At 39.1% G+C, this 108,811-nt stretch overlaps 5 protein-coding genes and 1 non-coding gene across 10 annotated transcripts; 2 read left to right on the forward strand and 4 right to left on the reverse strand.

The window, feature by feature from the left end:
• Nucleotides 1-209: 209 nt before the first annotated feature.
• On the forward strand, nucleotides 210-5,425 carry zgc:158432 (uncharacterized protein LOC555281 homolog). Its single transcript, XM_057349492.1, has 9 exons — nucleotides 210-219; nucleotides 2,009-2,111; nucleotides 2,413-2,577; nucleotides 2,748-2,820; nucleotides 3,035-3,111; nucleotides 3,244-3,297; nucleotides 4,521-4,574; nucleotides 4,983-5,127; nucleotides 5,333-5,425. Exons 1-9 carry the CDS (start codon nucleotides 210-212, stop codon nucleotides 5,423-5,425), a joined length of 774 nt encoding a protein of 257 aa, XP_057205475.1.
• A 934-nt stretch (nucleotides 5,426-6,359) lies between these two features.
• Nucleotides 6,360-10,311, reverse strand: igbp1 (immunoglobulin (CD79A) binding protein 1). The gene is made up of 6 exons (XM_057361411.1): nucleotides 10,055-10,311; nucleotides 8,557-8,868; nucleotides 8,218-8,413; nucleotides 8,062-8,138; nucleotides 7,811-7,920; nucleotides 6,360-7,672 (listed from the first exon to the last, which is right to left on the reverse strand). Exons 1-6 carry the CDS (start codon nucleotides 10,267-10,269, stop codon nucleotides 7,524-7,526), a joined length of 1,059 nt encoding a protein of 352 aa, XP_057217394.1. The 5' UTR covers nucleotides 10,270-10,311; the 3' UTR covers nucleotides 6,360-7,523.
• A 4,416-nt stretch (nucleotides 10,312-14,727) lies between these two features.
• wnt11f2 (wnt 11, family member 2) lies at nucleotides 14,728-18,056 on the reverse strand. The gene is made up of 5 exons (XM_057323930.1): nucleotides 17,949-18,056; nucleotides 16,971-17,206; nucleotides 16,524-16,801; nucleotides 16,126-16,418; nucleotides 14,728-15,558 (listed from the first exon to the last, which is right to left on the reverse strand). The coding sequence occupies exons 1-5, from the start codon at nucleotides 18,026-18,028 to the stop codon at nucleotides 15,384-15,386; spliced, it is 1,062 nt and encodes a 353-aa protein (XP_057179913.1). The 5' UTR covers nucleotides 18,029-18,056; the 3' UTR covers nucleotides 14,728-15,383.
• Nucleotides 18,057-18,902: 846 nt separating this feature from the next.
• On the forward strand, nucleotides 18,903-18,974 carry trnap-agg (transfer RNA proline (anticodon AGG)). The gene has a single exon. It is a non-coding gene; the product is annotated as a tRNA-Pro (tRNA).
• A 2,099-nt stretch (nucleotides 18,975-21,073) lies between these two features.
• On the reverse strand, nucleotides 21,074-67,880 carry eda (ectodysplasin A). Of its 4 annotated transcripts, none has more exons than XM_057328418.1 (8): nucleotides 67,361-67,880; nucleotides 32,042-32,102; nucleotides 24,959-24,991; nucleotides 24,544-24,729; nucleotides 24,319-24,353; nucleotides 23,621-23,672; nucleotides 23,186-23,316; nucleotides 21,074-23,044 (listed from the first exon to the last, which is right to left on the reverse strand). In XM_057328418.1, exons 1-8 carry the CDS (start codon nucleotides 67,676-67,678, stop codon nucleotides 22,784-22,786), a joined length of 1,077 nt encoding a protein of 358 aa, XP_057184401.1. In that variant the 5' UTR covers nucleotides 67,679-67,880; the 3' UTR covers nucleotides 21,074-22,783. The 4 variants fall into 4 exon arrangements, with proteins under 4 accessions (XP_057184401.1, XP_057184410.1, XP_057184418.1 ...); XM_057328427.1 differs by having other exon boundaries at nucleotides 23,192-23,316; nucleotides 24,959-24,994; XM_057328435.1 differs by having other exon boundaries at nucleotides 21,075-23,044; nucleotides 23,186-23,307; nucleotides 24,959-24,994.
• A 2,687-nt stretch (nucleotides 67,881-70,567) lies between these two features.
• Nucleotides 70,568-74,800, reverse strand: nalf2 (NALCN channel auxiliary factor 2). Of its 2 annotated transcripts, none has more exons than XM_057362099.1 (3): nucleotides 73,503-74,799; nucleotides 73,099-73,270; nucleotides 70,568-72,684 (listed from the first exon to the last, which is right to left on the reverse strand). In XM_057362099.1, the coding sequence occupies exons 1-3, from the start codon at nucleotides 74,226-74,228 to the stop codon at nucleotides 72,377-72,379; spliced, it is 1,206 nt and encodes a 401-aa protein (XP_057218082.1). In that variant the 5' UTR covers nucleotides 74,229-74,799; the 3' UTR covers nucleotides 70,568-72,376. The 2 variants fall into 2 exon arrangements, with proteins under 2 accessions (XP_057218082.1, XP_057218091.1); XM_057362108.1 differs by having other exon boundaries at nucleotides 72,482-72,684; nucleotides 73,079-73,270; nucleotides 73,503-74,800.
• Nucleotides 74,801-108,811: the final 34,011 nt, after the last annotated feature.

A 108,811-nucleotide genomic window follows, 5' to 3' on the forward strand; every position in this document is an offset into this window, starting at 1 on the left:
TTGCAGTAGTCCAACCTTGAGATTACCAGGGCCTGGACAAGGAGTTGTGCCGCAAGCTCAGTGAGATAGGGTCTAACCTTTCTAATGTTGAATAAGGCATATCGGCATGACAACGTTGTCTTTGCAATGTGATCATTGAAGGACAGCTGTTCATCAAATATGACTCCGAGGTTCCTGGCTGTTTTGGAAGGAGTGATTGTGTTATTGCCATGTTGGATGGTGAGATAGTTCTGCCTTGGCAGGGTTCAGCTGGAGGTGATGCTCTTTCATCCAAGCTGAGATGTCTTCTAGGTAGGCCATAATGCGAGCTGCTACAGTGGTATTGTCTGGGTGAAACGAGATGTAGATCTGGGTGTCGTCAGCATAACAGTGATACGAGAAGCCGTGTGCCCGTATGATGGGTCCCAACGATGTCGTGTAGATGGAAAAAAGCAGCGGTCCAAGCACCGGTCCCTGAGGGACCCCAGTGATCATGTGGTGAGCAGTGGACAGCGAGCCCCTCCATGACACACTGAAGGATCTGCCGGAGAGGTAGGATTTGAACCAGCGGAGAGGAGTGCCTGAGATTCCTAGTGATGACAGGGTTGCTAGCAGTATCTGGTGATTGACAGTGTCAAACGCTACAGATAGGTCTAGCAGAATCAGGACCGAGGATTTAATTTCCACCTTGGCTAGCCGCAGTGCTTCTGTGACCGATAGCAGTGCAGTCTCAGTTCCTTCAAAAGAAAAGTTCACCCAAAAATTAAAATTAATTACTCTCTAGTTGTTCCAAACCTGTATAAATATCTTTGTTTGGTTGAACACAGAGAAAGATATTTGCAAGAATGCTTGTAACCAAACAGTTCTTGGATCCCATTGACTACCAAAGTAGGAAAAATTACAATTGTAGTCAAAAGTGCCCCAGTTTGCTGTCCTTCTTCAAAAATCTTCTTTTGTGTTCAACAGAACCAAAAATTAATTAAAAGTATTTTTCCTACTATGGTAGTAAATGGTGGCCAGGAACTGTTTGGTTATAAGCATTCTTCCAAATATCTTTGTGTTCATAAGAACAAATACATTTTTACAGATTTGGAACAACTCAAAGGTGAGTAAATGATGACAGGATTTTTATTTTTGGTGAACTGTCCCTTTAAGTTTGGGCCACATGACATAATGTTGTTGCTGCTGGAATCATCTATAGATAAATTCATGTATTTTAGAGATCACTCAAGTAAAAATACAGATACAAAGCAGCAACAGTATCAAACATACACGCATAACATTTAACACTATCACAAACGCACTACCCATAAACAACGTACTGTATATATTCCATAGAGCTCCACTTCCTGAGTAGTTTAAGGGTAAAACAGCCTATTACTGTACTGTAAAGATTAACTGCAAATCGGTAGGTCAAAAGTCCCGAAGACAAACTAAACAATAAAGCATTTTCCTAACTGCATTATCATTACAACACATCCAGCTTTCTTAACATTAATTGACATTACATGGCATGACTACTTTTACTAATAATGTAAAAAAAAATGTAGTGACCAGTCACACCATGTAGAAATATACACCTTCCTTTACACAAATTGACATTTTTAATATCACTTGCTAACAACTGCTTTTGAACTTATCCTAGATGAAGGTGGAAATGCGCATGCTCTTTCTCAGCTTTCCACTTGGTTGGGTGTGTACACCATATCATAAAGACACTAGTCTAGTGCAAAGTGCTTCCAGTGAAATTCAGGTGTGTGTGTGTGCGTAAAGGTCAGTGTGTAGGAGCTACAATATGAAGTTCTTAATATATGTGTGTTTCTTCGTGTTTGTTACTCATAATGTGATGGGACAGACAATATACCGTAAGTTTATGTGTATTTTGTTTGTATGAATCTCTACAATTGCTTTGTGAGAAATCAAAATGTCAAAACATTATGTAATATCTGTTTTATGAAAAATCTTCGAATATCAAGTAATTGTATGTGTTGATCAATACGTTGAGCTCTTATTGTATGTGTGTTTTCAGCTCTCTGTTCTAATGTAAATGACTTTGGCCAATGTTTGAACTCTTGGTCCTGTGACACAGAAGTCAGTAGCTGTACCTGTTTTGAGGGACAACCATATTGTCGGTAAATAGAAACATTTAAATTAAATGTGATACAGTTTCTTTAGTCTTATCTACATAGTTCCACAGCTCTTTCAAAATGTAGTTGATCACCGAGATAAAATATCAAATACAAACCCACCATGTAGCATACGTATTCTGAGTTGAATGTCCGACATCCGCATAAACTTGTTAATATTGCACAATGTTGTTATGTCAACGGGAAAATCATGGTCAAAATCTGCTTAAGCACTGTGGGTTTGAGAATTGTTGCTCCACACTGACTCTTGTTTTTTTTTATAATTCTTCTTCTATTTTCTGTGTAGGTGCAATAACCTAAAAGGTGAGTTTTACATCGACGAAGACTGTTCTCAGAGATGGACAATAGTGACCTTTGCCCTGGTGGCGTCTCTGCCCGGTCTCACACTTGCTATACTTGTGGGGACGATTGTTTATGTGATAATGCTGCCATCAAGCAAGAGCCACAAAAGGTAAGAATAAGGAAAGAAAATTCGCAATAGTGTATTGTTGTTCAATGCTGTTTTTAATGTGGAGAGCACAGTTTGACTTTATGAGGGACATTAAAACAGCTTAAAATGATAATTACAAATATGCAGCCCATAAAAAAATCTTGTGTAATTATTTTTGTCTTTGCGCTCAGTAACGCAGTCAACACGGCTTCTCCCAAAGAACAGGATCTATTCCCCGGAATTACATTTGCCTCTGATCTGAATGTAAGTCAATGTATGAATGTCTGGATTTGTGGGTAAAAATAGTTGATTATTGAAATCAATATAACAATGCTTATAAGCACAAACACTGATCTGGACATAACTTATAATGTAATCAAACACAGCACAGCAGTATACTGTATAAATTCACGGTAAGAAATAATTAGCAGAAAACATAACTTACTTTAATGAGAACTTTTTTACCTGGCTTTCAAAGGGTCGAACTGCCCGTAACACAAGACCTTTGCCACAAAACCACATTCCCATGATAACCATTCCCAACAGTGCCAATAGGTGAGTTTATACTATGAAAATGCAAACATATACAGTGTTTTCTAGAAAAGCGTAAAGTGTCTATTTTTAGATTTTTTCAAGTTGATAAATCTATAAGATACTTGATTAATGTTGTTCTGATTGTCTCCACAGTATGTCCGGTGGGACACGTGATCAACCAATGCGAGGTCCTTCTCGGCCCTACAGGTAGTTGATAATAATCCCCAATAAACCGTGGTTTACAGTGATTTTATAACTAAACTAAGCTAAGGGGCGTTGTTAGGCACGATGTTAAGCAGAACCCCCTTAGCTGTAATAAAATCACTTTAAATCAAGGTTTATTGCTTTTATAAAATTGTTATTTCATATAGATAACAAGCAAATAAAATGAATGAAGGAATAAAATAAAATAAACACAGCAGATAAAATGTACTGATATTAATAATAAAATATTGCTCCAACAACGTAGTTGTATGATTTTGGAAAATATTTAACGGCTTACAACACGGCACAACCAATTAGAATCAAGGACCAGAATTAACCATTTTATGTTACATTATGACTCACTCAGATTAAATCAGATTATCAGTACACAATTATTGTAGCCAAATAAATTTGACAAAAACTATATTATCGCAATATCTATTAAAATAAAAACTCCTTAAAACTCAAATAAAATAAAAATTAAATAAATTCCTTAATTTTGTTTATTTTCTGTTTTCTCATTTTGGCCAATGAATCCCACTCAAAATACAAGTGTAGGGAGGTGGAAAGAGAGTTTGTAATGTTGGCTTTAATGTTGGCCAATGATGTCAATCGGATACTGGCACTGGATTGTATTGCATATTATCATGTGTTTAGTATCTACACAATATCAAGCGTGGTTATTAATATCATGGTTTATGTTATTGTAAATATGACTATATTGTGACATCCCTAAATTGCTACAATAAAGAAATATTTAATAGATCATAAAATTGGTTGCCAATTTGAATCAGCTTTGAGCTATTATAAAAACTTCATATAACAATTTGCTGTTTGAACATTAATCCCAGTTATTACCCAGTTGTACACAATACCAGGAGCTATTGTGAAAATTTGCCTGCATGATGTTTTTATGTGATTTTGGTTGATTTATATTGGCGATATTATCATGTATTTTATTACTCAAGTAGCCTATCTATATCACGCTAACTCATCTAATAGTATGCACCCATATCCAGATGGTGGAAATCCCCATGAGTCATACAGGTATGTCAGCTGTACACTGTGAAGAGGTGTGTGTACTGTGCCACATTGACAATTTTGGCAATTTATTTTATATGAAGAATGTTACAGTGACATTTAACTGCTCAAGAAAACTTCTTTGTGCAAAACTAAAAAAAATTAAGAATCCATTTAGCTCTTAAATGTTGTTTTGATATCCACAGTATGTCCAGTGGCACACGTGATCCTCCTGTGGAAGGTCCTGCTCGACTCTACAGGTAGTTAATAAAGCAATAAGCCCCGCGAAGCAGTGGGTTACAGTGCATTTTATAACAGCTAAGGGCGTTGTGGCACGACGCGAAGCGGAGTGCCTAAAACCCCGTAGCTGTTATAAAATGCACTGTAACCCACTGCTTCGCGGGGCTTATTGCTTTTATAAAACGGTTATTCCATATGCTTAGCAAGGTTTCATAAAATAAAGTAAATAAAATGATATTTAGGCTATGTGGTGCGGTCAGCCGTTATATATTGAGGTATTTATAACGGCTTAGAACTCCACTCAGCCAATCAGAATCAAGGACCAGAACTGACCGTTTTATAAGAATCAATAATTCATTGTTACACAAATTGTTAACAACTATGCAGTTTTTTCCTAGTTTCACGTGTTTTTTTATGTGTTTTTGTAGCAGTTCAGCAGGTTACGGTCAGACTATGAATAACCCGTATGCTAGAGATTCACCCAGCAGAAACCCCTATGACAACCGCAGTGCTTCTCTTGAACACCGTAATGATTACAGACAACATGCACCTTCACATCCTTATGAAGACGGGGTATGTACCAAACATCAATCTCAGAATGTATCCGTGAGTTTTTATCTTCTTGACTTGTTTATCTTTGGAGCACTCAGGATATTAAAGTACAGTAGTGTTCTGATAAGGTACTGTTGATGCTCAAAGGTCTTTGGAGAAGGTAATTTCTGCAAACAGTAACAACCATGTGCTCCAGTAACAGATTATCCTTCTGTCTCTTTGTCAGAACTCGTCCTATTCTCCTGCTCAATTCTACGCTTCTGATCGTGGAAACACTCGAGGTGGATTTCCACGACCTCATGTCAACCTACAATACTAGAACTGACTATAGCTGTATCATATTTTGTGCTTTTTTGATGAAATGAATTTAGGATTTTTTAAAATATTAAACTGAAAAGTTAAAATGAAAGAATTATTACATACATGTCTTTCAACGTGTCTGGAAACATGTTTATGTGCAATTTTCTCTTTAATTTTACTTGCAGCAGTTAGTTTTTATTTCATTTTGATTACCTTATTACACATCTTTGCACAGCTCTGGATCAGCTGTGCTGTCATCAAAGCAAAGTGAGACAAACCAAATTTTGATATGTTTTTCAATGCAACTTCTTATCCTGCCCTGGTTGGTATGCTGATTATTTCCATTAAATGTCTTAAATAAACAAAAATGATAACACTACCCTTACAAAAAGAGGTTTATTAAAGTGTGCTAGATTATTTTCAACTCTAAAACTAAGTATAATTTTTATCTACTTTTAACCTCTCAGAAATACAGCCGCACAAAAAATTTAGAGACCATTTCAGAGACCGTTTTTCTAATTTTAGAATTTACTATAAGTATGTGTTTAGGTAAAATTATAATTTTTGTGTCATCATTTTTGTTTCAACTACAAACAATATTTTTACCAAATTTCAAAAATTTCAAATTTTAAAATATTTTTTCTATTTGTAGAAAATGAAAACTTAAGAAACAGGTCAAAATAACAAAAACGATGCTCTGTATTAATTCAGACCTCAAATACGGCAAAGAATATGATAACCTGGATTTTTATCATGTCTTGTCATGCTGTCAGACTTCCACATTGCTGTTGGATGACTTTGTCACTCCTGAGGTTTGATTTTGTTGAAATCGGACTGGACTGGCCACAATACATCTATAAATGTTGATTTGAAAATATATTATATAAATAGTACAAGTATAAAAACAATCGTGTACTTTCATAAAAGTATTGACCTAGTCAGTATAAGGGCATTCATATAAACTTATTAGGTACAATGTTTATTTTCTGGAGGATCTTGTGACAGAAATGCAATAATATACATAACGATGTGTTCAGAGGTGTATAAAGACTTCACATAATGAAGCCTTGTTTTTATTACATACACTGCGGGACCCTTGCATGGAATTCACCCTTTTCTTCCACAGCAAGCCCCAAACGGACAAACTGCTCTACAGAGCGTGTTTTGTAAATACGTTATCTCCTTCAGCCAAGAAACGAAACCGTGATGACATCTTAGTTACTTTGAAAGGGAGGGGTGTAGAGAGTCACCAGATGCTGCAAAATTTCATACACTGGACCTTTAAGTATACTTTTAATAAAATGAACTATACTTATAAATGAAGTATACTTGTTTTTCATAAGGGTATTGGTCTCAGAATTTCGTATCATCCAGACACAGAGACAACAAAGCTGTTAAATGGTGACCTCTGGTTTACTGGAGATCTTAATACAGAGATTTTTCACCCAAAAAAAAGATTTAGAATTACCAGGTAATGCAATAAATAACTTTAAGAATAAAAAGCAGTCTAGACTATTTTTCCACACAGTTTCTTCAAGCATTTTGAAGCTTGTTAAGCAGTTTTAGGATCCAGCGTTGTTTCTAGGTGCTCTTCCTCATCTTTCCTGGAAGTGTCTCGGCTGAAACAGACACTGAGGCTTTGCAGTATCTGCCAATAGTTCAACAAAGTAACTTCAAATCAAACAGCACATAAGGTTCTGCTGAGTGGGCTGATTTTGACACTAACAGTACTGAGAGTATAAAGAAAACTTCTGTAGATAATCCAAAAGTACTGGGATCTATTTACAGAAGAAACGGTTGCGATTAAAACAACATCCACGTGAAGGCAAACTTTCAGAGAGATACAACAAGTGTCGAAAACATCTCTGAAGATTCTGCAGGAGATTCTGGTTTCATTACAGCTCACCAAGGTTTAAGAATTATAGCGAGGGACATTTAAAAGAACATCAAATACACAAAAACGGTTTAGAATCAAAACCTATCCGAATGACCACTCTCTGTTGTGTCCATATCATATATTGGCTTCATTTGGGGGAGATTTATTTGGGGGAGATTTATTTGGGGGAACTGAAGGGATGTGTGCGTGTGCGTGTGCATGTGTCTGTGTATTTGTCAGATCAGCCCATGTTCTTGCGGTTGCCATATCCTCTCCTGTGCGTGTCCTTCCAATCATCCCAGTCTCGTGCCTTCTGCAGGGCCTCTTCGTCATCATTCTCCTCCTTTCTCTCTCTCTCCGCTCTCTCATCCTCCTCTGCATCACCATCCACTGTGAATGATATCATTCTCGCACTGTCATACTGCTTTTTAATCAAAACATAATAAATAAGTGCTAACGTGTAGAACAACCATCAGCGATTTATTTTTAAAAAAGTTAAAATCTGATCAAATAAGTGTAGGTAGGTACCTGTGCTGCGTGGTTTGCCCTGATCAGGTAAACATCCCTTCCGCCGATGCTGGTCATACCAGTCATCCACTGTCATGGTGGCAAGGCTGGGATACCCAGCACCAAACACTCTGCGATACAGAAAACAACATCACACATACAAAATAACAGTGGTGCCATAACGTTTCGGATGTAAAGGTCACATTCCAGGTCTCCGCTAAGAAGTTGACTTTTTCAAGGTAACATATAAATCATATACAACATATACGTACTTAGCCTGCACAGCATCCTTAGTCAGGATAAAAGGCTTCATGGGTGGTCTTTTGGGTGGGAATGGCTGGGGTGCACTCTATAGAAATAAAAGATTATTACAAGCCTTGTCTCTTTAAAATATTCACACATGGTAAGGCCAAATGTCAATCGAGTACCTGCTTGAAATGCTCCATCTTTTTCAGTATCTCTATTTCCTGGTCAATGGATTCGATCTCCTCAAGCGCTAGAGTTACCCACCTGCGCACATGCAGCAGGTAAAAATCTCTCACCACCTCTTCATCGGCCGATCCGGATTCAACCAGTCCTTTGATCTCGCCAAGCTTGGCTTCTGTCTCCTTACGTTGGTTAAACCTGGAAACGAATCACTAAGAATAAATACAGTCACATATGATATGCGAGACATATTAACTAGTCAATAATACGATTTTATTGGCACTTGCATGTTAAGCAATACATTTACCCAATACTCAATAATGCACAGCAATCCAACCCACCTTTCGATTTTGGCCTGTCTTTGTGTTGCCATGGTGATAAGGTCTGGGTGTGACATTGGCATGGGTACATGATTCGTCTGCTCCTCAGTGGGAGTATCTGCTTTGCTCTCACTGGTTTTGGGCAGCTGAAAACTGCACACGTCGTAGTCCTTGCACCGCTGGAGGAAGTCCATGAAGTAGACGCGGGCTGTCTGCACATGCTCGAGTCGCTTGCTGATGTTCACCTGTTTCATTGTAAGAGCTCCCAGCACTGCCGGCAACAGCAGATACTTCAGATCAGTGGTGCTGATTTCCTCCAGAGCCTCATTACGACTACAGGGAAGCAATGACATAAATTAAGTTTTAACATTGACTGTTGTTTCATAATGATCGTGAAGGACAAGTAAAGAACAAGTAAAAAGAAAAAGTGTCTTGCTACTGTGTCTTAAGTTGTAATGGTCGCTGCATGACACAAATCTGATTAACCAGTTATTTTAACACGAGATATAGAAACATACACGTTTACAATCCAGAGGTGTTCAAGTATGTTGTACCAGGGGTGTGATATGCAACATTATGCTGGATAAGTTTTCACTTCCCGATTTTTTTTTTTTATCTTACATATAGAAGTTCTTCTTCTGGACCAGCGTTGTTTACATTTTACGAAGTGGTCTACAGACTTAAAGGGAAAGTTCACCCAAAAATTAAAATTCTGTCATCATTTATTCACCCTCAGATTGTTCCAAACCTGTATAAATTCTGTTGTTCTGCAAACACAAAGTAGGATATATATAAATATTCCCCATTTAGTAGGGAAAATAAATACTATGGGATTCAATGGGGGATGAGATCTGTTAGGAGATCTGTCATTTTTGGGTGAACTATCCCTTTAATACTTAACATTATTCCCCAAATAATCATCATTACATAATATGGCACTTATAAAGTCCAAAATCAAATGGCAGCTTTAATATTTTCACTTAAGGTGAAACATGCAATTTATAAATTCCACATTTTTTAAATATTTAGGGGTATATATCCTCAAACAATAACAAAGTCAGGCACATGCCAAATAAAAATACATTTATCAAAACGTTAGTTTAATAGTGTACTATTTTATTTTGTAACAGCCAAAGAGAAAGAGGCACCCACTGTCATTATAAAACCACCATGATGACTTAAGACATACAGATACGTCACGTTTTAAGTAAACTTTTATTCCCAATGTAACGTTATAACGTTAGACAAGTAAACACACACGGTGGGCGTGGAGCTACAGCAAAGTTCTTGAAAAGATCTCAAAAACTACTGTGTGACACATTTGTAAAAGTGCATTATTTCAGTAAACGTGGATGCTGAAGGGCGTTTGCAGGATGAACTGCAGATCCGAATGTAGTGACAGAGGAACTGACTCGAACACACTTTAACGTTATACACAAACACGATTCGTGTTTTATAATCAAATGTTTACACTTGTGGTGTAAACACGTGATGTCTTGGGTTTATTTGTTCTTCTAACCTGAAAATGTCCAGCTGATTGACCATCCTGGTCGCCTCCTCCAGCTGCATGATGCCCCGCTTCACTTTTACCTGCACCGCGTTTGAGCTGCTCGGCTCATTCGTAGTGTCCACTTCTTCATACAACTTCCAGCCCCGGTCCAGCAAATCTGACAGCTTCGGAGCATCTGAGCCACTGGGGTTTTGTATAGGGATAGTGTCTTCAGCAGCCGCCATTTCTCAAAGCGTTTGTTATGATCCGGGACGGCTTCCGTCTCTTGCTCTTCCTGTGATTTGTATCCGGTCGGATCTCGGTGTGCAGTTCCGATGGTGTGCGTCAGATGGCAGCAGAGATCAGTGCTCTGGCTCTTTTCATTTACAATTTCTTCACAATCAAATATTCTAGAGCTTGGCATCTCTCTGTTAACTTGTTTTTACCACAATAACCACAGTTTAACTATGACATTTAGTAAAACTGTGGTTATACAAAGGGTAATCCATCCGACAAAAAACATTGTTACTACTTTTTTGCTGTATTAAAAGCATGTTTCATTTTGGTACGGATTGTTGAGGCCCCCTGGTTGAGAAACACTGGCATCTTATGTCCTACTCACGGCGATGGGCAGAGCACCTGAAATGAGTACATCAGTGAAGCATTATACCATTACATGCACGTTTGGAAGACACGGGTCACTGCCACTTTACACTGAATCTGAATGAAAAAACAAGCATAATTTAAGAAAATGTTCAGGGATGTCTTTCCATAAGGTTTAAATCACACTCTTTTATACCTGCGATCATGTGAACAAACTTCAAATTTGCTTTGATGTGCCATCTGAAAATGTAACAGTGTGTTTCTTTTTTATTTATTTTTTTAAGATTTTCCAAGTTTCTCTAAAAATAGGCCTTTTAATTTTCCTACAGTCACACACTTATAGGTTGGTGTACACCGATTTTAATTGAGCACACATATTGACCTAGAGTATTGACCTAAGATTATGAAACTTGGAATCTGTCAAAAACATGTGTGAGGTCATGTTTCACCTAAAAACCAAAAGAATCAAAAGTATGAAAGGATATTTTGCACAAGAAAAATGAGGCCTGTTCTCAGAACCTTTTAGAATTTTTGCATTTATTTGTATGACAATTAAACACTTGACTTATCTCTTTCCCACTCTGCATTGTCTGTCATTCAATTTTTCGATCGATTATCTTTTTTTGTCTTTTGATTCATCCAGCAAATGTTTAACAGTACAACGGTCACTGAAAGCTATGCTTGAGAGTTTGCACAGACTGTTTGATGCCTGGTCTTTTTCTGTCAACGTCATTGTGTTGTATCTTCAAAATATCAATGCAAGAAAAGAATGGGGAATTTTTCTCTCACAGACACAGTTTTCATGTTAAATGGGTTTGCATTTAGTTTATAAACACAAGTCTGTGACACCATTAGCATTAAGCCATTTGTCTCAGTGTGGTCTTAGTTAGCCTACCGTATATGCATTGGTTTGTGCTGGATTGTTTGTGTATGAGAGAAACGTACCCCAATCGCATTATTGAGGATTTTATCTGCAGTAAAATAACTTTGAAAATAAACTTCATAAAGTAACACAGTGCAGGGCTGCTTTGTCTTAAAACACTGAGCTTTTGTTAGGACACAGATATCTTCCCACAGGTCCGCAGAAACTCCACTCAGATTCCCATGGTGTCGTATCAGTGAACCTCTGGCATGATGAGTCGTTGAGAAACAAAGTCACATTAGAGTTGTTACAGTGATAGACAAGATCTCTCTGTAGGCTCGGGCTGTTTGTTTATTCAGTCTGTTGATCCTGATCCAACCTTTTCTTAATCTAATGCTTAACCACTCAGATTGTCTTTCTGGGTTTCTGTTTTCAGATAAAGGCCATTGAGCAGGTGTGAGATCTTGCGTACTCTCTCTTTCATGTTAGCTCACGTATTTTTTGTTGAATACAATGAGGTTATTTTGTCTTTCTTGCCAGGAAAAGAAAATTCTCCTCATAGTGGAGGACTAAACCTGACCCAGTCTTAACCTTTAACCCTTCTTCACCCTCAAAACATGCAACATATATCAACTGTCAACCAAGTGAACATATATTGAAAGACCTTTCAAATAAACTCAAAAGAGGAATTAAACAAAAACACACATATTAACATTTCTACTCTGCTTTCCTACAATGTTGCACCACTTTTAAGGGTTTTGCAAGTTCTATAATTGCCACAGGCTGTTGATTCTTCACATATTTGGAGTCACTTTGAGATCTATTCTCAGTATGTGTGCGTGTGTGTGTCCGAGTATGTGCCTTTTGTGCCCTTTGCTTTGTCATTGCAGCACCAACAATATGGGGGGCAGAACTGACAGGTGCCACCCACCCTCAAATGCATAGTCCAAAAACTGCTGTTTAGCAGAACTGAATTGGAAACGTCTACAGGTCAGTAAGAGAAATCAATCAAGAGATGTGGACTAGGGTTTGCTATCTTTGTGGGAACAGAATGTCCCCTACAATGGTCCCAACAAGCTCAACAGAATCCAGAAAAGAGCTCAATAATGTTTTGATGCCAAATGATTTTTAAAAAAAGGGTAATTTAAAAATATAATAAGAATATTCTAAAATAATAAATGAACTGTGACATATAAACAAGATGTGTGTGAAAGATTTAAAAGAGTCTTTCAGCAGAGATTGATGGCATTGTCCTGCATCTGTTTCCACAAACAGTCACTCGGCAAACAGCTAAGCACTAATAAACTCTTCCTCAGACTGTGTGTGTAAATACTCATTGTGTGAGTGTGTGGTGTTATACTTTTAGTAAACAATACTCTGGAGTTGGTTAAATGGAAGGCTGCATTCCACAGAGATTCACACCAGTAGCACAGTCAACAGATAGAAAGAGAATATAATCTCATCCTTATTACACGGCTCGTTGGAATGCTTGATTCTGATTGGCCAGTTTGCAGGTTCGTTATTCCCAGATAACAACCTCTCAAAACTAATAACACATGCAACCCAGATGCAGCAAATCCTTTTGACAGGTTTTTTTTGACGAATTAAATAAAAATATGTATTTTAATAACATATATGACATTATATTTACAAATGATTAAACCAAATTGCCTGTTTGTGACATTTGAACGTCGTTTCTTACCTTAAAAACGAAGGCAAACGGCTTTTCCTCGCAGAAGGTCTGCATTCGGTAAAAATGAACTAACAAAATATTTCAAATTCACATTCATGTCCAGTTTTTTTTCTCATGTGGCAAGTAGCCGTGTAATAAGCGGGATAATGTACAAGCAGCCAGCTGTTATAAATAAGTCCCTTCAGTGTGATTAAAGACCTGGGGCCTCATGTATCAACGCCGCGTATGCACAAAAATTTTGCATACGGCAGTTTTCACGCTCACGGTCGGATGTACTAACAGTGAAATTAACGTGAGAATGTGCGTTCCTCCACGCCAACTTCATTCAGTGGCGCCCCCAGGATTTTTTTTATGGGGTGGCACAAAGGGGCCAGTACAAATGTTAGGGTGGCACATTTAAAAAAATGTATTATGCCTGAATCTGATGGTTAAGAGTTTTGACATTGCCATTAATACTACTGGGAACATGTAAAGTTTTTACTAGTATTATGATTAATAAATATTACTACTATTATTCTAATATAAAAATAAATATATTTAAAAATCTCATTCTGGTTGGGGGGACCAATGGGTGGCCAGCGACTTTTTGGAGGGAGGCCGGGACCCCCTTGGGTGCGCGACTGACTTCATGTCTGGCGTGAGTTTTTTTGTGCGTATGCACATTTACAGCTTTGTCCGTACACAATGTTTTAGTATGGAATCAACGCAAGTCTTCGTACATGAGGCCCCTGATCACTCTGCCAGGGCTTATTTCTGCGATAACAACCGGCTGCCTGTACATTATCCCTTACTTAAAGAAATAAAAACTTTTATATTGTTATATTATATTGATCCAAATAAAACAATACTGACTGGTCTATTGCTGTCATCCCAGATAACCCTAGTAGGCTAGTGTTTCCAGGAAAAAAACGCTTGATTTCAGGATGGTTAATAAGCTGATCTTATCCCACGCCTATTGAATATCGAAAACCGTCTCACACACCTTCTACAGAGTTGGATCCTTGTGATTAAAATCTCCAATGGATGAATATTATAATAGAAAATTGCCTACTGATATTTCAGAAACATCCCTCAATATTCCTATCAATATATTAGCCACCTGCAAGTATATTTGATAAAAAATAAAGACTTTAAGACCTTAAGCAAAGCTAACCCCCCAGAGACTCTGTGCTGTAAGTGCCCAGAAGTCTGTGTGTCTTTGTCTTTATGTAACAATGCTGAGATAAAAATCAGGCGAATCAAAGGACAAAAGGAACTGCAGAACAGGTTACCCCTCTGTCTCTTTCTCCTGTAGCTACCGTTGAATGGTTACTATCTGCGTTTTTAATCTCTCTATAGCACTAATATCCTGAAAATGTCTTTGATGTAAAAGAATGTTGATGAAAGATCAGAGAAAACATGCTCACATTTACACACACAGAACCGCTATAAAACGGTGATTTGGACGTTTAACAGATTGAGTGATCAACCGCTTTTGACTGCAGGCAAAGTCTGACAGATATTGATATTAAACACTTGATGAGTTGGAAGAACAATAGCAGTCTCTCTCATTAAATATATATTTTTAATAAAATAAATACAAATGTCTTTTTACAGCAAATGTACAGGTATTTTTGTAACATAATTGTGAATATAGAACAGAAAAGCAACGGATCAAAAATAGAGGATATATTTATTTTTTCTAAAAAACAAAGTGTCATGAACCCTTCGAGTGCAGTAGTAAACCAAACTTCTTGATTTAGATTTCGTATCCAGACAGAAATTATACGGCATTCTGACCAAAGCATTTAACAGTTCAGAAATGTATCGAGTATTATTGCGGTAAAGTCGCTGACTTTACCAGCAAGTCACTAACAGTTCAACCCTTCCCCCGGTTTCTTTCTCTGTGCCAGAGCCGATGAGTTTTTGTAGTGAGCGGCCACTACTTCTCGTTCTCATTCTGGTTTTCTGCAGGGTGCCTTCGGGGCCTCACCGCAGGGTTCTTTGTTTTATAGCCATTCATTAACTCTTTCAGATGTATCATACAATGGAAAACTCTTCACCATTCCTTATTCCTTCACTTCAGCTCCTCTTTCTTCACTAATGCAGCATCCATACAGCACTTAGAGAGGATTATCCACTCACTCATGGCTCTTAAAAGATCATACAAAATTCGAGAGACCAGTCCACAGTGTCTCTCTCGTGATCGTGGACACGGTGCGTCACTTGCAAACGTGTCTCTCGACTGTGCGATGGCAGGTCTTGCAGGAGACGTAGCAGCACCAGTGATATTTACACTGACAACGTTCCACCACCACCTCTGTGTAGGCATTGTATCCCCGCCCACAACACATGAGCCCACAGCTATCACTGCCGATCCCGGTCTTATTACACTGCCTGCAGAAAGAAACAATAGAAGGGATCTGATTAATTAATCATAAGATATTCACAACTAACAATGCAGTATTATCTCTGAGAAAAGAAACTGATCAGCAGAATTTGTGAGGCATCTGTGAATGCCTGTCTGAAAATCAGTATTTGTGTCTGTCTGTGTGATAATGTTTAACCGATTCTATTCATTTGCCTCTTATTTATTTTCTTTGTGTGTTTTAGTGTGTTTGTCCCATCTGTCAGATTAGAGATAATCCCTCATAGGGGCGGTTTCCCGGACAGGGTTTGAGACTAGTCTCAGACTAATTTAAATGTAAGCGGTGTCTTGATCGATAAAAACTTGCACTGGCATATCTTAAAATATTTCAGTGCAATTGTTTTGTCTCAAGATGCACCAGTAATGTTTCTTTGTAGAGTATGTCTTTGAAAACAATTTAAAAATCCTAATTTAACTAAAGCCTAGTCCTTGTTTAAAATAATCCCTGTCCGGGAAACTGCCCCATAGAGTGTGAGTTTTGCTTTCTCATACAATCAAAGCGTGGGAATAGTCCTGCTTGGTGATGTATATCTCACCTGTCTATGGTTCCAAATGATCCCTGCTTGGCGTTTAGGGAGCAGTAATCAGATGAGCTGACCAGGTAGACAAGTTCATTCTCTCCGACCGGCCTCACTTCCATCTCCCGTGGAACCAGCTGGCGGCGGGTGCCTATCTGACGTGGAATGACCTTGATGGCCGACAGATATTTTGATTTGAGGTCAGCGGAGATGGAGTTGATGTCCTGAAGGCCCTTCCAGCAGGTCTTCACAGAGCAAGACCCAGAAACACCGTGGCATTTGCACTTCATCTCTAAAGAATCCATAAGTGCCTACAGAAAAATATGCACAAACTGACTGTTAAAATCACAAAATTTGACATAGACAGAACTGAAAGACAGAAATAGTGGGGTGTATAAAGATTGGTTACAAGTTACCTGTCTTCCCACTGCATTGTTGTGAAGTTGCATGAGTCTAAAGGCCTGTGGTCCAGAGCGGCGGTTTCTCATGGGCGCGTCTGAGAAAGCAGAGCCCATCTGCAGACCGTAGCGAACGTTATCGCCACAGCCACCCCAACGGAAGTCCGGGGCCGCCTGCTCTGAAGGTGCCTGTGCGCAGGAACAACTGGGAAGTTCTCCGGATGCACATGAGCGTGCAATGGAATGACTGACCACTGCTGCGGCCAGAGAGAATACATACGCGGCCTCACGGGTCCCTGTGTAGACACAACACTATTAAAACGACAGCTCAGCATAACTTGCAGTTTCTGTTATGACTATTTTTTATATTTAATTGTCTGCATCTGCTCCACTTTAAGAACTCCCCGCATTCAATTAACAACTGCCAGGTATAAGGAAAATGCACGTCCAAAATATGTGAATTACCTTTTGCAAGATCCGGAGTGAAATGAGGCGCGTTCAAGATGGAAGAGCAGTTCCAACGCATGTCACTGAAGGTGCTCTTACACGCGCTCTTGGTGAGTTTCGCCGCGTGCACGATGCTGTGCATGAGCTCGAGGTTCCGTTTGCAGAGCTGCATCTGATCTGGCACGAGCCCGTCCAGGAGTTTACAGTGATGCGTCTGATTCCACCCGACAGAGCTCCCGTTCACCGTTAAACCGCTGCAACAACCAGCCATTCACATGTACATTTTATATAATCTATGTAGGTCAAATATACGCTTTACTTTTTTGTTTTATGCCAAAGTGACGCTAACAGGTAACTGAAAAAAAACCTGAGGCGAAAATAGGTAGGCCTAATGACATGTTCGTGTTTAAATCAATGTGGTTGTCTAACTGAAATGTAACGTTAAGTCTTTCTCTTCAGTTTCCGATATCAAACTTAATCCCTTCACCCATTCCCTTATGAAAAGGAACCATGATGTTTTGGTTTAACGTAGTAGTTAAACCATAGTAACCACAAATGAACCAGTCTCGCCATAACAGCCAGTTTAACAACCCTTACGAAAATTGACCATGGTTTTACAACAGTTTAAACCAAAAAACCATGGTTACTGTAGTAAAACAATGGTTATCACAAAATAACCTTGGTTTTGAAAACCGTGTTTTTTGTAAAAACCATAGTAAACGATGGTTACTGTTGTAAAACCATGGTTTTGCCCTAAGTAATCAATGCACCAAAAAACTATGGTTACTACACTTGTACCACAAAAAAAACCCATGGTTAATTTTCGTAAGGGCATGGTATATAGTAAAACTATGTTAATACAATTGGCAAAAACAAATTTACTATCATAACTAAAGAATACTACATTTTACAAAAACAAAACCATGTTTATGGGTTAACTGGTCCCTTGCTCCTATAATATGACACGCAACTGTTAAAAAATAAAGATATACTTACAGCCATGAAATTCCTGTGCACGAATATATCACATTCAAAGACGTTACGGTAAACAGAAGAAAATTCCTGTATTCTGTCATCGCTCTTGTGTTGTTTGAAATCCTGATGAAGTCCTAATTTACAAAGTGTCTGAGACACGCTGAACACTGAAGTGTGATTGATTCTGAAGTGAAGCTCTCTCTCTTTCATAGCGCAACCATAGGGCTCGACCCGCCCCTCACGTGTGGGCGGTGACATGAAGCGCGCTGAGAGGTCACCCACAGGGAAACACTTTTCGGCCACTTTGCAAGTTTTACATAGGTAACACAGTCATTTCAGCATACAAATAAACATACTATATGATCAGGTCAGTTAGCCTAATCCAAATTGCATAAACTAAATGATGAAAGGCGAATTTTAGTTCATCAAAGTTTACTAAGAAAATCAAGCAGCCACGAGCCTTTATCAGTCAAGAGTGCAACATTGTTTTTATAATAACTTTCGCGACAGAGTTTGTTGTTCCTCGTGAATGGTCTGTAAAGGCAAGTGGTAAAAATCTTTAGCCACTAGTGTAAGTTATCTAAATTATACGTTTTTCTTTTAAGCTTTTCTGTGTGTGCGCCTTCCCAAAGGAAACAACTGGGCTTTAGCCTTTTGAAGATTTCTGTCCAAACGGGATCAACAACCCGTTATTTACATTAAAATCGGATTGATTTTCCCCACAGATACACCGGATTTCTCGTTTCTCAAGCCTTACAAGAGCAAACATCTTAAAACAGCAGTAGGTCATCGGCAAACGCAGCCGAGAACATATGTCAATTAGTCACTATTCTAGTCTAATAAAAGGGTTTTTACGTTTCCCAGTTCTACAACATACATGTTAAATCTGATTTATAAGCCATAACGTAAAGTTAGCCTGTGATTCCGACGAATACACGACATACAATTTCAAACAAAGCCGTAGTATACCATTGTGGCTCGTTGGTCTAGGGGTATGATTCTCGCTTAGGGTGCGAGAGGTCCCGGGTTCAAATCCCGGACGAGCCCTACTTTTCAGTTCCATTTTTAAATCAAAATTCGATTTTTAACGTCAAGTAGTAATTCCAACAATAATTGATACAATTCTCAGACGTCAACTGTGCTGTTCTGCAACAATAAATCTATTTTTAATCGTAATCATCGGTTGCTTATTCAATTTCGATGAATTGCCCAGTGACGTAATGTTACCTGACGCACATTAAATGCCAACAATGCCACTGAGACAGTCATGCAGGTGCTAATCGCTCTAGTCTGATCATCATATAGGTGTGAAAGTTCACAGGTTCCAGAGCAGTCGTACTCACTCTTAAGACAATCAGAAATAACATAACCCTCACCTTTTGGCCTATACGTGCGGGCAAATCTGTCAATCCACGGAAAGGCGAGAAAAGCCTCTCTTTGATTCAACTCGTCTTTGAATACAGTCTGCTGAAAGTGTCGGGACAAACCAGCTTCATGAATTGTTTGGTTATTGATCTACCAATGGGCCATCCGTGGTCGAAACTGCAAACTGGAATTTTAATTGATGTGCATGAATTAGTCAGGATTAAGATCAAACAAACCAGTTTCTTTTCTTTAACGGATCTAGAATAATAAAATGCCCACGGGGCTCCTAATCCGATCAACAAATCCTGCCGTAATCGGAGGTGTAATCAACAGGCATGCGAGCATTGTGTCCTGTAAATAAGCGACGTCACTATATCAATAAATAATCAAGCCAAAAAGGAAAATAAAAAGTGGTGCGATGGTGGTTTGACATAATTCTTCGCATTTTTCATTTTTGTAAAAGGACTACAAACAAGTAAAGATCGCTTTTTGTCATTGTTACGTGCATTTACAAGATTGCGCTATAAAAAATGACGTGTATTTCAGTTTGACATATTGCAACGTCTACTCTATGATGTAAGAGAGTCTGCAAGCGGTAGACTATAAGCTTTCGATTTAATTTGACCTTTATTTGACCTTCAGACATGCATTGAAATCACAATACAAGAAAAACACAACACTATCACAGCTGTACTGCACAAAAGTCTTTAATAATAAAATAGATTTTTCTATTCTATATTAAAATAATATCTAATTCTATATTAAAATAATAATTGATTACAACCAGAATTAAGTTAATTTCATAGCCATTACATTAAGTTAAAATGTTACATGATTTAAGGAAGGTATTCTCCCCCAAGTTCTTGTAGCTCAACAGTATCATTTACATTTACTTTTACATTTATTCATTTGGCAGACGCTTTTATCCAAAGCGACTTACAAGTAGGAGAGCATATAAACATTTTGTCAACATGCTAAACAGTACCGTTAGTTTACAAGGCCATGCTACTAGGAGGATTAAAGCTGGAGTAAGCAAAGGAGAGAATGAACAACTAATATATTATTAGTATACACAGCATATATTTTAGACACAAGACAGACAGTTAGTGGTTAGTCAAATAAATGCGGTTAGTCAAATAAATTGCAATAACAATGCAGAGGCCATAGGTTTGATTGGGAACACATACTGATAAAATGCTTACCTTGTAATGCAAAATGCATGCATGTTATATTTAAAACAACAACAGAATGGACTGACACTGACATTAGTTCAATGTCCCGAGGTGTGAATTTCACAATGACGCAAGTCTCACCTTGAAACCATTCGAGTTCACCTGTTTGAAGCTGTCAGGGGCTGGACTGGGTCTTTATTTCTTGCTCTTTGAGTTAATTGTCCTGAGATTTTAGACAAAAGCCAAGCAACAAGAGTGTATCCTGTCTTTTGCATGTGTGTATGTAGATAGACTGTAAGACAAAAGAATGTGGAAACAGAGGTGATGAAACTTCATGTTTTTGAAAGAATGGCATTCGGAAGCGTTATTAGCCAGTACGTCACCCTGTAGACTGCTTACACACTGAATACACACACAGTCTGAAAGGACTTTCTGTTGTATAGACAATATGGGACAGAAACTATACTGACGTATATTGCAGTGTTTAGTGTAACTCATTTGTTTACATTATTAACATTTTAAATAAAACTGAAGGACAACATAACTTCTGCTTGGGCTAAACTGGACTAGATCACAAACATCTCTCTTGACTGCTATGAATAAATTAAACAAGATTTTTACTGACACTAGGTGGCACCACACACCAATTATGAAAAAACAGATTTTTTTCAAAAACAGTTTAATGTGACAACAATTGTACAAAAAGATCTTATGTACATATATACAGCCCCTGTATAGTTACAAATATACATTATCTTCAGTTAAACATGAATACACACAGTATACAAATCAATGACCTACAAAGGCTCATATCTAAAACAAACACACCAAAAACTAAAACAAGTTGTCGATCTGATCTGATGTTTAAGACTAGAAAAGAGATCCAAACAACAAATCGATCAGAACACAATCATATTCAGACTCTCTCCTGTTCTGATCCTGCCTGTTGTTACATTTCCATGTTGGGACGAGGGGACATGCAGTGAGAACCTGGGGGCAGATTACCAGCACTCTTCACAAACTTCCAGATAATTCCCATCTTTTTATTCAAAGACCACACAAAGCAGTTTGTTCTCACTGTGAAGATCTGGGATCTGTTTCCCATTAACTACACTTATATAATTCTGTCTGTCTCTAGAACCCATTCAGTCCCACAATCCTGAGCTGTCAGGCAGGTGCTGAAAAGTCTTGAGGAAGCCTGCAGGATTGATTGACTTGTTTGCTAGTATGTGTATGTGTATGCAAGAGGGAAAGAAAAATACTATGTTCAGAATGAAATACGAGCTTACTGTGTATACCATATACCTTCCACTATTTAAATGGCGCACATTACAACACGTAAATAAAGAGATGTTATTAATTCTAGGTTGACATTATTTCCAGGTTATTTGTCCAATTGACAATTTTGCATTGTGGAACACAGTATTTCACTTAGTATGCTCTACTGTATCTTGCTTATTTAAGCAAATATGTTAGGTTTGAACGATACTCTATGCATAAAAATAACTGCATACGCATAAAAATAACTGCATACGGTGCCCAATATACATACTGCAACAATAGTAAGAGTAGTATGATAGTATGCTATTCTGAACAATACCAACTTCTCAGTGCTACATTTAATATACAGGAGCAATAGTGACCCCTGCAGGGCATATATGGTATTTTGCATTCGGGGTGATGGCGCTTGGTTAATGGGACATGAAAGCATGATGAAGTATGCCAGTGCCTGAACTACTGCCATCACATACACTAAACACACTCAGTTATGACAAAAGAATCAGTTACTGAGCAAAAAACAAAACAAAATGAATCACTTTATATTGACAAAGGATATCCTGACTGTGTGTGTGTATGTAAACAATCTGAAATAAATGAAAATATATATATTTTATAGCAGGTTGGTAAAACAGAAAAACTCAGCTCCAGACACCAACATATTTATTGAAGGTGCAGTTTGTGTCCTCGGCATTGATGTTACGCACACATCCAAACGTCTGATTTGTAGATCCATGTCTGTTTGATTATTACCAGTTCGATTCCTTGCCTGGGTTGAATGATGAGTCTATAATGTTTGAGGATTGGTGATGGGCTTCAGTGCTATGAGAGAGTTTGATCTTTTCGTCAGTGGTCAATGCTGTTCAGTGTTGATGAAGCCATTGAGAAGGTAGAAATTAAGATGAGCCCATTAGTTCATAAACTGTATGGCTCTAGACTGGCCATGTCCATGGGCCTGGGCTAATGGCTCAGATGAGTTCATTGCTCATTCAGATCTCATGAGATCTGTGTTTGACATGGTCGATCTGCGAGGTGATTGGCTCAGGTATGTCCTGTAGCTGGGGCGTCCCCTAGGCGGATGCTGCCGAGGAAGGTGGTGTGGTTGCTCATGGAGATGGAGGTGTCTTCGTACACCATGCGGATGGAGATCCTCTGCCGGGCTCGCAATAAACAAACACCAGCAGTGTAACAGGTGTTGAACTTGCGCTGGCCGGTCTCAATGCTTCTTGTGCAGCGCAGGAATGGAGTCTTATCTACCATCACCTCATAACTTGCTATGTCTGTAAAATTCAGGTAATATACCTGGGGCACAGAGCGAGAGAGACACAAAAATGCAAGTGAAATAATAGTAGTTATTGTCTGATCTTGTTAATATTGTAAAATGGTATTGATATTTTTATGTTTGTGTATGTGGAGTAGAGTTAGTCCAGGGACTGTACTCACTTCTACCTGACTATATATAAAGTATGTTCCGTCAAGTAGGACCTCCAACTCTCCAGAGCGGGAGTGCATTTTAAACACTCTCTGATGAATTGAAATCATTCTCCAATTCTTCAACACACCTTCTGACAAATCTCACAAACAGACATCAGTAAATACTCAATCATCTGTTATGGCACCAGTGACACACAAATGGACACATGCACATCTGACTATTTTGCTATTAAACAAAATAAGCTAATGATTCCAGAGTAATGATATTTTCTATCAATTAACCCGCAAACAATCCAGCTGTTTGAGTTTCATTATAATAACTGTAATAATTTTAGCAAATGTTTTTATTATGGAATAAGAATGTAATATATGCACACACACAATATCAATATGCATTCTTAAACATGTGGCGGTCTATGCGAGAGAACATTATTTAACTCTTACCTTCTTTCACTTGAATAGTGGTCTCTTGACCCTGAAGATGCACCACAGCTGGCTAAAAAAATAAAACTATGTTCAAGCCACATATTCAAAATTGATTTACATACTGTAAATATACACGCAAACAGATTTACACAAACATCTGTACTTGACACTAGTGATAGATCGATATATCGCAGTGGCTGATATATTAGGTTGATATTTGGATTTTTTTATTATTGGCATCGGCTGATACATTTTTACAAATGGCCAATTTGTCTTAATGTCAAACCAGTATTTGGCACATAGTAAAATGACCGCAGTAAAATGGGTCATGTGATGTGGATGAGATGCAAATATAGTATGGTAAGTAGTACAAATAATAATACATTTAAATTTCGATATATTTTATTTATTCATATTTAGCCATATTAAGCTGATTAAATGTTAAGCTACATGTTACGTACTAATCTCGTAATACATAATAAGTGTTCATTTAGTTTCACCAGTTTTCTGTATGTCTCTCATTTATGCATAACACAAATGCAATGCATTTACATTTGTGTTATATCGGCCTCTTATTGAGCAACCAGCCACATTGATTTATTAATATCGGTATCAGTATCGGCCATTAAAAAACTCCATATTGGTCAACACCACATGACACAAGCTGCTTGATTCTTTTGAACAGAAATATTCAGTGGGATGAAGAAGAGCGATACCTGTGTTTCTTTGTGTTTGCCTCTATCTGCACCACCTGTTGATACACAGCAAAACAGAATATCAGAATGCAATTTCTGATAAGTTTACTTACATGCGTGTCACCCAAACTATACTTGAATGAACTTTAATTGTAGGAAAAGCCACCAAGATGATAAAGCATGACTGTGAAATCAGTAACTCTTCAGTGTTGTTTTTTGTGTCAGGTGGCATGTGTCTTTGTTAACCTGAATGTCCCTGTGGTCCAGGTGGACCTTGTGGTCCGGGTGGCCCGGCGGGTCCAGGAGGGCCCGGGGGACCAGAGGGGCCCATTGCATTAGTGCCTGGGATCCCCGGTATCCCTGGTATTCCAGGGGGGCCTTGTGGACCAGGTGGACCTGGAGGTCCTGGAGCGCCAGGGGGCCCTTTCTTGCCTAAACAGATAGAAGGAGAAATATCATTTTTATATTACAATACAAAATTATATTTACTCTTACATGCATATTATTTGCCATGTTTGAGAGTATATATGCCTTGTAAACGTATGCAAACCAATCAGCTTCAGAATATTTGGAAACTGAAAAACTTCATTGCAAACTGTCACTTAATATTTATTAGCATGCATAAAGAAACAGAATAGTGTGACTGAAAATATGAAATTACCCTTTTTCCGATCTCCTTTCTTTTTTCCGTTAGCTTCTGAAAGAAAGTGCAACAGGAAACAAGAAAAGGTAATTAGAAATGTATCATTGAACATTCTCAACAGCTAGTCTGTCACAATGCAGGAAAATGTTTTTGAATTGGAGTTCCAGAAAAGAAGATAATTGTTGTAAAGAGACAGTCTGTCAACTTCTTTTGTTCAGAATAATAAACCCAATTCTATGTGGAACGAATATTGCACCTGGCTGGCGTCAATACACGTGTGTTTATGCAGTATGTATACACATGTCCTATCATATTTTATAAGTTTTCTGTTTATCAACAAGCTGACTGTAACACAACTGGTTGATTCAAGTCAAAACATGTCCACTAAAAGCTTATTTGTTTATGTGCATGTGTAACAAATTGAGCAAATCTGTAATAAACATGCTGGACAAAATCAACTGTTTTGTGGATTAAAAACCAGCCTAAACACACACTGAGAAACAAATTCACAATCATTTTCAGGAGACAGATCTATGTTCCTAAGGCCTGAGGTCATTCTGTGCTTGCGTTGGCCAATATTCTGAGGCTTTTTTCACAATAAAATAACTTCAAGTCATTTGTAAATGACTTGCTGCTTTTGTGTTGTCTGGTGGGCTTCGCACGCGATATTTCTCTCTCAAAGCGCAGAATATCGAAAGTAAAAAAAAACAACTTGCTGTTTTTAATCATTTCCTATAATCCTCCATTTTTCTCATCACATGAAAAACAACAAAGCAAAAAGAGGGAGCGAGAGAACGAGAGGTTTATGTTGGGTGGAAATCACACAAGCTGATTTACATAACAACATGTGTAAACATAAAATCAAACAAGCATAACAAAAAACATACACAACTGCAAGCAGAAAACATGACCTCCACCTGTCTTCAGTCCGAGTATGCAGTCCATGTCATCTATATACAAAAATCAAAGACAAATTCCCTAAAAAAACACGTTGTGTTGTTTACATACCACCTGCAATCCAGTTTAACAGGGTTAAGCAGTGCGTTTTGCTGGTATAGGGCCATGTCACACATTTCATTGAGATAACAGCATGTTATCTCTGAGATAACTGTGTAATGTTTGTTTATTAAAGATGATTTTGATGATTGTTAAAGAAAGCGCCAGATTCACAAACATCTTTGCATTTTGCCTGCTGCAGTTTACACAGCACTATTGTTGCCCACTGAGGGCAGGTTGTAAATTAAAGTTTATTTGATGTTTGTACGTCATGCTCTTGTGATTTCTTGGCAGCAGAAACGGATCGATTGTGTGTGTGTGTTTACAGTATGTCTGTGGTGTGGGTCATGTATTTTGTTTTGTCAGGTGCCTGACAGGTATTCATGCTTAAAAAGCGACTGTTTACCAATTACAACAAGATAACAAAAAATCTCTTTAAAAATCTGTAACTACCCAGATGTCTTATGAATGAAATGATGAAAATTAATGTTAATTAAATTAATGTTATCTTTACATTAAATTACAGATTTAAAGGGATAGTTCACCTAAAAATGAAATTTCAGCCACCCTTTACTTATCCTCTTGTTAACCTTCTTTCTTCTGGAGAACTCAAAAGAAGATATTTTGAAGAATGTTGGTGACCAAACATTTGCGGAACCCATTTACCATGTACTAAAACTCATTTATTGTACAGACACACAATTGATACTGCCATTGTTCAGTTACCACCATTCTCCAAAATATCTTCTTTTGTGTTCTCAGAAGAATGAAAGTCAAACAGGTTTTAAATGACAAGAGGGTGAGTAAATGATGACAGAATTTACATTTTTTAGCAAACTATCCCTTTAAAGTATCACATCATGTGCTTTTAATAATCACAGGTTTTGTTAAGTTTCTGATAAATCTGCACCACTGGTTCAATAAACTCCCTCTGCTGGTAAACCTTGAGCGCTTGGATCACCAGCCAAATTTTCCATTCATATTTACGTCGAGTTTCTAGATTGCAGATTTATTTATATATATATATATATATATATATATATATATTCAAGCTGATAAACAACACGTCAAAAAAATCAAACCCTGAAAATGTGATAAGCGCAGTAATGAGTGCTTTTAACTGCTGAAATAGCAGCTTTTAACTCTCTGCATGTGTGCGTGTTTGCCTACATGAAAACCATGTAGGTTAAAAGAATCTTGAAGGAGTTACTTGACAGTGGTATGCCTGTGTTTGTTTTAAACGGGAAAAAAGAACGAGTGTTAAAAGTCTTTAATGAATGGAACAAATTAGCATCAAAGACAGCCATTATTGGAACCATATTTCACACCAAACATCCAGCTGCACTCACATATGCACCAACCACCATCTGTACATTCACAAGTGCATGTTTATGAAGCCAAAAGCAACAAAGTGTTGGAGTTTGTGTAAGTCCATGTGTAAATGTTTTGACCCGTGAATCTGAGTAGTAGGAAAAGAAAGCATGGCCTGTGAGTGTGGGAATTTATATAAATATGGCTTATTGAATTAATATCATTTTAAATTATTATTTGCATTTAGCATTATTCTATGTTCAGCCAAACAGATGGTCACACACATGGTGGGTTTTCATGTTTTATGGGGACTTTCCATAGACAATGATATGAATGTTGAATCCCCTAAACCTAACTGAAATTTAACTCCTCACACAAACTTCATTTTTACGTTTTTAAATAGACGTCATTTAGTTTGATGATTTATAATCTGTTTTCCTCATAGGGACCAAAGAAAAATGTCCCAACAAGGTCAAAAATCCCAACACGACCACACACACAGGGTCTAAAATGATCACACAACGCAATGTGTTAAACTCAAAAATGGCTTTGGCCAGTAACTTTATAAGACATAATACAACATAACATGATTTAATCTATCGCTATTCACGTCTAACGTCGTTTATGTAGTTTAAGACATGTTTTTCTCCAAAACAAAATCACCATGTATTTCCATAACAGGTGCAGCTTCATGTAGAGACATTAACTTACTCATCCCCTAATAAAAAACCCATTTTGGACATACTTTGGACTGCACACACAATTTAACACTAGGTGGAGTAACTCACACATAATACTCCTTTAACACAATTTGATGCATTCATTTTTTCCCCAATCAAATCTGATCAACTGGTGTTATGACATTCTACAAAAATGTTATATTAAACCAATTAAACTACTACAATGTGAGTTATAATGTGTGTAGGTTCAAAATGAGCTCACAATAATAAATGAGATCCATAGTTTTTAAAAACTCATTCACCCTGTCAGGGTATATTCTGCGCTAACATTCGGCTGGCTGTACATTATCCCCCCATTAAACGGCTACTTGCCACGAGTCATTATTAAACATGAAATATTGATTTGAAACATTTCATAAGCTTATTTGTAAAAAAATACAAACCTTCCGTGAGGAAAATGTTCTATTGCAAGGCAAAAAAATTGCTTGTTTGCTTTGTTGTCTTGGTTTAGTCATTTGTAAATCTCAAGAAATCTCATTATTAATTAGACATATTCATATTTAATCTATGTATAATATTACACTGCACCAGTCAAGGTGACTCGCAGTACACGAGGGACCCTGTGTTTTTCTTGATTGGAACATCAGGGAATAACACACCTTGCAATGTCACGACTAGCCAATCAGAATCAAGTATTCCAGAGTGCTGTGTATTAATTCTACGTGCCAGTATGTTAGGGATTTATTTAAGACTTGAAACATTACCACACTGTTGTCTGGATCTGAATCAAACAGAGATTTACAGCTCAGCATATTACAGGCATTGTTTCCGGCATCCATCTGTAGCACACCTGATTGTGTCACTCTTCTAGTGTGTGCATGTGTTTAAGAGAAGTGAATGCTCAATAGAACACATAAGCTCTGCATCCCACATGCATACAGAGAACCAAATTGAAAAAGAAATCTTCAAACAGAATCTTCAAAAGGATCTGATGTCTGTGGAAAGATGTGATTAGATGTTACATTTGAGGAATTGATGCTTGTTGTAGATCATGAGCAGATCCTTCAAGGTACACCTCCGGGATCAATGCCTGGTCACAACTTCAATGGGACCAATCAATCAAATATGTTTTCCTACCCGATGTTACTGGAAAACATTTGTACAAGTTGGTGATTTTGTATGAATACGTACAATATTAATTGTTCAAAATTGTTACTATTAGAAAAGACAAGCATGATGTTTCAACCCTAACCTTCTAATTAAATACATCTCTACCTGTTATTCCGGCCACAAAACAACAGCGTAAATCCAAGCAACTGTCCAGTGCTGAAATAGGGGGTGGGGTGAGGGTTTCCAAGACACTTTATGGGGATAGGGCTAAGCTCACGTACCAATTTGATTTGGCCAGATTTCATATCCAATTAATATTTAACTTGTTTTCTCTAACTGGAGGGATTTGGACATCCATTAAACAGGTCTGTTCTTTATGCATTGTCAGATCTCTGTAACAGATCTTCCTTCTGGTGCTCGCAGTATGCGTGTCCGGATGTGATTCAACAAACTTATCTGTGCGTGTAGACATTTACAGCACTCGCGGCATTAATGCTGTTGGTTCCTGCCAGACGTTCTCTTAGGCCACGTCCCATTAGCCAATCTTTCAGTCCTAAGCATCATTTGCATAGTTGCCGGAGAATCGGAGAGAGTCGTTGCACGCGACCACGTCTCCCGGGGGGAGAACGTTAACAGCCTTAGTGACTCAACTCCCTGCTGACCCTCCGATAACATCCAACCTGTTTGATCTCATCGATTAGTTGGTGGGCCGAACTCTCTTGGTCTTGGCAGTGGAACGGATCAAATGCAAACCGTATAACGCAAACTGTGATTTGTACCTCATGGTGATTGTGTTACGGAGATCTTTAATGGGGAACAGTCTGTGTTTGTTTGATAAATGTGGATATTTTTAATCATTAAAGCTGTGCTTGACAGGAAATCAGAGACAAATATCAAAGTCTGTCAACTCCCTTCTATTCTTAAAAGGTTAGTGACAGAGATCCAACAGAAGCGGGAGAGGTTTCAGCAAATACAGTTGTTAGTAATTACACTGAGCTCTTTTTTGAAGAAAAGGGAAACAGCTTGTGTGTGTTTGACTTTGACAAGGCACTGAAATAAAATCAGGCTTTATCCCATTTAAATGTTCATATCATAACCACTCAACACGCCGATCACAATAATTTGATCCAAATTATTTATATGAAATAAACTCAATCATTGTGTGCTTGACAAATAGCCATCCAAATAGGGAATTTAAGGGACTGTAGAAATGCCATTAAATGGACGTGTTATGCAGTGTTCCAAATGAATTTAGAATACAACATTTTTGACAAACTTTAAGTAAAGAATTCTGAAATGTAATGTTATTTATTTAATATACATTATTTATATAATATTTATTTTAACATATCTCTGCTGTCCTTCTGAAACCTCATACCGCAGTTATTATAGTTTTGATTTTAGTTTTATTAAGTGTTATTTTTAGATTTTTAGTTTTTGCAATTTTGGTATATGCTTTTGTCATTCTACTATTCATATTTTTTTATGTTGCTGTATAATATTAATTATTTTTTATTGTAGTTTTTGTTTATTATTATAATTTTAGTGCTTTAAACTTATTTCAGTTTATTTTCGAGGCAACATTAAAATTTTTCCTTTAGCCAAGTTTTTCTAATAATTTTTAGATCCATATTTTATTTGATTTCAATGACCAGAAACGTTTCCAAAGTTTTAATTTTGGTAAACTAAAAATAACCTTTCCTCATACCTCCATATTTCGTGATTTTTTTGCCATAAATAATTATTTTAAGTCACCCTTTATGTTTATCATTTGGTTTTGCAAATATCTAACCAATACTATTTTTTTTAAAAGCGCTTGTCAACTTTGACAACACAGTATTTAATCATTTTAAAAGTCCAGTGTTTTTTACATTTCCTAAAAAACTGTGAATTTGGACATGCAAGGTTTTGGAATAAAGACTACGATAAATTACTGTAAAAAAAGCTGACTTAAAATTAGCTTAGCTTCATAAGTTGTTTCAACTTGCTATTTTACATTATGGCAAGTGGTTAAGTTGATTTCACTTATTAAAAAAAATAGAAATTGCTCAATCTTTGATGAGTTGAAGTAATTAACATTAAACGCTTTAAAAAGTTAGTAAAGCCAATTTGATTGTACTTAAACAATTTTAAGCAGCAAAAATCACTATTTCTTCTCACATAATATAACATCTACTTAAATCGGGATTTTATGTCTGTTTATTTGGAAATGCAGAATATTGAATAGTCAGATGTTCCACACTGCAAAAACAAACCCTTTAAGGATGATACTAGACTGCCATAACATGTGATAATGTTGATCTGACATATAGAACACGTGTATATCTGCAGAATATCAGTCATCCGATACTCTGCTACATATAGGCTTCAGCATCGCTAATCGAAACCATGTGAACGTGTGAGATTGAATATGTGCAACAATGTTTGTGTACCGTGATTGTGCGTTATCCATGTTGTATCAGTATTTAGTTTGGCACATCACACACACAGGTGCAAAAGCTGAAACAGTAGAACCTCCAATCGGAGCCAGTGACTGCACAGCCATAATCAAAGCCAAAACCACCTGCCAATCAAACCTCTGCCAACTGGAGCCAATCACGGCCACGGAAAGAGGAGTAGGTAACCAAAGCCGCACGAGAACGAGCGAGAGGCGCAATATCGGTTTGTTATAAGCTACTACAATGGAAAAAAGAGAGGGATTTCACATATAAACTACTGGTGAGCGCAGCATCACCCAGTAATGAGTAAGATGGAAGGAATGAACGATAGAGAGAGAGAGAGAGAGAGAGAGAGAGAGAGAGAGAGCGAGAGAGAGACGTAGCATGATCAAATGAAGGAAATGCATCTTGTTCTGAACTCTAAACCACATCAAAGAACAATGCTGGCAATCTCACAGACCTTATACTCACACATGTATACACACACGTAACAACACACACACTGCCTTAATATAAGCTCCAAATTGCATGAATACCAACCACGCACACAAAGGTTTTTTTTTTACCTGAACGCTTGGTGCGATGAATGACCGTTTCCAGCTCTTGCGTACGATCCCTCCATCTGCTCTGTGAGAATGAAGAGATGAAGGGATGAGAATTATTGAAAATACAATGCAGAAGAACAAAATGACTTCATGGAGCCATTTCAAAGGATTTCACATTTGCACTCCAGGTTGCATTTAAGCCAAGAGATGATCAATGAAACAAATTTTTCATAAAGTAAATGTCACCATGTAAACTGAAACTACACACGAACTACACCCCTGTTGAAAGACAATGCTCTGAACGTAATGAAAGACTGTGAGATTGTGTGTGTTTGTGTAGACTGAAACCCCGTGGATTTACAACAGTATGACATTCCAGTGGAGTGAACAAGCACACAAATCTTGCTTGAACTTAATGAATTATATAGAAAGGGACTCAGGAATCTGAAGTCATGTCAAACACACACAAACACACAGAAAATCATTGAGAACAGAGCAATGCTGCTGTAAGCCTAAAGGAAAACCCAAACACGCATGTTGGGTTTCCATGTTTTATGGGAACTTTCCATAGACATAAGATTTTAATACTGTGAAAACTGTATATTCCACTCTAGCCCTCACCGTACCCCTAAAACCTTCTGTCATTTTGACCTTTTCAAATAAACCTCATTTACTTTATAAGCTGTTATTCTCATTAGGACTAAAAATGGTCCCCATACTATAGGGTTTACCAGGACAGGACACACAAATATTAAGAAACAAACTTATTTAATGGTAATTCTATAGTAACATGGTACTAAATGACAACCATTTTAATATGGTATTTACAAGGATACTTTAAAGAGTATTACCAGCGTACATATCCAATGATGGTATTGCTATGGTCGCATGTTCACAAACCTTTTGGAAGACGATTGAAGTCAGAAAATGCAGAAAATGTTGAGAAACAGAAGATCAGTTTTATTAGAGATAAGATGTCACAAGTAACTGCGTTACTGCTCACTCATATCTGATATACTAAGGATCTTTTGCCAAGTCTTGTGAATGACATGCACATGTTCACGCTCTTCCAAATATTTTCTTTGGATTGTAATTTTAGTTTAAAAATGCACATAGCTGGCGGTTCAAACACAGTATTTGACTGCCAGTCAAGTAGGAGGTGCATTGCGATGGATTAGCACTTACATTACAAATGCATTGTGGTTGCACGCTTTTGACTGCCTCTGAATGTGGTTGAGTGATATGACCGCAAAACATTTCACAAACCCTACAATTTTAGTATCTTAATACCTACCAGCCAGGTGTAAACGGGGTCAGCCAGAGAGAAAGAGAGCAGCAGTAGCAAACCTATCTCTGCTTTGTTTCACACAAGAGTCGTGTTACTAGGCCTAGACTGGCATTGTCATCCTCATTGGTCCTCTTTATTCTTTTGTGATTGTAAATGAGCAGTGGATTATTGGAGAAAGAAGGACACACTCACACGGTAGGGTTAGCAGGGTCATGCTGTGGTGGGTGGGGGCGTTGTGGTAAAATTTGTGTGATCAGACGAGCCAATAAATCATGAAGTTCAACTCTGGAGTGTGTTACGTGAACTGTGAATTCATTTGTCCTATTCACTCTTGAAAAAAGGGTGTGTTACAATGCCATAGTAGAACCATTTTTGGCTAAAGCACTTCATAAAGAAACGTTAACACCCTAAGAACATTTATGCTTCACAAAAATTGTGTCTCTGTGGCACTGCCATCTTTTGTTAAGAGTGTTGAGTGTGAACAGAAGTTTGTGTGATTACCAGTAAGATGACACTGAGATCTGTAAACACCTTGCTGTGTCAAACTCCAACTAATTCAGTGTGTTTGAAATGTGATACTGTAGTAGGCCTGTCTTCTTGCCAGAGGATGTACCAGCCTTTGGACATGATGTTCTGGCTCAGGGCGTTTGTGTGTAAGAAAATAGTTCTTCACAATTCCAATCACCTGCTTATTCACAATTACGACAAAGAAGACGATCAATTACGGGAAGAAGGGACAGTTTACATATCGGTAAAATCCTTGATGGAAATGAAATATATTTGGCCCGCTGTCTGTGAAAGCACAAGACTCTATTACAGGTTTAAACACATGACACGAACACACATATGGTGTATATGGGTGGGTATACACTGGGATACAACACGATAAATGAAAAAAAGTATATTTAAGGACATCCTAAAAACACACCATATGAAAAGTAAATAAATATAGTTGTTTTTCTAAAATGTATAGCATGTTCTCTTATACTATAAATTGATATTTGGTATTGTGAATTGTTTATAGTTGGTATCGTTCTTGGTCTTTTATATTTTGTCTTGTTAACGGTACACAAAAATAAAAATTATTTTATTATTGATTGCATGGTAATCATAGGGGAACCACTTTAAGTGCTATATAGAACCATATCTTGGTTCTTCAGAGGTTCTTCAGCGGTTCTTTGGGATGACTGAGGTGCTGTATAGAACCGCTGAGGAACCCCTTCCGTATAAAGAACCTGTTAAGCACCTCTGAAGAACCAAGATATGGTTCTTTATAGCACTTAAAGTGGTTCCCCTACGATTACGAGCCAAGAACCACTTTTAGTACTATATAGCACCCTTTTTTACAGTATGACTCCTTCTCTGAAACACAAAATAAGATATTTAAAAATGTCTCAGTGGTTTTAAATCCATACAATGGAAGTCAATGGGGGCCATTGTTGTTTGGTTACCAACGTCCCTCAAAATATATTTTTTCTGTGTTCTACAGAAGAAAGTCATAAAGGTTTAAAATGGCATAAGGGTGAGTAAATGATGAAAAAAAAATTTTTTGGGGGGGTGAACTATTCCTGAACTATCATTTGGTTGTTGACATTCTACGCCATGTTCTTGCGAGGAAAACCCAAAATAAGAATTGTATTGTACTAAAGTACACACAACAATAAAGATCCTAAATATTGCATTTTTATGCCTTGTTATGTATTCAGAAAAACAAACACAATTGTGAACAGAAGGTTGCTGTAAAACATACGCACACTTTCTTGTGAAGTGTTATGTTTGACTTTGTTTGCGTTGCGAATATGTGTGTGTGGTCAGTCTGATTAAAACAGCCGTTTTTCTCAGGCTGACGGCAGAAAGAATGGAAAATGTCAAAATAAATAGGAGTGGAATAGATGCTACTGTTAGTTCAGACCACACACACACACAACTTCTTCAACACGCAATGTCATACATTTCAAACAGAAATGAATTAAACCTAATACAGAGCATAGCCCTACTATAAATCCTGTTCCAGAGCAACATATGTGTACGTGTGTTTGAGGGTGTGAGTCTATCTGTCCTCGGTGACAACTGACAAACTAATCGCACATAAAACATGAGAATGTGAATGTTGCTACAAACATGAAGAAATGTACACACGCATACTTGCTGATTGAAAAAAAGAAGAAGCAATTTTAGCTTGATGAAACCTTTGACCAATCAGGTTGTGGGTGGTCTGAAGAAAGACTAATTTCGCTCCGTCTCGTAACCTTTCACTTCTGGTGATTTTGGAGCTCTGCATGTGTTTAAATAAATCTTACAGTGCTTACATATCTTTTATAACCCTGAAATACAAGAATTATTAAAGACACACACAAAGAAAGAAAGATTAAAGTCATGCCTAATTTCAACAAACTATCAACTTTTTCTCAGATGCTTCTCCAAATGTTCCCTAGATGTTTCTCATGAAATTCCTTTATGTCTGTCTTTTAAATAATAATTAGGAAAATACACAGTATATGGAAAATTGTTTTTGACTATGTATAATACAACTGTGTAAAGAATAGCCCAGATAATTACGTCTTTTGGATGAAAGATGACTTTTGATTGCAGAATGTGGTATCTTGGAAATCTAACCAGAATTGAGACAACGTTTGCATCTTCTGAAACTCTAGAGCATTCGACATGACTGGATTCTTTTTCAGGATAATTTTTTTTATTTGATCTCTATTGAATTGCAGTCTAGAAGAAACAATTGAGGCGATCTCATCTGTGACTCATTTCTACGGGGATCTCTCTGTGTACAGTTTGAAAGAAATGCTGTGTTTCGTTGTAGTGTGCATGTCTGAGTGTCAGCGTCTTTTAAGAAAGAGACAGGTGAGAGTCAAGTTACAAGGTCTAGACTGTGAAGAACGCCCTGTTTTAAAATAAAAATGTAAACTATACGCTTACTCTTAAATGCGTCTCGCAATGTGACTGTGCTTTTCATTGTGGGATTCTGAAAGATTATGCATTGTGTCTGTACTGACTGTTTGTTCTGAAGCAGAGTTCAATTCCACGCTCCTGTAGGTCTATTTTCACATTGTTTTAGTTGGGTCAGTATTGCATTATGGGTCATAGATGCAGGAAACACCATGAGTAGGTACGGCTGTAGGTAATAACTCCTTGGAAGGATTGCAAGAGATGCAATTAATGTAATCTGCTCTCTGAAAGCAATTTACTGAGAAATGTGCAGCAATGAGAAACACATTATACTACATTAGGTGACTGGACGATAAAGCGCTTTTAAGACTTTTCGTTTTTAGTGGTCGTCCTCGGAGAGATGTCAAAGCAGGTCGCTGTTTATTTTAAATAAAGCTTTGCTGTTCCTGCGTTAATTGAGACTCTGTGATTGGACAGAATCTCCAAATATCTCATGTGATCTAAAACTGTGCAGACACACGGTGCTTTGTGATGTCATAAATTGTGCAAAAATGCACCCTATTTGAGTCTCACTTAAAATTTTGTGAACTCCGAACTGCTGTGAGTTTACTTTATTTTCACTTACTGATATTTCCAAATACATTTACCCTTTACAGATTAAACAACACAGCAAAATACGCACATCTGCACTGCAGTGAGACGTAATGAGTAAACAAGTTACAGAACCTCTACCAGGAAAATGCAAAGATCAGATAGGCTAATTGTGTGTTATAATCACATCATTTGGAAACCCAACCTGATCTCAATTTAAAACTATTTTACGAGGTGGCTAATTCATATGAATTCAGTGTGATGAGAATCTTACAAAAATGCACGAATATTAGAAAAAAGCAATAGTGTGAAGCCCCTACACTACACCTAACCGCCACTGACGTGAAAGCAAATCGTACAAAAGCGTATGAATAAGACCGTACGAATTCATATGAATTATCCACCTCGTAAAAAGGTTACGAATTCCCGTAAGATTGTGATGGTATCATAGTTCACATGAGCCATAACCCAGACTATCTTTTTAGACAGATTCCAATGCAGTTTGCTAATGCGTACCCAAGATCAGTATTTTTTTTACACACCAATCAACTCTGAATTCTTTTGACATCAAACAGGTCAGCATCAAAAGCCCTAGAGTGGTGGCGCCCTTACTGGAACAGTGTGTTCCTATCAGTGCCACAAGTTTGCCACATATTGTTCACTGTCCAATAACTTAAATTAAACCATGATGGGCAAGATCTACTAAGAGAATGTACTAGAGGTGGGTAAATAACATCAGGATGTGTGACCATACTTTGGCGTATGACCCAATCACATTTTTGAACAGATTGGCCCAGCTGGTGTCATTGTAGTGGATGACTGCAGCCCTCCTAGACCAATGAAGCTGACATCATACAATTAACCTCCAACTGAGAAATACTCTAGAGATATACACACACTCAGACACACAGAACACACTGAATAAGTATAAAGTGTGAAATTGCATCAGAATGTAATCTAATAGATGAAGACATTTTGTTGACATGTCCACAAGAGAACTTGTCTAGAAAAGCACAAGTAAAAATACTGAGATGTGCATTAGGATAAATCAGTCAGGTGACTCTTTTGCATTCATGCAGGTTATAGAATCTGACTCGGGGCAGTTTGAACAGGGCAGTGGTAGTTTAGTGGTTAAAGACCTGACTGCAATCTGAAAGATTGGGTGATATATTCCAGGAAATCAAGATTTTCTGAGAACACAACCAGCTTCATCACCACTGTACTCTTGTGCAAGGCACTTAATCCTCACGTCTCAGGGGGATCGCCTCTCCGACCAGTCCATCATAAATTACACTTGAGTAAAAGCGGAACCAAACATCATCACCATTATTGGATAATAATTTGCAGCTATTTAAGCCAAGAGTTTAATAATAAAAATAAAAAAAAATTATTTTACCCTCATAAATTCTGAGTTCTTCCTCCGTTCCCTCTAAGGACGGCCAAAATTTCAGCAGATCAAGGATATTTCAGTTTTCAAAACAAAGCACAGATGGTCCCAAATATTACTTTTAATCAACTGGTCACATGTTTAAGTGGATGTATAAAATCAGTCACCCTCAAATTCACACAGGTGTCTTAGCAGAGTAAACGCAGGTGTATTTCATCATGACTGTATGTTGAGTTAGGGCTGGGCGGAATGACGGAATATTCCGTTACCGCGGAATAAAATGTCAACCGTAAGAGATTTTTCTATTCCGTGTATTCCGCGGAATGTAAATAAGTAGGCGTGGTTAACTCGGCGCTCTGCAAATTAGGCGCTATTCTGAAAAAAACTATTGAATTAATCCACCCGTAACAAATGAACGTATCAAACATTCTTTTGACCTTCTTTCAGTCTGTAGTTTAGTGATCCGCTCCAGTCCGGCGCTTCTCTCACCCGCAGTGCTCGTCCAGCGATCTGCGCCAGCATTTAAAAAAGCTCATTCTCAACACGTATTTCAGAAGTCAGGTTGTTTTGAGAAGCTGTTAATAGTTTTATGAAGTTTAACTTCAGGCGAAACTTGCGTTGAAATGCGCGATGACGCTCGCGAGCGCGTGAGCGCTTTGATGTGACGCGCTTCTACCTCCAGTTTTGGGAGACGCGTGAGGAGTCACCAGAGACTCACAGTGCAAAAACAAGCCCGAGAATAAACAAACCTAAAGACAGAGAGTCGCAACACACTAAAATTGCTCATCTAATAGAGAGTGAAGAGCGATAAAGACCTACAGTACAGACCCCATGAACACCAGTTTATGACACTTGTCATATACTGTACTCTCATTGTTTGTGCATATTCATACTTTATTGTTATATATGTTGTCTATCTTCCTACTGTATACATATGATATAGCCAGAAGATAAATATGAATAAATAATACATCTGATTATCAGAACTTAATTTGATATATTTAGTACATTTTCATAACTTGCCTACATTTTAACTATGGTGAGCATTTAAATGAACTGTAATAAATAAATTAGTTAAATCAATCTAAGAAAAATGAGGTATAAAATATAGAATTATATTTTCATGAAATATACCGTTACCGTGAAATTAGGGTTGGGTACCGGACTCGGTAGTTTTAAGGGCACCGACCGAATTACGTCGGTACTACCGAGTATCGATTCACATTAAATCAATCGGTGCCAAATTTCGGTACTTGAGAACGCATCGGGTACTGCGCGTGAGCAGGTACGAGAGAGAGAGAGCGAGAGAGAGAGAACATGTTACTTCACGCAAAGCGAAACTAAAACCGCTAATAAAGCAGGCTGTCCTTATCAACGTACAAAATGAAAATAAACACTCGACTCTACATATGGTTATGATATTTATATTATTTATTTCACTTGTTCTTGTTTAGAAAATTAAGCATACAATCGCGTTAAGGAAATGCGCGCTCAGACGCAGCTGGCACGCACACACATAACACTGCGCTGAACATTTAAGTTTGTTAAGGCGCTTTGTGTTTTCTGTCCACCAATGAATAAAATCATCTCATGAAGTCCTGAAACAAAGTTATTAGTGACAGATTAGAGCAGTCGATGGAAAGAGGTGAGTGAGGCCAACCATCAAAGGTGCAGTTTAAAGCTGTGAACAGCGCCGCAGGAGACTGATGCACATTTACATTATGTATTATTGTATGATCAACATCAGGGGCGTAGCTACATGGTGCCCATGGGTGGCCACGGCTACCCCTGAATGATGGATGGCCACCTATCTGGCCACCTCTGTTGTAAGATGTGTGTCGGAATTTACGGAGTTCTGCGCAGATCATTTAGCGTATGCACTGAAAGTAACGCGAGAACATTACTCTCGCATTAATACGCACTGACGGAAACAGTCTATAAAAAATGCTAACTTACTGCAATAGATAGCTAACAAATTATTTTAAAATAATGCTAGCACATGAAAGCATTGCAAATAAATTGTTTACTTTACGTTCGTTGTGTATGTTTTTGACCAGCAAACTATGTGTAATGAAGAATTTCTGTTTCTGATTTTTTGGTCACCTTAATAAAATCACTGGGTCTTACCTGGCCACCTCTAAATAAAAGTTCTGGCTACGCCCCTGATCAACATTATATATTTATATGTAATTCTTTCAGTATCTCTGTTAAAAATGTATATTACAAATCAATCTGTTATTTTCAGTAATGATGCTGTTAAAAATATTTTGAAATATTATTTTTTTCAAGTTTTGTTTTTCTGTATTATCTAATGGTCTGTTAATGGTGGAGGCCTCAGGTTTAGGTAAATTATCACACTGCATGAATAAATGATTATGTGTGTGAGGAGGAAATAGAATAAGCTGGTTGTAATAATAATGCTGTAGTTATTTCTATAGTCTTTGTGTAAAATTTCAACAAAATATTTGAATTGAGAGGTTTGGACTTTTTTTCACTGAAATAAATAAAGTACCGGAAAAAGGTACCGTTTGGTACCGGCACCGAATTCCAGGTACCGTTTTGGTACCGGTACCAGCTAAAAAGTGAACGGTACCCAACCCTATGTGAAATAAAATTACTCATTCCGTGAAATAGATTTTTGGCCATTCCGCCCACCTCTATATTGAGTAAAATTTAAAATTAATTAATTAATAAGTTAAATTACCAGAAAGTGTGAAAATGCTTTTGGTCTTCATTTTGAATACTGCCGATTTCAAAATGTGTTAAACATTTTGCTTGTTTAAAACTTCAATTCCTACAAAATTATAAATCAGCATTACAGCTTCCTGTTGCAAATCTGGGCATGGTAACGAGACAGTTTTAAACACTTTTTATGTATTTGCTCAAAAACAAAATGTGTTTATTTTGAACAACACAAGTTAAAACGAGCTTTAAAAGCATTTGTGCATTTCTTTTAATGTTTTATAAGGGAAACACTTTCATATATTATGCAGAAGACATTCATACATTTTTCAGTGTGGCTTAAGTGCCCTAAAGAACTCTGCATATTTAACAAAGAGCCATAACCATCTAAACCCCTACAAAAACTTTCATCCATTCTGTTCCTCTCTGGTAGAATGAACTGCCAGCCTCCACCCGAGCTGCTGAATCAATCGCAACTTTCAAAAAACCCCAGAAACCTCCGAACCCATGTCTTGTCTTTCATTCATGTTGTTCACTTTTACTTGCATCAGTTCAAATCCTACCGGTAAATATGGCTTTGGTAAACTAAAACTACTATTATACTTTAATTTGTTGACAAATGTTAATTTCTCTCTCACTTGTAAGTTGCTTTGTATAGTGTCTGCTAAATGAATAAATGTAAACGCAAATGTAAATAGAAAAAAAGTGGTAACACTTTAGTATAGCGATTCTCACTATTAACTAGTTGCTTATTAGCATGCATATTATTAGCATATTGGCTGTTTATTAGTAATTATAAAGCACATATTCTGCATGATCATACTCTACATCCCTAATCCTACCAATACCTAAACCTAACAACTACCTTACTAACTATTAATAAACACCAGATTAGGAGTTTATTGAGGCAAAAGTCATAGTTAATGGTTTGTTAATAGCGAGAATTTAAAGTGTGCCCAAAAAAGTATACATTGCAAGAAGGAACATGTCAATTTGAAAAAAAAGACCTAATGTACCTGACTGTACCCTAAACCAAGGGTTCCCAAAGTAGGGGTCGCAAGGTCACGAGGGCAGGGTCGCAAGATGATTCCCAGAAATATTTTTTTATTGTTAGAAATAGCGTATTTTATCAATAAGTGTAACAAAACATAAAAACGTTAGTTAAGTCAAAAATAAAACCATGCAAATAAAGAGCCATCAGTCTTTCGAATTTACTTTCCCTCAATCGTGACCCCTGAGGTGATTACGTCACATTAACGACATCAGCAACTGCATTAGGTTAGGTGCAGCAAGTCAATTTACAGCACCACGTTAAACATCCCCATATGTGAACGCAGAATATTTTTCAGGCTTTAAGTTTAGGATATTTTTATTTGTCAAAATTTCTTGGTTAATATAGACCAAAGACAACGCAGAGAGGCCAGCGGAGGAGCATACAAAAAGAGACTGGCGTTTGCATAAAAAGGACATCCATCAGCACTCGAATCAGTTTAATGAAATTTGACCATCTGTAGTAATAGTTCATGGTTTATATTTAACAACGAGTAAAGTAATGAGTAAATTACTATAAAATAATATGTTCGACTGTGTTCTTTTGTGTTGTCATTATGAGTGTGTCTGGATAGACCTAATGTGCGCAGTTGCGCGCAAGGTTTGTATACTTTAACCACCTCCAAGGATAGTGGGGGTCTCGGGTCACTGGCACTGTTATTTTGGGGGTCGTGGGCTGAACAGTTTGGGTTCCCCTGCCCTAAACAATCTGCACGTTATTGTGAAGAAGGCTGAGAAAGATTTTTTTAACTGCAAAAGCATCTAAAGAAAGTACTGCATCAGTTTGACTGCATTGCTATATCTAAAGAATTAAGATATGTTGAAGATCCACAAGCATTTAGACAAAGCAATAAACACTTGCTAAAGAAGCACTCTAGTAGAGTTTGAGTATGGTATGTAAGAATCGCAGGACAGTTTGTGTAAAGATTGCGAATGAAAGTGAGAGACCTTCACATCAGTTAATGATGTCACTCCCTCAGTGGAGGATCCTGTTACCGTGGCAATCTGATTAGAGCTCTGCTTGCTTTGGCTAAAGAGTACATCAGAAATCAAATGTTCTCTGGCAATGGTTATATTTTCTAAAACACACACATCTCTATTGTGTGTCTATGATACAATAGTGACTGGCAGGTCAGGGCTACATTTGGCCTGATTAAAACGTGGCCTGACTTAGGTTTGGTACAAGACAACCTACTGTATAAAGTAACGCCTGACTGTGAACAAACATTTACTAGTCCATCGTAGAACATCATATGGCTGAAGTATGTCTGAGGAATATGTTTAATGCTGTAAATGTGATGGCATTTAAAATGGCGTGATTGTTTTAAAGCACACACACACACACGCGCACACACACACGCACGCACACACGCACGCGCGCGCACGCACGCACGCACACACACACACGGTGAACAGACCTCATGTGACAGTGGTCTCAACATGTTCTCACCTCATAATCGGTGAGGTTCTCCAGTAGAGACCAGTGTGACACACACACACCCCACACACGGACAGCTGGATGTGGGATTTTGTGCTCGTACAGCTGCACCCCATCTGGGACCAACTTTGGATGAGATGTGCGTACACGCATACACAGACACACGAGATGCACAGCGTGATAAACTCTTACTGGCCTCTTCATCAACAGAACCTTCTCTTTTCTTCACTTGTCCATGTTACATTTCCTCATGTCACCTCACCTTTTATTCTCATCATCCCCTCTCAGCACCTCTATATCCTCCTGTCCTCCCATCAACACCTTGACTCCCCTCTCAACTCAACTCCTCTAACACCTGTTCCACCTTTCTTGTGTTCTTCTTATTCCCTCTTATTTTGATTTTGTCTCTCTCCACAGCCCATCTAAAATGTTCCCCTTTACTACATTTATAAATGCTCTTCAAAACTCTGAAATGTCTAAAACGTGTTATTATTAAAATATAAACGGTAATATTATTAGGATGAAATACTCTGCTATTAATATGATTTTATTCAAACGCTTCAAATCCCAACTATGATCTAACCGCTATTTAATTCTGGATAAAAGAACACGAATGAAAACAAAAGACAACCTATAATGACCCAGTTGCAATTGAATCTGCAGTTTCAAGTGTTAAAGCCCATCATCAAAGCACGTGTTTCTACTTTAATACTGCTGTTTGTGTTGGATACATTTCCCTCTGTCTTTTCATCTATTATAGCTCAATTTAATTTCATTTCCAACATGTAAATAATTAAATTAAAATAAAAAAACATCTATTCTCTAAAATCTATTTAAGTCAGTCACTATAAATGTGTCATGGACACGTGATGATAGCAAGAGTGTGAATTTACAGGAGATCATAACTCAGGGGGGAAATGTGCTGAACTGTCCATAAAAAGGATCATAACATATAAAATCTTTATAGTCCTTAGAATAGGCTAAATATGATGTAAGAGAGGTAAATGGCAATTCCAGTGTTATGGATGTGACATTTTTTAGTCAATACTTGAAATATAAATTCTCAAAGGATGTATTTATTACCAATATTTTGAGTCATCTGTTTATATTTTACTAAACCCCTGATGAAAGAGTCCAGACATCTGAAAAATTTCAGTCTATGCACAAGTTCTCTATTTTAAAATGAATGCGTTATGGATAGGACAAGAAAGGACGCACGTTTCTGACAGACAACATACTTTGTAGGATTTCTGTGAATTAAATGTGCAAACCAGAAACGATAATAACTAACAAATGGAGAAGGGATGGCTCTTTACCACAAAACAGTTATTTTATTTTTTTATTTTCATGTGCCCATTTATGGGGAATATGGACTGTTATGGATGTGACAATTCACTTACATGACTAACTATGTGTTTTATATGCTTCAAAACACAAAAAATGCTTTAAATATGGAATATTATTTATTAAATATTGACATCTGATCTATCAGTTTGTTGAAAACCTTTGGTAAAAACTAGATTTTTTTCATCTTAAGGTTGATATTTGCATGCAATTGCCCTAAAAAGATAAAGAGAGAGAAAGAACGAAAGAAGAAATAGCTGTTTTAAAGATGTAGTCACAGATGTTAACTACATCAACAAACTAATAGAACCGCTGTTTCTGTTACTCAAATTTACACAAACACTGCAAGACAGAAGCTGACTTCCACTGATATTGTTGGAAATAAATATACAATCCCTCACATTACACACACAGCAGAAAACGCAACACAGATGGTTTGTCGCTGTATCAAAGTTCATCAAAGTTCATTGTAACAAAGACATTGCATACACAGTTATTATCCCCTCCATAAATAAGTCAACATTTCTACAAAAAAGAAAAAGACAAAAAACAGCCAGCCTTGAGCCTGTACTGATCCCATAAGCAAAATATATGTTTGGCCAAAGACTTGAATCTAAAAACAGACTTAAGAATTTGATTCTTGTCAGTAGACTCAAGATTTCCACTAGTTCCAATGCACAATTTTGTCTTCTGAAACAAAATTCAGGATAATTTGCCATAAATAAGTGATCAGGGATTGAAAATGGATTTTGCCCTGACATGTTCACCAATGGCCAGGGGCGGTTCTAGGGTGAATGGATATCCGGGGCTTAGCCCAGAGACATCCATATATAGCCGTTTCTCAATATGCATTCTTTAGTAGGGGTGCACGATAAATTATCGGCCATATAAATAAAATTTAGGCCGATGTATTATAGCCGATAAATCACAAATCATTTCCTCTGGTTAAACTTCTTCAGCTGCATGCTGCTCACAGTTAAAATACAGTACAGTAATGTCTTTCTGTCATGATCATTCACTTACTGCTATTAGCAAAACATTGTTGATGTAGATACAGTATTTATGAATGGTTCAATTATAGGAACAAAAGCTTATTGTTTGAATCAGACTGCTGATTGAATCAGACAGACTGCTCTGGAAGAACATCTATAATGTGTTTATTAAATATACCAGAAAAGTTTGAAGGTTAAAGAATCGTTAACTAGTGTAAAGTAGGCTTGGTACATGATTTTCAGGGGAAAAAAGAGAACTAACGGTTACCTTGTTTTCTGCAGTGAATGTTTTCAAATAAAAGCAGTTTCCACTTTTTACCTCTTGTTTCAGTCTTAGGGAATTTTATATTCATATTTAGATTCTGTATATCGGCCATATATCAGTTATCGGCTTGTATCGTTAACGGTCAAAATTTACATATCGGTGCATCCCTATTCTTTAGCGATCTTGTGTCCTCGTATTCTCGTCCTACATCATCATGAACAGGCAAAGTCCAGTTTCAATACTCAAGAACAAAAGAACAGAGAATGCATGGAAGTACCTGGATGTGTTCGTGATATTAAGGATTCATCGTATGCATACTTGTGCATACCGAACCCACCTGAAGTCCCAGAAGTCACAGCGGCGCATCCGTCCGAGTACGTATGCAAAAGACGCGAAATATGAGCGGCCCCTAAGTGATTCGTACAGGGCGTGGTAATGCTGGGTTATCCTGTGATTTTTTTATTAAATGTTAACAAATGCTGATTTTTATTGATTTAAAATTGATTGGTTTATCATTTGTTCACAATGGGATTGTCATACAGGCCCTTATGTATCCATCTTAAGATTTGACGTGGAATACTTTGCACAAATTATAACAAACTTGACACAAGGCTGAAATGTCAATGTCCACCTAATATTTTGGAGAAAACGGCTTTAAGAAGCCACCACTGTACATCTGATATATATGGAGCTAGTACTGGAAACCTCTGGGACTGCCACTAATCTTGAGCAACATCTAAAAAGTGTTACACTCTCCCTTAAATACTGCCAAATGAGTTTAGAATGTGTGCCAGAAGCTTCAATCAGATCAAGTCATGACATTACAGTGAGTACAGCGAGTTTCATGGTGAGGCCTCATTTAAAGTGATAGATCAACCAAAACTGAAAATAAAATTGAAAACATTTTTTTATTCAAAACTTTAGGACTCAAAAGAACACAAAAGAAGATATTTTGAAGAATGTTGGTAACTGAACAATGGCAGTACCTATTCACTTGCATTGGGTTTTGTGTCTATACAAGTGAATGGGTACTGTCGTTGTTCAGTTAACAACATTCTTCAAAATATCTTATGTGTTCTGCAGAAAAAAGTCATACATAGTTGAACTGACAAAAGAGTGAGTAAATGATGCTGGAATTTTCATTTTTGGGTGAACTATCCCTTTATATGTGAACATAGTAATGCAGTGAACATTTATCATGCCCTGGAAGTTGCTTCAGATAAAAGCGTCTGGCAAAGATGTGAATTTAAATGTGAAACACAAGCAATGTGAGCAATGTGCAACTGGCATGTTCTAAATATTGAGTAAGTATGTCCTAATGGCCATCACAGGTTAGCAAAATATTACCAAATTGTTTTTATTTACATTAGTTTCATATCTAGATGACAGTAAGTGTTTTACAGCAAAATCGTGTAGTCAAAGCCCCATTTCACCCAATAAAACTTTGTCTAGTTTTTGAACATCCAGTCTATTTCGGCCTGTCATCACCGCATCAAAATGACAACTGTAAAAACCTCTAGCACCAAATTGAGTGTAAGTGTGCGCATGAGTTTGTATGCTCGCATACAACTATTTGCCCTGCTAACTCAAACCAGACCCTGGGCTCGATTCCCTCTCTCTCTCACACACAAACACACACTGCAAAGGTCGTGTGTCTGGTGCCATGAGCGGTTTGTAAAGTGAGGCGTTCCCGTTTGTCTGAAGGTTCTTGAGCGTTTGGGGGGATTAATAGCAGCTGATGAAGAGAATACGGCAGAAAAATGAACAGCTGTGGAAAGAGAGAATCTGCGACGACTCAAAGCAGTCAATTCTGTCATCTGCTAGTCTTCACCCTGAGCCCCATGTGAAACCTCTCTGGGCACACGGTCTGTTTCTGTGCACCTAGAAATGAAATGCACCACAATACACAATCGTACGCACGACAAACTGTCACATACGCACTAGGGCTTAACTATAAGGATTTGTTCTGCAGGTCCAGATTTGTACTGATCCTGCTGATAATTGTAATGGCTTTACCACAACATTTTATATATGGCAATATTACCAAAAACCTTTCACAGTGTTTTTTAGGATAAAAATCTATACCAAGATACAGTTATATAAATAGAAACCCAAATATGTTCACATCACAGATGTTAGGGATGCAGCAATACAGCTCACCCACGGTTCAATACGAACCTCGGTTTATGGCCCACGGTTTTCGGTTCAGTTCTGATGGCTTCGGCACATTAAAGTGCTTTTTGATTGTTTTATGCTTATGTGACAGGAACAGTAAAAACTTATTATTTTTATTATCTTTAAGCAAAAAACAACTTGTACAAATTCCTGGTGTATTTAATAAATGTAAAGATTTACACTGGCAGCTCACAGCAGTTTTTGGTTTACTGTTCATCAACATGCCAGTAAAATAAGCTTCTTGAAGAGGTTTTGCGCATCAGAGTAATTAAAATGACGTAATGCAAAACTTGCGATTACTGTAATCGAAGTAAACATGCGCTCAATGGGAAAGGCCAAAGATAATATATTAACAAGGTGTGCCACTGCCATTGCAATAAATTAGAAGAAATGCAATGCTAAATAGCTGCTTGGAGGCGCTCTTGCTATGACGTAAATAGCTGTCCGAAATGCCGCCGAGTGGCATGACTTTCATTAAACGGACTTTGGCATGGTGCTGAAAGAGACACTCTTTCTGCATGTGCTGAGAGCAACGCGAGCGTGCTGCTTTCGTATGCAGTGTAAAAATACATTCTTGCTATGACGTAAATAGCTGTCCGAAATGCCGCCGAGTGGCATGACTTTCATTAAACGGACTTTGGCATGGTGCTGAAAGAGACACTCTTTCTGCATGTGCTGAGAGCAACGCGAGCGTGCTGCTTTCGTATGCAGTGTAAAAATACATTCTTGCTATGACGTAAATAGCTGTCCGAAATGCCGCCGAGTGGCATGACTTTCATTAAACGGACTTTGGCATGGTGCTGAAAGAGACACTCTTTCTGCATGTGCTGAGAGCAACGCGAGCGTGCTGCTTTCGTATGCAGTGTAAAAATACATTCTTGATGTGCCAAATTTGGACATTATCACTTTAGTACAACGGGCATACAATAAAGCCAGCTCGCGTCTGTTCGTCAGCATTACTGTGCGTTCAGACCGCCACCGTCGAGAGCGTCAAAAAGCGCTCTGGGCGCCCTGCCAACAACGCTGTAGAAAGATTCGTGGACGCTCTGGCGCTCTGACGTAGACCAAAGTTTACAGGGCTGCATTCTCTGGAATCCTCTCAAGCGGTGGACTTCAACGTTCCGATTGGTTGCCGCCGAACCGCGTCATAGCTCATTACCATAAAGTTGACCTGATTTCAACTCTCCTTGACGCCCTCAACGCCAAGACACGCCGCGCCGCTGCTCGCTGCCGGCTCACATTGAAAATGAATGACTTCCGGCCACTTTGACGCTCTCGACGGCGGCAGTCTGAACGCACAGTTATACTCGACAACAGCACATTGCTTCTCATGTTGCAGGCAGTCTCGCCTCACCGCCCGACCACCACTCGCTATTAGATATTACTCGCGGGAATACATTTATCTATCTCAGCATACAGACTTATACAGAAAAAATACAGTTTTTTTAAACATATTTTTTATATATATTTTTTAAACACTATCAAAAATGTAAAATTACAGAAAAATACAGCAAATTTTCAAACAAAAACGGGGAAAATTTTAATTTTACAGGAAAAATTTTAATTTTACGGTTTATTTCTGGATCCACTGCTGCCAGAAAATTTCAGTTTTTAAATACGTTTTCGTCGTCTTCATCACATTAAGTCTCACATGTTGCATCTCATTAAAGGGGTGGTGCAACGGTGTGTCATGCATTCTGACTTCTTTACAATGTTAAGCGTGCTGTCTTCTCATGCTTAACATGGTCAACTTGTTAAAAAACGAGTTGGGCGTATTACGTAGTAGTTCTGTGCTCGATACACTCCCCCAGCGATCTTACAGGTTTCGGAAAGTTTTTTTCGAACATATAAAACTGTTTCGTAACAATTTTTCTTAGTCCCTTATTGGACAATTCTCCCGAAAAAGCACGCGGCACACGGAGAGCAGGAGGAGCATGCGCACACGTCACTTTCACTTGTGTGCAGGAGAGAGAGCATACAGTACGTTCGCAGAGTTCAGGTGTTTGTTTGTTCACTGCATTTGGGTGATGAATGTTATATAAATGGTGGATATAACGCTGGATTTGGAGATCATTTGAAACTGATATATGGAGCCGTCCCAGCGCTAAAAGATGCCGGACATGAACCGCATGCGGTGAGTGAAACTGTGTCTGTGCTTTGTTGGCGCACGTGCTTTAGTTCAGCCTACCCCTCCCCCCCGCACGCGCCATATGCTTTCGGAAATAATCATACAGCTGTATCTATCTTTTATAAATGTGATCAAACTAAACACTCTTCGAAGATACGAAGTATGCAATACTACTCTATAGGTACTCAAGATTAATATGAGATTGGAAGAAACCGCGTGTGTTAGGGCCGCTTTAATGTGTATTCTAATGTGATGTGCAGGAGTGACACAATTCACAACGCCCACTTATTTACATATTGCAGTATACACAGAAAAATATGTTGTGGTTTGAAATTTTATTCTGTCCCAATGGTATATGCAACTTTCAATAAAAATGGTATATATTTTTTTTATTTGCAATAGAAAACTAGTACTATGACAGCTATAGAAATACACTTTTCCTTAAAAGTATGTCATTTATCAATATCAATTCTTGCTTTATGCCTCCAAATCTATTACAAGTCATTTTGGCAAATGACAAACCCTCATCTTTTACCCAGGTTCTTATGTAACAGAAACGTAAGAAAACCAAGTGTTAAAAGTTCACAAAGAAAAAACACACGCAAATCAACGAACGTTAGACGTAGTGACAATGCAACACTGGCCCTGTAAGAACAAACAACAGTCCTGACTTACCCTGAACTTGCGCTACACATAAATGAATCCACGTGCACCTCACATGCACACCACTGAGCGCCAACAGATTGGAATCCCGATTCATTTGATTTAAACTTTGCCCTCACTAAGCACTTAACTACAGCCACACTCGCTTCCACCCCAACTGTTCCAGCAAACTACATGAGACGGAGTCATCGGTAACAAATCTTGTGGCTTGGACCACGCACACACGGACTCGGTGCATACATCACAAATATTTACCCAGAACTCAAGACGGGAAACATGTTAGTGAGAGATCACAGAGCACCGCGCATATTTTTCAAAGATTACATGTCTGAGCGTGTGTGTTGTGATGTATGCAAACCATGACAGCTTCAAACAAAAGTTTCGGCTCATCAGACAAACATTCGCCTATTTGTTAGTCTCTATTCTTCTCTCATTATTTTCTCTTTGTTTCTTTCTCTTCATATTTATCCTTGGTCGGGTTTGTTGCGTGAGTCACCAGAACTGGAAAATGAACGTTTCTGTAACACTGAAATCCCAGTATATACACACAGATGAGGTCTTAAAATTAATTCATAAGTAATACATACTATCCTGAGTAATGGTCGTAATGCAATAGTGCTGACAATAATGGAAACAAAGCCGCTTAAAGTGTCACTATAACACATAAAACTTTTTATCACAAATTACCATCAAAATTTAACCATGAGGTTCAGGGGTCAATAATTCATATAAATATAAGTGGTGACCCTGAAACGGATCACGGATCGTGCTCTACGGTTCGGAATGCATGTGACCCACGGATTATCTGCGAATTTATTCATCAGGTAGTTTAAGCACGCACGCGCACGCGCTCTCGCTCTCTCTCCATTATCTGGACGAGTACAATATTAAAGCACATTCTCGCGTATATCTTAACTTAAATTGCTGTGTAAAGCATGTGATCCACGGATTAACTGTAAATTTATTTATTAGAGAGTAAATGATAGTTTTAGCGCGCACGCGCTCTCACACTCTCTCCAGTTTTAGCGCGAACGCGCGCTCGCTCTCTTTCCCGTCTCTGGACGAGTACAATATGCGCATTCTCGCTTATATCTTAGCTTAAACTGCTGCATAAGCAGAAATGTTCTGTTGACTCAAAGCGCAAATGACGCGATTCATGCGCAAACGCGCACCACTTCAGCCGCCCACTCATGATTCAGTAACGCATTTAAGAGAATGAGAGAAAGTCGTTCGAGATACTTCATCATGATCGCCACTTCATAACACCCATCACATTTATAATCTCATTTCTAGAGATCCAGTTATCAGCTGTTTACTATGATTGCACGTTTATTTATTTGTTATACATATTGTCATTTTTGTGTGCATGCTTACTGTATGACATCATCAGTCTGGCTTTCAGAACAAACATTAAAGGGATAGTTCAGCCAAAAATAAAAATTCTTATTCCCCTTCATGTGGTTGTGAACCTGTGTATGACTCACAACAGAAGATATTTTGAGGGATGTTTCAGTGGTTTGTGTTTATAAAATAGATGTCAATGGGGTTCCATGTTGTTTGGTTATTAACATTCTTCAAAAGATCTTCTTTTGTGTCATACAGGGTTGACAAGACATAAATGTGAATAAATGATGAAAGACCTTGTGATTTAGTGCCTCTAAAGAGAATCGTGCCCATACAATCACATACATACCAGCATACGTGCGCACACATGTGCCTGGAACGTGTTCAACATCTTGTTCAATGCAGGAGTTTCTGCTCCACCTTTACAATAGATTTTGTTTTAATGCCAGACTTTAATAGCTTCATTAAAACACCTTAAAAAAAAGAAAACATTCTTTTCTCTTGAGACATCGTGGGACAAGGGAGACCTGGGGGTTAAAACCTCCATAAAGCTTTAAAGGTTTATATATTATATATATTTTCAAGACATCCGACTTGAAAGAAAAATGCCACAAGGCATCACGACACGAACCAAACGCCAAACAGCTAGAAAGTGTAGACCCAAAATCAACCAATAACAGCCGTTCTTCCGCCAATCACACAGTGGCTGTCCTGACCACTGACCTTAATAGGTGGATGATGTCACTGTGGGCTTGTCAGGTGGTCAAAAAGGAGACCCATGATCATGTGGTTAGTATTTTTTATGTTGGGCAATAGAACGTGTATGGCGATTTGGTTAAACGCTCGGTGTCGAGGCTAGGTCGCACCTGTCTGCAATTTGGCACATACTCTTCTCCACCTGCTCCCTTGATTTATTCTCTCACTCACTGGCTTTGTTCCCCCCAATTCTACTTTGCCTGGTGTAAAGGGCTCTGTGTTGTGGCTTTTAAACAATTCCAATTTAGGACAAACCACAAACCACATGAAACAGAGAGAGCAAGAGATAGAGAGGCAAGGGGAGTGAAAGAGAGAGAGAGACATCTGCTCAACAGCTTGAAGGGCATTCAAATTAACATACAGCTCTTACATAGAAGGAAAGAAGAAAGGAGAGAGAGAAAGAAAGAGGGTGAGAAAAAGAAAGTAAAAATGTAAAGAATTTTCTAAATGCAAGTTTGATTGCCATAGATGAGGTGTTCTCATAATTGCGAGAATGATTTGCCTCTTCATGTAAACTAAGCTGCTGGAACATGTCACTAGCAATGCAAATGCTGTTGATTTGATTTTAATGGAACGGACAGTTGATACAAAATATAGCCCGTTTCAGAGTCCTGCACGGGTCCAGTTTGATAAACCCGCAACCGCAGTAATTAAAAGAACACCCGACCCGACATCGGACAGCAGCACTAATTTAATTCCGTAATTTAAAGCCGCTAAAGGCTAAGATGCCATCAAGGCTAAATAATCCTTAGTGCGGAAAAGGGACCTGGAGCATGATGAGCTAAAACTTTTATTTAAATTGTGATAAGAGTATCGAGTCTTCACTATAGCCGTCCATCAGTTGCACGCGATTGGCTACAACGCTCAGCGTTGCAAAGTGCGCTGCAATTGACCCATCGCTAAGCCCCGCCCCCCTTAGATGCTGTCGCTAACTCAAACAAACACATGGAGTTCGCTAATGTCTTGCAATGAGAGCTGTCAGTGTGAAAGCCTTGTCCCAAGAGTGTTTTCACACATTTTGCACACACTCTCGTTGGGGAACATTCTAATGGGACTTAAATAGTATCTCATGGAGGGATTTTACAATAAATTTTACAATAAGTATTAGGGGTGTAACGATACACTCAGCTCACGATTCGGTACATATCTCGATGCTGGGTTCACGATACGATACACATCTCGAAATTTTGAACAAAATTAAAAAATGAAACTGAAATTCAAAATAACATTTATTTTCAAAATATTAACAATTTCAGTAACTTATTTTGTTGCACATACAAATTAATAAAGAATCGTAACATTTTAAGGCTTAACTGAATTTAGAATTAAGATCAGTGTCAATTTTGACAGCAAATTTTGATTTAGTTTTAGTCATAGTCTTTTGACTAAAATGCAATTTAGTTTTAGTCATCCCAATTTATCATAGTTTTAGTCTATTTTTAGTCTACGGAATCTACATTATATTTGTCTACTAAAATCTATCTGGATTAACTCATTTAATTGGTGTAATTAAATGTTCCATACAAAGATTTAACTGTTTCGACATAATTTACTTTACCTTGGAATTAAATGAAACCAGGTCATTACCTTTATTTTTCAGAAAAGTTGAGTAACTACTGGATATGCATTGTTGTAACACAGAGAATATTAGACCATGAACGACATATAGCAGTTCAGTCAGTCTCATTTTGACTCAATTGACTCGTTCGTTCGTTCAATGTACTGTTCATTCAGTACATTCAACCAATGAAACGCTCTGATAGAGCTCACGCTCAAGCGCTATTGGCTCGTGTCTCTTTGAAGTTGCGCTGTCTTTGCTTGAGACAGTAATGAATGAGAAAAATCTTTCAAAAAGACATATTACATACATTGTATTACATTTCTTCAATCATGCAGATCACATACTTGTTTTTTAGCATGTCATTCGATTTTTTAATATATATACAGTACGACTCACTTCATCGCTTCTCTGATCGGAACAGCGCAGTTTTTTGGGGGGCTTACTTTATGTTGCATATCACGTTATGCAGCAGCTCATGTTAGCGGATAAATTAACATTGACATTTAAAAAAATTTGTGCTGCCTTTATAATGAGTTTCGGGGTGACTCGCCTGCAGTCACGCTTTAAGTTTGCTGTGTTTTAACGGCGATTGTGAAGGAAAATATGACGCTTTGTAAACCACTTGGAGACACAGATTGTGTCTTGTGCTTCTCTCTCTACCGCATATGTGAGATAAGCACACGTGACGCGCTGGCGCAGAGTAGGTAGCATCTTGACCGCTGAACGAATAGAATTAAACTTATCGTAAAATATCCCCATCTAACATTTTTGCATCGCAAAATATCGTAATACGAAGTATCGTTACACCCCTAATAAATATGCAAGATTAATTTGGAAGCAAGGGTTTACAGATTGCAATGCAAGTGGGAGAAGCCTGTTCATGTACCGCAGGGTAAGATTAAATAAATTTAAATGGAGAGGCACTGACATATAGAACTCTGTTTGTGTGTTTTTGACCTGCAATGAACATGACGTGAGAACAGTTAGCTATTTAGGTTTGTATGTTAGCATGGACTCGCTAACTTTACCGTTTTTAGTCATTGATACCTTACTGAAGCACATGATGACATTAACGTTCTGCTTGAGTACATGAAAATTGTAAATTAATAAGAGTATGACAACCATTTTCTTTGGAATTGGGGTTGAACCAGGTTACAGCACCCACATTTTGCTGTACGCCAGATAAGCACAGGACCGTGTAAAAGCAGCTTCGTATCAGCTGAGGCGAGTCGAAATAGTCTTGGCTACTGGATCCGTGTTCTGCCTGTGCGTATTATTTGCCGACCCGCACCTGAACCGCAAATGACACATGAATAATTATTCCACCCGTTATATCAAATATTACCGGTTCACCCGCAGGGATGGGCAGTATTTATGATACATACATTTCAAATACGTATTTTAAATACAAAAAAGTATTTGATTGGGTTGATGAAAATGGCTTCATATTTTGTATCAAAATACTTCAGTGTTTATATTTTTGTAGTTTTAAAATACCGCAAAATATTTTGTAAGAAGTCTACGTGATGACATCATAAAAATGTGGCCTCTGATTGGTGCCTACTCGGTAGTTTGTCCAGACTTGTCCAGAACAGAAAATTGGAAGAAGGTGGTCAAGGTAAGAAACGTGCAGGCTGCAAGATTTCCTTCTATTTATTGCATAAATTGCTATCATTTTTAAGAGTTCATGTTAAGTTTTGGTCTTCGTGTTAGTAGCCTAGGCTATCCTCAGCTCCAGTAGAGCGTTTATTTTCCTTTGCTGGACTAATGAACAGGTCCCATCGAAGAAGCCTAAATGCTACACTTTTTGAAAAACTTGTTGTGCTTAAAGGCATCAGCTAGATAGCTAAAGAGACTGCAATGTAGTCCACAGGCCACACACACACAATCACAAACTTACTCGCTCACCCACATTCACACATAAGTTTGTCTGTTTCTGTTAGACCTTTGTTAAATGTTCTGGAATACCTGCTCTGTTGTATTGTTACACCTTGCGAAGTTCTGTTAATACGTTTTGATTACATTTCTGGCTACATTTAAAAATTTCAAATCAAAATTTTGCTACAATGTTTGTTTTCAGCTCCCAATGATTGATAAATAAATATTTTATTGCTGAATATGTACCTTAATTCAAGTAGCTGCTTAATATGAGCATGATTTTGCATACCACTGCATGAACGACTGCCTGTCACTAATATATTATTATATGTTTATGATTATTTATGATTAACAATCAAATGATTAATTAATGAGAAACTAGTTGCTATGAATACAGGTGCCAACAGTTGTCTTCTTATGAATGACTTGTTGTCAGTGTTGCTGATGCACAGAAGGCCCTTTGTTACCAAACACCAAGTAACTAAATTAGGATACAATTACAAGTCATTTGCAAACTGAAAAACATTAAACTATTGGTAACTTTAAAACTAACCTTCATCTGGGAGATCACAGCCAGGCATTATAATATACAATATTTGATCTGTTAACTGGTTGCATATGTCAGATTTATTGCATGACTTGGGCAGAGAAAAACTGTTTGCTATCAGACATTGTTAATCCACAGAATCAGTGTAATGGTGAAGGGATAGATCGCATAGGCCAATTGAGGGATTGTGAAGAAATTTCATGCTCCCTTGTAAAAGTATTTTGTAGTATTTTTAAAGGTGTCATGAATTAAGACATCAATTTTAACCCAAGCTTTTGCTATATAAGAGGTAATCGTATTCAAGCAGAAATCCTGCAAGTGTCAGAACTGAAAACGCCCTTGTTACTGAAATTACAACTTTTATTGACACCAGGCCCAGCAAACGCCAGGTCCTGGAATGTACCTATTTATGACAGGTTGAACACCTCCTCCACAGAAGAATATCAACGACTACATCTCTAGCCCCGCCCACTGGTTCGCGCATGACAGTACTGAAGTAACACAAGTTGTGTGGAACCAGATAGAGTGAGCAAGCAATAAACATGCCGTTAAAGATCGCAAAATATTGTGCAGTGCCTGGTTGTGGAAGAACATAGTCGCTGCATAACCTTACTTAGGATTCCGACATTAGTAATGCGTGGTTGAAGTTTATTTATAAAGATGTTCCAGCTCACGTGGGTGAAACATTGAGCGTTTGTTCGCTTCATTTCACCACGGATTCCTTAGTGAACAAGGCACAGGTCGATGCTGGATTTGCGGAGAGACTAAAATTAAAAAGCAATGCTGTGCCGTCAATATTGGATCCGACAGGAATGGCGCAGCCATCTTATGTGAGTAAAACATATTTGTACTATGGGTCACTATTGCTTTGTTAGAGATCGCTTGATATGTCCTGATAATGTGTAACCTAACGTTATGTGTCTAACCAAATTCACAGAAGGCTCCAACTACGCAAACTGCTATCCAATCATAGCAGTGGGCGTTTACTTCCAAGTCTTCAATGCGGCACGCCCATCAAAACCGAGCGTTTGTCCAGCCGGCCTCAAAACCCGGGTATAAAATAGCCTTACTTATTGATTTTGATGTTTTTTAATGTAAAAACAGCGCAAACGTCATAAGTAGACCTCATACAACAGTATAAAACAATAAAAAAGGCCAGTTCATCATACCTTTAAAATACAAAAATACAGTAGTATATTTTGATAGCTTTCCTGTAGCTCAGTGGTTAGAGCATGGGGCTAGCAACACCAAGGTCATGAGTTCGATCCCAGGATTGCACATCTCAGATACAAAAAATGTATAGAATAATGCAATGTAAGTCGCTTTGTATAAAAGCATCTGCCAAATGCATAAATGTAAAATGTTGATACATGGCGTGTGACCGCTGTATTTTGTAGTTTATTTTGATACACTTAAAATTAAGGTATTTGGTATTTCATTTTAAAATACATTTCGATTTATTTTTGCCCAGCCCTGTTCACCCGCGGGTGCCCGCCCGCGTGCAGGACTCTGCCTTGAGTGCACTTTAAGTCACTGTGGACAAACGGTATTAATGCATAGTAAATGATTTGTGATCTCAAAGGCAAAAGCAATTGCATCCATCAAATCTGCGCATGTTTGAATTTTTAGCACTATAGTTTTATCATTATTGCTATAAAAACAATTAATTATTTGATGAAATTTGTAAAAGAATCAACCTAAAAAAATCCTAATCACACATTAAAAGTGTAAATGTTATATGCTATATTAAAAATACAAGTATAGTATACAAGTAAAATATAAAAGTATACTTTAAGACTGTTTTCAAGCAAATTTAGCTTTTTTTTGTCTTTTTTCTCTGAAATTTTCTGGGGACCCCCTGCAACCTTCTGGTGGGCCCCTGGGGTCTCCAAAAAAGTTCAGATAAAAAGTAAAAAAACATAAGTCTACTGATCATTATTATTGTGTTTATATCTTTTGTTTGCTACAAGTTTGAGCTGAAACGTTTCTCTTCAGGGTTATACATCTAACAAGTGCAGCCAACTATTTAACTATTTAATCATTGTTAAAAGACGTTACCAATTTCAGCTGCCTTAAATTTTTAAGTTAATCAAATTAGCTTTATGAGTCAATTGAACTTAATTATATTGAACTGACTTTAAAAAATTTAGTTGTACAAAGTCAGTCAAAATAACTTCATAAAGCTAATTTGATTTAACTTAAAAACTTAAGTAAAAAGCTTCATTAAATTTTTAAGTTGTTTTTTTATTGTGTACTATTTAGTAAACATAGTTTAAGTGTTTCTTTTTACATAAAAATGTATGTGCATTTTAAGAAGGGGGCCCTAACAAAACGTTCATCATATTTGGGGGTCCTGGGCATCATAAGATTTGAAAACCCCGGCTTTGAGAGGCAAGTGAAAACACTGACAGGGCACAAGTAAATATCTGAACTACTGACCTGACCAGGTTGATCAAATTACTGTTGTTTACTATATCGCTGTCAGTGTTTAAAAGTTAGTTTTTGATTTCTCCACTGATAAATCACGAGGCCATTTAGCACTCTTTAATACCAGCCTCTCTTTTACTAACAGATCATTTCATATGCCTACCATATGTATAAAGCACAGACACATCCTTACATAGCCAAATTCAGATTAATTTCCGGAGTCTTGTTAGATATATGATGCAGGGCATCGGCCTAGTCAGAAGAACATGAGCCGTTGTATAAACTGCAGTAAATCAGTGATACAATCTTAAAAGGGTATTCCATCTATATTCGGCTTCATATCATTACTGTCAAACTCGCTCAAATATCACCATATGTAAAACAGCGTATAGTTCAACAAAACAGATTCATGATCATACAAGTGAGGCCCCTTTCAAAATGTGCCATGCTTTTCAAGCAAGGGGTCAACCATTAGATTTACAGTAATCTAGATTTAATGAAAACAAACTGCTTGTCCATGTCAGTAATTTTTGTCGTTTTTTATAGTGATGTTGTTTAGATGCCTTTGATTTTGGGATGTTCTTCAAACTTTGTTTAAAGTACTAGTGCCACATGTGAACTCTGAAAGTTGTGAGCTTCTCTATAGCAGGTTTCTTGAAGAACACATGGAGAAAATGCATATTATCACAGGCCAATTCACACCAAGAATGATAACTGTAAAGAAAACTATATTAGCGTCCAAACCAGTGGACAACAAGGCATACATCTTTCTGGGTAAAAATCCCCCTAAGAAAGTCCCTGCTTGTGAGGTAGTAGTTTTCCAGAGTTCCGGAAGATTCGGGGGTGGGCCTTGGACGTCGAATATGCTGATTGGTTGATTTCACGATTTCATTGGTTGACTCTACATGCTGCATCGTGTTCCGGTAAAAACATACCACCATTTTTAAAAGTTTGTTGCAGTGCGTGTAGTTTCAGCTGTTTACTGTTTGAAATGGAAAAAAAATATGATAGATGGACCGACGACCAAGTCTAGGCTTTATTAAGTGTTTTTGCAGAGGATGAAATCCAATTGGAATTGGAAACAATGACCCGCAATGAAAAGGTATACTTAAAAATATCGAGTCGGTTATACAAGCTGGGCATTGTCGCACAAAAAAATTATGAGTGTCCGTCGCTTTATGTGACGTCATCGTTGTTCGACATTACCGCCCCCTCCTGGACTGGGTGGAGCTGTCACATGCAGTCCTATGTCACGGGACTGATGCCTAATCTTCACGGTACTTTAGACCTCTATAGAAATGCAGACAGCAACAGGTCTGGGGAGAAAAAGGTTCCTGGGAAAAAGGTTCCTCGGACAAATTGTACCAGGTAATTTCGGTGGAAATGCACCATTAGTTTGCTCAATGTCAATGTTTTATTGTTCATCAGCTGCAAATAATGTTCTGAAGGTGATCCCAATGCTATCATTCCTCTGTATTGTTTTCTGTATTGTTGTGGTGTGTAACAACTAGTTCTTGGTGTGAACAGGCCTTTAGTAATGAATGGGGATGATCACAGTAAAGCTCAGTTTATACTTACGCGGAACCTACGCAGAGCCACATAACCTATGCCGTAGCCTGATGCACCGCTCCAATAATGTAACAACGCGTCAACTCAACGCGGACCCTACGCGGACTGCAAGCGCTGTGATTGGTCTGTTTGAACCCCTCCCTCAGGTCAAAAAACTCTGCGATAGCGTCATGTTTACTCAAACGCATTTCCAAATGAATTATCTAAATAAATTATTTGTTCTTTTGTATTTAACATCTCAAGCTGCAACAAAAGTGACTGTTTACTTGCCGCTATCACTGCTAATGCTTCTCAAACGAGCTGCTTCTTCTTCGGCTCTTGTTTTGGTTACACAAGCAACACGTGCGTGGACACTGACGCCTAGTGGTCATTGCCTGTCGATGCGGACAACGACGCAGAAGTATAAATTAAAACCGACACGTAGCCTATGGCGTAGAGGCTACGCATGAGTATAAACTGAGTTTAAGACTTTTGTGCATGTTTGTGTGTGTGAAAGAGGTCTACAGATGTCACCATCATCACTCCTGCAGCCTTATGAGGGTGTATGTAGTCACACACACACACAGTCCATACAGATGTGCACGTCTACACATACAGATAAGTGCATGTTTCGATTATGAGCAATTATTACATATGGATTACATTATTGAGAACAACATTTCATATGATTCTCAAAGGACCATCAAGAGTATGCTGGTAATGACTCCAAAATTAACACAAGCCACAGAGGTTCACATATCACAGACACGAGATAGATTGTCCTGTTTAGTCGAGCCTTCACTTATCTTTATTTCTCATGTCGTTCCTTCTCTTTCTTCTGCAAATTGCCATTGAGGTTTCCCCTCAACGCCACCCATGAACATTCTGTTTCCAAATGATCAAATATTTACCCAGCTATGCTCAAATGAATAAAACATGCTTAATATCATTAATAAATCAAAAGACACATTAAGCACTTTTATAGTAAAACAAATCAGATTGAAACATGTAAACTGCCTTTGTTCTGAGAAGCTATTTCATCGGGAATGTCAAGTTTCGAAACCCTGTACTATGGTGTCTGATCACAGGAGGCCTTGTCCTACTGCGTAAACACACGCACTCGCGAGTGACCTTTTGACCTCTCGGTTCACAATGACAGATCATAGCTCGGTCACAGACAAGGATGTTTGTCTGAAAAGTCTGCGGACCCGAGGGCGAACAAACATGTTTGATACTGGACAGAGGGAATTCCATTCTCGTGTAAAGACACAGATGCATGCGCTCTCTCGCATTCACACAGATGTCAAAACAAGGATGGAAACCACAGCAAAAAGTTTAAACCACAAGAGAGACAAAATACAGTATTAACAGATACAGACGTGCACACATTGACACGCACTATACCAGAAAGACAAAACGTTCTTCATAGTACAATGTCAAACATACACACATAGACTCCTACAGACAGACTGAAATGAACACAAAAACGGACAAAAATACACACACATACACAGGTGTGTATTCAGGTTTAGGTCCCCACCGGGATATACAAACATGAACACACACACACACACACACTAAAGCCAGCAGAGGCACACACCGGGTTATTCAGGGACAACCGTGCTGAAAATGCGGCAGTCTGCTCAGACTCCAGTCACAACCAATATGAGTTCACATTGATCACAAAGAAACCGTTTTCTTACTGTCAAAAACCTCCATTGATTGACACAGATGCCAGTTAAAAGGGTGCTTGAGTAAACGCATGTTACATTTAGAGGCACAAGTTATGGCAAACAAGTCTTTCAAATGGTTTATCATTTAGCCATTTCCTGTCTCTTTGAGGGATCATCTATCTATCTGTGTCTATCCACCCAACTCTGTCTATCCATCAAAGTCTAACTATCCATCCATCTAAGTCTAACTATCCATCCATCTAAGTCTAACTATCCATCCATCTAAGTCTAACTATCCATCCATCTAAGTCTAACTATCCATCCATCTAAGTCTAACTATCCATCCATCTAAGTCTAACTATCCATCCATCTAAGTCTAACTATCCATCCATCCATCTGTATCTATCCATCTACCATTATCCATCCATCCATCCATCCATCCATCCATCCATCCATCCATCCATCCATCCATCCATCCATCCATCCATCCATCCATCCATCTATCCATCTAAGTCTATCTATCCATCCATCCATCTGTATCTATCCATCTACCATCATCCATCCATCCATCCATATCTATCTATCATCTATCTATCTATCTATCTATCTATCTATCTATCTATCTATCTATCTATCTATCTATCTATCTATCTATCTATCTATCTATCTAAGTCTATCTATCCATCCATCCATCCATCTGTATCTATCCATCCATCCATCCATCCATCCATCCATCCATCCATCCATCCATCCATCCATCCATCCATATCTATCTAAGTGTATCTATCCATCCACCTGTATCCATCCATCCATCCTCCCATCATCTGTATCTATCCATCCACCTGTATCCATCCATCCATCCACCTGTCTCCATCCATCCTCCCATCATCTGTATCTATCCATCTAAGTGCATCCATCCATCCATCCATCCATCCAACTATCTATCATCGTGCCGCTGTAATGTGCAATTTTAAAGCTTTGGTTCCCAAACTTACACATCTGTGTGTTGGCTGTTGTCTGGGACTACTTAAATAGATCCAGCTGTTAAAAGCAAAGCCATTAAAGTCATGCAAACATTCAGTTTCTACAGCGCACAGCTCTCTAACACCTGTTTGGCTGAGGTTAACCCGCTCTTAGATCCCTCATTAGCACACACACTTTTGTAATCAGTCAGACAGAGCTGTGCTTTGGGATGTATGGCTAACACTATATCTAGAGATATAGATCTGAGATGTTGATCAACAAGCAAATTCCTTACTGCTAACTCAAAGAACAAAGGACTCTGGCTAACTCGGTCTAAGGGCTCGAGAGTATGTGAGAAACGTGTGTATGTGTATTAGTTACGGTGGTAAATAGTTGAATAGAGAGTAATTAGAGAGTGGCTGACTCCATCCATTAATGTAATATCCTGTCGTGGAGGAATCCCATACCTGCAAAGCTTAATAAGGAATTGTGTGTGTGTGCATTAGAGAGCTCACACAGAGAATTGGCAACATGCCATAATGCCTGAGAGAGAAAGAGAGAGAGAAGACGTTGATGAGGAAAATATTCCCTTCTCTTTCCCATACTCTCGCTCTCTCTCACACACATAAACTTTAACAAAGGAACTGTCTGATCTACACTGTAACAGAGAGGCACGTCTGATGCCATTGTTACAGGTCTAATCTTACCTTATATTCAGGTCTGATATATATAGAGATGAATGGTGCATGACTGGTGGCGTCGATAATACGTTTTACATGTACAAATATTCTATGAACTAGTATTGGGTATATTCATTTTGTTAAGAAAAGCTAAATTGTCAGCGATCTACAATTGGTCTATAAGATGCAAGTTGTGCACACACGCACACAATCTCTCTCTCCTTCTGTGGTTTGTCTGCATGTAATTTTTAACCACACTCACGCCTTGCTCCATCAATCTCAGTTGTCATGGTTACACGCATTCAAAAGGTCTGACATGCATCAATGCTGTACTCACAATTACATGTATATGTGCACACCGCAGCACGTGCGGACACACCCCCATACACATGCATATGTGTCATGCACATAAAGACAGGAAGGAGACTACATTAATCAATTCTAAATGATTTTCAAAACAATGCACAATACAGTATTCATATAACTAAAGAATTCATTGACCCCAATATGGTAGAAAAGGTTCCTCCCAATAAAGGTCATTGGGTTCAGGAAGTATGGCCACAGGTATCATTCAATGTAAGGCAATTTCGAAGGACAGCTAGACAAATAGTTTTTCTTAGATTTTTTAATTTTAGTATCGTTTAACCATTTCACCTTTGGCATTTTGATTTAGCTGTTAGAAAGTTTACATGATAAAATCTATATAGCCATGAATGTTTAAAAAGATGTTGCATCTGTCTGAATATCTATGCACGGCTTATTGTGCAGTTTCTGGAACGTCTTAAACCAAATATACTTTATTTTACTGTTTTGAAGTAAGCATTCTCTTCTATTCCATTGTGGCCCATCTGAATGTTTTTACATGCAAGAAAACGTTTTAGGCAAATACACTATACAGCAGTGGCGTCACTAGGCCCTTTTTAAGTGGGCTTTAGCCACCCTAAAGTTCTAGTGTAGCCCCCCTAAAAAAATGTGAGTAATTATGTAATCTGTACAGGAATTCGAGATCGCTTTAAGGCCGAAGTATGGTCCGTCCGTCTGCGCGCCGTCCGCATGATGCAATTTTCCTCATCAGAAGGGTCCGCGGTTGTCACTTTATATGTTGCAGATCGATCAATTAATGTGATATTAATTTTAATAACAATAACTTGTCTTTATTCTGCATATTCTTTGTTAATTATTTATTTTAGTAATATATACAGTATGTGGTGCTTAGAGAGTGGCTATGTACTGTATATGTGTATATATATATATATATATATCTCCCCATTGGAGTCTGGTCCCCCCTAATATTGAAAACCTAGAATCGCCCCTGCTATACAGGAAATGCACACAATCAGGGTGATGTGAACCCGATCCAATCCTAAATATACCATGTTCAGGCAACCCACTAGGTAAAATATAAAAAGTAGCTTTCACATTACATCCCTACCATGCTTTCCAAATATATTGATATTTGCCTTGAGAATGCATTTAATGCTGCTTCAGGCAATTTTATCTGTTACTTGTTAAACAGTCTGAAAAAAAACTAGTAAATAACATCAGGCTAAATGCTAATTTTATTGTAAATGCAAACATGCACAAGCTTGGTGACCAATGTCAAGTGACCACAGTTGTGACAAGTAGGGCATGATTCTGGATTAACGTAGCATTGTTTGACCTGGAAAAAAGCAGGACAATGTCAACAGACAGTCTAAACATTAACTCTAAACCTAACCATTACCAACCACTACAATCTAAAGGAAATATTTTCCTTTGAAATTTATGTTAATTGTGTTCTGTAAGCCACAACCCTAGCCCTTCCCGTAAACTACATGAAAGGAATGTTGTTCTCGAAGTAAGGATGTCAATGGAGGAACACTAATGGCCTACTTGGCAGAATCACAGTAAAAAGGTAAACTTCTGCTGACTTACTGTTGCTTAACTTATGACAGTGCCTGGTAATACCACCAGCACACAAAACTGTGACAAGGCAGAGCGCAGAAATATGTGCCGTCAGGACAGACCGAAGTGATTTCTTTCAGCATCGTTATTTTATTTCTAGACAGGCAATGGGTAGATATACCTTCGATTGATTCATTCATTCACTGGATGCGCGTAACTCTACTTTCACGAAGCCATTCACCTCCAGTGCTGCCTAATAAAACGCATCCCTGAGCTGTGGTTTTTGGATCCCGTCCCCGGGGTTAACATCAGGACATGCTGCGACGAGCTTGGATCTCCTCCAGATAAATCAAACACTAGTCCGGGCCAAACCGCAGCGAAGGCTAAATAAACAGCGACCTGCGCTGCCTGACAGTAAAAGTGCGTCTGATGAAGAGAGCTCGTAAAAAGGACAGATGTTGTTTAAACAGAACAAATGTCGCCTGCAGGTGAACGATTCACAGTTACGAGAAACGCGTCACTCCCGGGCTTTTGACGCACAAATTGACTGAAAAGACAGAAGAACGCACATCCGACACGGAGTGTAGTTAACAGACGCGCAAGGAACAGAATGGTTGCAGGTTCAAACCCACGCTACAGGCAGTCCACCCCCTAACTACAGACTGCCCAGGGGTATGTCAGTGCAATAGATGAACGGTAGGCTAAAAATTCGTTATGTAGAATGCCGTAATCTGTAGAACGAAGATGTCTACAGCATGTATCCAAAGCATCCAAATGCACTTTCAAGGTACACATTTTATACCACTGCACGGCTAACCCAATGCTCTACCAATTGAGCTACATGAACATTGTTCTTTGCGTTTGACATTAATTTTAAACGAAGAAATGCATCACAAACACACATCTTTCAGTAATAGATCATTGCACCCGAGACTTTCTGTCGCACACGTAGAACCAGTTTAGACGCTCCAACGATAGATCGCTAACAAACAAACAAACAAACCCAATAAACAGTCTGGTCTGGAAAGACAATAAAGAGGCGCCTCTAAACTTTACACTACACTATAATTTAAACTTACACTACAACAGATGTTAATGTAGACTACACCACAGAGTATTGAACTTTGTGTTTCGTATTTATTCACTTTTGTTGAACAACAGATAACTCTGTTTACCTGATCGCCTATTGTTGGGTGGTCGGTGTCCGGTGACCGGAGCACTGGCGGTGTTGCTTCATAGTGCGGGAGTGGAGCCGTAGATGACACATCGTCTTTGTTTTTCTGGGATATTTCGCGTTTGAGCTCCGAGCGCAGGTCCAGGTAGCAGAAGAGCGTGATGAGATGCAGGGAGAGTGAGAGGATGAATAAACTCAGGAAAATTTTGCAGTTGTTGCATTTACTTTGGCACTCACACGCTGCCTGCGTGCGCTCTCGGTCCTCCAACTTAACCGGCTCGCGCTTCGGTACCATGGCTGCGTGCAGGTCAGTCAGCATTGCTTCTGCATACCGAACTTCCGTGTCCTGTCGGTGTCTGTTGTGTTCTGCTGGTCGTTTCTCTGCGGGTTCATCTGGCTCCCTGACCTCGGACTGCGAAGATCCAGACTGATAACCTACTGTGGCCGGCTCATAGACCGACCCCTAGCACCTGATTGGTTGTTGATACGGCGTCATCTCATTGAAAATCTTACGGGGGAAAAGTGGCCTGAGCGTGAAGCAAGCGTCACAAATTACTGTTGTAACAGTAACACAAGACGTTATACTTTCACTGCAAGTTACACAATATTCATAATTTCGTAACCCCTGAGGAAAAGAATCTACCAACAAGTTTGTTCAGGCTTAATTTTAATAGTCTCTGTAAGTATCTAAAATAGTTTTGTCTGTTGTTTTTTAATCGTAATGCAGATCATGAGGATGAAAATTATTTTACATGCACAAATACATATGACAGTGTATTCAAGCTAGTCTTTCTTTCTTTCCCTAGCCATATGTCCGTGCATTACTCAGTGAGAGTGATAGAGAGAGAGAAAGAAAGTGTGTGGAGTTTCACATCTTTAAAGTGTTAGAACAGAGGAATGGTAGTGTAATTGTGGCATATGTTGAGAATAACAGCAGAGTGTTAAAAGCAGGACAAGTCTGCCAATCAAGCTAAAACATCAAATAAGACACTCACACACATGCACACAAACACACATAAGCACACACTGCTTTACTTAACATTTTACACATACATGCATTCAACTACACACATTTATCATACTGTCAAGTAAGAACACTCCTTATTAATTTAACCCCAAGATACACATTTATTACTATGGCACACGACTTCTGCTATGTGCTGTTGGAGATGACTAACAGGTTTCTATGGCAACAAGTAATTGGGAAACACAAATAATAGTTGGGTAGTTATCTCTCTTTTTTTCATATATGCAGAAGAGAATTTTTCTTTGGCACTGCTGTTCTTATTTTATAATAAGTAAGGTGATACTTCACCCAAAATGAAAATTCTTTCATCATTTACTCACACTGAAACAAATATTTTTTTCTACTTGTTGAGTTTAATTCAAGATTATTTAAAAAATATATTTGTCATGTTCAGTCATCTTACTTAATCCATTCAAGTTGGGACTACTTGAATGATTTGTGTTGTGTTAACACTTAATTGTTAAAACTGCAGATGATTTCCATTTCCCAGCATGCTTTGTGTAAGACTGCATTTGGACAGAATTTTTCTTAATTAAGTGTTATTTTAAGTGTTTTTCAGTAAAGAGTAACACTTTGTAAACACTTATCTTTGAGATTTAGAAGAGTTCGCAGTATTTTTTAGGTTACCACTGTTCAGAAGAGGTGTTGTGCATGCATGCATACGTGTCTTTTGCATTCGCATTTATAATACGTCCGTCTAAGTGGCCAACGCCTCCGTTACGGCCCCATACGTTAGCGGCCCACCGGGAAAACGCACCGTATGCCAGATGGCCAGTCCGCCCCTGGGTCAGTCCATCGCAGATTACCCCACATACTCAAAGACGTACTCCGCTTACCCACCTAAGGGCAATTAATACTCCATTTCACTTTATATACATTTCTTTGAACTGTGGGGCAAACCAGAGTGCACATCAGTTTATGGAGGTGCAAAGAAAGTGCATGGCAGGGAAGAGGGAAACTTACTATAACAGCAAGAGTTTAGAAAGGTTACTTTGTAGCATTCTTTAATTCTCACATTGATTATAGCTGGACCAGTATAGTAACAACCCAGATCATTATAACTGACATGGTAAATACTGTAGAACCCAATATGTAATTCAGAAGAAAATGTTGATGGGTGCATGTCTTACCATCAGACCTTCTCTTCACCAGAGCTCTCTATATCTGACAGCACCTCTGTCTCTTTTTTCCTCGATTCTCACTCTGCTCACAGCTGTGCTCAGTGTACTGCAGATCATCTGTGACCTCATAAAGCTGAGCCTCTTTAATATGGTTTTATATTAAATCTGTGCTGCTTTTATTCTACTCCAGACTCTTTAATCTTAAATCTTTAAATATTCACAGCTACGCTGCTGCTGATCAATTCAGCGCCACACACTCATACACACACCAGTCCAGGTCTCTCACTCAGACAATACTTCAACAAACCCAGAAACACACATGCACACATACAAATGTACTGAATAAAAAAAACGAATGCTGCACTGAATATGCAGGTATGGGCCTGATGCCCTTGGGCAGTTTAAATTAAATTATACAAATTAACTTAACATAGAATCCAGCTCATACTAAGCCCAGAGAGGCTGGAATCGGAGTGCTAAGAGTTTAAGAAAACAACAATTACACACACAGAGACATCTCTGGAAACGTTATGTTCCAGATCTGTGTGACAAGAGTAAACGATTATGATTTGTAAATAATTTTAGCAGATTATGTGTATATGAAATTCCGTGACAGATACAAAACCCCCCCACAATGACTATATAAGCAACAATAAAAATATAATTGCTTAATTTCAATGAGTGACAGAAATATATATTAAACTAAAATGTTATATAACATATTTTAACATAACATAGTTTAGTTTAACACACACACTTTAAGCAAAATTTAAAAAATGAAGCTATTTGTTACTACATTCTGAATAGCTATTTACAGAATGATCTACATACATATCTCATCTGAGGGTTGTGAAGGTCCCTATTACAAATGAGTTTGATCAACATTCAAAGCACAAACCTCTCACTCACTATGAGAAAACACTGACTCCTACTGGCCAAATGTAGCAGTACCGTAAAATCCCACAGGAAGGTCAAATGCACACACGTACTACAAAAAAACGTACTCACTAAATGAAATGTAAACAATTGAACAGAGAAAGAAACATTACAGATGGTTTATTATGTTGCCACAGTACAGACGTAATGTCCATACATAGAGAACTGTCATCAGAGAAACTGTCAGCGCTCATGCAGAACATCAGGGTGGGAGTTCAGATCTCGGAGCAGATAAACTCTGAAAAAAGGCCCAAAATCTCTCCTACAGAAGCGAGCGGTATGATATCAGATTCAGTGATTCACACGCTTTATCTCAGTCTTCAACACACTGCTTACACACAAAATCGAGGACACTGAGATGAGTGACAGAACGTTTTCAGCAAATGGAAAAAGTCCAGCTGACATTCAGCAATGAACTGCATGACAGAGAATCTTGAGAGACAGTTTTACACACACAGAAAACAGAATCCGATTGAGATGTCACTTGACACAAGCATGCGGGTTTTGCATCCCTATTAAAAGAAAATGTTTCGACTAAAAATGAAACGACCCGAATGTACGTTTATATTCTCTAATAATAGCTGTAGTCGGATGACAATGACAAAAGCAGTCAGTCTGTTGCCCCCATTGTTTGGTGTTTCTGTTATTGCTGTAGGCCCAAACTGAATCAGGAGAGTGTTCATGGCCTTGAAACTGTATCTATAAGAAATATATGCGATATTCAGTAATACAATGCTTTCTGTAGAAGGCGTTCCTGTATCTCTGGAGAAACGTAGCACTAGCGATGCCAAGGTCATGGAATTGATTCCCATTGAACACACAAACTGAAAAACGTGCCTTAACTAATGCACTTGTAAGCAACATTGGATAAAATCATTTGCTAAATACATAAATAGACAAAGTGTATGAAACCGTTCATATGAACTTCTGTAACATTATTCAAAGTGCCCAAAAGCCACCCTGCTTAAGTGATTGCTTTAAACTTGTTTTCATGTTGTTTATTGGCGAGTTTGTAGAACCGTGACAAAGCACATGGAGCGAATTTGTAACGTTTCCGAAGTTTTTCCCACAATATTTTTCCAATTAGTGCGCTGCGAGTTGTTTTGGAAGAAAAGCATCTGCTAAATGGTAACTACCAAAGCCCCTTCAATAGCCTCGAAGCATCGAGACCGACATAAAATTCATTCAGTAAGTACGAGAGGCGTTAATAGGTGTTGGCTACAGCAGTGTGTGGAAGCCTTCACATCAACACTTCGAACAAGCATAAAACAGAAAATAATACCGTTCAAGGAAGTATAAAAGAACACGGTGTGGCTAAAACGCCTGCAGAAAATGCTCTAAATTCAGACGGTATAAAGTTTAGCAACCATCTTTAACCCGTACCACACATACACATCTAGTCAGGAGGTCATTAAGTGTCCAGATAAGCACACACACGTCAACCTAAACACAAAATTCTCATGGCCACTGAAAATATACAAAAGGGCAGGCACAGCGGAAAAAACGCAACTTAATATGACAAATGCCTTAATTAATGTATTTTTTATTAGAGGAGAAATGTAACAATGTCGCCCATACATTCTTCCTACATTCACTGTTGTTCTCAAGAACGTTGTCTAAAACAAAACAAGATTGTCATTCTCGTATAACATATGGGGTTAATCCTAATAAAACAAGAGAACCATCGAGAAACGGTTAAAAACACGCTCTTGATCAAACAAACACAGTGACGTGCACACACACGGACACACACGCATGTGCTCTGATCAGGCCAGATGTACTAACTCTCAAAGACAAGCACTGACAAACTTCGGCAGTGGTGAGACTTTCCGCGTTTTCCAGGCATTTGGCACGAGTCGTCTCATGTACGGCAGACGAAAAACACATTTATATCATGTGCGTCTTCCAACGAAGAGAGAGCCGTTACAGTTTTTCACTCCTCTCTGACAGGAACGTCTTCTAAAGGTACTATGTTCTCCAAGGAGCCAGTATTGCAATGCTGCAAAGTTGTTATGGAGATGACAGTGTGTAATAAGAAGAGAACAAGAACACACAGTTTTAATTTACTGCCGTGAAGACGATTTGTATACGACACTGCTCCTGAAGATAACCTCCTATGCAAAGAAAACGAGCCCGGGAGGCGTGACAAGGCGCACGCAGCCCCTACGGCCGAGTCACACCCGTTCCATCTGACATCACAGCACTCTGGACCCTGACTGGTGAAGTACTCCTCTTGCAACCCTGATGAAGAGAAAAAGATATTGCACTATTGCAGGGTTTGTAATGTTCAGCATAAAAATTCTGCACAAAACTCTCGTTGCGTTTAGACAGCTGTTTTGTTTTTGTCAATAAGAAATGAAGAACAAATCAATTATGTTAAATTATTCATTATTACAAAAGATCACTGCATTGTTTATACAACTGCATATAAACAGTCGAGGAGGAGACAGGAGGGAGAATTTGCTGTGCTTCCCATCTAAAGAAAGCAAAAAAATCAACCTGTACAGTTTACCGGAGTAATGAGTGCTACTGTGGTAAGAACTGGTGTAAAAAAATGCAGGTTCAAAGTCAAACCCCAGAAAAGTCACATATCCATTGTTGTCTGCTAAATGTCTAATACCCTGTGCTGTGTTACCTGTGTCGACTGATGTTTACCTGCGCAGAGAAAGCTGGGCAGGCCAGCATACAGCAGACGGTCATTGTCAGGTAGGATGAAGGGGCAGCTGGCTGTGACCTCACCACAGTAGTGTTTGCATGGGAGCCACCTTTCGCACTGCCGCTGGGGAACCGGAAAAAACTCCGCACAAAGCCAGGCTTTATACACTGCCTGCAACAGACACAAAACCAAGCACATATAAGTCATACACTAGATTGAGGATGTTACTAGTACTACATCTAACATTTACGCAGTTTGCACGTTGACACTTTATTTAAAGCGACTTGAAATGCGTTCAAGCTATACATTCATATGTGCTTCCTGGTATTCAAACCCACAACCCTTGCGCTGCTAACGCAACGGTCTACCGGAAGTTAGTGTGGTGGAGCGCACTGCCCCTCACCTGGCACAGGTGCGTTTCCGCGCGCACTGAGTAGTCATCCGCCATGTATTTGCGCGTAAGGTTGTCAAAGTCTTCATATTTTTCCTGAGCATGTTGGTCGAGCAGGACGTACTCGTGAACACAAGCACTACACACGTCCCCGTCCTCCGGTCCGCCGCTGAACAGGTCACGAATGACATTGCCAAGGCTGCAGTTCAGTCCTTTCGGACTGGCCATGTTCTCAAGCAGGTCCGCTATTGTTATCACGTCGCAAAACGACAAGCTAAAGTTCCGGAAGTACTCTAAAACCGCGTGCGGCGACACCGTGGGCACCGGCACAGAATAGGAGGAGCTCACCGAGCTGTTTTTCTGCCGGTAAAGCGTAGAGCACGCGGACTCCAGGGGCTCGCGGCGACGCGCGTCAGCGTCCACGCACTCCGGTCTGTTTTCCGTCAGGTTGCTCAAGAGAACCCCGCAGTCCTCATCGCGCAGGCCCGTCTGGGCGTCGTGACTCGCGTTGCTCCACGTTCGACGGTGAGTCCGGTCTCGCGAACGCGGCTTGCCTCCCGCGCAGAGCCAAAGTTGATCGGACAAGAGCGCTGTGAAAAAGAGCAGCGACGCGAGGCTCACGCGCCATCTATGCACCTTCTCGGGCTCCGCGCACGGTTCGTCGATCGGTTCGGTCGGGCAGCAGGTTTCTCCCTCGGCGTCAAGTTTCCTTCCACACCGCCGGGCGCCCGTGACCATATTTTATAGGGGGAGACAAAGGCGCGAGCTCACACGGGCGGGTATCCTCCGCAATATTTCCCCCGTGACGTTGCCCACCGCGACGGTTACATGATGGCCCGAAGCATCTCTTTCACCTGATGTTCAAAATGAATCTGCGCCGAAGACACCTGCGTCTGAATAACGGAGACAGTGCATGATAAAGCACATGCCGCGTGACTCCATATCAGCTACCCCGCATCGCCTTGACAACACATCGTACCCTACCGAATCTCACTCATTCGCGGGCATCTCGGAGGCAGCGGGTTGAAGAGCGGTATCTGTTTGTCTGTAGGGGGCTCGTCATCTTCCCGTGGTCTCCTTCACTCTGTCGCCATCTTCGCTCGCACTCAGACGAACCCTGAGATGTTTTAATTGAAGGCGGGGGTGTGGCGCGTGCGCCGTCGCGCGCATCCTTGCCTCTTCCATTGAAGCTTCATTCACCTATGCGCTCACCATTCAACAACATCACTCGCCCTCGAGGAATCGCCCCGTGCCCCTTCCTCGGTCAGGCACATAGTTCCCGCGTGCATAGTTCTTTAGAGCATCGTCACAGCCCTTGGGGGTAGGCACAGTTCAAGACAATATCACAGAACATCCCAGTTAAAAAAAACAGAATCCATCAAATAACTGTTGTTTTTGTTTCAGTAAAAACTAATATGCCATATCCTACTTGAATTAGGCCCCAAACACACTGCATAAAGTAAATTCTATATACTTGTAATAAAGACAACTGATTGTGTTTCAAACCATTAGAATTTCATTTTTTCAGCAAACGTAGTCAGTCTAAACTCAAATCCACAAATAAAATAAAATTAAGAGCGAGATCTATTTTATTTCACAGTATTCATTTTGTAAAATCATCTTTATTTTTTCACCTCTTTTTTTATTGGCAATAAAGCTTTTTCTGATTCAGATTTTTTCTTTATTTGCTTTGGTAAAATTAAAGAGATACCCAAAATGAAAATAATTTTATCATTAACCGACCCACATGCCATTTCAAGCCTGTATGATTTTCTTCTGCAGAGCACAAAATAACATATTTTGAGAAAAGCAACCAACCCCATTGAGATCCATTGTATGGACACAAAACCACTGAGACGTTTAAAAAAAATATTTTTTGTGTCTCACAGAAGAAAGAGTCAAATAGAGTTTTGGTGAATAAATAAATGATGACAATTTTCATTTTTGAGTGAACTATGCCTTTAGAAATTATCTGTCTGTACATATGACCTGTGTTCACCTAGAAGATGCTAAATATATTATACTTGATTTAGATAAATAGATCTATACATATACAGCTATACAGACATATGTCTACTGTAGATCAACAGGCTTTATGTTGGCACAAATGATCAGACTTGTATTTTAAGACACATTTTATACTGCCGCTAGATGGCACCGTCGACCTAAAAACTACATCGCGAAATTGGCAGCAGTAGCACTGAAAACAATCAGGGGCCTCTGTAAAGTGTTGAGAGGAAGGGGTTTTATCATCCGGACTTGAGATCCTGCTCGAAAATAAGCCTTTGGGTGTGTTGGGATCTGTCCAGATCTTTTACTGTTTTAAATAAACTCAAGCTAGTTTGCAGTCCTGCAGGGCATACAAAATAGTTACTATTCTCCTCAGATGTGTTTTGAGTGCTTTAGAATGAGCATGATGCAGGGCTCCCCTGAAACCAATATGTCAATGTTGAGCTTTGAGGACATGATAGATGCTAAAATTATAGAGACAGTCCCCTTGGAGCAGCATTTTAACTGTTGTTGCAGATCACATGTAATCATAGCCCTCAGTTTTTAAAGGGACAGTTCACCCAAAAATCTAAATTTTGTCATCAATTACTCACTCTCAGATTGTTCCAAACCTTTACAATTTTTTCGTCCAGCCGAACACAAAGGAAGATATTTGGAAGAATGTCAGTATCCAAAGATCACATCCCCCATTGACTCCCATTGTATTTATTTTACCTTCTATGGCAGTAGGGGAACGAGATCTGTTTCACTACTGACATTCTTCCAAATATCTTCCTTTGTGTTCAGTGGAATAAAGAAATTCCTACACGTTTGGAACAACCTGAGGCTGAGTAGGCCTAAATGATGACAGAATGTTCATTTTTTGGATGAACTATCCCTTTAAAGGTATAGTTCACCCAAAAGTGAAAATTCTGTGATTGTTTACTCACTCTCATGTCAAACCTGTATGACTTTCTTTCTTCAAAAGAACACAAAAGACATTTTGAAGAACACCAAACAACAGTGACCAAACATCACTGAGACATTTCTCAAAATATCTTATTTTTTGTTTTACTGAAGAACGAGTCATGCAGGTTTTGAATGACATGAGGGTGAAATGATGACAGAATTTTCACGATTGTATATAATATATGCAGATTCCATGCTGTCCTTTATAAAAACATGTTTTAGTGTGTGTATGTAATGGTGCCGCGTGACTCAACAGGGAAATTATGTTATATTGTAAATGTCAAAGGCATAATGTTTACCTCTATGAAATCGTCGTAGGGCAATGTCAGGTAAAACATATGCCAGAAAGGTTGGTGTGTCATAATTTATTAGTACCTTATTACTGGGAACTATTTTAAACAGTTTCTACAAACATACTTGACATCTATGCTGCCCACTTGAGGGGCGCAATCCACAGTTTGAGAACCCAAACCTCTGATCTAAAGGTCCATGCATCGCACATCATGGCCACTCTGTAGAGGTAAGGGATGTTTTTACACTTATCCTTACAGAAAACCCCCGGTGGTGCACAGCATGTTGTATTTCTAGCTCTACTTTTTATGTTTTCTATTTAAAGTATTGCAATATATCGCAAATGTGTATCGTATTGAAATACATAGCAATATATTGTATCGTGACCCATCTATCGTGATCTGTATCGTATCGGGAGGCACTTGCCAATACACAGCCCTACTAGCTATATGTGGCTTTTAAGAGATATTTTGATAGTTTCTTTAATTTTAAACAATTCAAACTATATTTAAAATTCTCAGTAAAGACATCAGAAATCATAGCTCTGGCTTTTCTCTGTGTTCAGATGAGTCATGTTCATTTTGTGAATGAATTACCCAACCTCTCCGCAGCCTTGTACACAACATGGGGTCACAGTTGAGAGGGCATAAGTCAAACTTCAAAGAAATGATAAGGATCAATGAATTGCACATGGATGCATTTACTTACAAACAGACACAGAGATTGTTAGTTATACACAACCACATAGACCCATGCATACACCCACATTTTTAGGAGACATGAGAACAGAAACAGAGGTCTACTGAATTATATATATATCTATATATCAAATAAAATCCCTTAAACAGCTGTAGTGATTTTGAGGGAAGAGAGTGATCATCCCTTACTGTTTAAGTGCCTTTGATTAGGAGTAGAAGCGTATGTAAGATCACCCCTGCACCCATGAGTTACTCATCGTGATCCTTGACATCTGACCCTGTATAGATAGAGGGTCACGTAGAGAATGTGCTGAGGTTTACAGAATACCACTTTTATCAGAAACACACAACCCCCTCCGTGTCTGTGTGTTTTTCTCAAAAAGTGAAAGTATAAAAGTATTTGATGGTGTACATTTTCCTATAGGCCTACAGTATTTTGGCAGTAGAGTGATAAAAAGGCTGCAGTTTGATATAGTAACAGAAGAGGGCAGCAGAATATACGATTGCACACCTCTCTGGAATGTGTGTGTAATGAAATGTGCCGATTGATTTTGTGAATTCTCAGAAATACAACCCACTGCTTTACAAGGAGCCATAGAAACCACAAATCTGTTCCAAAAACAAGCCAAGCAAGTCACAGCCCTTTAGTTAAACACTCTCTTATAAAAGTATTAAGGTCCCTTCTAGTCTGAATTGATTTTAGCCTGCTCTGTTAACACGTTCTTAGTTAACAGCAGGTCTGTCTTCAGGGGGAGGCACCCGGCAACATTGTACTGGGCCCTGTGATGAGGGGACCCACTAAGGTCCTTTATAGTTAGCCTACACATTGGGCCCAGAGGAGAGGCCCCCCCAATAAAAATTTTTGTCCAGGGTCCTGTAAATTTAGTGAGGGCCATGATTAACACCTACTGCATACTCTACTACATTTACTAAATGTAAAACAGCTTTTTATCGTTTAATGTATAAACTGGAAAATCTGTGTTATTTTATAGCAAGAAATGTTAAGAAGTATTTTTTACTTATTTTTTTATTAAAGAATATGTAGAATTGTTGGGTGAAATAAAAAGTCATTTTCTACATTGCTGAAGGCAAATCTTTCTGTTATTTGTTCCGCTGCTTATATTTTTGTTTGTTCCTGATCCTAAGATTACAGTTATTGTACTACAACCATTTTCTTGACAGTTTTAATGAAAATTAGTGATATTAGGAAGGCCTTTGTACAATGTTATAAATGTGTTTTCATATGTCTGGTTGTATGCTGGGGTCCTCGCTGTTTCTGGATGTGGCACATTTTGGTAAAATTGAATTTTTATCACATAGACAGAAATAGATTTACCAGAATAAAGCATCTGAAATTGCGTTCAAGACTTTATTGAAGCGAGTTTGAAAGTATATCTCCAGCAGCAATTATAAAGTATTTTCACTTTGGTGAGTCTAAATGTTGATGCGAGTTCATTTTCATGTTTAGCTTTAGTGAAACTAGACCTCCGTAACTGGCCCCATTGTTTTTTTTACATTAAATGTGACTGAAGGCACTTTTCATGTATTGTACTGTTATAAACATAATGCATTCACTATACTGTATGTGCATTTATGTTTTTATTGTGTTAATTTAATCCTAATGACTTTTGCCACAGACAGACGTCTATTCTAGTCGTTCTGACTTGGCCACAATGTTTTAATTCGGCCATCTGTTGTCACAGAGAGTTATATTATCCAAGAAGACAAGTCAGCAGGACCAGTAGCAGCCCCACATGCTCAAACCATAAGACCCCACACAATGAATCACAGATGGAGTTGAATGATGGGCTGTCACTGTTCTCTTTCCAGTCATCTTCATTTATTTTGTCTTAAATTAACCATAGATGTATTAAAAGATTTTGCCTCACATTTTTGTACTTTGAAAAGTGTTTCTTCAGAGACATAGTTTCTATTGTCTCTAAATACAACTCATTTTCGATTCCTACACCACCACAAAATTTAACCCTGACACAAACCTGTGGATTTGACACCTATTCCTAAATTTCTTTTGTTTTTGGATAACTAGTATTTGACTCATTTCTGAAAGTAGTAGGTCCCGAAAGCAAGGAAAGCAAAGTAAGGTTTTATCAAATTTATCTAACCACAAGGGACAATTTTGACAAACTATAGAAAACTATACAAACTATAGAAAAGTCACCCCAACATGTGTGTACGTGTGTGTATGAATGAACAACAGTGGTTACTGTGCTTCTCTCTCCTCACAAACATTCTCTCGAGGAGTGCTGCTATGAGCTGATGTTTGCCAGTATCCGCTCAGCTATACAAACACTGACTCACAAGTATATTTCATTCTGTGTGCATATGACCGTGTATCTGAATGTGTGGTCCACGGCCTTGTACACCTTCCCTGGTGACAGTAACATTGTCTTTTCTGCCAAGTAACATTAGCGTCAATGAGGAGGTGAGGTGAAGTATGTGCATTATCTCTGAAACTTTATAAAACAGCTCCAAGAATATTATCATTTTAGGCTCTCTGCAAAACACCTAAAAAAATAACATTTCCTTTGATCTCGAGTATTCAACCTTAATGCTGACATTAGGACAGGAAATTTCTGGAAAGTTTTTTATGACATCTGAGAGGTAAATGTCATGACCCATCACTTGATATGTGTTCATGATAATGCTGATCACATGACCACACACAGCCACAAGCCCTTGACTGGTGGCTATTTTGAGCTGTAATGTGAAATAATTCACTATTAGTAATATATTCATAATTTGGTTTTAGGATTGAATGCATTTAATGAATAAACCAAAATAGTGTCGCCATGGTCTGACACTGGTCTGAATATGTGAATAAATGAGTGTGTGTATATGTTTTTTTTTAAAGAAACCACAGCTCTATTTCAACCTAAGTTCTTCTCAGTGCGAGCCAGAGAGAACACACATGCACTCAACTCTTTATCCTTAACCACGTGTCTTTCCCTTTGACCCCTCAGTGTTGACTGATTCATCGTAAGCGGTTGCCGTCCTGCTAAGACAACTTTTAACACCTTCTATTTGTACAGATGTAGACACACACTCGCTCTTTAACACTCACAGCTAATCATCCTAGCATTTGACTTTAATATTTGTGTCGTGGCTTAACAGGACACAAAGCTGATAGATGCCTATATTGTCCATATAAACACTTATATATAAACTTACAGGCCACCTAAAAACAATAGAAATGCAATCGCAGAAATTCTAATTGATTTAATGGTTATAATGGTAAATGTATATTGGGTTTAATAAAAAGTTAATGTGAAATAATGGTCACTAAAACATGATTGTCTTTCCACAAGTGCTCAAATACATTAGTCCTTTCTTAAACATAAATCACCTGTTCTTCATAGTCTTCCACCAGCCCTTCCTCTTCGCCCATCCCCTCTTCTTCATCATAGATTGCTTCCATTGTTGACATTGTCGTGAACATTCAACACACCTCTACCACCTGTACTCATTTATTTTGTGTATAATTGGACATTCAGCTGAAGGCTCATTTCAGGAGGGATTCCTCCTCTCAGGCTGTTGGAAGAATGCCTTTAGATGTGGATCATGGAGGCAGTTGTAACCGGTTCCCATGACCTTTATTTCAGGGCATTATAGTGTAGTCTTGGAGAGGCAGGTGCAGGCTCTCACCCAGTTTACCCCTGAAGCACTGGGTTGTAAGATGCTTTGGAACAAACAGATTAGTGCCCGTTTGTCAATACATATTAAAGTTCAATTTGTCTTTGACTCTTTTTTGATCATAAACAATTACACAAATCAACTGAAGGCAAGTCACAAATTAAATCTGGCTTGTGCGCCCCTGTTTATAGGGTACTGATGTAACTTCATAAAGACAATAAGTCATAATGCTCAGCTTTGTGCATGACATGTTCAGTCAAGTTTTACAGCATTTTGTCTTCTAACTACATTTAATCACTAATGCTAATAAAATTGTCTGGTACCGGACAATTATATAGCAGTATTTTAACAACAACAGAAAGATTCTTGCAAGAAATGTAGGGATTTATAAAAACGCTATTCCTCACAGTTTTGATATCAGCAATTTTGCATTAAAGCCGCAATGTGGTATTTCAGCGGCCACTAGTGGTGAGTTTGAGAATTGCAACCAATCTCTCCGTCCTCTGCTCACCCCATTCTTTCGAAGCACGACGGTGGCCGCCACAGTACAAAAAGATGTCATCGGCTGACACAGCAGATAGTAGCCATTCAAGCAACAATGTTTCTTTACAAAGGTAAATAAAGAAAATATAGGCTTGGGCCGATAGATGATGCCACCGTCCACTGTCGATGGCTTACAGACATCACGATGTTGAGCCAGCATCGTGATTCCAACAAATGTTTCACTTTCGTCACGTGACTCTCGCTGCTCTGTGCTGCAAATCATGTTGTAAACAAATATGAAAAAATTCAAAGGGGCATTTAAGCTCGCGCTGTACAGACTGGCCTGCCTTTATAACTGTGAAGCTCGCGCTGTATAAAGAAGACGGACAGTTTGCACAGACCCGCCTGACTTTAAAACTGTATAAAGAAGACGCGTGTCCGCGAAGCCCACGTTGTATAAAGAGGACGTGTTTCTGCACAGCCCGCGATGTATAAAGTCGACAAATGTCCGCGCAGCCCACAATGTATAAAGACGATATACGTATATAGACGATTGTATAAACACAATCCATGGTGACAAACTGTCGGTGTTTTTCCCTTCAGAAAAAAGTCCCATCAGCAACAAACTATAGATGGATATGCCATGACAGATACCTCGTCTCGTGCACATCCTACGATGCAATTCGTTGTTGTTGGTTTTTTTTTTTTTTCATTTTAAAAATGCAAGTTTTGGGGTTAATGTCAGTCAATAGTAATGAGAATAATTCGTTTTATAGGAAAACAAAGTCCGTATGTCCTCATTTAAATGGTTAAGAAAAACTGCACTGGAGTATGCAGCATTTTATTTCAATGGAAAATTTAGTTGTTTTTATAACTCTAGGTTGTGATTCTTACAATAATATTTTCCGTTGAGTCACAGAGAGAGAAAAGCTATCAAAAGGGGGAGAGGATTGGGAATACATAAAGACGTTGTTCTGGTAAAAGTGTTGGTAAAAGAGTGGGTTAGTAAGATAACAGTTTGGTCTCCAGAATTTAATGACAGGACCAACCTCAGAGACACAACATCTAAGAAAGATTGTAAATCACATGATGCCTCACCGTAACAACATGAAAACAGTTTGTAAAAAAAGGTTGTGTTTAAAAGACAGAGACCCTGTCTAGACCGTTCTTAGTTTAGTGAATTTAAAACACCAAATGAATTAAAATGTTTCATTTGAATTCAGTTTAAATTCAGGTTGAAAGAAGAATTGTAATTTGAATTCAAGGAAGTTGATTATTCAGTATGTAAATGTAAAACTTTGCTGTAATTTTGCAGCAGGCTTGCCAGTAACTTACTGTAGATTTAATGACTAATATTTCCTATTAGTACTGTAACTTTAATCAAAATTAAAACACTTTGACTTTTCAGATTCAAAATGAGCAAGAAGATACAAATGCAAAAAAATGACTTTCTTCCGAAGCATTTTAGTTTTGTTTTCTGGTTAAAAAATGTAAATTTCTTTAATTACGTTAAATTTACATAACAGGAAAAGTGACCTAAGATATTTAGTCTTATTTTATGAAAGATAATATAAGAACTAGGTAAGTTTACTATGTTTAAAACAAAATTGTAATTGAAATCTACAGTAAGTAACTGGCAAACCTGCTGCAAAATTACAGCAAAGTTTTACAATGTACCCACAAACATGTTATTATATGGGGGTTTTAAAAACATACGATAATATTAATGATCTCATTTGAAAGCCACTCATTTAAAATATAATTCATCTTTCAGAATGCTCAAATTTATATTATACACTTATTCTGATATAAATATATATTTATTTTAATATCTGAAAACTGTTGTAAAATCCAATAGTTCCTTATATTGTTTTTATCATAGTTTAGAGAAATGTCTCTCTACTGACTGTTAAATTGTAATTCAGTTAATTCCTCTGCTTGTGATTTAAATTAAATACTAACTTACAATAAATTCCAGTTTATGAACTGATAACGTGCCAATTGTTAAATTCGGAACTTTTCCTACCCTGGAAAAGCACGTTTAGATCAACATTACAGCCTGAATCCTCATGCAAATCATTCAATACATTCAAGACTCTTTCTCTTTATTTCTCTCTATCTCTCTCTCACACACACGCATGCACACACACATACAGTATATGTAAAATAAATACATTGTGACAGATCCAATATCAAAGCACTTCACACCGGCCCAAGCGTAAGCTCAGGAAATCTTTCTGTCTGTTTCTTTCTCTGCTACATTTAGTTGATCTCCTTTTCCTCTGTGTCTATCTGACACACATTCTTTTGCATCTCTCTGTCTCTGCCTCTCTCTTTATCTGTCCATCTCACTCTGTCCTTTAAGGTTTGAGCATGTGAGAGCGAATCTCATTCTGTCACTAAGACCTCTGCTCTGTTAACTCTCTCCCTTTAATACATACATACTCAAATTGTGTAGCTATAACCGAAAAGTCAAAGATGGAATTAGAGGAGAATTCAGGAAGCAGTCGCTTACTTGGGACGCAGTGCAGCCAAAATCCCTCATTCTGGTCAAAACATCCAATTTACTCATCAAAGTGTTTTGGCTTCTGCTGCTGCTGATGGCTGTGAGGCAAGAGAAGATGACAGTGTTCTTCAGAGAAGGGTGAGGCTTTTTGGTTGAAGTTAAACAGTCGGGCCCACAGCAGACCTCTAATAACGGCAACGCGCACTTTTGCCTGCACTGCAACCAGGAAAAGTGATGTGACGCAATAAAACCAGAATGCTCAGAGCAAATGGGGTTTCATTCAGCTAAATAAAGCCCTCTGACCTGTTCATTGGGGCATAAATCCTCCAGAATGAGCTTGTTATAAAAATGTAGACCTTCCAAATTATACAGAGCTACACAGCGCTGTGAGATGAATGATATATTACACTGTCATGTCCTTGATATTTTCACAGGCGCGTTTTTCCCCATTTTGAGGTTGTTGACGCATGCGGATGTTTTCATGATAAATCACAGCAGAACCAATCTCGTACTTATACGGTAAAAATGTAGATTACAAAAGGGAACTCACTTTCCCGTTCTCATTGCCGCCGCTGTGTATTCGCGGTCCAGAACAAACAGCCATCTTAATTCTCGGCTGATTTTAGGCATGTTTATAGAACTGAACTTCAGTGGTCTCTGTGCGGTTTGTGAAATGAAGCCTCTCCCTGCAAAGGAGAACGCGTTCTGTCATAAAATCTCTTCTTCTCTTAATCAACCGCAGACAACAAGAGAGGTATGGCCACATATAAAAGCGCACACTGAGAAAACAAACATCCTGCCTGTGGAGGACACTTATTCCTCCCTCTCAAATCTTACTGTTTCTCTTCATCTTTGTCAGTATTTATTACTCCTGAGACATTGCAAGCGATGCTGTTTCATCTCGTGTTCTCAGCATGTACAGAATCAGCCCTTACTGTGCTATTAAAGATTCGGCCTATAGTGGAGCATTAGAGGGTGGAACATTACCAGTAGCAACCCCACTGACATAAAAGACCTCCGAAAGCCCTTTCTTACCCTTCTTTAACCGTTTATTTAGCATGACAAAAAGTTGTCGAAGGGGGTTGCTTTAGTTTCCTAGGCTTTCATACTGGGTTTTAATCATGCAGCCTGCTTTAAGGAATTGTAGTTTATTGTTAAGTACTACAGGTTAGTCTATTAATCTTTAAACCAATAGAAAAAACAACTGTCAAAGCAGACAATGTAAATATTGGCTTGTTTGCTAGTGCTCTCAAAAAACTGGGTTTTTAATCAACCCAACGATGAGTCAAAAATGCAACTGTTGGGTTATAAAATCCTGGTTCTAAATCAAATATAAAAAATGTTCTGTGTTAATTACATTTTTTTTCAAGTATTTTTAAATAACCGTAAAATTACATTAAAATACTGCAAGAAATATTTGCAAGAAAAACAGGAAAAACATTTAATTTGACAAGAAACTGTTATTTTACTGTATATGTGACCCCGGACCACAAAACCAGTCATAACGGGTCAATTTTTTGAAATTGAGATGTATACATGATCCGAAAGCTGTATAAATAAGCTTTCCATTGATGTATGGTTTATTAAGATAGGACAATATTTGTCTGAGATGCAATTATTTGAAAATCTGTAATCTGAGGGTGCTAAAAGATCAAAAATCGTATTTTAAAGTTGTTAATCAGAGGGGCTGATTGCTAGGCCGTTGCTAAGAAGAAACAGGTTTGTTTTAACACCCTCTTTTGGCTTACCACTGGAATGACATTGTGGAGAGTAATTGAACCCGAAAGTGGAAAATCTAAGCTTTACATAGATAAAAAAAAACTTGAGTGGGCAGCAGCCAGCGAAGTTTGAAGGCGTGTTTCTGGACATTTTGATATACCATATAGGAAATTTACAAAATATCTTCAAGGAACATGATTTTTACTTAATATCCTAATGAGTTTTGGCATAAAAGAAAAATCGATGTATTGTTTGCTATTGCTACAAATACCTGTGCTACTTACTGTATGACTGTTTATGTTTATTTCTGGCGCCCCAGCTGCCAGAAAAGTTCTGTTTTTTTACAGGATTTTTTTACAGTGACAGTTTGTTCCTTTTTGACCCAACAGCGGGTTGAGTGTTCTTATTGAGCAGAAATATCATTTATTTTCCTGGTTGCTAGTTACTTTAAATAATATTTTACAGAAGACGATTGAAATTACTTTGGAAGTTAATATTGGTGTATTTAATGTACAACATCACCACATGTTGTGTAGTCTGCAAGTTATAAACAGACTTAAAGCGACAGTCAGTCACTTTGCTTTATTTTCTCCCTATAGCACATAACTAGTCATTAAACTGGCTGGGAGAAAACTAATTACATTAAAAGTAAATAAGGTCCAAGTTGTTTTTTCCCCCAAGTAATTTCTTGTGTTACGGCTTAAATGAGCTAGTCCGCATCGATTTCATAGCACAAGTTGAAATAAAATGACTGTTACAGTAAGTTAAGTCCTGGCAAGAAGTTTATTCATCCTGAAGGTTTCAACATAGGTACACCAATGCACTAGCATGTCTTGAATTAATTCAGCGCTAATGCAACGGCCAAGCATCTCAGCAGAGAATACAGCCAAACTTGTTAGCACGGATCAGCCAGAGAACCAAAGCCAAAAGCATCGGGTGCCAAAACTAGGCTGGGCTGAGCCCTGTTACAAACCCACACTCAAAGAACTGGCCAGTGATTCCCAGCGCTGTCAAGTCCCTGCTGGATGGAAAAGAGCCAGGGGAGAAAGACGGTTGGTGACAGCAAGTCAGCAGCACATGTATGCAAGTGAGAACGGGTATGCTGTGAGAAATATCATTCAATTTCCAAAGCAAACAGTCGTCAAGTTCAAGTACGGCTGGGCGACACCCACACGCATACACAAAACACAATGAAGGAGAACAATCTGTGGCTACAAAAGCAATATTGTCTGGGATATAATGTGGTTAGCTGATTGAAGACCTTTTATGTGTTTTTTCTCAGCGTATTCTGTTCACTCAACTGTGCAATATATTGAAATAAACAAACGGCATCTTGTTTTTATCGGTTATTTTTAACAAGACCAGCACACAAACAAACAATCTCTCTCTCTCATTTGAAGCTGCTGCAAAGAGACAGGAGATGGGTGTGCGAGTCTTTGCCGGAAGTGGTTGGCCGCTGGTTGTGTCTCTGATTCCAACCCCAAGGAACAATCGGCAGGAACTTTTATACAGACACAGGAAATGAAGGGGTCAGGCAACACACACACAAAATATCTTGCCGTTCCGCATGCAGCTGTTTGTAATTCACACTCTTCAGCAGAAGGCGCAATAGAAAGATTGGTTTTGGGATGTTTGCGAAATCTAAAGGAGCAGCTGTATCCTCTTAATTTGAACAGAGGAATAAATGTACACACACACGCTTACACACAAACATAAATGCTTTCTGGGTAATGAAGAATTAAAGTGTCTACTGTATGTTACGCCTTTGATGAAAGAACCAAAACAACCAGATAAATGAAATGTCCAGAAATGTGTTTTCTTTCCAAATGATATATTTCATAAAATATAATCTGAAATGCAATTTCATCAGCAGGCTCTGAGAGCAACAATAAGGACAGCGCATTTAGAAAGCTATGTGTGTGTGTGGCTATATGAGATGTTCAGATTGCACGCTACTCTTGTATCAGTGCCACTTAAGTCTTAAAAATCTATCCATTCCTTTCTTCTCCTGCAACCCTGAAATCAATCTGCACCTTGTGCAATCAGAAATGTGCATTTATTTGACTGGCTGATGTTACCTTTGCTAAACAATTTCTAAGAAAGCATGATGTAGTGGTCATACCAACAAGAAATATAAAACAAATCTCATACTGACACACTGCACACGAACAGACATTTGGTGACACGGTTTAATTCCGAGTTTTCAATAAGGCTGAAAGATGAGAAGAGAGTAATACAGCTCTGTTTAATTACACAAATGTATAACATTATTTGCTCTTTACCGTTTTAGCAAAACCCCCAAAATGACATACTCGAATTTGTGTACCAGTGCTATTTGAGTGCAGAATAGTTTTTAGGTATTGTGTTTTTGATATGAAAGTCAACATGAAACAGCATCCACAACTAGTTTCTGAGGGAAACACAATAATGAATAAGAACAAGAAATGCAGGGCAGGATTTCATTCATGGGAAATGGGTAATATTGTTTTTTTTCATATAAGAGACTTAAATATCCTAATTTGACTAAGGCTGGCTCAAGATACGCTTTATCTGTGAAACCAGGCCTGAAAGTAATATGAAAGAAAGAAATGAAAGAAAACCAGATTCGTACACATACACATATTTATATACACAGTTGAATTTTTTTTGTGTTATGCTATTTTAAATTATAAATATTAATAATATTCAATAATATATTAATAACAGTTTTCTAAACTTGTGGTATGTCACACAATAGGACACACGTACGATATTTGTCAATATGTACACACATATATAGGCATTATATTTTACGTTATATTTTAAAGAACAAAACATTGTATTATTACAAGGACTTATTAAGTCCTACAAAAGATGAGCTGAGATACCTTTGGACATTATCAACAAGACAAAAGACAAACAATTTCAGTCAGACTATTATTCGACTATTACACTATACCTAAAACCATGTCACAGCGGCTGAAATGAAATGTTGCTGCAGTGGAATCAAACAATGATGCAAAACAACTGCACAACAACACAATGTTAAATTTAAGTAGAGTGTTGTAGAAAAGCTGCCTCATCACGTCCTTGCATTATCTCATCCGTGTCTTATCTCTGCCCCATCACTCGTCTGTTTAAGTCAATTGCTGTAGACATGTGATAGTCAACGTTTAGTAACACAGCAAATTCCATTGGAAGTCTTATCTCTGAGAGATCATGAGGGCTTGTTTTGTCTTAAGACTGTTAAATATAAACCACTACAAGGGCAAATTAAAAATCACATGAAATGAACTGCCTCTAGATATAAACATCAGTCTGCCTTTGTGAACGTGGCCTGATATTCATACATAGAGCAGATGTCAAACAAATGATTCAACGAAATCGTATACGGGTAATGCTGCACATACGTATGTTGAAGAGGGTTGCCATTTGTAGGTCATCTGCAGCTTGCAGGCACAGGCACAGGCATTCAAAAATAATAGACAATTCTCATCTGTAAGCTTTCAGCTGTCGCAATTTAACAGAGCAACTTTATATTTACCTGCTTTGTAACAAAACCTAAAATGTAAAAAAATGTAATACATTTCTTCAAGAGGTTTTATTGAAAAAGAAATATTTTGTCTTGCTTTATTCTTTTTACTAACCTTGGGTCTTTTTAGCTGGCTAGTAATATCATAACTACTGAAATGAAAGGGATTCAGGAAATTGAATGAGAAGCTATCACCGATAAAGTTAATTTAAGTGTACATTGCATATACTGGATACTGAAAGCTCTCTTTAGCCAATAGATCTGGAGTTCCATGAATTATGTATATATAAATATGTTTTTAAAGTAAACAGAAGGGCAACCTGAACTGCATGAGAATTGAATCAGTCTGCCAACAACAGTCATGGTTCAGACAGAAAAACATGTCTGTTTTTCAGCTAAATATGATCTATTTGGATTAAAACGCATTTCGACTCCAGATGTGTGCAAGTTCCACTTCACATGCCGATGAGTCCTGTTTGCTTATAAGGAAATTCTTTGAGTAGTTACTGTTGGTTGACTTAGCCTGTCTTATAATATCTGCTCTTCAACTGTAAGATTTGGAGTGATGCCCTTAGATATAGAAATACTAAAGATCATTAAGGGATAGTTCACAATATTCGGTCATCATTTAATCACATCATTTTGACATCATTTTTATTTTGGGGTGAACTATCCCTTTAATAAAGAAACTGGAGTAATGTTTAATATGTGGACAATCCAGGTTGTGTATGTGGAATCTTTTCTGGTAATCAATACTCTTAAAAATAAAGGTGCTTAAAAGGTTCTTCACAGTGATGCCAGAGAAGAATCATTTTGGTTCCAAAAAGAACCATTCAGTCAAAGGTTAATGGCATTCTTCTATGGCATCGAAGAACCTTTTGAAGCACGTTTTTTTTTAAAGTGAATAGTAATATCAAATACATTATATTAAGAGATATTAAAAAATGATAGGTTTAACTTACATATTCAGTTATTTATACATCTACATATCACTGCTGTCTTTCTGAAACATATTTCGTGATTTTTATTTTTTTGTCATAAATCATTACTATTAGTCACTAGGTTATACAATTAAAATGATAAAAAAGTGCTTTCAACTTTGACATCACAGTATTTAATCGTTTAAAAATGACATCCAAGGTTACAATTTACAAACAACAATACAATTTATTTATGAAATTGTCATCATTTACGTAATTTCTTATGTGAAATAAAAGAAATGTTCAAATACACTGGCCATTTTTAATGCACAAGAACATGAAAGACTCATACGCTGTATTTCAGCCTTCTGAATTTTTAAGATCAGGAAAGGACTGAAATGTGAGTCTTTATTTACTGGTAACCGCAGTGACATGCTGAGGTCGCTGTGAACTGGATGTCAGATATGTAAAATCCATTTCTCATATAAAGATCAAAATGACTTGCATTAACTGTTTTTATGATACATTTTACATTTTATTTGCATGCTGAAAACTCCAGTTCCTGAATCGTAGATAAAGGAGATTGCATCACCTAGACCAACCGCTAATCCACCTACTGTGCGGAACCACTGTCTGCCCAAGTGCTACATCATAGATGACTGATGGGATGCACTGCTGCTGGGATCCTACTGAACCTAAGCCTTTCATAATAAGACTATAATAGACGGAACAGAAGAGAGAAAGTGGAGGAAAAGAGGGGGATCAAGAACCTGTGTGACAATGAAAACACCATATGCATCCAATGTGCCACTCAAGTATATACTAACTCGAGACACAGAAAGAAGAATAATGTAAAGAAATTACATGGACTAGGTGGATTAGGTGGAAAACTAAAAGCGCACACATGCACATTTCACGATTTTCCCCCTATGTCTGTTATGGAAAAGCTCAAGAGCTCAGGTTTATTCCAGGATCTGGAAAACAGTTCGCTGATTACTGTCGTGAGACATTTATTCCACTGCTTGTTTTTTCAGATGTTTATGTTTTTTGTTCTTAGATGTTAAACTCTCTCATCATCACACATCACAAAAGACAAACAGCACACAGAACCACAGCAATGCAGGTTCGTGCATGCGCGTTTCTTTGTTTTAGGCATCATAATTACGTGCTTTTATGTATGTTTAGGGTTAGTTCATCAGTAACGCTTCACACACAGACAGGCTTTCACTCTTGGGATCTGTCCTAATCTACTTTAGCGCACTTTTACACAGGGGACAGTAACACACACCTAGCAACCGCATAAGAGTGTTATTTAGGTTCTTACATTACATCAGAGATTCGGAAATGCAGAAAACGTCCAACCTAAATAACAAAGAGCCAGAGAGGAGGTGTGTGTGAGAGAGAGAGAAGCAGAAAAAACAGCAGAACTTGGACAGTTACTGTTGTTTTACATCATGAGCTCATCCACATGCAAATGTTCTTATATGTCTGTGTGAGAGAGATTGTTTAATTACATGATTAAAGACAAGAAAGATTTGGCAGTAAAAATGATCTTTTTATCTCTTTCTCCTTCTGTCTCTCTCCATCTCTCTCTCATGCTGAGTTATAAATCAAAACTCATTTGAACTGATAACGGTCTGAATTAAATTAAACAGCACACATTACGTTACATGTTATAGATGTACATGTGGTGATGGTTAAATGGTATTTCTTTATGCTTTGATAAATCAAAAGCTACAGAAAGCTCAATATTTCTGCAGCTCAATTGGTATTGTGTTATAGCAACATGTGTGTTTGAATTCCAAGGAAGATATAGGAATAAAAAAGTGTATTTCTTGAATGCAAGAAAGAAGTTGCTTTAAAAAAAGTGTCTGCCAAATGCATAAATGTAAACCTCTGTCCATTATGAGGGTTATTAGAAATGAAGTGTTTAGAAATAATAGGGATGCACCGATACCATTTTTAAAATATAGATTACGAGTACTGATATTTTTTCTTGTGCTCACAGATGCTGATGCCTGTACCTGTATTTGTTTCTTGGTGAGGTGAAAATTTTCCAAGCACAACACGGTGAGACTAATAAAATAGAATAGCTTCATAATTATAAACAATTCCACCTTCACCACATTATGAAAAATAAATAATTTTATGTGCTTGTCACCAACTTTCAAAGCACAAATTTCAGTCAGTTCTGTCAGTTGAGTCACATGAGGTATCGGTCTTTGGTATCGGTGCATTTTTACGAGTATGAGTACATGAGCCGATATTGGTATCGGTGCATCTCTAAGAAATAGTTCAGGTTTTATTTTTTATAAATGTATTTGTTTCTGCCTGTAGTATATTGCATAACTAAGATTAAGATCATTCTTCAAAAATGCACACCAATGTGTTTGTGTGTGTGCATGCAACTGATGAGATGCATAATAATGAAATGCTTCCCACACTGATTTACTGCAAATAGATCATCAAAGTTCTGCTCTCATCTCTTGCCTTAGCCCTCCCTCTCTCCTCCTCCTCCTCCAGAACAAATGGAATATTGCAGCCGATTTATCATTCCAGTGATGAGAGTGAGTTTAAACTCACACACTGACCCCAGACCTGAGAGGTGTATATCACTCTGTTTCTCCTCTCCTCTCGAGAGGAGAATTATTCTCAGAGATGTTGGGTCTCCTCCTTACTGATATCACTCCTCCACCCCATCATCTCCCCTAAACACACACACACACACACACACACACACACGCACGCACACACACACACACACGCACACACACGCAGACAGATCGTTCTCTCATCTGCTGCCAGGTTTATATTATAATCCTACTAGTCAAAGATTTGGAAGAGAGTCATCTGCTTGCGTTCATCTGTGTGTGTTCATGCGAGTGTGTAGTTACGTGTGACTTTGCAACATTAAATTAACTCCCCGAAGAAAAAAGACTGAGATAAGATCATTAAAGTTTCTTGAGAGAAACTTTTAATGTATTAAATAATGCACATATAAATCATATGAGTAATGTGACTGTTATGATAATAATCTGAAAATAATGTCTCACGACAGACACTCATGTAGATAAATAAAGAGATGAGAGAGCACCGCTTACGAATGACAGCTGAAAATGTGCTCTAGAGCTGAGAGGAGCCGGAAATGAGAACAAACCGTCTCTATTCAGCGTGGGGGTTATGAAATACCGTCCCATAACATGCGTTCTAATCGCTGTCACTGCCTCCTCGACGTCTCAATAAACCGAAGACAGAGTCAGTCTGTCTCACTGGATTGAGCTCTCTGTGTTGAATCAGAAGCCTCTCATAAAGCGTGTAACGGCAAGTTAGCGTGCCGCCCCTTCTGAAAAAGGGAACCCGGCGATTGCAAAAGCTTAAGGAACAAATAGTAGAAGAGAACATTGATAACATAAGGAAAGAAAAGAAAGAATGTTTCTCAGAGAGCATGCTGGGATATCTCAGTGGGGGGGTGGGACCAGAGGACGGGCGGGGGGGTTGGGCCTGTTTAATTGATGGATGCTTTGTCGGGGGTTTGCGCATGGTAATGAAGTCAGTTGTCAGAAAACGTCACGTCGAGGCATTTTTAAGAAGTGTGTTGACAGAAAAGTTCAAAAAAGTTGTTTGGTTGTCAGAATAAGTATCTTGATGTCATTGTTGGGCTATTTAAAATGACTGTTTGTTTGATTGTTAACCTGGATGTGTTTTTCAAGTATGTGCAGTTTGTATGGGACATTATAAGTGATGATGTGATGATGTCATTAGTTTAGAAGAACAAACACCTTTCATCTTTTACAGAAAAAATACCTTGAGGCATGTAATACTTATCATAAACTTATAAATAAAGAAAAAATTGCATTTAATTCTTTAATGCTAAAAACCTAAGAAATCGTATTTGAATTCCAGCGTTAATGTGACATTTTCAGTCAACACAGAGAATGCATTGATTACCAATACATTGAATCATCTGTTTATATTTTACTAAACTCCTTTTGATAGACATCAAGACTAGACATCAGAAAAATGTATGCACAAGTATTTTAAATAAATAAATAAACATGCGTTATGGATGTGACAAAAATGATGCAGGTTTTTGAGAGACGACATGCTTTGGTAGGATTTCTGTGAAGCAAAATGTGCAAACCAGAAGCAATGATACCCAACAAATGGAGAAAGGATGTTTGTTACAACAGTCAATCACAACTATAAATTTTAAATCATGGAAACTTCGTATTTTAAAATGTGTCAAGAAATGTACATATCATCGTTGTCCTTCTGAAACCTTGTATGTCCAAATTTGCATAATGTGTGTCAAAGTTGACAAAACTTTTAAAAACATTTTATTGGTTAGATATTTGCAAAACCCAGTGACAAACAGAAAGGGTGACTAATAATGATTTATGGCAAAAATAAAAATCACGAAATATGGAGATACGTGGTCTCAGAAGGACAGTGGCAATATAGTCAATTTAGCAAATACTAATAAAAGTGTGAATCAATTGGTTGCAATAAACTACACTGATTTAAAATATTCAGTTGGTTTAAGCTCCATTTCTGATTTATGTGTTTGCCATTTTCTACATGCACTCTAAAAATGGTGGGTTATTTCCAACAGTGTTGGGTCAAAAAATGGACGAACCCAACTGTTGGGTTCATTTAACCCAGAAAATTGTTTATATTTGACCCAACAATGAGTTAAAACAACCCAGCATAGGTTAATTTCCAACCCAACGGTTGGTTTAGTCCTTTTTTGACCCAAATAACCCAGCATTTTTTAGAGTGTAGTAAAAGTCTAAAATCATCTCACAAAGTCCTTCATCCCTATTAACAGCCAACAGCAAAACTCCCTGAGAGTACAGAAGAAACATTTCTGATATGCTGCAAAGCCACAAATAGTCAATGTTTATGGACACCTGTCAGAATGCGCTCATTCCAAAGTACCACGTGTGCGTGTTTGTGTGGGATCAAGAGGTGAGATGAGAAGGTCTGCGTCGTTTAAACTCATATTACGGGTCAGTTTCTTTTCGTGACTATGTATACATGAAGTTGTGTGTGTGTGTAACATCTACATATTTATGAAGGTATGTTGATTTAGTGCGTTAGTAAGCGTGTGTGTGCGGGTGATTTAGTGGTCAGGTCATGGACAGGTGAGACCCTACTCTGAGTAAGATGAGTCAGACAGGTGCAGTTTGTATAGAGCTGTTGTCTTTGACACAGCAGGGTATGTGTGTGTGCTTGAAAAGGAGGAATGTGTTTTGATAAAGATAGCTGTAAACAGAGTAAACTTGCCTGTCTACGCACACATCTGGAATATTTGTAGTAAACCACGTAAATGACATTATAAGGAAAACTAAAATTACACATTCGACTAATATATTTTCAGACACTTGACATTAACGTAATTATTCCCACACATGCAAACACACACACTCGACAGGGTCGGAGCAACAAGCAGATTGAAGTTACGAGATATTTTTGAAGTTCAGCTGCGAGATGACCTCGGCATGTTTTTTCTCAACGTGCATTTGTGTTCTGATTTCAAATCAGTTCATAATGATATAATGACATAATGGCATAATGGGGGTCATACGTTTCCACTGAGCGACCAAGTGACAGCTCAGCACAGCGGAGAATCTGAGGAGCCAGAAGCTGCTGCACTCAATTAGTGGTAAACACTCGAGAGTGTGTATGATTATACCCTATCATATGAGACTATACTGTAACTGTACGCTCAAATATATACACACTCAACCACACACACAAATGTCCACACCTGAACAAACATACACAAGAGTTTTTTCCTTGTCTTTTTTCAGGCATGCTGACCTTTTCGATGACCTTCAAGGCTATATTTGGATGTCTGGACATTGTCCTTCCTCTGCGAGACCTTAATAACACCAACCCTAATGGCCCTTATACAAACCCACATACTTTACAGACACAATTATACAACCACACACACTTAAGAAGGCAGAATAATGACCTCAAGATGTTTTACTTTTCCTCTTTTGGTTTTAGTAATATTTTGCATTTTTACTGTTGTGTGTGGGTTATTCACTCCAGATCTCCATATATTTGTGACCCTGCATGTGAAAACACAGCTAAAGTCATTTTTGTGATTTCCTGTATCAGGATTTCTACATAAAATCATTCTACATAATGTAAAGAACATTGTGTGAAAATATAACTTTGACATCTTTAATACTGACTGAGGAAGGTCATGTCAAAGATTGAAATCATAGTGAAATTAATGCCTGACATCAAATTTTGATGCTCATTATCTCAAAATGAACAGTTCACAGTTTTCACAGACTGCGTGACATTTGATGAAATGCATTTTAAAAGTAAATCACTTTTAAAAAACATAACAATAAATAAATAAAAATAAATAAATAACTTAAAACCACAATTTTGATTACTAAAGTAACAAAAAAAGATGTTTCCTCAATTAAAAGAACACAACAATGCCTTCTTATTTATCTTTGTCAGGCACACACAGATGAAGTCATCAGTCACTCCCAGATATTTTAACAGCTAATTCCAGATTAGCATTCAAATGTCAGTCAGTGTAATGAGAGAAACAGCTTAGTGCTGCCACATCATTAGGCTTACTATCTCTGTTCATGTCACTCTGTCTTCTCTCTCATACACACAGTGAGCCAGTCAGAGGTTGAATTCTAAACGGTTTACCTTTACTTCGACCTAGCATTAAAATGGCATACTTTACTGGTGATAAGAAAGCATACTTGTAACAAGTATGTAAAAGTACAAGAAGTGGTACCACAGACCTACTTGTTACACTCTGTTACACTATAAAAAATGCTGGGTTATTTGTTGGGTCAAAAAAGGTCACTGGGTTAAATAACCTAGAAAATGGGTTATATTTGACCCAACGTTGGTTTTAGCCTTTTATTTAATTGCATTTCAATCACCTATTCATTATTAATTACCATTTTGGTTTATAGTGATACTCCACCCAAAAATGAAAATTCTGTTATGAATAAGGCAACCTCAAGTGGTTCCAGACCTGTATAAATTTCTCTGTTCTGCTGAACACAAAGAAAGATATTTTGAAGAATGTAACAAACTGAGATTTCTGGGGCACCATTGACTACCATTAAAATGGTTGTCAAATGTGCCCCAGAACTGTTCGGTTTCCTAAATTCTTAAAAATATCTCATTTTGTGCAGATTAACAGAACAAAAAATAATAATAATTCTTTCTACTATGGTAGTCAATGGTGCCCCATAAATCTCAGTTGCTAACATTCTTCCAAATATCTTTCTCTGTGTTCAAAGAAACAAAGAAATTTATTCAGGTTTGAAACAACTTGAGGGCGAGTAATTCATGACAGAATTTTCGATTTTGGGTGAACTATCCCTTGAAGCATTACAAAAAGTAAAACAAACATCCTCTAGTTCTGAATTCTGAAATATTACCCCTACACAAGGATGCATTTGCTAAAAATAACTGCAAATATTGTGCCACCCAGACACCTTCAAAATGACTTTTCAATGTACTTTGACTCGTGGTTAAATAAACCAACGTGTACAGAAATCAAATGAGTTACTGAACACAATAGGAACACATCTGTCCAGACAGAGGATGAAAGAAAGAGAGCGAGAGCGAGAGACTGTGATTAATTAAACGGGCCGAGTCAAACTGTAGTTGTCACATTGATATTCAGTGAGATATCAAAGGTCATGACCGGGTCCATAACATTCCCTCTCACTCCCTTTTCTCTGGTTTCCTCCTTCTATTTCAGTGATCCACCTTTCCACATCCTCCCTCCTCCCCCCATCTCTGTCCTTGGTGACTGGCGAGGCATGACACTGTGTATTTGACCTCAACAGAAATATACTATGAATTTAATAATTTAATAACTTCATCCTCCCACGTGCACCACCCCGCATTCATTATACTGATAATTATGTTACAAAATCAAAAAGGAAAGGATGATTAACTCCTTGAGGAAGGATGAGAAGGAAACACAGCCAGGGAAGGTTTAGACAGCTCTATGTTAACCATCAAAGCTACGAATAAGAATAGAAACTCTACATTAACTATGTGTGGAACAAATATCTTTGCGGAACAAATATCTACTTTACAAATAATACAATAGTCTGAAAATATCACATGAACCTATATCACACTTGTGACTCTTCATTCTGTGCTGAACACATTATAATGAATCATTCTGATATAAATTTGGCTCGTTCACAGGAAGGAAACCAATCAGATTGCTGCTTTCTTTTAACCTTCCGTTACCATTGATTGGATGGATATAAATACCCACCTTATGACCTCAGCTTCGCCCTCACAGGGTCAAGCACAGAATCCAGCATATCACAAGTGGGAAGATGAAAGCTATAAAGCCGAAATTGACAACAAAGCATGTTAAGCACATCTATGAGAAATGGCATTTTCATACCGCCGCTTTGCTAACTGGCATGGATTAAAGTTGAGTGTTAACAGCGGCGGTCGCCTGAAGCAAGTTTGTTAACCTCTTCCAGCGGTTGCTGGGCACTTTATTCAAGACTTCAAAGTGATTCTTACTCATTAAATGTTTATGGGCCATTCTTCTGTTAGAGAAACTTTTAAATAATATAGAAATATTCTTGTTTTAAATAATAGATTATAACAGCTCTAAACTTTTTTAGCATTAAAGTTGCCAAAATATATTTATTTTAGGTTTGTCTCTCTTCCCATATGAATAAGAAATCATACTTTGCTTTTTTTGTTGCATTTTGTATATTTTTATTTAATTTAGGATTCAGTTGAAAATCTGATTTTGAATAGCGAACAATCACTGTTCTAAGTATAGTGACAAACTTAAAACATAAACAAATTATATTCTAAATTTACATTTTTAGATTACTTTTTTATTTATTTTACATTACCAATTCGTTAGTGGTCTAAAAGGTTAAATTCGGAAGTAGTCTATTTCTTTAGTGTAAAATATTTGACTGGTACTTAACTAGTTGTGATAGTAATTTCTTCAAGAACGTCTATATCAAATCCACAGCATGACAAATTATTACCAAAGTTCACATGAAATTTAATCAAAGCATTAATCAGAATGTATTAACATTTATGAAACTTCCATGAGCGCTTCTATTTTACTTAATTTTGCCAGCAGGCGCTATGAAATTTTTATGGCTTTTCATAGTAAAAGTAATACTAATATCAATATATTTCAATTGTTCCACAAATGACAAATATAAGTGTGATCAGTTTTACTACATTAAGTATTGATGAAGTCTTAACAGAGCAGTATACATCCATCCATACAAACTTACATTTAGATGTAGACTTTAGCGACATGAAATAGCAAGATTGATAGATACACAGGTGATAAAGAAAGAGAAATGGACAGTACTTAAAAAAAGAAAGAGAACAGCCATTTTGTCCTCTTTAAAAGGAGGGAGTGTGTCCTGGGATGGGCAGTAGTAAATAATGTCTGACCAGGCAGACAGCAGTAGATAAAGTGTCTTTATCTGGACAGAGGAATTCTTGTGTTTGAACACACACTAACACACACTATACATGTTCCCACAATGTCACACACACTCCTACCTGTCACTCAGAATGATTGATGTGTACTCTGGCACTCCCAGGCCTTTGATAGGGAGGGGAAGAGGCGGGGCAGTGGGAGGGGGCGGGATCAATCACTGACATCTGTCCCTTCATTTCTGAAGAACAAGAAAAATAGACACAGGCACAAGTTTCTTGTATTTTAATTCACATATAAAAAAACCTTATGCATCACTTAAAAGTGTTGCAGAGTTTGACCTTCTTTGCAGGGTACACGTGCATCTCATAGGCAAAATTACAACGACAAAAAGAGGAGAGAAAGGTGAACAACTTTTTCTACCCTTTCTCACAAAAAAAGATATGGTCACACAAACACCCCTAAATCCACAGCTGAGAGGCTGTTCGGCTCCATTTACTTACACACTGTGCCACTTAGATACGCTTAACTGCACACACTAATGAATACATACAAGCTTGCACACACACACACACAAACGCACATGCACGCACACACACACACGCACGCACGCACGCACGCACGCGCACGCACACACACACACACACACACACACACACACACACGCACACACACACACTATGAACAGAGTGGGGTTAATGAGCGACAGGGTCCTTTGCTTGCTTGGCACCTTTAAGCTTGTGAACATAATTGGCTTGTATTGTATTTCAGTCTTGTTAGAGCAGAAATCTAAGACACAATACCATTTAGAGCACTCCAAAAAAATCTGGGCAGTTCTATTAAATAGAAATGCATTATCCGAATTTTAAAGTTCACTGTTTATATATTCAGTGCTGCCAATGTCCGTGTGGTCAAAAAGTCTAGACATTCCTAAATATGCCATTAACTATTTTTGTATTTAAATGTTTAAATTCTCAATATTATTACGGACATTAAAAACATTGTTTTGCTGAAAGGGCATATTTTTAACATCACCAAATCTTTCGATGAGCGATGCTTTCATAACATGACTGTATATGTGACGGCAAATGTTGAGTGAGTAATGTTAATGTTTTTAAGGATATGGAAGATTTGGCCACTGTCATCTTGCATCGCTCGAATGTGCACGCACACACTCATGCTACACACACACAAAAACCATTTGAAGAGTTCACGGCCGGTATGGTGAGGTCAGAAATGAATGACAGGTGCTAAAGAAACAGGACAGTCGTTGGAGCTCAAGTTACAGAAAACTCACACTCACACATGTACTCATGTGTACACACACTCACAGACATACTCATTAAAACAGTCACACAAACACGAAAATACACACTGAAATATATTCTTTTACACAGTGAAACCCCTCTAGTGTGAACTTAAACCGTTGCGCAGCACACGCATAAAAAATCACAGTTGTCTATAATGTGAAAAGAGAGGATGATGTAATTCAGATGGCTCTTTCCGTACCTCTCAAAGACACACACCCATTCCTAATAACATCAGATTCTTTCATGATAATATCTTATCTATCACAGATTATAGCTGCAGGCAAAACTACAGACACATACAGAACAGAACAGAGAGAGTCGAAATGGGAGACAATTGGGACTGATGACCGGACATCGCGCTGTCAGTGTATTGGGATGTTTTCAAACAGACACAGTTACAACACACACAGTAAAAAGAAAAAGTGCCTCAAATATCCTGTTGTGCACTCAAAGAACCTTAAACTGTATTTTAAGTGCTCCAAAGCTCTTTTTCTCAGTAAAAGGGTTATGGTGGAACCATCTATAGTCTTTGTGGTTCTTCCAGGAACCTAGAAGATTCTTGAATAACCCCATATTCAGTTGTGAAGTTCTGGAGTCACCTTTTCACTACACTGGGACCTCAAAGTGCTTTGCGGGTTATTGAAGGAACTCAAATTCTAAAAAATGGTTCTTGTAAGATCTGTAAACTTGTAAGTGGTTCCTGGAGAATCTCTCTTGTACAAGACAGTATCTAGAGGAACCCCACAAAATTCTGCATGAAATAGGGATTTTTAGTGTCTGATCATTTTGATGTTTTATGAGAATAAGAATAGTCCAAAGTTTGGTTTTTGGCCCCTGCTAAGTGAACACACATTTTAAAATCATGCACATGATTAGAAAAGGCTAAATGTTATTTAGAAAAATTTCAGCAAGCTTTTTGATTATTTTATATTTCTTACTATTTGTATTATATGATTAATTATATTAATATATTATAAATAAACATTTTTATTCTATAAGTAGATCCTAAGTCACTGAAATCTTTTGAAAATGTAAACGTTGTTGTGCTTTCCATCCAAACAAACTGCAGCTGCTCTGTGTGTTTATTGTGCAGTCTCGCCCTCCACAGTACTGTGGCGCTGTTGGCCCAATGTCGCAGCGTCAAGGCATGTGCCATGTGGCGCTTTCGTTAGTATGTGTGTTTAACTTTTTCCAGCTCTGCGCAGACCGATCACCTTATGACAAAAAGCATGCGGACTTAGAATAACATCTCTAAAGCATACAGAGCAGTCAGTTCACAAATAGCTCTCACTGTGCTTTGATGTCGCCGATCCGTCTGCGATCAAACATCAGTGGCACGAGTGTTCACCGGTGTTGTTCCGCTCGCGCGACAGGCGGGAATTCAAAATAACGGATCGCAACAACCTCTCGACTGTCCCATTGGATGTAAGTAAAGTCAAAATATATAAATAACTTAAATATACTAACTATATACTATTTATATAAATGTATACTCTGACACGTCTAATTGTATGGCCGCTTTTGGCTGTTTAAACCATTTATTTACACAGTGTAGGCAGCGCATGTTTTAGCCGAGATGCTAACGAATATAAGTTAAGATGAAGCTTGTGGGGCTAACGTTAAATGGGTAACGTTAGTGTTAAATGACAAACAATGACTTTTAGCCACTTTTAGCTATTATGTTCACTTTTAGTGAATGTATAGCTCTTTTTTAACTTATTGATGTTTGTGTTGAATGGTTCCCTTTCTGTCGGTCTCTCGACGTTGTGTCGAACCGACAGATGGGGTTCGTCCCTGAGAACCAATCGCTTCCGACTTCTTAGAAAAGGCCAATGAAAATTGGCGAATAAAATTTGCATGCCGGACTCCGCCCCCGGATATCCGGGTATAAAAGGGAGACGGCGTGCCTCATTCATTCACCTTTTGTTCTTCGGAGCCTTCGCTCATGATCAACAGACTTCGCTACAAGACTGCCGGCTCTATGACGTGGTGCAGCAGACTGTCCCTTCCTGCAGCGACTTCCCCTGGGCGTCTCGGCGGTTCCAGAAGTGTTCGAGTTTCTTCTCTAAAAGAGCAAATTTCTCCAGCGTGGCATGTCCCGCTGTTCTCGTGGGTGCAACACACTCATCGAGGAGGGGGATGGACACGATGTCTGCTTCCAGTACGCTGGGGCAGATGTTGTGGATACGTCCTGCCCGCACTGCGGGCGGATGACGATTCAGACGTTGCGTCACGGGTGGCTGTGTTCCCACGGGACTCAGCCACCACCTCGTCTGCTTCCCGTTCCGTGACGGCAGGACTACGGCCCTGCCGCCCGCTACGGCGAGCAGCGAGGGTGATATGAGGATTACTGTGAGCGCTAATCCGTCAGCCACTGGCTCGCGGAGCGTTCGCACCTCGTCTTGCTCGTCTGACCGTTCCCCATGAGACGGTCCGCCGTCTTATTCCTCAATCACGTATCGGACACGGTACGTGATGATGAGATGTCTGTTGCAGCATCGGAGGGTGACTTACTGGCATCAGACTCCGACGATTCCTTGAAGCTCCCTCCCTCGGGGGGTCGAGATCAGGAAGAAGCGGATGTCGAAATGTCAGCCATGCTTTCCCGGGCCGCCGGCATTGGGTTGCGGTGCACCGCACTGCTTCTCCCAATGCTCGCGGCTGGATACACGGTGCATCGGGCTTGAGAGCTATACATCGGCATCTGAGGTGTCGAGAGCTTACTCTGCTGCGGGCCAAGCTGTCCCCTCTCTCCACGCTATGGCCTTCCTGCAGGCCAATGCGCGGAGAGAGCTCCACGAGGGTAAGAACGACCCAGCGCTTATGCAGGAACTCCGCGGCTTCACCGACCTCGCTCTCGGGCGACCAAGGTGATCGCGTGGGCCTTGGGTCGGGCGATGTCCACACTTGTGTTCCAGGAGAGACACCTCTGGCTGAACCTTGCACAGGTGAGTAACACTGAGAAAGTCCGCTTTCTCGATGCACCCATCACGCAAGGTGGGGCTGTTTGGTGATACTGTCGAGTTCGACAGTTAGGGAGCAGACAGAGGATATCAAGTATGTCCTCCCCAGCCGCGACTCGACCGCCCTCTGGCCGCCGAGATCCCGTGCACCGTCTGCTTCCCAGCAGCCCTGGTCCTCTTCGAGACATCGAAGAGGAGACCACCACCCCGTCAGCAGCCGTGGCGAAAGCCAAAGCGGCCTCATGGGAAGACCCCAGGGAGATGGAGAATACCTTCGGGCCCGACCCCAGCCATTCCATTGCTGGTGGTCGATCCGGGACGGTTGCTGCCCCGTCCCAACAGCCCATTCTAAAAATTTTCTCCCTCTCTGGGCGTTTATCACAGCCAATCTCACCCTCTACACGACGGTGTTCGGCAACTCGACGTTGCGTCATGGCGAGACCCAATGTCGAGGATAATCAGCAGCCTAAGCACTCTCAATCGACGGTGCTTTGTGCCACATCATCGTCTGGGTATTATCACAGCCGCTCTCACCCTCTACACGACGGTGTTCGGCAACTCGACGTTGCAGAAAGACCCAATGTCGAGGATAATCATCAGACATCATCGCCAGGCAGGTAAAACTGCAGAGCCGATCTCCTCTCCGGGGGTCCCCCCCACGGCGAGGGATCCGCACTGCCAGCCATCGAACCACCCCCGGGAGGTCGATGAAGCAGAACGTACCCCTAGCCTCCCTGTCGGTCCCTGGGAGCCTGACAAGAGCTTCCCAAACCGTCACGGTGACTACGGGATACGGTCCGTCTCGGCTACGTGATCCAACTCCCCGGACGCCCGCCCAAGTTTCGGGGCATCCTCTTAACCTCAGCAGAGGCAGGGATGCCCCGTGCTTCGGGCCGAGGTCTCCACCCCTCTGGTGAGGAAGTGATCGTGCTCGTCCCTCTAGCCGAGATGTTCAATGGGTTTTACAGCCCGTACTTCATCGTCCCCAAAAGAGCGGGGATCGCTAGATCTGCGTACCCTGAACAGGCACCTACTCAAGCTGCCGTTCAGGATGCTTACGCAGAAGCGCATCCTGGCATCTATCAGATGTCAAGATGGATTCATGGCAATCGACCTGAAGGACGCTTACTCTCATGTCTCAATTTTCCCTTGTCATCGCCCGTTCCTACGGTTCGCTTTCGAGGGTCAGGCATATTAGTACAGAGTCCTCCCCTTTGGTCTGTCCCTGTCCCCACGAGTCTTCACGAAGATCGTGGAAGCCGCCCTCACTCCCCTCAGGGAGAGAGGTGTGCGGGTACTAAACTATCTCGACGACTGGCTCATTTGACACACTCGTGAGATCTGTTATGTACACACAGGGACCTAGTGCTTCGGCACCTAGATCGATTGGGACCACAGGTCAACCGAAAAAGAGCAAGCTCTCCTCTGTGCGGAGCATCCTCTTTTTTGGTATGGAACTCAACTCTGTCTCCATTACAGCGCGACTGCGCTCAGTCAGTGTTGAACTGCTTGGGTTCAAGCAGTCAGCGGGAAGAGGCTCCTGGGCACATGGCATCCTCGACGGTGGTGATACCCCTCGGGTTGATGCACATGAGACCCCTCCAACACTGGCTACAGAGTCGAGTTCCCTGGAGAGCGTGGCACACCGGCAGCAGGCGGATGGTGATTACGCTTTTCTGCCGACGCACCCTAACCCCTTGGTCTTCAATGACCTTTCTACGGACGGGGGTCCCTCTCGGGCAGGTTGAGACGTGTCAGGGTCGCAGACGCCTTCCCTGCAGGGTTGGGGTGCCGTGTGCAACGGGCATGCAGTGTCGGGGCGATGGACGGGCCCCCGCCTGCGCAGGCATATCAAATTGCCTAGAGTTGTTGGATGTGCTACCCGCACTGAAGGGGTTACAACCTCTCGTGCAGAACAAGCACGTGCTGGTCCGGTCGGACAGCACAACTGCCGTAGCGTATTTAACCGCCAGGTTGGCGTTCGCTTACGGCAGCTAACATGACTCGCCCGACGCCTCCTCCTGTGGAGTCCGCAGGTGAGCAGATCCCTGCGAGCCACACATATCCCAGGCGAGCTGAACCAGACATCCGATGCGCTCTCTCTCGATGACGCCTCGCGGAGAGTGGCGACTCCACCCCCGCGCAGCCAGCTCATTGGGTACAGTCCGGGCGGGCTCAAGTAGACCCCTTCGCCTCCCTGGACACCACCCATTGCCCGCTAAGGTACTCCCTGCCTCGGCACGGATGCTCTAGTGCACAGCTGGCCGTGGGACAAGCGGAAGTACGTCTTTCCCCCAGTGAGCCTCATTGCACAGACCCTGTGCAAGGTCAGGGAAGAGGAGCATCAAGTGTACTAGTTGCGCCATACTGGCCCAACCGTACTTGGTTCTCGGAGCTAATGCTCTTGACGACAGCTCCCCCCTGGCCAATTCCCCTGACGAAGGACCTGCTTTCCCAGGGGAAGGGCACGTTATGGCATCACGGGTTAGACCTCTGGAACCTCCATGTCTGGCCCCTGGACGGAATGAGGAGATCCTGAGTGGCCTAACCCCTGCAGCGGTTAAGACCACTACTCAGGCTAGGGCCCTGGCCACTAGGCGACTATACGCCTATAGTGGTGCCTCTTCTCATCCTGGTGCTCTTCTCGAAGAGAAGACACGCAGAGTTGCTTGATCAAGTGGGTGCGGTCCTCCCAGAGACTCGAGAATAATGTCTCCCCTTTCACACTGAACGTGTATGTAGCCGCTGTTGCCGCTCATCACGACCCAGTTGCTGGTAGTCTCTAGGACAGCACAACCTGATCATTTGGTTCCTATGGGGTGCGGGAAGGCTACCACCTCACCCACGCTCCGTACCCTCTTACGACCTTGATGCGGTCCTGGAGCCCCTCGGAGATGCCGCTCTTTCTCACTTCACGATGAAGACGGCTCTCGGGAGGACGCTCAAGAGGGTAGCGGACCTACAAGCATTCTCCGTGTCCACAGATTGCCTAGAACTCGGGCCCGGTTTTTCTCACGCTATCTTGAGACCCCGGCCCGGCTACGTGCCCAAATTTCCCACCACTCCCCCGAGACACCAGGTGGTGAACTTACAGGCGCTCCCCACCGGGGAGGAAGACCCAACCCCATCCGTGTTGTGTCCAGTACGCGCATTGCGCCTCTGCTTGGACCGCACGCAGAGCCGCAGAATCTCTGAGCAGCTCTTTGTCTGTTTTGGAGATCAGCAGGGAGGGCTGTCTCAAACAGAGATTGGCGCACTGGATCATGGACGCCGTCACTATGGCGTACCTGTCCTAAGATCGCCTATGCCCACTGGGTGAGAGCTCTCTCCACACGGAGTACAGCCTCCTCGTGGGCACTGGCTCGAGGCGCCTCTCTTGCAGACATCTGCAGAGCTGCGGGTTGGGCTACACCCATCACCTTCGCGAGGAAAGACTGGCGGCTGGTAGGGTGTACGCCTATGACAGTACCTTCCCCCCTTTCTCCTAAGGGGGTCAGCGTACTTACTGCCTCCCTTCTTTCCCCACTGGGCGAAGAACAGGCACTCCATCCATCACTAAGCAAGCACCTTCTGGGGCGGGCTGGGCAGAGCAGCCCTGCCCCTTAGGCCGGGTTCCCGGAGTTATTCGCATCATAGCTCTAACCGGACCTAGTGCTACCAGACATTGCAACCCCCCAGTAGGGCGGTTCCGTCTGATGTATCCTCATGCTGGTTCCCACCTTGGTAACCCATGACCTCCCCAGGTGGACCTCCACCTCACGGTTTACTCTTCAGCCGCACTTTCTTCCCATGAGTTCTCCCCTATCGGCGAGACCATGTGGTATCTCCACTAGACTCCTCCCTGCGGTAGGAAGTAGTGTCTGTAGCGCATCCCCCACTTGAGGAAGTAGCACTTACCCAGTGGCCTTACGGTTCCGGGCGGCTTCTCGCTGTTAGAGAAACAAGGCCGCCGCCTGTGAGGCCAAAGGTAGGGGCCTTCCCACCTTTCAAGGAAGCTCTGGGACCCCTACCTACCCACTGGTACGTTACAATTTCGCGGTAGCGCTCACGGCTGACACGCCCAGGCCAGTCACCCTCGCTTCATTGAGATTGTGACAGGGCACAGTGTTATGGCGTTTTCCATTGGAACCCCATCTGTCGGTTCGACACAACGTCGAGAGACCGACAGAAAGGGAACGTCTCGGTTACGTTTGTAACCTCGGTTCCCTGATGGAGGGAACGAGACTTTGTGTCCTCTTGCCACAACACGTGCTGTCCTCTGCAGCAGTCGTGAGAGGTCTCAGGCTCCTCAGAACTAAGGTGAATGAATGAGGCACGCCGTCTCCCTTTCATACCCGGATATCCGGGGGTGGAGTCCGGCATGCAAATTTCATTCGCCAATTTTCATTGGCCTTTTCTAAGAAGTCGGAAGCGATTGGTTCTCAGGGACGAACCCCATCTGTCGGCTCGACACAATGTCTCGTTCCCTCCATCAGGGAACCGAGGTTACAACCGCAACCGAGACGTTTTCCCACCCATGTTACATAAATTGTCTGTAATTAAATATTTTTATCATTCAGTTCTGTTTTTATCCTTTTAACTCAGAATTTTCAGTATTTTCCAGTTGAGCAGCAAAAAAATGTAAGTATTATATTTATTGTGATATTTTCATTATTATGTTATTTGTTATATTTGCACATGTAAAAATACTCATTGACAATGGAAAATCTGAATAAAGTGGATTATTACAGTTGTTGCTATAAATAGCCTATTGTACTCCTTAATCATAGACCAAAACAGTGACTTCCAGGCATTGTAATATTTTGTTTATTGTTACATTTGTAAACCAATTTGTGATGTGCTAAATGATTAAATGTAATGTTT

Source organism: Triplophysa rosa, linkage group LG2 (genome assembly GCF_024868665.1).
Source record: "Triplophysa rosa linkage group LG2, Trosa_1v2, whole genome shotgun sequence".
Lineage (NCBI taxonomy): Eukaryota > Metazoa > Chordata > Actinopteri > Cypriniformes > Nemacheilidae > Triplophysa > Triplophysa rosa.

Excerpts from the sequence above, each read along its gene's own strand:
- igbp1 (XM_057361411.1), bottom strand. The coding sequence starts at position 10,269 with ATGGCGGCTGCTGAAGACACTATCCCTATACAAAACCCCAGTGGCTCA. Across the intron at positions 8,869-10,054 it reads AATCAGCTGGACATTTTCAG|TCGTAATGAGGCTCTGGAGG; the intron begins GTTAGAAGAACA and ends GCTTCCCTGTAG. Across the intron at positions 8,139-8,217 it reads AGATGGAGCATTTCAAGCAG|AGTGCACCCCAGCCATTCCC; the intron begins GTACTCGATTGA and ends TTATTTCTATAG.
- zgc:158432 (XM_057349492.1), top strand. Across the intron at positions 2,821-3,034 it reads CATTTGCCTCTGATCTGAAT|GGTCGAACTGCCCGTAACAC; the intron begins GTAAGTCAATGT and ends TGGCTTTCAAAG. Across the intron at positions 3,298-4,520 it reads GGTCCTTCTCGGCCCTACAG|TATGTCCAGTGGCACACGTG; the intron begins GTAGTTGATAAT and ends TGATATCCACAG.
- nalf2 (XM_057362099.1), bottom strand. The coding sequence starts at position 74,228 with ATGGTCACGGGCGCCCGGCGGTGTGGAAGGAAACTTGACGCCGAGGGA. Across the intron at positions 73,271-73,502 it reads CGGAAACGCACCTGTGCCAG|GCAGTGTATAAAGCCTGGCT; the intron begins GTGAGGGGCAGT and ends TGTCTGTTGCAG. Across the intron at positions 72,685-73,098 it reads GCCCAGCTTTCTCTGCGCAG|GGTTGCAAGAGGAGTACTTC; the intron begins GTAAACATCAGT and ends TCTCTTCATCAG.
- eda (XM_057328410.1), bottom strand. The coding sequence starts at position 67,678 with ATGCTGACTGACCTGCACGCAGCCATGGTACCGAAGCGCGAGCCGGTT. Across the intron at positions 24,995-32,041 it reads TCATCGCACCAAGCGTTCAG|AAGCTAACGGAAAAAAGAAA; the intron begins GTAAAAAAAAAA and ends ACTTTCTTTCAG. Across the intron at positions 24,730-24,958 it reads GAAAGGAGATCGGAAAAAGG|GCAAGAAAGGGCCCCCTGGC; the intron begins GTAATTTCATAT and ends CTATCTGTTTAG.
- wnt11f2 (XM_057323930.1), bottom strand. The coding sequence starts at position 18,028 with ATGACAGAATACAGGAATTTTCTTCTGTTTACCGTAACGTCTTTGAAT. Across the intron at positions 16,802-16,970 it reads CACTCCGGATCTTGCAAAAG|GGACCCGTGAGGCCGCGTAT; the intron begins GTAATTCACATA and ends GTGTCTACACAG. Across the intron at positions 16,419-16,523 it reads ACAATGCAGTGGGAAGACAG|GCACTTATGGATTCTTTAGA; the intron begins GTAACTTGTAAC and ends ATTTTTCTGTAG.